General features: G+C 37.2%; 1 pseudogene; it reads right to left on the bottom strand.

Moving 5' to 3' along the window:
• Nucleotides 1-31,260: 31,260 nt before the first annotated feature.
• LOC137254183 (piggyBac transposable element-derived protein 1-like) lies at nt 31,261-130,356 on the bottom strand (annotated as a pseudogene).
• Nucleotides 130,357-144,179: the final 13,823 nt, after the last annotated feature.

Below are 144,179 nucleotides of genomic sequence, written 5' to 3'. Positions count from 1 at the left end.
TAATATTATCAGTGGCGACATTGACTGCTCTTTTCTTTTGGAGAAAATTAATTTTAACATACCTCAGCGTAATCTTCGTAGCTTTCTACCTTTTTATGGCGTTAATTGTAGAACTGATTATTCGCGTAACGCTCCTTTTGTGCGAGCCCTGATTGAATTTAATTTAATCTCGAGTTCTATCCAATTTGATTTTTCATTTCCGAAAAGTGTTTTTTCTAAAATTCTAAATACTATATTCTAGGTTTTTAGTCTTAGTTTTTATTTTTCATTGTTAATTGTTATTAGTCTGTAAGAAACTTTTGTTCATAGACTAACTAAATAAATAAATAAAAAAATAAATAAATAAATAAATAAATATGGGTGGTGCCGCGCCTATTTTCGAAATTTTACCAAGTTACTTAGTTACTTATTTTACTAAGTTACAACCTTACTGCGAAATTGAAGCGAAGTTTATGTCGTCAACGGTTCAAATTTTTTTAATTTTCTTTTTCTTAATGTAGGCGGTGACACACCCATTTTACAAAATTTTACAAAGTTTCTGTTTAAAGTCATTAAGTTTCAGCACTATCGGTTTTTGCTAACAAATTACCGATTTTTTCCATTTTTATATCTGGGAAACAAAAAAAAAAAAATCGGTGCACTTATTTTCAAGGGCTACATGAAACTTCAATACCTCATACGGGTTAAGAGTTACGGACAGCAAATCACCGAGGTAGCCTTAACAGTTGTTCTATATAATATGGGTGTTAGAGACATGTCGGTTGTAGAGATGGGAGCAATCACACACCTTTTTGGAATGTTTTGAAACTGCTGAACTCTGCTAAATGTTTGGCATCAGCGGCATGCGATAAGTTAGGGGCTACTCCTAGAGTGAACAGACATTTCATTTCGATATGGGGGAAAGGTTGTAATCATATCACTTAGTTGAGAAGCAGGTTATCCTGGTGCTCAGAAAAGGTTGTTCAATTCCCTTAATACTTGCATTAAAATTGTGTAATTATATCATTTCTTATTTCTATGTATGTCAAACTTTTTATAAGTTTGAGGGAATTTTTTCTTAAATTTTCAATAAAGAATATTGAATATTTCTCACATCATTTACATGTTTACGAGTTAACTTAGTGAAAAAGAGTATTCGACCAAAGTTGTGGACCTCGACTCAATCCACGGCCGTGACAGTAACACAATTCAATTTTTTATATAACTTTCTCCATTTTCAAGAACATGATTTCCATAACCAAGGAAAAAAACCTTTTGGTTTTTGAGAAAATTACTTGTCTAGATTAAGAGAAGCGTTTCGATGGCGCAAAATCAGTCCTATTTTTATACTCAGTTGAGCAGAGCTCACAGAGTATATTAAGTTTGATTGGATAACGGTTGGTTGTACATATATAAAGGAATCGAGATAGATATAGACTTCCATATATCAAAATAATCAGGATCCAAAAAAAATTTGATTGAGCCATGTCCGTCCGTCCGTCCGTCCGTCCGCCCGTTAACACGATAACTTGAGTAAATTTTGAGGTATCTTGATGAAATTTGGTATGTAGGTTCCTGAGCGTTCATCTCAGATCGCTATTTAAAATGAACGATATCGGACTATAACCACGCCCACTTTTTCGATATCGAAAATTTCGAAAAACCGAAAAAATGCGATAATTCATTGCCAAAGGCGGCTAAAGCGATGAAACTTGGTAGATGGGTTGACGTTATGACGCAGAATAGAAAATTAGTAAGATTTTGGACAATGGGCGTGGCACCGCCCACTTTTACAAGAAGGTAATTTAAAAGTTTTGCAAGCTGTAATTTGGCAGTCGTTGAAGATATCATAATGAAATTTGGCAGGAACGTTACTACTATTACTATATATGTGCTAAATAAAAATTAGCAAAATTGGATGAAGAACACGCCCACTTTTAAAAAAAATTTTTTTTTAAATTCAAATTTTAACAAAAAATTTAATATCTTTACTGTATATAAGTAAATTAAGTCAAAATTCAACTCCAGTAATGATATGATGCAACAAAATACAAAAATAAAAGAAAATTTCAAAATGGGCGTGGCTCCGCCCATTTTCATTTAGTGTGTCTAGAATACTTTTAATGCCATAAGTCGAACAAAAATTTACCAATCCTTTTGAAATTTGGTAGGAGCATAGATTCTATGACGCTAACTGTTCTCTGTGAAAATGGGCGAAATCGGTGGAAGCCACGCCCAGTTTTTATACACAGTCCACCGTCTGTCCTTCCGCTCGGCCGTTAACACAATAACTTGAGCAAAAACCGATATATCTTTACTAAACTTAGCCCACGTACTTATCTGAACTCACTTTATCTTGGTATAAAAAATGGCCGAAATCCGACCATAACCACGCCCAATTTATCGATATCGAAAATTACGAAAAATTAAAAAAATTCCATAATTCTATACCAAATACGAAAAAAGGGATGAAACATGGTAACTGGATTGGTTTATTGACGCAAAATATAACTTTGGAAAAAACTTTGTAAAATGGGTGTGACACCTACCATATTAAGTAGAAGAAAATGAAAAAGTTCTACAAGGCGAAATCAACAGCCCTTGGAATCTTGGCAGGAATACTGTTAGTGTTATTGAATATATAAATAAATTAGCAGTACCCGACAGATGATTTTCTGGATCACCTGATCCACATTTGGTCGATATCGCGAGAACGCCTTCACATATACATCTAAGGGCCACTCGCTTTTAAAACCCTCATTAATACCTTTAATTTGATATCCATATCGTACAAATACATTCTAGAGTCAACCGTGGCCCACCCTAATGGCGATATCTCGAAAAGGCGTCCACCTATAGAACTGAGGATTACTCCCTTTTAAAATACTCAGTACCACCTTTCATTTGATACCCATATCGTACAAACACATTCTAGAGTCACCCTGGCCCACCCTAATGGCGATATCTCGAAAAGGCGCCCACCTATAGACCGAATGCCCACTTTCTCTTAAAATGCTCAGTAACACCTTTCGTTTGATACCCATATCGTACAAACATTCTAGAGTCACCCCTGGCCCACCCTAATGGCGATATCTCGAAAAGGCGTCCACCTATAGACCTAGTGCCCACTCCCTCTTAAAATGCTCAGTAACATCTTTCGTTTGATACCCATATCGTACAAACATTCTAGAGTCACCCTTGGTCCACCTTTATGGCGATATCTCGAAAAGGCGTCCACCTATAGAACTAAGGATTACTCCCTTTTAAAATACTCATTACCACCTTTCATTTGATACCCATATCGTACAAACACATTCCAGAGTCACCCCTGGCCCACCCTAATGGCGATATCTCGAAAAGGCGTCCACCTATGGACCTAATGCCCACTCTCTCTTAAAATGCTCAGTAACACCTTTCGTTTGATACCCATATCGTACAAACACATTCTAGAGTCACCCCTGGCCCACCCTAATGGCGACATTTCGAAAAGGCGTCCACCTATAGACCTAATGCCCACTCCCTCTTAAAACGCTCAGTAACACCTTTCATTTGATTCCCATATCGTACAACTAGAGACACCCCTGGTCCACCTTTATGGCGATATCTCTAGGGAACTAAGGATCACTCCTTTTCAAAATACTCATTAACAGCTTTCATTTGATACCCATATCGTACAAACATATTCTAGAGTCACCCCTGGTCCACCTTTATGGGGATTTCTCGAAAAGGCGTTCACCTATAGAACTAAAGCCCATTCCCTTTTAAAATACTCATTATCACCTTTCATTTGATACCCATATCGTACCAACACATTCTAGAGTCAGCCCTGGTCCACCTTTATGGCGATATCCCTAAATGGCGTCCATCCATAGAACTATGGCCTACTCTCTCTTAAAATACTCTTTAATACCTTCCATTTGATACACATGTCATACAACCACATTCCAGGGTTACCCTAGGTTCATTTTCCTACATGGTGATTTTCCTTATTTTGTCTCCATAGCTCTCAACTGAGTATGTAATGTTCGGTTACACCCGAACTTAGCCTTCCTTACTTGTTTCTTCCTATTTTTTAGGAGTTTTTTGGATTTTTTTTAATTTGGGCTGGAACATGAGGGGTATTGAGAAAAGGAGATGAACAGGGGCAAGTGACAGACAAATTTACGGCGAGTCCGACAAGAAGCCGAGACGAAGTGGTGGGGGAGCTGCAGAGGCAGAGGGTGAATAGAGGGAGACGATAGGGGATTGAGGGGAGAGATAGATAAACACGAAAACTAAGTTGGAGAGGGAAATGGAGACAGACGGGGAGAACAATACGAAAAGGGAAGAGAAGGAATAAAACACAACAATAAATTTTTTACTCCCACAACCTAGAGGGAATATCCTCTTTTATCGCTGTCTAATAGTCGAACCTTAAATTGTCTGAAAGGATGACAATTTTGAGTGAAATTAAAAAAATATCAGCATGTTTATTAAAAAAATAGTATTAAAGTTTAATTTCCATCAAAAACCATTAGTTTTATTTCTGACTTCGAAATAGCCCAAAATATCAAATGCTTGCTCTTGGGAGTTAACAGCCTTCATTCTGAATATCCGAATTCACCGTACATATATATATCAGTGAATAGGCGTGATGTTACATTCATAAACAATGCTTAGATCAGGGACCCAATCAATTATGACTTTCATCTGGTAACCTTGCCGTGCGCGGACGTGTTTTTGATCGCTCTTCGAATTGTTATTCTTTTTACTTAGTAAACAAGTTTTATCATTTATAAATATTTATTCATATAATAGAAAACAGTTTATAAGTTTAACTTGGTATTAAATCTTTACACAGTGCAATATACATAGTGGCTTTTTGTGCAATTTAAACATTCAGTCTGTGTGTTCATATATCATAGATTTTCACAAAAAATTGTGATAACTGCATACCTTTTTGTTGGTAGCTGCTATTAGCAAGTCATTGTGTGCCCTTTTTGCTTTGTGTTGTGTTCGCTGCTAGCTATACGCTGTCTTGCGATTTGCATCCAGTGCTCCAAAATAACTGTCGCCCATAATTTTTGAACAGCTGTTCAATTTATCCTATACTCATAGTTTCTTTTGCCTATTTTTCTTTTGGGTTTGTTTAACTTTGCAATTATGTTGGATTGCTGTGTCAAGAAGTGCACCAATCAAAAGAAAATTTCCCGTGGTGATACTTATGTTTGTTGTTGGCTCTGTGATAATATGGCTCATGTTATCTGTGCCGGTTTCTCTCACATAGGTAGTCGGGTGGTTGACCTAATATCCAGCAAAATTGGACTGAACTGGACATGTCATGATTGTCGTTCCGTAGAAAATGACATGCAAATGACATGAGGCAAACTCAGAAAGAGTTCAACAACATTTTTATTGGATTTCGTGACCTTAACGAAAGATTCAAAACGATGGAGGCTCACTTTAAAAAATTGAAAGTGATATCTGAATCCCCAAAACGTAAGAAATGTATGCCCAACAATGACTCCAACTTGTCTTCGAGTCAGGGGCAAAGCTGTCCTCCTACGAATGTCCCTTCAACCGCGTTGACTGATACGAACAGGCTTACCAAAAACGTTATGAACAATGCAGCTCAGGAATCTCCACAAGAATCTCCACAAGGTTGTGTCGAGACTTCCAGTGAGACGATCTCTAGCAAATTAAACGATGCACGAACTAATAGTGGTACCTTTGCGGCTGTTTGTTCTACGTCACCAATGTTGATTTCGCTGGACTCCCCAATTCATCCTACACCTCCACCGGTATCTTTAGCTCCAACAATAACAGTTACCGATACTGGGGTTGTTGCTAGCGATACAAGTGTTCCTGAAAAAAATAGTACGGGCTCGATAACCAACGCTATAACGGCCGCACCTTCCCAGCTCTCTGGTGCGCTATCCGCTACTCCTTTGCAGGTGACTGCCGTGCCACCTCGTAGGGCTGTATTTGTGTCCCGATTACACGCCTCGCTTACCGAAAATGACATTGCTCATTACGTTTGCTCTAAACTTGGTGTTGCACCCACTAGTAACATCAATGTGTATAAATTTAACTTTAAATATGAGAGAGACATCTCCTCATTTAAAATATCCCTTTCAGATGAATATTTCGATAAGGTACTTGATTCCTCTTTTTGGCCCAAGCATACTGTGGTTCACTTTTTCACGAGAAAGGCGAGGGCCGGACCTGTTTTTTTACAGCCAAAAAACGACGAACACAGTTATAACAACACAAAGGTAATTGCTGATCTGTCCCGTCTTCTCATTAATTACCAAAATGTTCGTGGTTTACGATCAAAACTTGTTCCATTCTTCCTTAATTCTTTCAATTTTTCTGCACAAGTTGTAGCTTTTACGGAGACCTGGCTAAAGCCTGATAATTACAATTCTGAATTTTTTTCAAATAAATATGCTGTTTATCGGCGTGATCGCATCTCTAGAGCGGGAGGTGTCCTTATTGCTGTTGAATCTAACCTATCGTCTGAGTTGATTTCGCTGGACAATATCTCTCATATCGAATTCATAGCAGTTAGGCTTTCATTCGGTAGCTATAGCGTAATTGTTTGCTGTTCGTATATACCACCTCGTTCGGATATGTATGTTTATGCAAGTCATAGCTCGGCCATCTGTGATTTGCATTCGCAGTTGGGGGATAACGATCGACTTGTTGTTGTTGGTGACTTTAACTTGCCAACAGTTAGTTGGGTTAATATAAGTGATTCAAACTTTTTAACTCCCACTGCTCAACATGAGTTTCTCAATTGCTTGTTAGACTCATCTCTTTTACAGATTAACAATGTTCCAAATAGTGGAAATAAAATGCTGGATTTAGTATTTGTGGAATGCTCGGTGGGTACTGCCCTTACGCGAATACCACCTTTATCCCTTCCAGAAGACCCTCTTCACCCTACGCTAGAGATATCACTTGATATCAGCCTACCCCGTAGGATTCAAGTACAGTCTCGTCCCCGATCTAGATGCTTCTACAAAGCGAATTTCATTATGCTCAATGATCTGTTGGCTTCCCATGATTGGTCGGATCTCTATGCTTGCACTGATGTGGATTCGGCTATCTCTATATTTTACAGTACGCTTGATGGCTTCTTTGATACCTGCATTCCTACTCGCTATACCCTATGTTCGAATAAGCCCCCTTGGTTTTCTGATATTTTTTAATCTGCCATCGGTGACAGCAGAGCGGGGGACTGAAATAAAAAATTTACAGCGATCTGTAAATAACTGCATATCAATACTGCAGATGCATGGCATTGATACCGACAACTGGGATGCAATCTTTATTTATCTGGTATCCAGCAAGCTGACGGACGCAACACTAGCCTTGTGGGAGCAGGGAATTACCAATAAAAGTGAGATTCCGGCGTGGCAGGATCTGAACAATTTCCTGTCAAGCAGGTTCCAAACCTTGGAGACAGTGTCGGACATTAAAGGCGCTCGAGTTTCCCGCGGAGCAATCAGTCGGCCCTCGACATCCACCTACAAAAAAAAGGAAGGTATCAGCCAATCACGGTAATGTCTCGCAGGCGGGCTGCAGGCTGTGCCCCAATGTTCCCCATACCCTGAAGTCGTGCCCCAAGTTTTTAGCTATGAAGGTAGAGGAGCGCTGTAGGGTAGTATGAAAGTACAATTTATGTATGAATTGCCTCGTGCATTCACACGTTGCACGTAATTGTGCAAGTACTTTTAACTGCATGAGTTGCCATCAGCGCCACCATTCACTGCTGCACCGCAACCAAAATGGAAACAGGCAAATTCCATTGACCGCTAGTCCCTCCCCCCAAACTGATACGACCCAACAATCTCAGGACCCAACGACCTCAGGGAATGTAAACGCGTTATACGCGGCGAATTTTAAGAATATTATTTTAGGAACCGCCATGGTACACGTATGTCACCATGGAGTAGCATATAAAGCCAGAGCTCTTCTGGATTCGGGTTCAGAAGGGACCTTCATCACGGAGTGCTTCCAGAGACATATCAACCTTCCAACAAGCGTTGCAAAGACCAAGGTAAGCAGCATCAATGCCACGTCCGCTGAAAACGTACGTAAAGTAGCACTGTTCATTTCAGGATCACCTGTCGACCCCCAGCTCAAAATTGAGGCAAGAGACCTCATTCTCCCCCAACTGACATGTAGTCTTCCCCAGTTTTCTGTCGACAAAGTCTATCTTGGTCAACTCCCCCAGATGCAGTTGGCCGACGTCAACTTCATCAAAAGTCAGCAGATCGACATGATTATCGGTGCTGACTTGTACCCCGCGGTAATAAAAGGGTGTGTAAAAAAGGATGTCTTTGGCTCCTTATTAGCTCAAGAAACAGTGTTTGGCTGGATCCTGAATGGCCCAGCCCCACTCCCCCTCCAAACGAGTCCAGAGTCTGGCGTCTCCCTCTTTAAGGAATTTTCGAGCGCCCAGTTAACGCGGTTTTGGGAATTAGAGCAAGTTCCGAACAAAAAGTCTCTTACCCCCGAGGAACAATTTTGCGAAAACAACTATGTTAGGACAACGACCAGGAATGATGACGGACGGTACATGGTAGCATTACCATTTCGACGTTAGTTCCCCGGCGACATCAGTATTAGACATTCGCGAAACAGCGCAGTGCAACAGTTCATCCGGAACGAAAGCGCTATGTGTCGAAACCCTGAGTTAAAGGACGAGTACCATAGGGTGCTGCGGGAGTATATCACGCTAGGGCATATGAGTCCAGTGAAGCCCGCACACGGCAAGAATTCCTCAACTCCCTATTACCTACCTCACCATGCAGTCATCAAACCGGACAGTACCACCAAGAAGGTGCGCGTGGTCTTCAACGCTTCAAGTCCCACATCGAACGGAATTAGTCTGAATGATGTTCTCTACCCTGGACCAGTTATACAAGCCGACTTTACTGCCCTATTATTAAAATGGCGATTTTTAAATATGTGTTCAACGCAGACATCGAGAAGATGTATAGGCAGATCCTGTTACTCCCCAACGACACCCAATTTCACATTATAATTTTTCGGGAGTGCCAAAATGATGAGCTGGTAGACTACGAACTCCGCACAGTGACTTTTGGAGTAAACTGTGCCCCGTATTAGCTATCAGGACTCTCCTCCAGTTAGCTGATGATATCAGGGTTCGTTTTTCTTTAGCTTCCAGGATATTGAACAGCATCTGTACGTCGACGACGATCTTGCAGGTGCCCATGACCACGAGACAGCACTAGGAGCTCATGACGAGCTCATAGAAGCGGTCCAGGGGACTGGGTTCCCTCTTCGGAAGTTTACGTCAAACTCGAAAGAGATCTTGGCAGCGTTACCAAAAGGCACCTGCCAAAAGAGGAGTTCCTGGAAATTGATGACCTCAGCGAAGCAAGGATGTTAGGCATACGGTGGAATGCGGTACACGATATGTTCCATTATAGCGTCCAGGAAATCCCCACAAAACCGAATTACACGAAACATGAGGTTCTGTCTTATGTTGCCAAATTATTTGAGCCCGCAGGCTGGTTAGTACCCATAGAAATAGAAGCCAAAATCTTGATGCAAGACATATGGCTTACGAAGATTGATTGGGATGATAGCCTCCCTCCAGACCCTCACCGGCGATGGAAAAATTCCTCAAAAATTATACCCACATTTCAGAAATTTAAATTCCACGGTGGATTCATTTCACACCGTGGCATGAAATCGAGTTCCACGGGTTTTGCGATGCCTCGTAAAAGGCATATGCAGCAGCCCTGTATGTTAAAGTGTACGACTGCACAACAAACAGGACTCCTCACGGCAGTTTACTTGTAGGTAAAACTAAGGTCTCTTTACCACGGTTGGAATTATGTGGAGCATTTCTTCTGGCCGAACTTATCCACGTTTTGCTTCCCCAATTCGGCGTAACACAGCCGACCATCTACAAATGGACGGATTCGACCATCGTGCTCTCTTGGATGAAGAAGCCACCGTGCTGCTGGACAACCTTCGTGGCGAATCGGGTCGCAAAAATTGATGAGCTCGTCGGAGTGGAGGGATGGAGTCATGTGGAATCTAGCGATAGTCCAGCTGACCTGGGCAGTCGTGGCATAACTCCGCAAGAGTTGGCGAACAGCACGCTCTGGTGGCAAGGCCCAAGATGGCTGAACGCGCCCCCATCGGAGTGGCCAAGCAAAACAGATGCCTTGCTTATGGAAGCGGATCTAGAACAACGAGCTGTCTGAGCTCATACCACCAGCGCTACAGAACTGTCGGATATCCTGGAGCGATTCTCAAACTTTTCTAGAGCCCTTAGAGTTATCGCACGGATCTTCCAGTACTACGGCAACACGCATCCTGTGCACCGGAAGAAATTAAAATGGTAAAACCCCGGCTTATTCTTTTAACGCAGAAACGATGCTACGCTGAAGAGTATCAAATGCTAGCTTCAACTCATGCCGTGAGCTCAAAGAGATCCATCCGCACCCTCAACCCCTTCCTCGATGCGGACGGAATAATGCGCGTTGGAGGAAGATTGGAGCTATCGACGATACCCTACAACGAACGTTGTCCAATTATTCTCTCATACGACTGCGCGTTTTCGCGGCTTGTAGTCAAATTTTCCCATTTGATTTCCCTACACGGGGACATCAACTAATGCTACGACTTTTGCGACCAGCATATTGGACCGTGAAGCTAAAAAAATTGATAAAAAGTATAATCAATGATTGCAAAGTTTGTCTCATCTACAGGAAAAGGACACGTGAGCAGTTGATGGCAGCACTACTGCCAGAACGAACGGAGCTCTCCCGACTCTTCACTAATACCAGAATCGATTACACTGGTCCGCTCGACATCAATAATTATACGGGCAGGGCATGCCTATTAACGAAGGGTTATGTCTGGCGGCCACCGTGGTGTGATGGTAGCGTGCTCCGCCTATCACACCGTATGCCCTGGGTTCGCAACCCGGGCAAAGCAACATCAAAATTTTAGAAATAAGGTTTTTCAATTAGAAGACAATTTATCTAAGCGGGGTCGCCCCTCGGCAGTGTTTGGCAAGCGCTCCGGGTGTATTTCTGCCATGAAAAGCTCTTAGTGAAAACTCATCTGCCTTGTAGATGCCTTTCGGAGTCGGCATAAAACATGTAGGTCCCGTCCGGCCAATTTGTAGGGATAATCAAGAGGAGCACGACGCAAATTGGAAGAGAAGCTCGGCCTTAGATCTCTTCGGAGGTTATCGCGCCTTACATTTTTTTATATTTTTTTTTTATGTCTGCGTGTTTGTTTGCTTTGCTACGAAAGCAAACAATGAATGAATGAATGAATGAATACACTTAGAGGAAACAAGCGATCTATCGACAGCCAGATTTCTGGCTGCATTTGCGCGGTTCATATCTTGGCGAGGCTGTCCCCACCAGGTGTATTCGGACAATGGGACGAACTTTGTAGGAGCAAAAAAGGCATTAAGGCAAGACTTTCGGAATTTCATGACTGAAGCTGCTCAGCATACCACTATGTCATATGCCCATCAAGAAATCCACTGGCATTTTATCCCACCAGGAGCACCCCACATGGGAGGACTATGGGAAGCGGGAGTGAAGAGTTTCAAAACCCATTTCTGCAAAATTTCGACAACCATGCGATTCACAATGGAGGAAATTTTTACTCTACTGGCTAAAATAGAAGCCTGTCTGAACTCGAGACCGATCAGTCCGATGTCTGACAACCCCGATTGCATTGAACCCCTCACCCCTGGACTCTCTGTCATTGGAAGCCCCATACTCGCGAATGCGGAACCAGAGGTTCAAGGAACACCGATGTCAATCGTCAACCGATGGCAAAAGCTGAAAGCTATTCATCAAGTATTCTGCCAACGATGGAAGGGAGAGTACTTGAAGGAGCTACAAAAGAGGGTTAAGTGGCAACATCCCCAACAAAATCTTGAGGTTAGCGATCTAGTGATTATCAAAGAGGATAATTTACCCGCTAATGAATGGCGATTTGATAGAGTGGTGAAGGTTTTCCCAGGCCAAGATAATCGAGTACGTGTGGTAGAAATACGACCAGCCCGTGGTGTAATTACACCGCCAATAGTTAAATTAGTCCTACTACCTATCGAAACCCTCAAGCAATCAATTCTCTCTTTGCAGTTTTCTTTTTTCTTCTTTCAGTTAAAAGTCGTTCAAACCAAAATGGTCCGAGCCAATACTAATAATACCCATCGATGCCCCTTATGTCAGCACAACCACCGACTTCTTTTCTGTAGCCATATGGAACCAGAGGAGAGACTACGCGCCGTCCTCCTCCACCGCCATTGTGCCAATTGCCTGTTACCGCGCCATGTCCGTCAACAGGGCGATGTGACCCATGCCATGAGCAGCATCAGAGCCTTCTCCACCTATGAAAGACACCAAGGCGAGAGGATGACGAACCACAGGGCCTTGACGAGGTGGAAAATCGGCCAAGTCAGCGACCTCGGCCCTACCGGGCTCGAGAGCTGTCGGAGTCAAGTGAAGAAATACTGGAGATTGATGCCAGCGATGAAGACCTTCAGCAGATAAATGCTCTTGTACCAGTCACCGCCGAAACACCGGTACTCCGACCACCCCTGTCGGGTATCCGGTCCATAGTTTCTCGGCCGCCTCGTTCGCCCAACCAGCGCCGAGCACGGCGATGCCAACGGAGGCGCGCCGCACTAGAAGGTCCACCCCGAGGGCTAAGAGACGCTCAAGAGCGAATCCAATGTGCTGCCAGAAACACTACGGGTTTTTCTGTCCTTATGCCTCCGGTGGTGACCAAAGTAATGACAAGGGGGCGAACTCATGCAGTACGCGCGATCCTCGACCTTGGACAACCCATATCCACCATATCTCGGGGCCTTGCACAACGACTCCATCTGCTGCCACGGAATGAAAGGGAACACTGCGGCCTTACCTTGAATGGTCTAAATGAGAGGGCGCAAATCCAGGGAAAGGTCCTTGGGAGCCTCGTCAGGAGTGCCCCTGAGGGTACTAATGATGCTCGTGTCGCCGATGATTTCGGCAACCTGCGCCTGGCAGACCCCTCATTCTACCGCTCAAGCGCAGTGTCTCTGATTCTGGGTGTAGACGCGTGTGGAGCCATACTCTGTCCTGGACTTAGGCCTGCAACCCCGACGCGAACGGCTGCGCAGAACACCGTTTTTGGATGGGTCATATTCGGAGTAACCCCATACTGAGCTGGCAAGCAAAAAACTTTAGAGTTAAGAAAACTGAATTTACAATGAATTTATAATGAAGTTTGTACGTAATTGAATTTATAATGAAATTTATACATTAATATTGAAATTTATATTGCAGTGATGCTGCAAGGCGGGAGGCACGTTAAAGTCTGCATTAACAGCTACAAATCTAACCGGCTCCCCAAAGTTTCCCCGTTTCCGGAATTTAGGAGGAATTCCGGCTTCATTTGTCGCCGCTCGAACAGTATTCAAACTTGCAGCTTCTCATATTTAAATAAAGCAAACTTAAAAGGAATAGAAACGTATTTAATTTTCCAAGACGGTTTTTCTCTGGGTGTACTTTAAATTTTGAGTACACATTATGCAAACATCTTTACAGTTTTGCAACAGTTCCATCGAATAGACAGACAGGAAGGAAATAACTGGAATTCCCCAAACTGTGCTTATGATGAGCTTAGGCAAGTTGGATATGTATCGCCCCATATGTGTATGTTTAAAAGCTTTTTAAGGCTGAGCAATGAGGAAGGTATGGGTTTTTTGTTCGATTATAATTTTTGAAATCGTTTGTACTTAATGTGAATACATCAAAGCCAAAACTCCCTATGGTGGATTACTCCATCTGATAAAGTTAATACCAAAACATATTTTTTTTTAGTTTTGAAAACAGTTCAACCATAATTGAAAGTCTACATTCTCCGCTATATTGCGCCCCTTCCCAATAGTTCATTAGCTAAACACTACTAAATATAATGGATATCCTATTCCAAACTAAAAGTCACAACAAATCGTAAACTCTATTTCGAAATTCAATTCTAAAACAAATCTAATCCGATTGCATTTGCAATGAAAATTCCACTTCAACGTACTAAACTGAGCCTATGAAAAAATTTGTTCAACCAAGAAATGCCAAAACAATTCAAATCCCACCAAAACCAATTTTATTAACAAAAGCGGCGCTAAACGAATGGCGATTTCAATGGAAAATTATCCAAACAAACCATTCAAAATGGACAAACAATACAAAGCGGACAAATTCAACTGCAACAAAAATTCTGCCTACAAATAACTGAATTGACCTAACACATCCTTACAAATGCATATGCAATATTCGGTATTTCTGTTAATATGTTTGTGTACACAAATATGTTTTTGAACTGAAATCGGTTGCTTCAACAATTTAGTCAGACAATGGAGCATACTACAGATGAAGAGGGCAATGTATTGTTTGATGGCTATATTTTAATACCCACTAAAAAATTTGATCAGGCAGCACCTAGCTTAAAATTCTGATATTCAACTTTAAAATCACTTATTTCAAAATGTCATTTACCTGATGAGAAATCAGTAACTAGGGATAAAAATTTATAGTTCCGTACTAGACCTAAAGTGGCAAATAAGTACTAGTTCGTAAGTAACTATATTTTCTCCAGATTTAAAATCGACCCTTTAGATTTTTATGTTTCATATTTGACATACTTTTGAGAAATTGGCTCCAACAAAAAACTGCTGCCAGCTTTAATGAACTTCGGCTATAAATATCCCTTTTTTTCTTTCGGAGCTATCGAAAATGGGGATAAAATCGTATTAAAAGCGACATGTAGAGTTTGCGTCCGGGCCAAAGAAATAGTACCGAGAAAGGAACTGGACCTTAGCTTTAAATTTTAACACTATTTCGGAATTAATGAAAAAGTGCCAATAAACAACTAGCTCTAAAAAGAAATTCTTATATAGTTCGGAACTAGAGAAAAGGTTATGCAGCGGGAACAATTTTCACGGGCTAGGACATGTTAAATTCGAAAGCATGTAAAAAGGAACCAGTAGTGGTTCAGAATGCACTAGAACCGCAAATTTCTATTCATTGTCATATGCAAGTCCGACTGAACGTTAATAAGGCTATGCTACGCCTCACATTTTTAGAAATTTCACGCGCCCAACGTTTTTATATAATTGTCTGATCAATGTCCTAGATTGATGAGGAGTGTGATGACTAGTACCTAGGACCTACCTAATTATTTTCTAGCTTTTAGTATTATTATTACTTCATGCAAGTATTGTTTTCAATAAATCCATTTAACTTAAAAATATGTTTAATTAAATTAAATGATGGTAGCGTGCTCCGCCTACCACACCGTATGCCCTGGGTTCGCACCCCGTACAAAGCAACATCAAAAATTTTAGAAATAAGGTTTTTAAATTAGAAGAAAATTTTTCTAAGCGGGGTCGCCCCTCGGCAGTGTTTTGCAAGCGCTCCGGGTGTATTTCTGCCATGAAAAGCTCTCAGTGAAAACTCATCTGCCTTGCAGATGCCGTTCGGAGTCGATTTGTGCAGGGCTTGTACAATTGCTAGCTTCACATGTAGAAATGTCTGGAAAACAGAACAAATATACCTAAAGTTTTCATTTTTATAAAAGATTTAACAGTTTTATCGACTATTTTGTTAATCAGTGTACATATCACATTATTTAATGAGAATCCGCCGTCAATTGCTTTTTCAACGACGTAGGAGGCTCAAAGTTCCTTTTAGGTATGCGTTTTGTCTGCAGCGACTTTTTTTTATTTAAACATACTAAAAAAGCAGTGAAAACTTGCAATATTTATGTTTATCGTGCGATGTGTTTTATTATAAATTGATGTACTGCAAAATTTAGATTTTCTGAGATATTATGATGTGTTTTAAAAACTAACTGAATGACATACAAATGTCGGATATACATAGATGTATGAAGATGAATTGACATGAAATGAATGAGCACTTTACTATAAAATAGTTAATTGGGTTAGTCCCTCCGTCTAGAATTTATACAAAACATTGAAAGTTTTTATACTCAGCTGGCATTGCACACAGAGTATATTAACTTTGACTGGATAACGGTTGCTTTTACAGGTATAAACGAATCGAGTTAGATATAGACTTCCATATATCAAAATCATCAGTATCAAAAAAAAAAATTTGATTGAGCCATGTCCGTCCGTCCGTCTATCCGTCCATCTGACCGTTAAAACGATAACTTGAGTAAATATTGTGATATCTTCACCAAATTCGGTACACGAGCTTATGTAGGCCCAGAATAGATTTTTATTGAAAATGAGCGAAAGCGGATTATAACCACGCCCACTTTTTATGTATATAGTCAAGTATCATAAGTAAAACATGCCTCTTCGATGTCAACTCAAGAACTGAAACTTTATTTTTCAACCGTTACATTCGAACTTAGCGCTAATCTTCTTTTATTTTTACTTATTTAATTTGATCCCTTACTTTATGACAATGTATGTAACTTAACATATGAATGTTATAATAGATGTAACATAACTTCAATTTTCTGTTAGTAACCTTTTAGTAACATTGCTTACGCCTAACATAGCTTAAGGCTAACATGAAGTACAACCTATAACTACATATATCACTATATAACATTTTGGAAAACACAAAAAATCTGATTATTTAGTAAATAATACACCTAAAATGTTGAAATTTGACGTGTGAACTGATATTGAGACTCTTGATAAAAATTTGAAAACATTTTTTAAAATGGGCGTGGCATCGCCCACTTGTGATAAAATCAATTTTACAAATATTATTAATCATAAATCAAAAATCGTTAAACTTATCGTAACAAGATTCTGCATAGAAGTTACCTTTACCGTAAGGAATGATTTGAAGAAAAATTACCGACATTGGTTAAGCACCACGCCCACTTTTATATAAACGATTTTTAAAAGGTCGTGGACGAATAAAATAAGCTTTATCTTTGCAAAAAAGTGCTTAATATCAATGGTATTTCATTTTCCAAGTGGACTTAGAACAGTAGGTAGGTAGGTTGAACTGGCCGGTCCATGAGGACCTCACATAGACTGATTGAGTCCGTAGTGTTACCAGAAGTTTGTTTTAACGACCAAACTGAAAAACCCTATCAAAAACCAGGACCTATGTTATAAAATAACTCCGTCCTCTTGGCAAATACTAGAAGCTTCCTAGGACTTAAGCCACTTGCTGCTTCTAGATCTGACAGCTGTATCACTCCTAATAGCTGGAGTCTTAGCCTGGCAAGTGCAGGGCACGAGCACAGAACGTGCTCGATCGTTTCCTCCTCCAACCCGCACTTCCTACACCTGCTATCACTGACCAAGCCTAATTTAAAGGCATGTGACGCCAGAAGGCAGTGTCTAGTCAGAATACCCGTCATGAGTCTACAGTCCTCTCTTTTTAATGATAGAAGCAACTGTGTTAGTCTAAGGTTGTAAGACCTACACATAATCTTCGACACTTTACAGCCCCGCGCTTGAACCCACGCCTTTTCTGCTTGGTCGATCATGTGCACCTCTCGCCTTCGCTTAATCTCGCCCAATCTAATTGGGACGTCTACGGAGCAAGCTTCAAGGGATGCGCCCTTTTTAGCTAATTCGTCCGCTTTTTCATTCCCATCTATTCCCATATGCCCTGAGACCCAATATAGATGTATGCTTCTCCCTGTCCCGATTCTCTCCAGAGACTGCTTACACTCTAACACGCATTTAGATGCTGTGCTATGCGAGATTATTGCCTTAATTGCTGCTTGACTGTCAATATAAAAGTTAACACGGTTGCAGCTTAAGCTATTCTCTTCCATGGTTTCTACTGCTTTGGTTACGGCTAATATTTCCGCTTGGAAAACGCTACAGTAATCTGGCAGCCTGTAGGATCTGCTTAATTCCGGATCAGCGCAGTATACCGCAGACCCTATTCCTTCCACTATTTTGGAACCATCGGTGTACACATGTATCGCCTCGTCCGCCATTTGCGCACCCTTGCGCCAACCGTCCACCTCTATTGTGGCCTTAAGATCTCCCTCAAAGTGCAGGTAGGGAATCATGTAGTCTGTTCGTCTTGTGACTGAGGACGCTATACTACTATGGCCATATGGTCGGCGCTCAAGCTGCCCCGAAGCATCGAGCCTGGTTGCGGTCGTTAACGCTTTGTTCTTTGCTACAGTAAATAGGAAGATTTTCAATTTAAAAAAAATGGGCGTGGCACCACCCTTTTATGACTAAGCAATTTTCTATGTTTTGGGAGCCATAACTCGAAGAAAAATTAACGGATCGTAATAAAGTTGGGTGCACAAATTTTCCTTATAGCAGGGAATATTTCTAGGAAAAATGGACGAGATCGGTTAAAGACCACGCCCACTTTTATATAAAAGATTTTTAAAAGGGTCGCAGACGAAAATAATATGCTATATCTTAGCGAAAAAGAGCTTTGTATCAATAGAATTTTATTTTCTAAATTGAATTATAACATTAAATTGGAAAACACTCAAATTTTTGAAAATGGGTGTGGCAACGCCCCTTCTATGATTAAGCAATTTTATATGTCTCGGGAGCCATAACTCGAAGAAAAGTTAACATATCGTAATGAAATTGTGTACATGTATTTTCTTTATAGCAGAAAATATTTCTAGTAAAAAGGGACGGGATCGGTTAAAGACCACGCCAACTTAGATATAAAACAAGTTTAAAAGGGTCGTTGACTAGAATAATAAGCTATAACTAGCAAAAAATAGTTTTGAATCAATGATATTTCACTTATCAACTTTTATTGTGAGAGGAAATGGGGACACATTTTTTTTTAAACGGGCGGTGCCACGTGTTTTGTAGAAAAGTAATTTATCTGAAATAAAATGTACAATTGAAGCTCACGCTGAGTATATAATGTTCGGTTGCACCCGAACTTAGAGACCAATACTTGTTTATTATACCGTCAAAAGTTGTCTACACGCAGCAACAAAATACATATGTGAAGAATTTTCTACAGTTTTTACATTATCTATACTCAAAACTATAGGGCAATTCTCTCTGTCTAGTAAGCGTAATAAACCTAGAACATATAGGTTTCCAAACAAAATATACAACACTCAGAGGATGCACCATTTAAAAACAATATATTTTCGATCTGATCCTGCATTTTGTACCACATATATATTTTTATGAATTCAAAATGTTCAAAAAAACTGCAACGCACAGAACACTTTTTTTAATCAAAAATTCAGTTTCAACACTCTGGTGATATTTATTAATTTTTGATTCAAATATACAAAGGTTTGGCGAAGCTCAGCCATATGGTTGGCTCATCTCTTCAGCTGATTTTATTTTTTTCATTTCACTAGAGTAGGGATTATCAGAAGGAATTCGTTATTTCCGAATAATAGACTGTATAAGATGTGTAATATATGGATAAGAGGTACATAAGCGACATTTTCGATAAATATAAAATAAACAAGTAAAGGTGTCTAAGTTCGGGTATACTCAGCGTGAGCTTCAATTGTACATTTCATTTCGGATAAATTACTTTTCTACATAACACGTGGCACCGCCCGTTTAAAAGAAAAATGTCTCCCCATTTCCTCTTACAGTAAAACTTGATAAGTGAAATATCATTGATTCAAAACAATTTCTGCTAAGTTATAGCTTATTATTCTAGTCTACGACCCTTTTAGACTTGTGTTATATCTAAGTTTCCGTGGTCTTTAAGCGATCCCGTCCATTTTTACTTGAAATATTTTCTGCTATAGATTAAATATGTGTACCGAATTTTGTTACGATATGTTAATTTTTCTTCGAGTTATGGCTCCTGAAATATAGAAAATTGCTTAGCCATAAAAGGGGCGGTGCCACGCCCATTTTTTAAAATATGAAATTCTTCCCATTTAGTGTTATAAATCCACTTGGGAAATGAAACACCCTAGATATAAAACTCCTTTTTGCAAAGATATAACTTATTTTATTCGTTCACTGCCCTTCTAAAAATCTTTTATATAAAAGTGGGCGTGGTCCTTAACCGATTTCGTTAGTTTTTCTTCAAAGCATTTCTTATAGTAAGGGCAACCTCTCTGCCGAATTTTGTTACGATAGGTTTAAAGATTTTTGATTTATGATTAATAATATTTGTAAAATTGATTTTATCGAAAGTGGGCGGTGCCACGCCCATTTTAAAAATATCAATCAATATCAATTCAATATCAGTCCACACGTCAAATTTCAACATTCTTGTTGTACTATTTACTACATAATCAAGTTTTTTGTGTTTTCCAAAATGTTATATAATTAAAAAGTGGGCGTGGTTATCATCCGATTTCGCGCATTTTCAATACAAATCTATTCTGGTTCCAGATAAGCTCGTGAACCAAATTTGCTGAAGATATCTCAATATTTACTCAAGTTATCGTGTTAACGGACAGACGGACGGACGGACGGACATGGCTCAATCAAATTTTTTTTCGATACTGATGATTTTGATATATGGAAGTCTGTATCTATCTCGATTCCTTTATACCTGTACAACCAACCGTTACCCTTTGAAGTTTTAATCTTATAAATTGAGACAAATATAACAAAAAAAACCTTTTTTCTGAAAAATTGGTTCTATGGGGGATATATGCTAAAGTGGTCCGATTTGGCCGGTTCCGACAAATGTCTGGTCGGAAACCTAAATATATCTATCGACCAAATTTCATCAAGATATTTTAAAAATTGAGGGACTAGTTTGTGTTCAAACCTACAGACGGACTTACAATTTGAGATTCGTGACAAATTTAATACACCATTTCATTTCCATGAAAGGTATAAAAAGTTGACTCATTTTGTTTTATTGATTTTCAGACAAGTGGATAGCTGATGTATGTATATTGGAACGATTTTCCGTCATCCTTTCTTCTGCGTTGTGCCATCATCAGAGCAGTCTTCATTTTTCATCCGATTTACATATGTATATAATTTTGTATTTAAATGTTCCATAGAAAAAAAAAAAAAATTCCAAAATCAAGAAAAAATTTTGTTTCACATGAAAACTTTTTGTTTTTTACTTTGATTTTCCTTTTGGGCTTACTTTGCAATTATTTGGAACTAGGGCCCGTATTACGTTTAACGATCAGTGACTGAAGAAATGCTTTACAGTTAACACCAAATTCTCAGGATCGAGTACCTTTTTTCCAAAAGTCCATTCCCAGAGAACTGTGTGTTTTCGCGAACTCCAAGCAAAGTTTACGAGTTTTTTCAGAAATGAGAGGCTTTTTGCGGTGGGTTCTGCTGTGAAAGCCGTTCTTGTTCAGAAATTTTTGAACTGTTCATGGATGGATACAATTGCTCGATAAGCATGGATGGATACAATTGCTCGACTAATTTTGGAGCCAAAATTTTTAGATTTTTGTCCATTTCTTTCGGACTAAAGCTAATGTATCGACAATATAGGTTGCTCGGCTGACCAGTGAACTTCCTTTGTTTATATTACGAAACTGCTATCCGTCACTGCATGTATGTACTTCGAATTCCCTTCAGTAGATCTAAATACACAAGAAATATCCTTTAGTTAATTGGAAAATTTTAAGTTATATTCTCATAAACGCAATCGTCGAACTTATGCCTTTTTGCAAATATTTCGAGATTTTGAGGATGTACGGTAGTTCGATGTATCCAGTATCCCAAAATGTATGGACGTATACTTTAAAAATGCAGCCACATGAGAATTCGGCTCATTTGCTTTCTTCCAAATTGGTTGCCAGTTTTTGGTGTAAACTTGTCTATATACTTAACCGTTCTAAAATTAAGCCATTTTTTGTTACAAATGCTGAGTAGGCGGTTTTGAACTTTCATCGATGATACGTATGTTTACTCACATTTTTTGTTATGTTGTAGTATGCATTTTAGTCAGCATTGTACACAACAAACATACTTTACAAAATATGACAGTATATGCAGGAAATGCGAATTGCATTTGTTTGTACAAGCCGGCACATAAAGTGTTATTTGCGGTACACAGGTAAAACAAAGGACTTACTTGAGTATATATCATGGCTTCGTACTCCTTTTTTTGTTACTGAGCTGAGCAGAGCTCACAGAGTATATTAATTTGTTAGCATAACGGTACCCCGTAACGGCATAAACTAATCGAGATAGATATAGACCTCTATATATCAAAATGATCTCCGCGAAAAACGAAATTCATTTAGCCATGTCCGTCCGTCCGTCCGTCTGTCCATAAACACGATAACTTGAGTAAATTTTGAGGTATCTTAATGAAATATGGTATGTAAGTTCCTGGGCACTCATCTCAGATTGCTATTTAAAATCAACGATATCGGACTATAACAACGCCCACTTTTATAATATCGAAAATTTCTAAAAACCGCAAAGTGCGATAAGTCATTACCAAAGACGCATAAAGCGTTGAAACTTGGTAGGTGAGTTGACCTTATGACGCAAAATAGAAAATTAGTAAAATTTTGGACATTTGGCGTGGCACCGTCCACTTTTAAAAGAAGATAATTTAAAAGTTTTGCAAGCTTTAATTTTGCACTTGTTTTAAGATATCATGATGAAATTAGGCAGGAACGTTACTCCTATTACTAACGCAAATGTCCATAATTTCGTGGTACTAAGGATTTTTGTGATTTTCTACCTCTCTTGCGTTAAAACAAATGAAGGAAAACTAAAAAAGTAAATTTTCCCATTTAGTTGATCAATTAAGATAAGTTTCCACCTACTTTCAAACAAAACTAACCAATGTTTTAATTTATATAAATCAAAATGTGTGAGTACCTCAAATGTACCTAATTTCGTGGCAAAAATTTTCTGAAGTACCTAATTCCGTGGTAAAGCTTCCCTAATTTCGTGGTATTTAGTTAAATTCTAATTTTATGGACAAAAAATATTTATAATTGATTTCAAGGGCAAATTCCTAAAGATACATAAATTCATTTACCAAAATTCATATTCAGTAAATTTAAACTTTAAACTATTTTTTTTTTGTTGTTGTTTTATTTATGAAAAGAAAGAGTTTCAAGACCAAAATAAATAAGTAAAAAAAATTAGTTTAATGTACGTACTTTTCAAAAATTTTTATTTTTGGTTGTTATTTTCATTTTGATTTTTTGTTTGATTTGTATTTTTTCATTAAATCTAAGATTTCTTAGAACTTTAGACATTATTGATATGAAATTAGAAACATTAAATGAAAAAGGTTTAAACAAAAATAAACAATTAATAAAAATTTATTCAATTGATGTAACTTGTTACTTTTCTAAAAATTACTTTTATTTATTATTACTAAACATTTTTTTTTTATTTTTGTTTTTTTTTTTTCATTAGTGACATCATTAAGCGCTTCTGTCAAATCTTCGAGCTTTTGTAATTTTTTCTATAAAATTAAGTTATTAACCCAATAATCAGCGAATAGAGATCGAATTAAGTTTGAAGCAGTTTTCTTAAATTTATTTGAAAAAATACGCGCATAAATAACTCCATTCCAAAAATGCGTGTTTTCCTGCTGAAATGTAAATGCGCAGTATACCACGAAATTAGAGGCATGCACAAAATTTGGTGTACGTAAATTCGTGGTATCGCTTTAAGCGGTAATTTTAGGTTTATATTCAAATTTTTTTTCTATTATCAATATTCATTCAAAACAATAGTAAAGTAGTTGAAATCTATAATGCCATTATTTCGTTAAAATGTTGTGCTTCGCAGAGCTTTTTGATTAAAATATTGACGAATAGATTAATAAAAGTGTACCACGAAATTACATCAAAATCTTCCTCGGGGGTTTATTTAATAATTAAAATACTTAAAAAATATGGTTTCTTATGAAGTTTTAAAGAAAATATGAAAAACATAAAGTATTATATTACCCGAATTTCGTGGGTACCACGAAATTCGATACATCACAAAAAAAGTTTGTCCCTAATTTCGTGGGTTAGAAATATTAAAAACAAAATGTTAAAAAATTATTGCAATGAGTTTTGCAGTAATAGCAAAGAGGATAAATACAATAAGAGCCGTCACTAGTTATTTTTTAGGCATTTACTCGATGTATACTGAGAGGTAGTCGCTACTTTTTTTTTGGGCGAGATGTTTATAAATGTCTTCTATACATTTTCGTGGGGCTTTCGTGTTTTTTTTTCCGACTGCATTTAACTAACTTATTTAATTCTCTGTCCAAAAATCACAGTTGCGCAAGGGGTCTACACGGCATGGATAAATGCGAGACAATTAAAAAAGTCCCTCTCAGAAAACATTCGGCATAAATTTTTTCAATTTCCAGCGAAATACTCGCCACAAAATAACGAGTGACGGCTCTTATGGTATTTATCCTCTTTGGTAATAGAAACGTTTAAGAAATGTTCACTAAATACCAAAAAATTATCATCATAAAAAAAATTACCGATACAATTTTTACAGGCTTAACAAAATACACTGGACTAATTAACACTTTAATTAAGAGGCCTCCTTACAACAGGCTCATTTTCCGAGCTTCCAACTTTATATTGCTTGATATTTAATATTAGGTTTAATATTAAAAATTAGTAAAATATCAATTATTATACCTTAAAAACCAATCTTTATTATGAAATTTTCAGTTTAAAGAAACACTCCCCCAATTCCTTGTTTGGAAGAAAAAATCGAAATGCCACGAAATAACGTACTACCACGAAATTAGGGACACTTACCTTATATGTGTACTAAATATAAATTAGCAAAATCGGTTGAAGAACACGCCCAAGGGCGTTCCGTAGTCTATGCCTAAGCGCGACATCCGGTCAATGCAGCTCCTGCCTTGGACGGTGCCACTTTTCTAGATGTTCAGGTCTCCGCGACGGCAACCCCCCGATGGGTTTCATTGCGCCATGTTGCCAGGCCGCAAACCCAAATACACCGGTTACCCCAATGCTTCCCCAACGACGTCCAGCCCTAGGGCCATAACAGCAGTTGCGTCCTAGCCTTTTACAACCCAGGCGTAGTCACCCGTCACTTACTCCCATAGTGACGACGTCTCCCCCGTTGCACTTCAGAATTTTGCAGTTAAACTGTAATCGATAAACTGGGAAGATCACGGAGATAGTCGATTTTATGAAGCGGCACAACATCCGCATTGCTGCGATTCAAGATACTAAACTCATAGCAAGATCTGCAGACCTGTTCTGGATATAATGTACACAGAAAAGATCGCGAGAGCGGAAATTGAGGCGGCCTCGCGTTTACCATACACAACTCAGTGCAATATCATATATTTGATCCCGACATCGGCCGCATGGACAGTGCCTTAGAACGTCAAGGCTTATCTGTCCGGTCAGGCGATGCAAACCTAGATATCATCAACATCTACATCTCTCCTACCACATGTTGCCCCAGTGGATACCACCCTAAAATCAGCGCCTTACTCACTGGCAATAATCGCATTATTTTAGGCGATTTCAATGCCCATCGCGATCCATGGCATTCAAACTTGCAGGCGGACAGTAGGGGTGAGATGTTGGCGGATCAAATAGAAGAAACGACGTTCTGCACAATAAACGGAGACGCCCCCACACGTATTGTAGGAAGCTGTTGCGGTTCGCCGGATATATCAATCGTGAGCGCAGGAATCGCAAACTGCGTCAACTGGCAGCCGATGGTAACATTGGCATCCGACCACCTACCTATACTTATTTCGCCCGAACGTACAGCCGACTTCATCGTCACAGAAAGACGCACTTTCATAAACTTCAAAAACGGAAAGTGGGACGAATACAAATCCTTTACAGATAACCGCTTTGCTGCCCTCCCTACCTCGACTGATGCTCGTCAAGGGGAGCGTGCTTTCCGCAAGGTCATCGAATCCGCCTCGGCTCGCTTTATTCCCGCCGGTAGAATTCCCAAAATTTGGCCTCACTTTCCGGCGGAGGCCGCAAATTTAGCGAGAGAACGTGACCTTAAAAGACAGCTCGATCCCGGCGATATAGGGATATAAACCAATGCATCAGATTACTTGTGGATGAACACAAGCTGGCAAAATGGGAGGAGCACCTAAGCGATTGTAACCTCTCTGCCGGTGTAGGTAAGCTTTGACCCACCGTAAAGTCCCTTTCGAATCCGACTAAGCCCAATGATAAAATTTCCATCGCCGTTGGCGATAAAGGGCTGTCGGATGCGAAAAAATGCGCGAGCGTTTTCTGCCGACAATACATAATGCATTCTACGGTCGAAAAAGATAGACGGAGGGCCAACAGACACGCATATAAACATAAATTCAGCGCGTCTCCAATTACCATCACCGCCAAAGAGGTTGAGGATGCCATCGGTCATGCTAAACCATCCAAAGCAGTGGGCCCAGACGATATAGCCTTTCAGATGCTTCAAAGCCTAGGTAAATAGGGGTTCAAATATTTAGCACATCTCTTCAACCTGTATCTTTCCACCTCTGTCATTCCCGAAAAATGGAAAATGGCCAAGGTGGTCCCGCTACTAAAGCCTGGGAAACCAACTAACATAGGAGAGTCATTATTAAACAATTTTAATTTTAGAGTGCTAAACGACTTATGCGATACAACATATAAAATTGAAACAACACCTTTTAGTCGTTTAAATTGTTTTATTTATAACAATACAATTGTTTCGACACGCGCGTGTTGTCATCATCAGTTGCTAGTTTTCAACTTTGAAACTGTATGTTGTATAGGAGAGTCATATCGTCCGATATCTCTCCTATCGCCAGTAGCCAAGACGCTTGAAGCCATTTTTCTCCCCTCAAATCAAATTTGCAGCTAGCCTGCCATCAGCATGGCTTGAGAAAACTCCATAGTACCACCACCGCGCTAAATGCCATTAGCACCCAGATAAATTGCGGTTTAAATCAAACCCCACCATAGAACAGTACTCGTTGCCCTAGACCTATCAAAAGCTTTTGATACGGTCAACCATGGCACGTTACTGCAAGACATGGAAGGGTCTACCCTTCCCCCATGTCTTAAAAGACCCGCAAATTATCTGGGTGGGTTTCAGGACATCGGTGCAATTTAGAAATGAAACAACAAAAGCAAGAAGAATTAAACAGGGGGTGCCAAAGGGTGGTGTGCTACCCCACTTTTGTTTAATTTCTACATATCTAAACAACCTTCGCCACCAGAAGGAGTTACTATCGTTTCCTACGCCGATGACTGCACAATAATGGCCACAGGCCCAGGCCCAAAGATCGATGAGCTTTGCAACAGAATAAACGGCTACCTCCCTGATCTCTCCAGTTTTTTCGCCTCGCAAAACTGGCATTATCACCGAATAAATTCTCGCGGCCCTTCTTACAACATGGACGTCTCAAATGTCGACCATTTTGAACATCCACGTTGATGGCACTACGCTACCGACTGTCCTACACCCCAAAATCTTGGGTGTGACGTTTGATCAGGATCTGCATTTTGATGAACACGCAGCCGCAATTGTACCGAAAATCCAGAGCCGTAATAAAATCCTCAAATCCCTTGCTGGCAGTACTTGGGAAAAGACAAATACGCTCATTACCACATACAATTGGCCAGCCGATTGCATGCTACGCGTCCCCTATATGGTCTCCAAACCAAAAAAATTACCCACTGGAATAAGCTAAAGGCCTGCCAAAATACTGCGCTCAGAACCGCCAAGGGCTGTCTTCTTATTTCCCCAGAAACACCATCTACATAATAAGGCGAGAATACTCCCATTAGGGAGAGAAATGAGATGCTAACGAAACAGAAACCTGGGCATCACAACAGACATCTGATTGATGGGCCAATACCGCCTAGGGACTTAAGGCTGAGAAATCAGCCGTATGAATCAAAAAAATACAAGCTGGTCCTTGGTGAACACCACAAACAGGCGACGTACCTTTATGCCAGGAATTTGCCGGTGAATCCAGTACTCAAAAAACAGTACCCAAAACTTGCGGAAGAGGAACGCATACTCCCCCAGGGAAACGTGAGTCACTCTGGCTCAACTTCGTTCTGGATACTGTAATAGGTTAAACTCTTACATATCCAGAAGCACCCCGACATACACACTTGCAATGGCGCCCCACATGACACCAACCATCTCTTTAATTTTAATGTGGAACCAACGCCTCTAACACCCCTTTCATATGGTCCACCCATGTTGAAACAGCAAGTTTCCTTGGACTCCCGTTAGAGGATATTGATGAAAATTTGTGATCGGTCGCACATATTAGGTGGGGCGAACAATTGCTACAACAACAACAACAACAACAGTACACCTCGTAGGAGGTTAAGTCGTGGTTCGCACAATTTATTTTTCCTACAATATGCGGACTCCGAAAGAAGTACGCTGAGGCATATTATTTTACTAATTAGAACTTTTTAAGTGTACAAAAACACTCAAAAAGCTTGTCTAGAAAAACGTTTCCTTCTACCTGATGATTCTGGCTTCATGTTTTGAAACTGTTTTTTGGTGACCTAGCTCAGTGGTCGTGTTTGAATATCCCATGTGTATTTTAGTCGTTGACCTGCAAATTCTATTTACAAAAGATATTTGATGCTAACTTCATGAACTTATCCTGAAAATGTCACAACGCAACGGGTTCTTGTTATCTATATATTAATACGCTAACAAAATTTCCATACAATCAATTGACAGGCTCTTTCGCATAGTTAGCATACGTAAAATCATATAAAAGTTATATGAATCGATTCGTATGGATGAGCCGCAGCTAAGAAATATTACTCTATTTGTTTATAATTAATAGAAAAAGTTTTTTGTAAATTTGCACAATCTCTCCAAATATCGATATTTACTTTCGTGCCCAAAAGTGCGCCATCTGTAGGATCAATTATGTTAGTACTGTAAGACACAAACCTACATATTAGCCGTGTTTTTTTTACACGTAAACGTCTATACGCTTATACTTTATATGGACTGCTAAGCGTCAAACTTTAAATACATCTCTGAAATTGCTGCGCATAAAATGTGTACTACTTATTTCAATACGCATTATACTCAGATGTAACTGAAATATGTGTATATGTTTCACCCTCTACTCTAATTCTATGTATTTTATGTGTGTCCCCAATTCATCGCAACTGATTCAGCTATATGTTATACCATATGGCCATCAGAGGGTTGTGTCTCCGCTTTTCGGTACACCCTGTGGCTGTAGCTAGTTATTTAACCACAGCCTCTAGATGGGTCTCCTAAGCATTATCTAAGCGAGTATAGGTGTTTTTTTTACGCGCAAACGCAAACGTATACGCGTGTATAAAAAAATACGGCTATTATGTTGAATTCGAAATTCGAAAAGCTGCGTAGTTGTGTTGCTCAAATGTTTCACCTACATATATACATATACGTACGCGCCAGATGGTGAAAAGATAAAACATGGTTTCCCATTGTTGCCACTTTCCTATATTGGTCTCTACCAAAATCCTAAAATAATTGTTCCAAAATTAGTGTTAGCGCACAAAATAACTTTAAAGAGAAGTAATTTTTAACCAGTCCATTTTTTTGGACAAATTTTAATTACACGTAAATGCATAGGTCTTTATCTAACAGATTCTTTGTTTTTTATTTTAGTAGCTTTAAAAACACATGAAATCACAAATAATGAGCTAACTTTTGTTTAAACTGACTAAATTTAGTTATAACAATTATTGGCAAATTTGCCCGAAAATGTTTTTGCATTTGCAGATTTAATCCTCATTTTAGATAAAGTATGTCTTATATTGAAAAAAAAAAATAAAATAAATTTGCTACAAAAATATAACATTAAATTTTTTATATTGTCTTTCATGCTAATTTAATTTATTTCTTATTTTATTATATATTCTTTTATTTCAACTTAGTTTATTATTATTTAAATGCAACTTGACTGAATCGGAAAATTTCACGTTGTTTATTAAACGAAATAAAACGTCCCAAAAACCTTTTTTGATTTTACGTCAAAATAGCAACCGGCATCATAGCGGCCGTATTGCATGGGCAGTATATTACCCACTATATTTATTATTAGGCTAATTTTGTTGAATTATATGCCCATTAATCGGATGCTTAGATCCCATAACCCTAATTTGTTTATGTCGCTTAAAGTTATGAAATTAATTTTATTTTAGCAAATGTGTTTGCGTGAATAATTTCAATGTTTTGTTTGTTTTTCTTTTCTTTCTAATTTATTCTTCTTTGTTATATCTTAGTATTACATCGTTCACAGAAGATATTTTATGGTAGATATGGTCATATATATTCATGAAATGGAGTGTTTACAAATTTCATACAAATTAATTACGTACATAGATCTATGGGAATCCCAACATTAAACATCTGGACATTAGAATCTTCATATTTCCACAATGATAACATTAAAACCCGGAAAAATTCTAAGTGCACTTCTTGGGTTTTTATATGGAACTGTTTATTCACTTTACTTAATTTTTTCGAACTTTAAGTACTTTATTTTTTTCCTTTCATTTAAAATTTTTTTTGGTAAACTCTGCCTTCTTTCTCATTACATAGTTTTTTTTATATTTTTATTTTATTTTTTTATGAAGGTATCCTCTATTCTATTCGAAATTTTCGTTTTGTAATTATACAAAATTAAACTCGGTAAAGCGCCAATTGCATACCTAAGGGGTGGCGTGAAATAGGCTAAATTCCTTTAGCAAATGTCTTCGTTTTTAACTAAAAGTTCGTGTTTTTGAATTATGACACTATTGAAGTAAATGGGCGATATATGTATGTGGGTGATATAGGCCTACTGGGGAACCGAGCACCCAAAACTAACTTCGGTAGCGTTACCTCCAGGGTGATGTGTAAAAAAGCTATTTTTAAATTCAATTTCAAGTAATTTCACCATAATTCTATGTCAATTTCATTTGATTTTACATATGTATATTTATATTTTTGTTTAAGGAGATGCATACCAAAACGTTATAATTACATTTGAAAAGTTTGTAGAAAATTTAAGAAAATGCAATCAAAAAGTACAACGTCTTAGATCAAATTCAAAATTTTACTGAAAAATTTAAGTAAGTTAGACCAGTTTGCTATATTTCCACTCACTGCTTAACTATTAACCCTCTAATGAATGAATTTTTGTTTGGCTTCAAAAAATTTAATTAGATTAATTTCATGTATCTGAGCTCGAATCTGCTAATAATTTTTTAATTTGACTTTTCGTTTTCGGGAAATAATTAAAAAAGTGCAGTCCGCCTTGAGGCGGACCCATGCAACAACGCCTGGATAGTCACAAAAAAGAAAACAGCAATATATTTCGAATCTTAAACATTTTTCAGAGATTTATTTCAAAATTGTGTTTATTGTTTAGTGTGGAATTTTATAAAACATTGTTTTGTTGTAGAAACATAAATTTGTTTCACATTTTACACAAAATGCTTGGGTTTCTGATTTACAACCTGAATACTTGCAAATTTTCTTTCCGGATCTATTTAAAACTTGCACCAATGTCCTGATTGTCATAGCGAATGTCTATTGGTGGCATGTACGCCTTTTTCGCTTTTAGTTGAGGGGAAGCTAAAGCGGGCCGACCACGTTTCGTAGACGGAGTTGAACGCATCCAACATAATACTTCTGCACCTTCTGTTCTGAACTCAGGTAGGGTATACTGCATTTCATTAGGATTTTGATGCAACCTCTTGTACAATATATAAGAATTAACCATTGCCACATCTAGTAAATGTTAGAATAAGCGAGCTGTCCACTTTTTTGTCTTCATTCGAATATGGTATCGTCCGATAAGTCCATCCAATAAGTCGTTTGTTGTATTCTTTGCGTATTGCTGGGCAGCTTATATCAATTTTTTCTTTATCTTTTCGATCCCAAAGTGTTATTGTTGAGGAGTATGATGCGACTTATAAAGGGTTCTGATCCCACATAACTAGAAGGAAGACGAACTGGCCTTGTATCGTACCACAGAACATTGCTTACTTCCACGCCACAAAACTGCTTCAACTTACATTTCTCTTTTGGAGTTCAGCATCAGTAGAAAGTTTAATGTTCGGAAAGCGATTTGCCCGCACTGTTCCCAATCTCTAAATTCCGCGGCTTTTCAAATAAAATAGTAGTCCTACTGATGTATGGAAAATATCGAAGTATAGGATGTGATTTATATTGTTCGGTATGTTTTTTGACTATCTTAAAACGACGTTTGAAGCAGCTCCTAGATCAGATCACTCAGGAAAAACTTTATTGTCCCCAACGCTGCAATATAATTCGAAATTGTAAAAAAAACCCGTATAGTCGCAGAGAACACATAACTTCGATATGGGGTTTTGCCGAAATATACTGCTCAAAAGGATTTTTTTGCATTTTCGAAAAATATATTTGTCCATCCACACAAAGACGCTGAAGCATAGGAATTGGACCGAAACGGCTATTGGAATGTTGAATACATCGGGTCAATCCACGTTCACCCTTCTTGGCACATAAAGAATTGTCATTAAAGTGAAGTTTTGATCGGAGCTCCTCAAAACGATTACAAGTCATTGCTAAGTGTACCGGTTCCAGAGAATACTGTCCCCAATATGAGCGAGAACTCGGATAGCAGAAAATTGATATGAAAAACAATATCCCAAAAACAATATCCCCAACAATTTTCGATGTTCCACTTCGTCAATTTTAAACTTTGTAGAAATATCGTTTTTCAGCAAAGGCTACGAAAATAAACACACGTATCTGCATGGGTCCGCCTCAAGGCGGGGTTATTTTAATTCAATTTACTTATCTTCTGACTATAAATATTTTCAAAAATAATGCTTCTTATGTATAAATAATACTATTTAAATTCGTATTCAAATTTTTATTCCGCTCTCCAGCACCACAAACTATTTTTCATTTTTGTATAAAAAAGCAAAATGCAGCGCAAACAATTAAAATCACGCGAATTGGATCAACCGCAATTTCAAACTGATATAAGCTCAAAGCCAACATTTGAATGACAAAACTAATAGCACATAAATGAAGCTTGAGATATTCTGCACAGACTTGTATAAAATTTGTTTTATAAATTTTAAAACTTTTATATTAACTAAATGATTTTGTATTGCCCGTCTAAAGGCGGAAGTATGCACTAGAGGGTTAACGCATTATTGCACTACCCCAATACTGGATGCATAGACTGAGTTGAAAAAAATTCAAGTAACCATTTTAAATTTTCTTTTTACAATATGAAGAACATCATAACGAATATTATTTAATGTTCGACCTCTAGAAAATCCCTAACCTAAGTTGCATTGCACAGTAAAAATAATATATTATTTTATAACATATACATATATACATACGTACATACAAGCATACTTGCATACTAAATTACCGCTAACTCCCTGTAATTTAGGCATTTTAAAAAGATTACTGTTATTACAGCAACACTACGCAAAAGTCAAACATTTCAAAAGGCCCATGTACATTGTTTAGAACAGCAGCCTTCAAAAAATGTAATTGGAAAATATGCAAACAATCTCGTTCGCCCGTTAAGAGCGTAATGTCAAAATTTTAGTTGACAAATTTATGTAAGCTTGTACGTACACACATATATACATAGGTACTTATATGCGTATTTGCAACAATAGAAACCACAGTGCCGTTGAGATATGCATTTTGGAAATTTCTAAAATAGTTTGCATGTGACAGACATGGTTTTTAACTGCATGGGCTCCCACGTGATAGGCAATGTGTGTGCTTACATAATATTGGTAGGTGCACGTGGTTTATATTTACCAACTTTGACAGCGCAGCTTACGTATCGTGAATTCAAAAACTAGCCAGTGTAAATATTAGTTTAGAACTTAATTTCTTTACTACGATGAAATTAGTCCGAAAAACATAAATATTTTTCCTGGGAGAAACTGCAATATCTAGGGTAAAAAAGTACCGCTCTTACATTTCATTTTGTGTTCTGTACTACATGGGTCTCACACTTGTTCACTGAGAGCAATCTTTGTCCTGACCATAAGAGCGAGTAGTGAAGCATATTTCTCTCTCATTACGTATCTACCCCAACCACGAAAGAACTGACACACATAACATCTTCGCCGATTTTAAAACTGCCTTCATAAAATTCTCCACAAATTTTTAAAACATGTTTTCTAATTTCTGAATGGTGAAGCGGAAAAATAAATTTTCTAAAATTTGACGCTAAATGAAATTTGTAATTAATCGAATGGAGGTGTGAAAAAGACAGCAGACGCATTTAACTAAAAGCTCAAATTGAACTTTTAATCTACTAATCCACATACATTCCAAAAAATATGTGTATGGGATTTTGTAATTGAAATAAATATTTTGCTGACATAATTTTAACATGCAATTGGTCATATAAAACAATAAAATAAGCGACTGAAAAACCATTTGAAAGGTAAAAAATATTTAATTAAATTAATTTTTTGAACTCAAATTGTGCAGGATGAAAGTGTTGTATTAATACAATTACAATTCAAATGAACTGATTTATGCAAATGAATGCAAATTGGTAAATCCAGCGTCACTAACGTGTTACTGCTCAAAAAAAGTACATTTCCATTATTATATTAAGACAGTTTGGAGAAATCGTATGATGCCAAGTTTTAGAGAAAGATGCATCGAACCCTTTATGTGGAGCTTTAAATGAACACTAGAACTTTCGGCGAAGTTTCCGTGCAACCGGATGATAGAGAGTTTTGGTAGTTATGGTACTTGAGCAAGTTTTATTATATCATGTCATAGTTTGGTGGGTAGTGACCTATATTTTGATTGCACTACACTTTTATAAGCGTTACATATATTGGGAAAATATGAGTGATCACAATTTTTTTTTTTATCACTATAGTGATAGTGCTGCCTTTCTCCAGAACGACTAAAAACACTCTTGCAGTCTATAGACACAATTAGAAACAAAAAATATCATTATTGGAAGTTTTCTATGCCTCCACTCAAAAGAGCGTAGAACATTTTTTGTGCACTAAGCTAAACTGAAAATATTTTCACTACCAGGGTCCGTATCATGCTATACGATCACGGATAAAAAACCAATTTCAATCAAATGATAAATATGAATGTATCAAGCTATTCAAAGGAATGTTAACACATTATGAATCTAACAAGTGTTTACAGCCTATTTTTCACGTATTCGCCAGTAGCCAAGACACATGACACCATTATGCTTTCCCGTTTTAATTCAAATTAGCAATTTTCTAGTCGTCAGCATGGCTTCCGAAAATTGCATAGCACTATCACCGTTGCGTTAGACCTGTCAAAAGCTTTTGATACGGTCAACCACGGCACGTTACTGCAAGACCTGGAAGGATCTCACCTTCCCCCAAGTATCAAAAGGTGGACCGCAAATTATGTGCCTGGTCGGTAAGCATTGGTGCAATTCAGGAACATAACATCTAAACCAAGAAGAATTAAACAAGTGGTGCCACAGGGTGGTGTCCTATCCCCACTTCTATTTAACTTCAACATATCAACGCTACCTTCACGACCAGGAGAAGCCACTATCATTTGCTACGCCGATGACTGCACAATAATGGCCACAGGCACAGATCCACAGATCGATGAGCTTTGTAACAAAATATATAAAAACAGCTATCTCCATGATCTCTCCAGTTTCTTCGCATCGCGAAACCTGACACTGTCACCGACCAAATCATCGACGACCTTATTTACAACATGGACGCGCCAAATGTCGACCACATTAAACATCCACGTCGATGGCACCACGCTACCGACTGCCTTACACCTTAAAATCTTGGGTGTGAAGTTCGATCAGGATATATGTACATTTTGAAGACAATGCAGCCGCAATTGTACCGAATGTCCAGAGCCGTGATAAAATCCTCTAATCTCTTGCCGGCAGAACTTGGGGTAAAGATAAAGAAACGCTCATCACCACTTACAAAGCAATTGGCCAGCCGATTGCATGCTACGCGTCCCCGATATGGTCGCCAAGCATAAAGGTTACTCACTGGAAGAAAATACAGGACTACTAAAATGCTGCCCTCAGAACCGCTTGGGCTGTCTTCTTATGTCCCCGCAATCTACACAATGAGACGAAAGTACTCTCCATTAGGGAGGGAAATGAAATGCCAACCAAACTGTTTCTGTTGAATACCCAGAAACTTGGGCATCCCATTAGACATCTGATAGATGAGGCTACACCTCACAGGGGCTTGGGACCTCTATGCCAGGAACTGCCCGGTAAATCCGGTACTAAAAGAAAAATATCCAGAACTAGCAGAGGAGGAACGCACTCTCCCTAGGGAAACGCGCGTCACTCTAGCTCAGCTTTGATCTGGGTACTGTAACAGGTTAAACTCTTACATATCCAGAATCAAACCCGACATACAGAATGTATGTCCTGCTTGCCATGTGTAACCACATGGCACCAACCATCTCTTCAATTGTAATGCGGAACCAGCGCCTCAAACACCCCTCTCACTATGGTCCACCCCTGCTGAATCTGCAAGTTTCCTTGGACTCCCGTTAGAGGGCATTGATAACAATTTATGATTGGTCGCACCTATTGGATGGGCCGAAGCACTGCTCCAGCAACAACAAAAACACAACAACTGGTACATTAATGCACTATCCCCATCTCTGAGTATATCTGTAAACTTATTGGAACTAAAGTTGCGTGCTAAAGTGTCGGCAGAGCATAGAGTAGTTGCATTTTCGAGCGCCGCTAGGTTAGTCCATCTGTGGCAGATACGTAAAATTATACATTTGAATACCCCAGACGTTTTCGCTTGAGGGTTAGAAAACATTGGAGGTAGGTATGCCTATCGCAAAAGGCGACTTAAATCCAATGTGGGTACCCAATCCAGAGTAAGGTACATTACTCAGAGGTAGACTGCTGTGGCGTTGTGTACCAATTGCGGAACCAGCCAAGGTCTATAAAAACTTGTGTCGCAGGAAGCTGGAAGCTTAGTTGTAATTTATGTATATATATATATATATATATATATATATATATATATATATATATATATATATATATATATATATATATATATATATATACTAATATATAAAAATCACGTATCACTATGTTTGTTCCCGATGGACTCCTAAACTACTGAACCGATTTTGAATTTGTTTTACACCCCGTTTGTAGTTCAATCTTGAAGCTTGAAATATGGGATAGGTTATATCTCAGTTTATAGTCGCAATATTATCTTATTGCAATTTTTTTATTTGTTTATACGTAATAAGAAAATTTTACGTATACGCACCGGCACTCACAATTTCAAGTGGTACGGATATACTTCCGTATAATTGGTTGGTGTTTAATTAAACAACGTGCTTATCAATAAAAAATATTATAGCGAATGATATCAAGTATAGCACATCACCAGAAGATTAGCCCCGGGCCCGGGGTTTCTGAGGGTGCCCGCGATTTAGAAGTACTAAGACATTGTTTTTAATTCAGGATTCTTTAGTTGTTCCATGTACAATTTTTAAGCCGAATTTCAAAAGCAACGAAAATCTGCATTTCGTTTTAATATTATAGTGAAGTTATTTTTTTGTTGGTTCTTTGGCCTTTAGTTTGTAAAAATGTTTGTAAATTGTCGAGCTCGAGGCCATACAATATTAAATAACACACAAAGACAATTTTTTATTTGTATATTTTATATATTGTCGTTTTTTTTTATTTATCCATATTTCGACTAAAATTAAAAGTCATCTTCAGGACTAGAAATACAAAAATACAAGTATTATAATAAAAAACACAAAAGTACATGTATACATTTGTCTTACATCGTTGGATGTACCAGATCGACTAATTTAAAATTTGATATGACAAAAACGAAAATAAACATAAAAAGTAAACAAATAAAGAACCCTAATTATAAACAAAATTCTTAACTAACAACAATATATAAGAAACATTATATGAAACGCTATATTTTGGAGATGCTTCACATAATCAGCACACCCAACGATAAGAGAATGAATTTTAAGTCAGACACAGACCAATGCGCACACGCATACAGACAATTGATAAAGAGAAATTGCAAAAATTAATGTTATACAACAACATTTACATACTTGGTGGGAATTTAATACATACTTATGCTATGGGTGTCGCTCACAGTTTAACTTTTTATGCTATATTGTTGTTAGCTAAGACTTCTGTTTATAATTACGGTTCTTTATTTGTTTACTTTTTATGCTTATTTTCGTTTTTGTCATATCAAATTTTAAATTAGTCGATCTGGTACATCCAACGATGTAAGTCAAATGTATACATGTACTTTTGTTATTTTTATTAAAATACTTGTATTTTTGTATTTCTAGTCCTAAAGATGACTTCTAATTGAAGTCGAAATATCGATAAATAAAAAAACGACAATATATAACATATACAAATAAAAAGTTTTCTTTGTGTGTTATTTAATATTGTATGGCCTCGAGCTCGACAATTTACAAACATTATAGTGAAGTGTGAAAAATAAAAATCTATATATATAAAAAGAAAGGCTAAAATGTGTTTTAGTTGGTCGCCGGTGTTTGAAGAGATGCGTCGGTCGATGTTCTTGAAGCTTTCACACAAGTTGCGTAAACCTCACGCGGTGGTTACTACATAGGTTTGGTTGCGATCGACGTACAGGGTCTCGAGATATAGGCCAAAGCGTGGGCCAGTGAATGCCTAGACAGTGTTTATACAATATGGATATCAAATGATGATGATTGCTTTAGTATAGAGTAATATATTATCCAGAGACGGACAGGGACTGGGATTAGGACTAGGACTGGGACTGAGACTCGGAGTGGGACTGGGACTAGGACTGGAATAAAATACATACCACCCTCTGGGACAGGCAATAAGGGATGCAGAAAAATGAGAAGAAATTGAAAGAAGAGAAAAGAGAGAAGGAGATTGGGAAAGAAATAGAATGAGACGAATATGGAGATAGATGAAGCGAAAAAGACGGAGGGAGGATTGAATAAAAGGATTAGGAAAAAGTGAAGAGGGGGGAGGGCAGAGTCAGACTGAAAAAGCTTATTAAAATGTATGCAGATAGGCCAAATTTAGGGCAGAACAACGTCTGCCGGGTGTGCTAGTTTCATATATATACTTTATTTGTATACTTAAATAGAGGTCTCATCTTCAGTTTGATGGAACCTCCCTTTTAGGCAGTTTTGCGATGACTCTGTTTTCTTTAAATGCGAGAAGACTTCACTTCTGATTTCGATTTATAATTTGACAATACATTTTTGCCTTGGAGGTTTCGCCACAAAAGCTAAGGCGGTCTTTTATGCTTTTCACAAATTGTTGAACAGAGCTTTCATTGAACGCCGATAAAAAGATTGATCACATCATTAAGCTTATTATTTTGTATACTGGTAATTGGTGTCAAGCAGATGCCTATTGGTAGTTGAGAACAGGGGCTCAAACCATTATTCCTTTTACGATAAAATTCAATCGAAATTATTATATCTGGACCTTCAATTTTTAAGTCAAAAAGATGTTATTAAGATCGGACTTTTAAAAAATGATGTTCCGAATTAATTAATATTTCTGGACTAAAAAAAGAAAAGTCCGGATCTAATTTTTATTTACGGACTTTTTTGCAAAAATTTCAGAAAATAAAAAGGACATGACTCGTCATGAGAATACTATGCACAAGACCTCAAAATTTTTCGTCTGGTATAATCTTTTGACCTAAGTTTTTGCGACTCAGAACACAAAAATTACTATTAAAATCGATCACTTGCTGATAGCAATCAATAATTGTAAAAGTAGGGAACATGAAGTGATTAAGTGTTCACTCTTCTCTCCGAGATATTTTAGGCTATTCTAAAGCGACAAACTTCAGATGATTGATGATATCCCTGCGAACGGACATTACTATTCCGGTGTTAAGAAAACGTTGTAATAACTTGTATTCCTTAATTGCGATTCGGCTGTTGTTCACATCCTCTTTTAATTGTAGTTTAATTGTGGAACTGTATATTTTTTTTGATGGTGTCCCAAGGGTCAGAACAAGATGCAGTGTTCAATTCAAGACTGGCTTAGAATGTATATTGGGGCTCACGTTGTAGTTCCAAAACAATCGGATTTCATTGATTATAAAATTACAGAAGTTTCAGGTAGGCCTGGTATTTCGCGAAAGTAGATGGTGATGTGTACCCAAATTGCTATCTGATGATACCAACAGTGAGTTCCGTGTTTGGCTTCGTATGGAGCCTCCATTGGACTAGCGATTTTAATAATAAACTCCGATGTATTTTTGGACACCATGAGGTAGGCCATCCGTGACAGGTATTCACGTAAAATTTTGCGTTTATGATGCCTATGACGTTGAAATGTCAAATAAGTTAAAAAAGGTCTCAATCAGCTGATTTCCGGCCCTCAGATACAGCGAAATGTATCTGATCATTTTGAGGTGTTGTTAGTCTTACATAGAACTTAGTTGACTCACCACCCAGATGGGAAAACAAAAATTTTTTTCGACAGTAGTTTTACTAAGGGATTTACCGATAGATTATCCAAAAACTTGTCCAACTCAGGCCAAACACGAGTATTGCGAAAAGCAAGTATACTACCCGTATACTTGTAGGTAAAATGGTAACCGTGAGTGACATCTCCATTTGAAATAGTTCCATAGTAATACGGCGTAAAATACCATCCGCTAAACATCATAATGATATGTCGCATTTAATTTGTTTTTAATTGTAAAACCCCCCAAACGGTAACATACAAACTTGAGAGTTCAGCGGGTAATAGCTGACAATCCCAGAAAATAGGGATCAATTTGAATTGACCGCGTGGAATCCTTTGAATTTATAAACAAGTGGGAGACATCCTTTACCGATTTAGTTCATATACATATTTTGGGCTCATTTCTTTTGACAAAAGTACTCTGTTAGCAATTTTTGTGATGAAAAATTAAACTGTGTTTAATTTATGACATATAGGATTTGAAGAATTTACTTTGTCATAAGTGGGCTGTCTCCGTTTTAATTTAAATTAATTAATTACTGTTTTTTTTTTTATATCAATTCTACAGTACAGAGTTATTTGCACACTGATGAAAGCTTAATAATATATAAATTTGAAATAAGAGAATACATGATTCTGAGTTTAACTTTTTCATCATCAATCTTTTCGGGAGCTGTGATTATGAACTCGGTATCTCGAACATTCATACTTCATGTTGGTGTAATATCAATAACAAAAACATTGTATGAAGATCGCTCTCGACTCGTGTACTTCACTTGGAGCGGGTTAAAATCAAACTGACTCATTATTTCTCAACATGCGCTGTTTTTTCACTCTCAGTTGCTTCGTTCGACTATTTCTCCAAGGGTCCAGACCTTTCGCGCACCGACGTCAACAACAAAAAAATTGTATAAAGCAATATGAGACTGTCTCGCTAATTATATACAAGAGAATGTGTCAAAAAAAAAGTTGATCTCTATAAGGAAAAATCAATTTACTTAGTGGAAGACTACTCATTAAAATCACTTAGGGGCCGCAACATGGTTGGATTACTCACGCATTTAATTCTGCAGGTATCAACGTAAGAAGGAAATTAATTACGCAGACAGCATAAGAGCTAATCCACTCCAACTATGTCATTAACTATATTAAAAATATACGAAAGGGAGACGATAGTTTTTCTCTTATCCAAAGAGCTAAGGTTAATCAAAAGCAGATGTGACTGGTACGATGGAACTGGATCCTCGACCAGCAATAACCGCAATGTGTGTTTTAAGAAAAATAATAATTCGGGGTTGGTATTTCAGCCTATATATTCAACTGGGTTATTTTTGCCAAATTTTTTAATGAATAATCACTTGGTAAGTGTTTTCCAAAATTTTATATATATATATAAAGGCTATGACCCTTCCTTTATTGATTTCGATTTAGGAGCCGACAAAATAATTCACCACGTATTGCTCTTTGAATAAAGCTTTGATTTTATTTCATGCTTACATTCTATAATATGCACATTATTTACACTTATCCTACGACATTTCTGTCAATTCCTCTTTTATTATCTATCTATAATTATTTATTTTATTTCTGTGCACTTTTGAGTATTTTTTTTCTTTTCTATCACTATGAGTTTCTCTCTCTCATTGCATAGGTCTGTTCCTCCTTACCTACAACTGTTAAAGGAACATATTCCTTTACATCTCCCCCAGCATGGGCGAGAATCGTTCCTCGTGAACATTCTCTTAAGTCGAAGTTTCATCTGCGCCTGTAGCCGCTTCTATCGGAGTGAGCTTTGTGATGTGGAATAGACTTGATTCTGTTTTCTTGTGCCCAAAGTCTATTTTATATATCGAGCTTGATATTTTTTTCTATTATTTTGTATGGTCCAATTCTGAGTTCATCTAATTTTTTTCTATTAATTTTTTTGCCGTTTTCCACATATGTATACTAGGTCTCCTACAGTGGCTGTTGTATGATTTCACGCATTCATGTGCTATTGTAGTTCAAGCTATTTTGTTTTTTTTTTTTTTTTCATTGATGCGACATCTGATTTTTTTAACTAAAGTCTTCTTAAGTCTTTCATTTATTCCATTCGAGAAAGGGGGTTCACTGTCGTAAATATTATTTGTATGTCTTCTTGTTCTAAGAAAGTTTTAAATTCTCTGGAATTGATACCTGTATACTGGTCGGTGAGTAGTATTTTTATGTTGCTGCGATCTGAAATTTTTTTCACTAGTTTTATGAAGTCATTTGAGCTTTGAGTTTTTGATGTAAGTACTGATGCGTAGCTGGTGAATTACTACTAAGTGCATGTATTTTTTGCTTTGATCAATCTGAATTTCTAATAAATTAATTATATTGACGAATTTTAGTTCATCTTCGTGATTTTCTTTTGGTTCTAATATGGGTCTCTGCTTAAACAATATGCTTGGTTGGCTTTTCCTGGCATGTATATTATCTTTATCTCAAATTGTGATAGGTAATATGTCAGATCTTCTAATTCTTCATCTGTTCTAGCTTTTAAGTTTAGGGTTTCTAGTGGTTTATGGTCTGCATATACTAAAAAGGATAGTCCAATCAAACAATATTTGAAATAACTTACTGCTTCTTTTATTGCTAAGCATTCTAGAAATATTGTTTTCTTCTTTTTTTGGCTCTCATTCAATTTCTTTGAGAAATAAGCCACTGGCTTTTCTTTAACATCTTCTTGCACCTGTTTTAAAGTTACTGCTATGCCTTCTAACGATGCATCCGTGTAAGTCTTGATTGGTAGGTTTGGACTGTAGATTGCTAATATTGGTTTTGAGCACAATAACTGTTTTAGGTAAAAGTCTAGTTAAGTGGTCGACTGCTAATACGCGTCAAAAAATATCGAGAGAGGTGTCAAAAGACGCGTATTAATCTCGAGAACAATAATCCGAAGGCAGCAAAGAAAAATTTTATCTCTGTCCGGAGATATTTGCAGTTGAAATTTGCGATTTTCATGTGGTTGTTGTTGTTGTGTGTGGCCATCGTGGTGTGATGGTAGCGTGCTCCGCCTATCACACCGTATGCCCTGGGTTCAACTCCCGGGCAAAGCAACATCAAAATTTTAGAAATAAGATTTTTCAATTAGAAGAAAATTTTTCTAAGCGGAGTCGCCCCTCGGCAGTGTCTGGCAAGCGCTCCGATTGTATTTCTGCCATGAAAAGCTCTCAGTGAAAACTCATCTGCCTTGCAGATGCCGTTCGGAGTCGGCATAAAACATGTAGGTCCCGTCCGGCCAATTTGTAGGGAAAAATCAAGAGGAGCACGACGCAAATTGGAAGAGAAGCTCGGCCTTAGATCTCTTCGGAGGTTATCGCGCCTTACATTTATTTATTTATTATGTTGTTGTGTTGGGAACCCACAAAAAAATTGTCAACATAAGTGTTTTGTGCGGATATAGTTTTGGTCTCCAAACCGGTGTTGGGCCCACCCAGGGTAATTTGTTATAAGCGCGGCCGAAGGCCCCCAACGCAGGAAGGTGTTCTGCGCGAAAATACTATGGATCCCACCCCCCGGTTCGGAGGTACCCGCGTGTCTTTTTTCGGCTTTTCGTTAATATTTTTGAACGAGTTAACATTTTTATTTTCCGCCTTTGGATTATTATTACTGATGTCAAGACGCGTAGTTTGACATGTCTCTCGGTATTTTTTGACGCGTATTAGCAGTCGACCCCTCAAATAGACTATTACCCTGTTTTATTGTGTCAAGTGCTTCTTGACATTTATTTGACCAGACGAATTTTTGTCCTTCCGTTAGTAATTTTGTAAAGGTTCTAAGATTAGTGCGATTTTTGATATATATTCGTGATAAAAATAGATGTTGCCTAAGAAACATCTAACGTGTGTTTAATTTTTGGCGTTGGAAATTCTTTTATTGAGATTAGATCTTCTGTTAGCCATTGAATTGTGTTATGCTGTATCAAGTACCCCAGATATTTGGTAGATTCCGCGGCAAATATGCACTTGGAAAATTTTAATCTTAAGCCTTCTTTTTGTATTGCTGTTAATAACTTTTTTAGATATAGTACGTGGTTTTCAAATGTGTTTCAAAATACTAGTATGTCATCTATGTAATTTGTAGCACAGTCTGCGAAATTGTATTTTCTGAGAATGTTACTTAGAATTCTCTGGAAAATTGCTGAAGCAGTTTTTAATCCGTATGGTGCTCCACTTTTTATTAACCCAAGTGTTGCTAAGCATATACAAAAAACATCATCATCATGTGACATCAATATTAATGAGTATTTGTACACATTCCTACTTAAAAAATAAAAATAAAAAAAATATTTGTATTTTGTAATCCCTACAAACTATTCGAAAGAGATGCGCAATGGTGACAGATATGCGAAAAATTCAAATGGTTTTGATTTTAGTACAGTTATTTGCCCAAGTAGCGCAACCAAACCACAGATCATTCAAACCTTGTTCAAATCGGTGATTGCTGCAAGTAGATTTGTGTGTATAATTTTAGATACATGCTAACGCTCGTTTTGTCTGAAATCGGCTTTAGCGAGCGTTGATGACGAAAACACAAAATGATTCGTCTATACTAATTCATTCGCATGCTCACCTGCATGAACTTTGGCCCACCCAAACACTAGTTTACTTATTCAACAAATATCAACATTTTTTAGCGTCTGCAAGTAGATACGAATCAAACAAATTGATAAGTTTCAATAGCTGGAACCGCGTTAAGGCTGCAGGAGACTAAGTTAGCTATCGGTATATGGCCCGTGTTGGCATTTATCCAATATGGGTTATGAGGCACGTTCATGAATAAAACATACATCCTTCACGTATTAAGTCTAGTGAAGGGTATAAAATCATTAAACTTTAAATCGTGTGCAAGTAATCGCTGTTAGTTATCGTTCACGTCGTTACTTTCAAATTGTACAAATTTTTGCATATCTTGGCATTGCAGCCAAACATCAGACTTCTCTTATATACAGAAAGGAAAGGGGCAGAGAAGTGGGACATGTAACGAATTTGCAAGTGAAATGTTGCGGTTTTTTAGCTGAACATAAAATCTCTACACTCATTTTGCTTGTTTGCTGCAAGTAATTGCATTTTACTTACGACTTATTTTGCGATAAAATATATTGAAGCATGCCAAATGGTGATTTTGTATGCAATATGCAATTCATCAAAATCACCACTTAAATTACTTTTAATTCATTGAGTTCAATGCGCAAAGTAGCGATGGTCCACATAGACCACACTGCTTCCTTGCGCAGCACTCCGATGTAGCGTGAAAGTTTCAAGGATCAATCAATGCCGTTGCTAAATCCCCCATAGGATTTAGTAAAAAATTATATTGAAAGTAGTTTTTCGTACACTTATATGTATGCAGATTTTTTATTTTTCTTGTATGTATAAGTTTGGGAGCTGTGTATATGAAAATATGGATTACGAGAGTGCATTTCTTGTTGAACTCTTAAGGTAGTACTATTTCGTTATACCAAGAATTGCTAAATTATAGTGATTATATTTATAAAGTAGAAAGTACTATAGTTTTTCTGGTTGGTTGATAAAGTAGTTTGAACTGAAGTATTCATTAATTGCATTCAAAAGCCACGATAGTTAGATGTAAGATATAATGTATTTGATGTATTAGAAAAGTATGTTGAGAAATAATTTTTAGCTTGTTAAACTAAACGGCTATTAGTAAGGAGGATAGCGCTCGTTCATCAATTACCCACAAAGAATTGTATAGGATAATTGATTAGTTTGAAACCCAATACACATGACCAAAACATTGGTTTAAAGCCGTAAAGCAGATTGGTGAAACTTGTAAGAAAGTCGAGCAAAATATTACCTTTCAATACAATTTGGTCAAATTCAACCACTTGATAAGATTTCCAAACAGGGTATGTACTCCGGCATATTATTAAAATATAGTAATCTAAAGTAGACATACCTAAAAATCATCCCTTAAAACAATTATTGGAAATTTTTTAATTTAATAAAAATTTTTTTACATAAAAAATGTTCGGTTAGGTTAGGTTGAACTAGGTCAATAAAGACCTCACATAGACTGAATGTGTCCATAATGTTATCAGAATTTGTTTAACGACCAGACGGAAGAACCCCAGTCAGGTGCCAGGACATATGTTATAGAATAACTCCGTCCTCTTGGGAAATACTAGTTTTCTAGGACCTAGCTTAATTTCTGCCTCAAGATCAAGATCTGGCAACTCTGCCGCCTCTAATAGCTAGACCTTTGGCCTAGCGAGTGCAGGAAATGAACCCAGAACGTGCTCAATCGTTTCTTCCTGCAGCTCACACTTCCTACACTTTCTATTATTGACGAGGCCTAACTTATAAGCATATGACGTCAGAAGGCAGTTTCCAGTCAGTATGCCCATCGCGAACCTTAAATCTTCTCTCCTCAGAGATATGAGCCAATTTGTGAGTCTAATATCGTAGGCCTTGCACATGATCTTTGAAATTTTGCAGCTCCGCGCTTTTGTCCACGTTTTTCCTGCTTGATGGATTATATGCAACTCCTGTCTCCTTTTGATTTCTCCCAAACAGATTGGGACGTCGTTGACTCAGAGAGTTTTGCACGCTCCGTCGGCCTTTTCGTTATCTTCTATCTCTTTATGACCGGGAAACCAGTAAAGATGTATGGTCCGGCCTGAGCGAAGTTTTTCCAATGGTTCTTTGCACCCCAGAACACTTCTTGATGAAGAACTGTGTGAGATTATTGCCTTAATCGCAGCCTGAATATCAATATATAAATTGACGCGACTGCAGCATAATCACGCTTCCTCCAGAATTTCGGCTGCGTTCTTCACTGCTATAACTTCCGCTTGAAAAACACTGTAGTAATGTGGTAGCCTGTAGGATCTACTTATTTCTGGGTCGACACAGTAAACCGCAGACCCAACCCCTTCCATTAATTTGGAACCATCCGTATACACGTGTATAGCATGTTATGCCATTTCTTCGCCCCGGCACAAACCCTCCGGCTCAATTGTGGCCCCAATATCTCTTTCGAAGCTCAGACACGAGACCATATATTCCGTTTGCCCGATATTAGATGGCGCTATACTGCAGTGACCACAAGACCTGCTCTCAAGCTGCCCCGAGGCCTTAAGCCTTGTTGCCGTTGCTAACGCGATCTTTTTGGCCATTAGATCTGCAGGCGGGATATGTAGAATGGCATGCAATGCTGCTGTCGGGGTAGTTTTTAAGGCTCCCGTTACGATAATCATTGATACTCTGCCTACCGCCTCCCTCATTTTCGGTACTTTAAGTTAAAAAAATTATTTTAAAAAAGCTTTGAAGATAAATCAACAAAATTTTCAGCAATTATTAAAATATCTAAAATTTTATATAAAATTCTTTTGCAAATTTTATTGGTTTTTTATCATATTTTTATACCTTTCATGAAAATGAAATGGTATATTAATTTCGTCACGAAACCGAAAATTGTAAGTCCTTAAAGGAAAATAGATAGACCCACCATTAAGTATACCGAAATAATCAGGTTGAAGAGCTGAGTTGATTTAGCCATGTCCGTCTGTCCGTCTGTCCGTCTGTCTGTTTGTATGCAAACTAGTCCCTCAATTTTTGAGATATCTTGATAAAATTTGGTGAGCGGGTGTATTTGGCTGTCCGATTAGACATTTGTCGGAACAGACCGGATCGGACCACTATAGCATATATCCTCCATACAACCGAAAGAGGATTTTTGTAATATCTTACTCAATTTAACAGATTGAAGCTTCAAACTTCACCATATACTTTCGTATATTGCACATATTGTTGCCGGAAAAAATTGATGAGATCGGTCGTATATATAGTATATATCCCCCACAACCGATTGTTCAGATAAGGAACTTTTCGTAATTACTGCCCTATTTTAAGAGCTAGAGACTTCAAATTTCAACGAATGCTTACGTATATAGCATATGTTGTTGACTGAAAAAATCATAAAGATCTGTGGTATATATAGTATATATATGGTGGTATATATAGTATATATATATAGTATATATATATATATATTTTCGTAAATTGTAGCCCTATTTTAACAGCTAGAAGCTTCAAATTTCACCGAATACTTACGTATATAGCATGTATTGTTGTCTGAAAAAATCATAGAGATCGGTTCTATATATAGTATATGTCTCTTACAACCGATTGTTCAGATAAGAAACTTTTCGCAATTTCTACCCCATTTTAACAGCTATAAGCTTCAAATTTCACGGATTGCTTACGTATATAGCATATATTGTTGTCTGAAAAAATCACAGAGATCGGTTGTATATATAGTATATATCTCATACAACCGATTGTTCAGATAAGAAACTTTTCGCAATTTCTACCCCATTTTAACAGCTATAAGCTTCAAATTTCACCGATTGCTTACGTATATAGCATATATTGTTGTCTGAAAAAAATCATAGAGATCGGTGGTATATATAGTATATATCTCATACAACCGATTGTTCAGATAAGAAACTTTTCGCAATTTCTACCCCATTTTAACAGCTATAAGCTTCAAATTTCACCGATTGCTTACGTATATAGTATGTATTGTTGTGTCAAAAAATCATAGAGTTCGGTGATATATATAATATATATATGATGGTATATATAGTATATATATATAGTATATATATATTTTTTTTACGATTTCGGCCCCATTTTAACAGCTAGAAGCTTCAAATTTCACCAAATGCTTACGTGTGGAGCATATATTGATGTCTGAAAAAATCATTGAGATCGGTGGTATACATAGTATATATCTCATACAACCGATTGTTCAGATAAGAAACTTTGCGCAATTTCTGCCCCGTTTTAACAGCTAGAATCTTCAAATTTCACAAAATGCTTACGTATATAGCATATATTGTTGTCTGAAAAAATCATAGAGATCGGTTGTATATATAGTATATATCTCATACAACCGATTGTTCAGATAAGAAACTTTTCGCAATTTCTACCCCATTTTAACAGCTATAAGCTTCAAATTTCACCGATTGCTTACACATATAGAATATATTGTTGTCTGAAAAAATTATAGAGATCGGTTGTTTATATAGTATATATCTCATACAACCGATTGTTCAGATAAGAAACTTTTCGCAATTTCTACCCCATTTTAACAGCTATAAGCTTAAAATTTCACCGATTGCTTACGTATATTGTATCTATTGTTGTGTCAAAAAATCATAGAGATCGGTGATATATATAATATATATATGATGGTATATATAGTATATATATATACATAGTATATATATATAGTATATATATATAGTATATTTATATATAAAGTATATATATTTTTTTTACGATTTCGGCCCCATTTTTACAGCTAGAAGCTTCAAATTTCACCAAATGCTTACGTGTATAGCATATATTGATGTCTGAAAAAATCATTGAGATCGGTGGTATGCATAGTATATATCTCATACAACCGATTGTTCAGATAAGAAACTTTGCGCAATTTCTGTCCCGTTTTAACAGCTAGAATCTTCAAATTTCACAAAATGCTTACGTATATAGCATATATTGTTGTCTGAAAAAATCATAGAGATCGGTTGTATATATAGTATATATCTCATACAACCGATTGTTCAGATAAGAAACTTTTCGCAATTTCTACCCCATTTTAACAGCTATAAGCTTCAAATTTCACCGATTGCCTACACATATAGAATATATTGTTGTCTGAAAAAATTATAGAGATCGGTTGTATATATAGTATATATCTCATACAACCGATTGTTCAGATAAGAAACTCTTCGCAATTTCTACCCCATTTTAACAGCTATAAGCTTAAAATTTCACCGATTGCTTACGTATATTGTATGTATTGTTGTGTCAAAAAATCATAGAGATCGGTGATATATATAATATATATATGATGGTATATATAGTATATATATATATATAGTATATATATATAGTATATATATATAGTATATATATATATAAAGTATATATATTTTTTTTTACGATTTCGGCCCCATTTTAACAGCTAGAAGCTTCAAATTTCACCAAATGCTTACGTGTATAGCATATATTGATGTCTGAAAAAATCATTGAGATCGGTGGTATGCATAGTATATATCTCATACAACCGATTGTTCATATAAGAAACTTTTCGCAATTTCTACCCCATTTTAACAGCTATAAGCTTCAACTTTCACCGATTGCTTACGTATATAGCATATATTGTTGTCTGAAAAAATCATAGAGATCGGTGGTATACATAGTATATATCTCATACAACCGATTGTTCAGATAAGAAACTTTGCGCAATTTCTGCCCCGTTTTAACAGCTAGAAGCTTCAAATTTCACAAAATGCTTACGTGTATAGCATATATTGATGTCTGAAAAAATCATTGAGATCGGTGGTATGCATAGTATATATCTCATACAACCGAATGTTCATATAAGAAACTTTTCGCAATTTCTACCCCATTTTAACAGCTAGAAGCTTCAAATTTCACCAAATGCGTACGTGTATAGCATATATTGATGTCTGAAAAAATCATTGAGATCGGTGGTATACATAGTATATATCTCATACAACCGATTGTTCAGATAAGAAACTTTCCGCAATTTCTGCCCCGTTTTAACAGCTAGAAGCTTCAAATTTCACAAAATGCTTACGCATATAGCTTATATTGTTGTCTAAAAATATCATAGAGATCGGTGGTATATATATTATATACTTCATATAAACTGTCATTTTTGCCCCTTTTTTACGGCTAGAAGCTTCAAAATTCATCAAATTTCATCAAATAGTTACGTTTACGTCATATATTTTTGAAACACGTGATTCGTAGTCATAGTTTTTACATGCAGACCACAAAAAACGTGAAGCTTTGCATCCTCACACAGATTATCTACCTATTTTTTATTTTATATTTATCTTAAAAATCGTTTAGATATGTTCAAATTTCACCAAATGCTTACGTGTATAGCATATATTGTTGTCTGAGAAAATCATAGATACCGGTGGTATATATAGTATATATCCCATACAACCGATTGTTCAGATAAGAAACTTTGCACAATTTCTTCCCCATTTTAACAGCTAGAAGCTTCAAATTTCACCAAATGCTTACGCATATAGCTTATATTGTTGTCTGAAAAAATTATAGAGATCGGTTGTATATATAGTATATATCTCATACAACCGATTGTTCAGATAAGAAACTTTGCGCAATTTCTACCCCGTTTTAACAGCTAGAAGCTTCAAATTGCACAAAATGCTTACGTATATAGCATATATTGTTGTCTGAAAAAATCATAGAGATCGGTGGTATACATAGTATATATCTCATACAACCGATTGTTCAGATAAGAAACTTTGCACAATTTCTTCCCCATTTTAACAGCTAGAAGCTTCAAATTTCACCAAATGCTTACGCATATAGCTTATATTGTTGTCTGAAAAAATCATAGAGATCGGTTGTATATATAGTATATATCTCATACAACCGATTGTTCAGATAAGAAACTTTTCGCAATTTCTGCCCCATTCCCTCACTAGGGTAGGCACCTTGTCGTTGGTGTGAGGGCTTAGCCGAACTCCATAGCGCCCGACTATGAGGCGGAGCTGTTTAGGACTGACATCTACGCCGTTTCGCCTCATAGGAGGGCGGCGGGATGTCGGTGACCAAGAACTGCCAACCCCCTAATCCAGGGTGTTATGCGGACCGTGCCTATTGGACGATTTGCAGCCAGGGGATAAATTCGGATGTATTCGAACGGAGCCTTCCCGATACCGGGCCATCTCGGAAAGTAGTTATGGCCTTACCGCAGTAAGGGGCGCTGCTGTGGCGGACGGTTCTTTCCCCGTATATAATACTGGACCGCTGAGCCCGCCTTGTCGGGCAGGTGGTCGTACGACCAAGATGAACAACTCATTACCTGAATGTAATAAGGAGGATGTAAAGAGGAGGACTGAGTCGCAATCCAAGGACGACAAATACGAATTAAGCGATGCGTCGGACTCGGGGAGCGAGAGTAGTGCTGATTCAATGAACTCCGTGTTGGAGAAGCACACAAATGAAAACGGAGTAGAAGAGTGGAGAAGGGTACGGAGCAGAGGAAGTAAAAGAGCTCTCTCGCAGTACCGTGCAGCACTAAGAATTGTACAACGCTTGGGAGCAGTGGTCGACCCAACAGAAGTGGAGATCGAGCGCTTGGAATGGGCCCATGAAGCGGTAGAAGTAGGTCGAAGGCAGTTCAAAAGGTTTGCTGCGAGAAACCCTCGGTTCTGCAACCGGTACGAGGAGGAAGAAGCGTCGAATGGCAGAATGAAGAGGCAACGTTCGGCAGAAGGCGACAAGCCTGCTTTCAAGAGGCAGAAGGGACCCAGTCCTAGAGCCGCGAGGCAGGGCAGTCGCATAGACAAGACAAGTAGGCCCAAAGCTGTAAGACAGATGGGTTCCAATAGCGAGGTAGCAACTACCTCGAAAGCTGCCAGTCAGAGTGAAGTTCCAACTACGGAAGTAGGAGATAAGCCAAAGGAGTTAACGCGAAGACTCCGGTGTTCTCGGAGGTTCCAAAGGGAGATAACACTAAGACTCCTGCTTTTCATGAGAAGATGAGTGATGTGGCAAAGCAGTCACTGACTGTGGCGCTGGTTGATCGTAGCAGTCCGTTCGGACAAATGACTACTGAAAGGTGGAGATCTGTGGAAAGGGAGCTTATTAGCTTAATGCTTAAGATGATGCGGGAACAACCAAGTAAGCCCCTTCCAACCATTGATTCGGGGGGATGGTATAATGGTGTGAAGATGATAGCGTGCAACAACATCGCGAGCTTGCGGTGGCTGGAGGAAGTCGTTCCAAACCTCCAAAGGCAAGGCACGAACGCGCGGTTTGAGGTGGTGGATAAAGCGCAAATCCCCACGGTACCAAAAGTTAAGGTATGGATACCATGCGTAATGAAGTCGGAGGATACACTGCGACTTCTGCAGAATCAGAATCCGAACATACCGACACAGGATTGGATGGTACTTACTGTATCTCGGCCTACCGAGGATGGTCAGTTCTACATCTTCCAAATAAACAAGCAGGCGGAGGATATTTTGTACACGCAGCTTGGCAAAATGTCCTTTGGCACTGGCAAAATTTACATGCGACTCAGGAAAAGAAATCCCGAGGATAAAAATCCTAACACGCTGGAAGTGGGCGAAGTCGAAAAGGACCTCAGAAGCCTAAGGGAAAAAAGACAGGTGGAGGTCCCCGACGTCACCACGAACGTGCTAGAAGAGGACCAACCGCTAAATGGTGCTGTGACTCGCACAGAGGAACACACGGCACAACATTCACGAGGGGCTGAAGGGGGCCTCGAATACTCTAAACCAAAAGGGCAAGAGGAGGACGACGACGTCAAGACGAAGGTGCTGGAGGGGGACAAACAGCCCAATGGTGCTGCGAGTCCTACAGATAAACCTCCAACACAGTAAAGTGGCGTCGAGCGAACTCCTCCTAACCCTTGAGGAGGGTTCGTTTGACGTGGCGCTGATCCAGGAGCCGTGGCTCTCACCGGGAGGAAAGGTTTCTGGACTTAGCGCGCGCGGGCTTGGCGTTTACTACGCACAAACGGAAGGACGGGTGCGAGCTGTAGTAATGGTAAGGAAACAGCTGCATTCATATATGCTGCCTAATTACACCACCGAGGATCTCGTAGCGGTGGCCGTTGAGCAAAAGAATAAGCAGGCATTTATCCTGGCGTCCTGCTACATGGCCCATGCTGCGGAGGTTCCACCGATGGAGTGCAAAAGGCTAGTACAGGAGAAAGGGCGCAAAGGGCGGTTGGTCATAGGCGCAGATGCAAATGCGCACCACAATGCGTGGGGAGGAGCAGATACGAACGAGAGAGGCGAATCTCTATTTTGTTACATCCTGCAAACCAATTTGCAGATAGCCAACAGGGGAAATGTTCCTACATACATTGGTCCAACATCCAGCAATATTCTGGATATTACATTGAGCTCCGAGCGTGATATATCAAGGTATGATTGGACGGTTCTCGATAGACCATCCTTCTCCGACCATGCGTATATAAGCTTCAGCATCCCACTAAAGAGGGTAGAGAAGGAAGGAACCTTTAGAAACCCTAGGGCAACGAATTGGACTAAATTCCAGAAACATGTAGAAACGAAACTGGGACAACCCAAAGAGGTTGCTAATGTAGAGGAACTGGAGGAGTCGAATGAATTCCTAACAAGGACGCTTATGACTGCGTATAACAAAGCTTGCCCTCTAAGAAGATTCAGAGGAAAAGCAAAGCCGCCATGGTGGAGCAATGAGCTGAGTCTTCTAAGAAGACAGGTAAAAGAAATGTTTAAACTCGCAAAGACCGCGGAAAGCGAAGCGTGTCGGGACGAGTACAGGGATCTAGTGAGGATCTACAAGCGTGAAATTACCAGGACGAAGAGAAACTCATGGAAAAGTTTCTGTACGGACATAGAGTGCTCCAGTGAAACAGCACGGTTGATAAAAGTCCTAGCAAAGGGAAACATAGTCCAGGGACTAATAAAGAAAGAGAACGGGGAATGGTCACGTGATAGTGAGGAATCCCTTGAGGTGCTTCTCGATACACATTTCCCATCGGGAGACGGTTTAGAAGAACCAGCAGACATCACTCACACTTCGATCACGGAGCTAGTGGTGCCGGGCTTGGTGACCGATAACAAGATCGAGTGGGCAGTGAAGACGTTTTCTAAGTTTAAATCGCCGGGCCCAGATGGTATATTCCCGGCCATGCTACAAGTCTCAAGTAGGGCGGTCGTGGAATGGCTTAAAATAATATTCGATGGGTGCAAAAGACTGAATCATGTACCGCACTCTTGGAGAACTGCTCGTGTAGCTTTTCTACCAAAGGCGGGGAAGATCGGTCACGTGTATCCCAAAGACTATAGACCCATTAGCTTAACATCATTTCTGCTCAAAACCTTTGAGAGGCTGATAGATGTGTACATAAAGTCCAACGTGGATGAAAAGCTGCTCCCCACAACACAGCATGCGTACACCAAAGGCAAGTCGGTAGACACCGCATTGCATAGGGTGGTAATAAGCATAGAGAAATCCCTGGAATATAAGGAGTATGCTCTAAGAGTCTTCTTGGACATTGCCGGGGCTTTCAATAATGTTGCAAAATGGGCGATTATGGATGGTCTTAATTACATTAAAGTACATCCTGCCTTAATCAGATGGATCGGCTGCATGTTAAATTGCAGAAAGATTACATCACAATGGGGATTGTACGAGGCCACGAAATCAGTGGACAGGGGCACGCCGCAGGGAGGGGTGCAATCACCTCTGCTGTGGACACTGGTCATCAACCAACTGCTCAGGCAATTCGATGAGGGACCCGTAAAACTTACGGCTTACGCTGATGACGTTGCAATTGTCATAAGTGGGAAATGCCTTCCAACGATTAGTTCTTTGATGGATCGGGCGCTTCGGGATATTCATACCTGGGCATCAAATGTCGGGCTGAAAGTCAATGCGGAGAAGACGGATATGGTCTTGTTTACAAAGAGGTACAAGGTCCCAAATTGGACCAGGCCTAAATTAGGAGCGGTGACCTTACAGGAGAAACCTTGCACAAAATATCTAGGAATCATCCTAGACAGTAAGCTGTCATGGAAGCTCAACTTGGAGGAGAGGTTCAAGAAGGCCTCAACGGCACTCTATGCATGTAAAAGAATGCTGGGGTGTACGTGGGGCCTATCGCCCTCTCTTTCTCATTGGGTTTTTACAGCGATTGTAAGCCCTATTCTATACTATGGAGTTCTTGTTTGGTGGAAAGCCACACAAAAAACAACATACCTCAAAAAATTAGAGGGGGTATGCAGACTATCGATGCTTTGCATTACGGGAGCCCTGAAAACAACCCCGACGGCTGCACTGTATGCCATTCTGCACATTCCACCTGTAGACCTGGTAGCAAAGAACAAAGCGTTAACGACCGCAACCAGGCTCGATGCTTCGGGGCAGCTTGAGCGCCGACCATATGGCCATAGTAGTATAGCGTCCTCAGTCACAAGACGAACAGACTACATGATTCCCTACCTGCACTTTGAGGGAGATCTTAAGGCCACAATAGAGGTGGACGGTTGGCGCAAGGGTGCGCAAATGGCGGACGAGGCGATACATGTGTACACCGATGGTTCCAAAATAGTGGAAGGAGTAGGGTCTGCGGTATACTGCGCTGATCCGGAATTAAGCAGATCCTACAGGCTGCCGGATTACTGTAGCGTTTTCCAAGCGGAAATATTAGCCGTAACCAAAGCAGTAGAAACCCTGGAAGAGAATAGCTTAAGCTGCAACCGTGTTAACTTTTATATTGACAGTCAAGCAGCAATTAAGGCAATAATCTCGCATAGCACAGCATCTAAATGCGTGTTAGAGTGTAAGCAGTCTCTGGAGAGAATCGGGACAGGGAGAAGCATACATCTATATTGGGTCCCAGGGCATATGGGAATAGATGGGAATGAAAAAGCGGACGAATTAGCTAAAAAGGGCGCATCCCTTGAAGCTTGCTCCGTAGACGTCCCAATTAGATTGGGCGATATTAAGCGAATGCGAGAGGTGCACATGATCGACCAAGCAGAAAAGGCGTGGGTTCAAGCGCGGGGCTGTAAAGTGTCAAAGATTATGTGTAGGTCTTACAACCTTAGACTAACACAGTTGCTTCTATCATTAAAAAGAGAGGACTGTAGACTCATGACGGGTATTCTGACTGGACACTGCCTTCTGGCGTCACATGCCTTTAAATTAGGCTTGGTCAGTGATAGCAGGTGTAGGAAGTGCGGGTTGGAGGAGGAAACGATCGAGCACGTTCTGTGCTCGTGCCCTGCACTTGCCAGGCTAAGACTCCAGATATTAGGAGTGATACAGCTGTCAGATCTAGAAGCAGCAAGTGGCTTAAGTCCTAGGAAGCTTCTAGTATTTGCCAAGAGGACGGAGTTATTTTATAACATAGGTCCTGGTTTTTGATAGGGTTTTTCAGTTTGGTGGTTAAAACAAACTTCTGGTAACACTACGGACTCAATCAGTCTATGTGAGGTCCTCATGGACCGGCCAGTTCAACCTACCTACCTACCCCATTTTAACAGCTATAAGCTTCAAATTTCACCGATTGCTTACACATATAGCATATATTGTTGTCTGAAAAAATTATAGAGATCGGTTGTATATATAGTATATATCTCATACAACCGATTGTTCACATAAGAAACTTTTCGCAATTTCTACCCCATTTTAACAGCTATAAGCTTCAAATTTCACCGATTGCTTACGTACATAGTATGTATTGTTGTGTCAAAAAATCATAGAGATCGGTGATATATATAATATATATGATGGTATATATAGTATATATATATATAGTATGTATATATTTTTTTTACGATTTCGGCCCCATTTTAACAGCTAGAAGCTTCAAATTTCACCAAATGCTTACGTGTATAGCATATATTGTTGTCTGAAAAAATCATAGAGATCGGTGGTATATTTATTATATACCCCATATAAACTCTAATTTTTGCCTCCTTCTACCGCTAGAAGCTTCAAAATTCATCAAATTTCATCAAGTAGTTACGTTTAAGTCATATATTGTTGAAATACGTGATTCGTAGTCATAGTTTTTACACGCAGACCACAAAAAACCTGAAACTTTGCATCCTCACACAAAGTACCTACCTGTTTTTTATTTTATATTTATCTTTACAATCGTTAAGGTATGTAGATCTGTTCACTATATATTTCTTATCTCATATATCCGATTATTCGGAGATTGCGGACGGGATAAGATTTTTGTTCAGCCCCATTCATGAAAGGTATGAAGTGTTCAGCACAGCCGAAGACAGTCCCGTTCTTACTTGTTTAACTTTAAAATATACAATGATTTCAAATTTAATTCATTTCTTTCAAAAGAAAATTTCACTGTCCTATTTAGTTTAAATGATATGAATTTTTATATGACGCACGGAGGGCGGCTTAAGTGCAGGGCGCTTTAAAACAATGGTCAGCAAACTGTGAAACAACTGTACGCACTAAATTCACACGTATTCTGAAAGGCCCGTCACATAAGTAGTTTTTCATAAATGTAGATGTGTTTAACGCATTCGTATGAATTTAGATTGCACGTCTTTTTATAGAGAACGGCAGTTCTAGCGACACTGGCGCCATCCGACAAGAAAAAGTAGCCATTTTCGAAATTTTGTTGCAAGCAAAGCATTAGAGGAAGAATTCGACATATCCTGTGACTAAGGGTGCTTTCACACTTTGCTAATGAAATTATTTTTCCCACTATTTGGTACTTTTCCCCGTTTTTAAATGGTTTTATTTAGCTTGTTCACAATTCAAAACTGCATGTTAACAAATGAATAGGAGGCAAAATATGTTAGCCAGTATTTTTCTTGTATAGTGGGAATGTTTGTAACAGTACTTCGTGAAATTTTGTATGTGATATATCAGGACGAGTACGATAAGTGGCTTGTAGGGCATAATTTTCGTTTGCCGAGAGAGGACTTGCAGTATAAAGCTTGAAAAATAATAAGGCCCCAGGGTCAGATGGCATACCAGCGGAAGCCATTAAACAAATCGCAAAAATGCACCCCGAGGTTGTGTTAGATATTTAAAATGCAGACCCCTTCAAATAAGCAGGGGGTCTATTACACCTACAGCATGGCTTCAGACACGGAAAATGCATGCCAGGTAGTATTGAAGACGTCCTTACAAGCGCAGAAATATCACATCGTGGTAATACTAAATCCGAGCGAGCTGTGCTCCTTGAAACCTTGACTAGACGTAAGAAACCCTTTCAAAATCCCGAGATTGTCAGACATCCACTTTAAAGCGGCGATTTTAAATAACATGCTACGTACAGCGTGTACCTCAGTGATCGCATCCTTACATATCTAACCTCAGAGGGTCAGTGTGCCATGAAAGTTACATACGGAGCAGAACAGGGACCAATTCCTGGTTCTGATACTCCTAACAAAAAAGCAGATACCGCTAGAAGATATCTTCAAACCCTTCTCCGGGAATAAAACATCACAGAAAGTTTTCAACTATTGATGATTATGGTTAGACTCGCGACTGCCATGTTGGGCGCAACTCAGGGCCGTAGAGAGAAAATCCGGGCCTAGGACTAAACACTTTACGGGCCCCCTATAAAAAATCCACTAATACATTTGATTAATTTGAATTAATGACGTCTCATTCATGAATCATTATTGATGGGTTACATCAACAAAAATGTTTGCCACATCAACTAAACGATTTTTGGACTAAGAGCTGAAAATAAAATTAACACAGAATATTTACTATTTATACAATTTTATTGTAACGTAGAAATAAAAATATCTTTCAACAGCCACATATTGTTTCAAATAATCTTTTCTAGTTACTTCGTAACATTTTAATATATTTCTGATAAATTTAATGATGATTATAAATTTTAATTATTCAATATAGAAGGTTCGGATATCAAAGAGTAGATTTTCTTACTTTTTTTGCTGCAAATTTTTTATAATAATATCAAAATTTAACTGTCCTGCCGGAACGGATTTAACACAAAACGTGGCAAGTCCTGAAACTCGCTCTTGAGATGAACACGATCTATGAAAGTTTTTGATTCATGACAGGACGCTTAAGAAACGTTCTGCACTAGCTACAGTGACAGGTATAGTGCAAAAGATACGTAAAGCAATGGTGACAGAACTTTATCAAAATTTGCTTCGTAAATGTGTTTCAAATGAAATATTTCGCATTCTAAGCTTTGAGACATTGTGTACTTATACACGATGCTTTGAGAAAAGTCCGACTTGTATTTTTCGACAAATTTTGCTGCGCTCGCCCGAATCGTAGTTTCATCCATGTCTTCAAATTGCCACAAAAAGGAAAACGTCTCGCTCAAATTTCTCATAGCTGCAAATCTTTCAGTAATGCCAGTGATTACCGAATCAACGATCATCAGGAATGTATTATTTTTAAAATCCGACCCTGAATGAAACATAATCATCTCATTTAAATTATCTTCAGAACGTCTTTTGGGTTTTCTCCTTCGAATGTCCGGATACTTTGGCGAGATGATCAATTGAATACCAACTGTTTTGCATTCGTTTAAATTTGTTTCCAATTGGTTCCTGATCAACTTCAAATCAGCTAATAAGGCATCTAGATATCGGACCTGAACATCTACGGTGGCGTCTCTAGCTTGGAGGACCACGTTTCTTTCATTAACGGTAGTCAGCATTTTGCACCAAATTGAGGGGATAGCAAGATATATTCGAACTTGTTGATGTACTTGAGAATGCCGGTAACGTCTTCGTATGCTTGCGCAGTCAAATTTGGCTTTTGGCTGAAAGACTATAAAGAGAGCTCGGTACATTTTTTTTTTGAGGATGTCCCATCGTTATGGAGTGCTGCTGAAAATAGTAAAACATTTTTGTACAACTCCGAAGAAAGTAATTGAAGCCGTACAACATTCTGCAGCATCAACACCACATAAATTGAGATTGTGGGTTGCACAAGGCGAGTAATCAGCATTCGAGTTTTTGTCGAGAATGTGACGTAGTTCTCCATTGTAAGCTCCTTTCATATTGGCGCCGTTATCGTGCCATTGTGCACGACAATCTTCAATCAAGTATGGCAAATTAGATCAGCTATTTTCTGACCAGTTTTTGGTTACAATTCACCAAAGCGAAAAACGGTTCTTGAATTGTAAAATTTGTTGCTTTCGAATTGAAATGGAGTTAGCGCAAAATGAACGTAGTCAACGTGATTAGCATCAGGCATAGCATCAACGATAATATCAGTATACTTAGTGCTCACGTGCTTTGCACAAATTTCTATAAACTCATTCTGAATGTCTGGGGAAAGATAGTGAACTTGTAAACATTTGTGCTGCTGTTGTGAAATCCTAACTTCCTCCAAATGATCTCTAAGTATCGGATCATATTGGCTTATGAGATCTTAGATGCCCAAAAAATGTCCATCGTTTCGTTCACCAAGATATATACTTTCGCCTTTGAAAGCTAGGCCTCTTTCACCCAAAAATAAAATAGTGTCAAAAATCTATATATATAAAAAGAAGTGTACATTTTGATTGTCACTCCATAACTCGAGAACGGCTCGAAAGATTGCCATGAAATTTTAGGAAAGATACAGGAAGGAGAGATGATGGTTAGTTGATTTTGAAATCCCAAATAGTTTAGCTATATATATATAAAAAAAAAATTCTGTGTGTGTGTGTGTTCGCTATGGAAACGTATTTCCCACACATCAATCATCACCAAATTTTGGTTGTGGGTTCCTTCGATCAACGGGCAGGTTTTAGGCTAAAAATAATTCCGATATATAAAAGGGGCGTGGCACCTCCCATACAAATGGAATCTTTGGTACTGCATACCTTTGAAGGTATACATGCCAGAACATTGGAATTCAATGAGGAGTTATACGAGGTCAATACCTAACACCACCAAGAAAATGCGGAATTTGGAGAAAGGGGGCGTGGCACCTCCCATACAAATGAAATCTTTGGTACTGCATAACTTTGAAGGTATACATGCCAGAACATTGAAATTCAGTAAGGAGTTATTTGAGGTCAATCCTTAACACCACCAAGGAAATATGGAATTGGGAAAAAGGGGGCGTGGCACCTCCTTTACAAATGGAATATATTATACTGCATATATCTGGATGTCGTAATGGTAGGATAATTAAAATTGGTAAGCAGCTGTGTGACGTTAAGTCCTAAAACCTCCAGTAAAATGTGGAATGGGGAAAAACTATGGCTGCCGTACAAACTTAAGTTATTTTAACACTAAGTTTGACTGCATTGTTGAGTTTAGCTGTTATGCCTTTTGCACGTTTAGTAATCTGCCGCTGTTAAAAAAATTGTTTAGCTTCAGTCTATGTACATCTATCTATATAAATCTTATAAAATAAAGTCGCTAAATGCCATGTATGCATATAACTTCACACACAATTCTCCGATTTTAAAACGGTTTTTTGCATTTGAAAGCTTAGCTACGTGAGATGGTACAGTTAATATAATTTGAAGATATATATTATAGGGGCGTGGCAAATTGCCAAAATGTAGCAAAAAATCATAAAATTTTTGTTTACACAGCTATAACTCATAAACGGATGAATGGATTTCAAAAATTCTACTTTTCAGTAAAACTTTGAAATATTTACCTTCGATCTGCATCAAAAAAAGTACGTGATTCCTTTCTTATATCAGCCAAATTGTTTAAACAAAAGTAACATTTTTATCAAAAAATGTGTATGTGTGTTTGTTCGCTGTGAACTGTCCGCGCCAATTGCTTTTGAGTGAGGCTTGATGCGACACATACATACATACGTACATATATAGCATTCGCTGCGTTATTTAACTTCGGGCGTAGGTTTATAGGTATGTATGGATGCACATCACTACATAGTATAAAACAAAGTCGCTTTTTCTGTCCCTTTGAATGCTTAAACCCTTAAAAATACGCAACGGATTTTGATGCGCTTTTTTTAATATATAAAGAGTGATTGAAGAGGAAGTAACGGATGAACATATTTGACTGAAAATTGGTGGAGGGGTTGCTTAGAACCAGGAGACAGACATAGGCTAATTTTATCCCGTTCTGGATAGGGTATTGAGATCAAAACGTGGACGTGGGTAATCCTGGGATATGTTTGTACAATATGGGTATCGAATGTAAGCTGTTTATGAGTACTCTGATACGGGGTATTTTTCGTACCCGCGTGTAACTAGGGTCTCGAGATAAAAGGAAAACGATGACGCGGGTACACCTAGAATGTGTTTATAGAATATGGATAACGAATGAAAGATGTTGATGAGTGCTTTAGTACAGGGTAGTTTTCATACTTATTTGTGAATAGCGTCTCGAGATTGAGGCCAAAACGTGGACCCGGGTGCCCCTAGAAAGTGTTGATACAATATGGATATCAAATGAAACCAGTTGATTAGTGCTTTAGTATAGAGTAATTTGCATACCCCTGGGTGACTAGGGGCTCGAGATATAGGCCAAACCGTGGGCCTGTGTACCCCTAGACAGAGTTTATACAATATGGATATCAAATGAAAGCTGTTGATGAGTGCTTTAGTAAAGGGTAGTTTTCATATCTATTGGTGACTAGGGTCTCGAGATATAAGCGAAAACGTGGACCCGGTACCCATAGAATGTGTTTATACAATATGCATAACGAATGAAAGCTGTTAATGAGTGCTTTAGTAGAGGGTAATTTGAAACCCCTGGGTGAATAGGGTCTCGAGATATAGGCCAAAACGTGGGCCCGTGTACCCCTAGACCGAGTTTATACAATATGGATATAAAATGAAAGCTGTTGATGAGTGCTTTAGTAAAGGGTAGTTTTCATACCTATTGGTGACTAGGGTCTCGAGATATATGCCAAAACGTGAATCAGGGTAACACTAGGATGTGTTTTTACATTATGGGTATCAAATTGAAGCTGTTGATGTGTGCTTTAGTACAGGGCAGTTTTCATACCTACTGGTGACTATTGTCTTGATATATAGGCCAAAACGTGGACGCGGGCACCACTAGAATGTGTTTATATAATATGGATATCAAATGAAAGCAGTTGATGGGTGAATTAGTATAGGGTAGTTTTCATACCTGCTGGTGACTAGGGTCTCGAGATATAGGCCAAAACGTGGACCCGGGCACCCCTAAGATGTGTTTATACAATATGGATATCAAATGAAAGCTGTTGATGAGTGCTTTAGTACAGGGTAGCTTTCATACCTATTGGTGACTAGGGTCTCGAGATATAGGCCAAAACGTGAACCCGGGTAGCCCTAGAATGTGTTTATACAATATGGATAACAAATGAAAGCTGTTGATGAGTGCTTTAGTACAGGGTAAGTTTCATAACTATTTGTTATTGGTTCTCGAGATATAGGCCAAAACGTGGGCCCGTGTACCCCCAAACAGAGTTTATACAATATGGATAATAAATGAAAGCTGTTGATGAGTGCTGTAGTACAGGGTAAGTTTCATACCTATTTGCGACTAGCGTCTCGACATATATGCCAAAACGTGGATCAGGTAAACACTAGGATGTGTTTTTACATTATGGGTATCAAATTGAAGCTGTTGATGTGTGCTTTAGTACAGGGTAGTTTCCATACCTACTGGTGACTATTATCTCGATATATAGGTCAAAACGAGAACCCGGATACCCCTAGAACATGTGTGTAATATGGATATCAAACGAAAGCAGTTGCTGAGAGCTTTAAAGTAATTTTCATTGTGATACTCGATTTAGTCGTATCAACCTGGCAATACTGATAAATATGCATGCTAAGCCAAAATAAAGACATTAATTAATAATACCCACATACCTATTTACATACGTACTATTCGATTTGCCTGAAATTTGGTACATAAATTTGCCTATATTAGTATTTACGATCCTTTTTTCCGGGAAGTAGACCAGAGACGGACTGGGACTGAGACTCGGAGTGGGACTGGGACTCGGAATGCGACTGGAACAAACTGGACTTGGACTGGCAATAAATGATGAAGAACAATGAGAAGAAGTTGAGATAAGAGAAAAGAGGGAAGGAGAAGGAGACTGAGAAAGAGATAGAGTGAGACGGAGATAGATGAAGCGAAAAAGACTGAGGGAGGAGTGAATAAAAGGATTAAGAAAAAGTGAAGAGGGGGAGGGCAGAGTTAGACGGAAAAAGCTTTTTAAAATGTATGCAGATAGACCAAATTTAGGGCAGAACAATGTCTGCCGGGTCTGCTAGTCTATATATATAAAAAAAAGTGTACATTTTGATTGTCCCTCCATAACTCGAGAACGGCTCGACAGATTGTCATGAAATTTTTAGGAAAGATACAGGAAGGAGATATGATGGTTTGTTGATTTTGAAATCCCAAGTCGGTTTAGCCATATATATATAAAAATCAAATTCTGTGTGTGTGTGTTCGCTATGGAAACGTATTTCCCACACATCAATCATCACCAAATTTCGGTTATGGGTTCCTTCGATCAACGGGAAGGTTTCAGGCTAAAAATAATTTCGATATATAAAAGGGGCGTGGCACCTCCCATACAAATGGAATCTTTGGTATTACATACCTTTCAAGGAATACATGCCAGAACATTGAAATTCAATGAGGAGTTATATGAGGTCAATCCCTAACACCACCAAGAAAATGCGGAATTTGGAGAAAGGGGGCGTGGCACCTCCCATACAAATGCAATCTTTAGTAATGCATAACTTTGAAGGTATACATGCCAGAACATTGAAATTCAGTAAGGAGTTATATGAGGTCAATCCCTAACACCACCAAGAAAAGGCGGAATTGGGAAAAAGGGGGCGTGGAAACTCCCATTCAAATGGAATCTTTGGTACTGCATAACTTTAAAGGTATAAATGCCAGAACATTGAAATTCAGTAAGGAGTTATTTGAGGTCAATCCTTAACACCACCAAGGAAATATGGAATTGGGAAAAAGGGGGCGTGGCACCTCCTTTACAAATGGAATATATTATACTGCATATATCTGGATGTCGTAATGGTAGGATAATTAAAATTGGTAAGGAGCTATGTGACGTTAAGTCCTAAAACCTCCAGTAAAATGTGGAATGGGGAAAAACTATGGCTGCCGTACAAACTTAAGTTATTTTAACACTAAGTTTGACTGCATTGTTGAGTTTAGCTGTTATGCCTTTTGCACGTTTAGTAATCTGCCGCTGTTAAAAAAATTGTTTAGCTTCAGTCTATGTACATCTATCTATATAAATCTTATAAAATAAAGTCGCTAAATGCCATGTATGCATATAACTTCACACACAATTCTCCGATTTTAAAACGGTTTTTTGCATTTGAAAGCTTAGCTACGTGAGATGGTACAGTTAATATAATTTGAAGATATATATTATAGGGGCGTGGCAAATTGCCAAAATGTAGCAAAAAATCATAAAATTTTTGTTTACACAGCTATAACTCATAAACGGATGAATGGATTTCAAAAATTCTACTTTTCAGTAAAACTTTGAAATATTTACCTTCGATCTGCATCAAAAAAAGTACGTGATTCCTTTCTTATATCAGCCAAATTGTTTAAACAAAAGTAACATTTTTATCAAAAAATGTGTATGTGTGTTTGTTCGCTATGAACTGTCCGCGCCAATTGCTTTTGAGTGAGGCTTGATGCGACACATACATACATACGTACATATATAGCATTCGCTGCGTTATTTAACTTCGGGCGTAGGTTTATAGGTATGTATGGATGCACATCACTACATAGTATAAAACAAAGTCGCTTTTTCTGTCCCTTTGAATGCTTAAACCTTTAAAAATACGCAACGGATTTTGATGCGCTTTTTTTAATAGATAAAGAGTGATTGAAGAGGAAGTAACGGATGAACATATTTGACTGAAAATTGGTGGAGGGGTTGCTTAGAACCAGGAGACAGACATAGGCTAATTTTATCCCGTTCTGGATAGGGTATTGAGATCAAAACGTGGACGTGGGTAATCCTGGGATATGTTTGTACAATATGGGTATCGAATGTAAGCTGTTTATGAGTACTCTGATACGGGGTATTTTTCGTACCCGCGTGTAACTAGGGTCTCGAGATATAAGCGAAAACGTGGACGCGGGTACACCTAGAATGTGTTTATAGAATATGGATAACGAATGAAAGCTGTTGTTGAGTGCTTTAGTACAGGGTAGTTTTCATACTTATTTGTGACTAGCGTCTCGAGATTGAGGCCAAAACGTGGACCCGGGTGCCCCTAGAAAGTGTTGATACAATATGGATATCAAATGAAACCAGTTGATTAGTGCTTTAGTATAGAGTAATTTGCATACCCCTGGGTGACTAGGGGCTCGAGATATAGGCCAAACCGTGGGCCTGTGTACCCCTAGACAGAGTTTATACAATATGGATATCAAATGAAAGCTGTTGATGAGTGCTTTAGTAAAGGGTAGTTTTCATATCTATTGGTGACTAGGGTCTCGAGATATAGGCGAAAACGTGGACCCGGTACCCATAGAATGTGTTTATACAATATGCATAACGAATGAAAGCTGTTAATGAGTGCTTTAGTAGAGGGTAATTTGAAACCCCTGGGTGAATAGGGTCTCGAGATATAGGCCAAAACGTGGGCCCGTGTACCCCTAGACCGAGTTTATACAATATGGATATAAAATGAAATCTGTTGATGAGTGCTTTAGTAAAGGGTAGTTTTCATACCTATTGGTGACTAGGGTCTCGAGATATATGCCAAAACGTGAATCAGGGTAACACTAGGATGTGTTTTTACATTATGGGTATCAAATTGAAGCTGTTGATGTGTGCTTTAGTACAGGGCAGTTTTCATACCTACTGGTGACTATTGTTTTGATATATAGGCCAAAACGTGGACCCGGGCACCACTAGAATGTGTTTATATAATATGGATATCAAATGAAAGCAGTTGATGGGTGAATTAGTATAGGGTAGTTTTCATACCTGCTGGTGACTAGGGTCTCGAGATATAGGCCAAAACGTGGACCCGGGCACCCCTAAGATGTGTTTATACAATATGGATATCAAATGAAAGCTGTTGATGAGTGCTTTAGTGCAGGGTAGCTTTCATACCTATTGGTGACTAGGGTCTCGAGATATAGGCCAAAACGTGAACCCGGGTAGCCCTAGAATGTGTTTATACAATATGGATAACAAATGAAAGCTGTTGATGAGTGCTTTAGTACAGGGTAAGTTTCATAACTATTTGTTATTGGTTCTCGAGATATAGGCCAAAACGTGGGCCCGTGTACCCCTAAACAGAGTTTATACAATATGGATAATAAATGAAAGCTGTTGATGAGTGCTGTAGTACAGGGTAAGTTTCATACCTATTTGCGACTAGCGTCTCGACATATATGCCAAAACGTGGATCAGGTAAACACTAGGATGTGTTTTTACATTATGGGTATCAAATTGAAGCTGTTGATGTGTGCTTTAGTACAGGGTAGTTTCCATACCTACTGGTGACTATTATCTCGATATATAGGTCAAAACGAGAACCCGGATACCCCTAGAATATGTGTGTAATATGGATATCAAACGAAAGCTGTTGCTGAGAGCTTTAAAGTAATTTTCATTGTGATACTCGATTTAGTCGCATCAACCTGGCAATACTGATAAATATGCATGCTAAGCCAAAATAAAGACATTAATTAATAATACCCACATACCTATTTACATACGTACTATTCGATTTGCCTGAAATTTGGTACATAAATTTGCCTATATTAGTATTTACGATCCTTTTTTCCGGGAAGTAGACCAGAGACGGACTGGGACTGAGACTCGGAGTGGGACTGGGACTCGGAATGCGACTGGAACAAACTGGACTTGGACTGGCAATAAATGATGAAGAAGAATGAGAAGAATTTGAGATAAGAGAAAAGAGGGAAGGAGAAGGAGACTGAGAAAGAGATAGAGTGAGACGGAGATAGATGAAGCGAAAAAGACGGAGGGAGGAGTGAATAAAAGGATTAAGAAAAAGTGAAGAGGGGGAGGGCAGAGTTAGACGGAAAAAGCTTTTTAAAATGTATGCAGATAGACCAAATTTAGGGCAGAACAATGTCTGCCGGGTCTGCTAGTCTATATATATAAAAAAAAGTGTACATTTTGATTGTCACTCCATAACTCGGGAACGGCTCGACAGATTGTCATGAAATTTTTAGGAAAGATACAGGAAGGAGATATGATGGTTTGTTGATTTTGAAATCCCAAGTCGGTTTAGCCATATATATATATAAATCAAATTCTGTGTGTGTGTGTTCGCTATGGAAACGTATTTCCCACACATCAATCATCACCAAATTTCGGTTATGGGTTCCTTCGATCAACGGGAAGGTTTCAGGCTAAAAATAATTTCGATATATAAAAGGGGTGTGGCACCTCCCATACAAATGGAATCTTTGGTATTACATACCTTTCAAGGAATACATGCCAGAACATTGAAATTCAATGAGGAGTTATATGAGGTCAATCCCTAACACCACCAAGAAAATGCGGAATTTGGAGAAAGGGGGCGTGGCACCTCCCATACAAATGGAATCTTTAGTAATGCATAACTTTGAAGGTATACATGCCAGAACATTGAAATTCAGTAAGGAGTTATATGAGGTCAATCCCTAACACCACCAAGAAAAGGCGGAATTTGGAAAAAGGGGGCGTGGAACCTCCCATTCAAATTAAATCTTTGGTACTGCATAACTTTGAAGGTATACATGCCAGAACATTGAAATTTAGTAAGGAGTTATATGGGGTCAATCCCTAACACCACCGCGAATTGGGAAAAAGAGGGTGTGGCACCTCCCATACAAATGGAATATATTATACTGCATATATCTGGATGTCGAAATGGTAGGATAATTAAAATTGGTAAGGAGCTATGTGACGTTAAGTCCTAAAACCTCCAGTAAAATGCGGAATGGGGAAAAACTATGGATGCCGTACAAACTTAAATTATTTTAACACCTAAAGTTTGACTGCATTGTTAGGTTTAGCTGTTATGCCCTTTGGAAGTTTAGTAATCTGCCGGTGTTAAAAAAATTGTTTAGCTTCAGTCTATCGACATCTTCTATAAAAATCAAATTCTGTGTGTGTGTTCCCTATGAAAACGTGATTGCTATACTTCGATCATCACCAAATTTTGGCTCGAGGTTCCCTCATTCAAGACGAAACCTTTTCATATTTCAGAATTAAGAATTTTAAATTTAAACGTTTTTGTTTTTTGGCTACGCGAAAGAACTATCTTAGCTCCCAAAGATGATCATGTTAACAAAATCAATGACCGCTTTCAAAATCAATTTCCTGGTGAAGTGACGACATATAAATCGATCGACACAGTTACAGATGAAGATGAAATTGTGAATTATCCAAATGAATTTCTATACTCCTTAGAACCAAAAGGAATGCCTGCGCATATATCAACTTTGAAAATTGGCTCACCAGTCATGCTTCTTCGGAAAGTAATCAAAGCAACAATCATCAGCGGTAAAAGCAATACAATAATATAAAATAAGATACAATAAGATACAAGAATAAAATGTTTTAACAGAAAATTTCACCAAATATTCGTACAACATTCAATTCAATTTACAGAACAATAAATTAAATTATCAACAAACAAACCAGAAAAAATAACGCAACATCCGTTCGATCTCGGGCGTTAAAACGTGCGCCTGGTAAAAATAGTTCAATATAAAATTTCTTTCCACTTTTGAGTTTCAGTGATTAGCTGGTCATTGATAAGTGTATCAATTGATCTTGAGTATTTTCGTGTAATGGAAGTTTATCGTATAGCTGCTTCCATACCTGGAATTTCGCAGAACAAATTTTAGATCGATTTAAAGTATTGGTGCTTAATAGACGACATGGTAGGAAATAAAAAGCATTGCTACTGGCACTCCACACTAACCAGTCACGCTCCACTTTCTCTCCATTTGGCAAGATTCTGATTAACAACGAGGTAGAATATGGCTCGTCATGACAATCACATGGAAAAACAAGTAAGGAAGGCTAAGTTCGGGTGTAACCGAACATTACATACTCAGTTGAGAGCTGTGGAGACAAAGTAAGGGAAAATCGCCATGTTGTAAAAAGAACCTAGGGTAACCCTGGAATGTGTTTGTATGACGTTTGTATCAAATGGAAGGTATTAAAGAGTATTTTAAGAGTAAGTGGGCCATAGTTCTATAGATGGACCCCATTTAGGGATATCGCCATAAAGGTGGACCAGGCCTGACTCTATAATTTATTTGTACGATATGGGTATGAAATGAAATGTGTTAATGATAATTTTAAAAGGGAGTGGGCCTAAGTTCTATAGGTGGACGCCTTTTCGAGATATCGCCATAAAGGTGGACCAGGGGTGACTCTAGAATTTGTTTGTACTATATGGGTATCAAATGAAAGGTGTTAATGAGTACTTTAAAAGGGAGTGGGCCTTAGTTCTATAGGTGGATGCATTTTCGGGATATCGCCATAAACGTGGACCAGGGGTGACTCTAGAATGCGTTTGTACAATATGGGTATCAAATGAAAGGTGCTAATGAGTATTTTAAAAGGGCGTGGGCCTTAGTTCTATGGGTGGACGCCTTTTCGGGATATCGCCATAAACGTGGACCAGGGGTGACCCTAGAATGCGTTTGTACAATATGGTTATCAAATGAAAGATGTTAATGAGTATTTTAAAAGGGCTTGGACCTTAGTTCTGTAGGTGGACGCCTTTTCGAGATATCGCCATAAAGGTGGACCAGGGGTGACCCTAGAATTTGTTTGTACGATATGGGTATCAAATGAAGGCTTGGGCCTTAGTTCTATAGGTGGACGCCTTTTCGAGATATCGCCATAAAGGTGGACCAGGGGTGACTCTGGAATTTGTTTGTACGATATGGGTATCAAATGAAAGGTGTTAATGAGTATTTTAAAAGGGAGTGGGCCTTAGTTCTATAGGTGGACGCCTTTTCAAGATATCGCCATAAAGGTGGACCAGGGGTGACTCTAGAATTTGTTTGTACGATATGGGTATAAAATTAAAGGTATTAATGAGGGTTTTAAAATGGAGTGGCCCTTAGTTGTATATGTGAAGGCGTTTTCGAAATATCGACCAAAATGTGGACCAGGGTGATCCAGAACATCATCTGTCGGGTACCGCTAATTTATTTATATATGTAATATCACGAACAGTATTCCTTCCAAGATTTCAAGGGCTTTTGATTTCGCCCTGCAAAACTTTTTCATTTTCTTCTACTTAATATGGTAGGTGTCACACCCATTTTACCAAGTTTTTTTCTAAAGTTATATTTTGCGTCAATAGACCAATACAATTACCATGTTTCATCCCTTTTTTTATATTTGGTATATAATTATGGCATTTTTTTTTCATTTTTCGTAATTTTCGATATCGAAAAAGTGGGCGTGATCATAGTCGTATTTCGGCCATTTTTTACACCAATACAAAGTGAATTCAAATAAGTACGTGAACTGAGTTTAGTAAAGATATATCGATTTTTGCTCAAGTTATAGTGTTAACGGCCGAGCGGAAGGACAGACGGTTGACTGTGCATAAAAACTGGGCGTGGCTTCAACCGATTTCGCCCTTTTTCACAGAAAACAGTTATCGTCCTATAATCTAAGCCTCTACCAAATTTCACAAGGATTGGTAAATTTTTGTTCGACTTATGGCATTAAAAGTATCCTAGACAAATTAAATGAAAAAGGGCGGAGCCACGCCCATTTTGAAATTTTTTTTCGATACTGATGATTTTAATATATGGAAGTCTATATCTATCTCGATTCCTTTATACCTGTAAAACCAACCGTTATCCAATCAAAGTTAATATACTCTGTGAGCTCTGCTCAACTGAGTATAATAACAGGACACTTTTGATGACTTCGACGAATTATTTCGTTGACTTCTTCAGATCGCAAAAACTCATTATTCACGGTACCGATATCAAAGTCGGGTAAATAATCTGGACTTTGATACAAATTTGGTGGTATTGTTGGAAGACTTTTTGAAGATGAACCTTCATCAGTGTCACCACGAAAACCTTCGATTTCGGATTCATGTAAACATATATTTTTGCATGATTATTGTCTCCTTAATGTTTCAAAAAATCATTACAAATATTCGTTGCTTTTGAAATTCGGCTTAAAATTTGCATATGGAACAACTAAAGACTCTTCTGAATTAAAAAAAAAGGACGTGTGGCACTCGGGGACTGCCGCGGTAAAGCTATTGCATATTATCAACTTATGTAATTATAATATTTATGCAACATTTTGTTTTCTTTGATATTAATTCAAGTTTTGTCTTTGATATTAATTCAAGTTAACCTTTTTAAGCGTGGTGACCGATAAGAAAACAAATTTTTTACTTTTATTGAATAAATGAGAAGTTAATATTTAACTTTCACTTTAACTTTCACTTTAACTTTAACATTCAGTTTAAATTTAACTTTATTTTTAACTTTAACTTTAACTTTAACATTCACTTTAACTTTAACTTTAATTTTAACTTTAACTTTAACTTTAACTGTAACTTTAACTTTAAATTTAACTATAACTTTAACTTTAACCTTAACTTTAACTTTAACTTTAATTTGACTTTAACTTTAACTTTAACCTTAACTTTAACTTTAACTTTAAATTTGACTTTAACTTTAACTTTCATTTTAACTTTAACTTTAACTTTAACTTTAACTTTAACTTTATTTTTAACTTTAACTTTCACTTTAACTTTAACTTTAACTTTAACGTTAACTTTAACTTTAACTTTAAATTTAACTTTAACTTTAACTTTAACTTTAACTTTAACTTTAACCTTAACTTTAACTTTAACTTCAACTTTAACTTTATTTTTAACTTTAACATTAACTTTCGCTTTAACTTTAACATTCACTTTAACTTTAACTTTAGCTTTAACTTTAACTTTAGCTTTAACTTTAACTTTAACTTTAACTTTAACTTTAACTTTAACTTTAACTTTAACTTTAACTTTAACTTTAACCTTAACTTTAACTTTAATTTCAACTTTAACTTTAACTTTATTTTTAACTTTAACTTTAACTTTAACATTCACTTTAACTTTAACTTTATCTTTAACTTTAGCTTTAACTTTGACTTTAACTTTAACTTTAACTTTACTTTTCGCTTTAACTTTAACATTCACTTTAACTTTAACTGTAACTTTAACTGTAACTTTAACTTTAACCTTAACTTTAACCTTGACTTTAACTTTAACTTTCACTTTCACTTTAACTTTAACTTTAACTTTATTTTTAACTTTAACATTCGCTTTAACTTTAACATTCACTTTAACTTTAACTTAGCACCTGCTAACAAGCCAACCTAATATAAACGCACGCAAGTCATTTTCTGTCAAAAATTTCTCATGCACATACAACTTGTATGAGAGCAACTCAAATTGAATATGCTGCGTGAAAACCTAACTCGATTTCCAATTTTTGTTCTGCGTGACATTTAGATTTGACGTTTGCACACATGCTTTACATTGTCGCAACGCATGCTTATTTGGGTTAGGGCAAAAAACGCCGGTTGTTTGCGTGCGCTAAAAAAACCCAGTGCGTTTTATTAGGTTGGCTTGTAAGCGACCATATATGTATGTATACGATAAGCAATAGCACAATGGCTACTTCGTGAAAATCAACGACAGCTCTTTTAGTTTGATTTCGATGGTCGTAAGGTGGGTAAGTGTCTCACGCGCGCTTAAAACAGAGTACCAAAGAGTGCGTCTGACACGTGTTCACCGTTCAAGCATTGAAATCAAACTAAATAAATAATTGATTTTGCTTTCGTGCTCGCTACGCGCTCGTGTTTACTAACACATTCTCAATTTGGTTACCGTGTAAATGATAGAGATCCAATTTTATGTATTTGGCCTGTTGCTAACACCGAAACTTTACGAACCTTTTCGAAACTTTTCGAGCCTTTTCGGATCTTTTTTGACAAATATCCGTTACGGTTTTTTTTGATTTAGTCGCGAAGCCCGCGATAAAATCTATGCAATAGCTTAAAAAATGGCTTAGTACCTCTAAACTGCGGGCCCCATGAGAAACCCCGGGGGAATACCTCCATTTTTAAAAGAGTTCGGTTCGATCCGCTTTAATTTTAAAATTAGTAAAAATAATTTTTTACAATTTTTAAACTCAAATCCCCGTCTGTTTTGTCTCGAATCGATCCGCACTCCAACCTTAAAGCATCCGTCGGATACCGTAACGATTTACCTAGAAAGATCACAGAGAAAAAGTGGCGCCCTTGGATTTTTTACCCATCATATGTACATCGACAGAAGGGACTGTATCCTGGAACATTGATGTTAAGTTAGGCGATGCCAAGCTTGATTATATACCTCTACATCCCACCCGATACCCGAGGCCAAGTGACTAATTCTCTGCGTAACACACTAGCGAAAACCTTAACAGTATTGGTGACATAAATGACAGTCGCGAGATCTGGCCTTCCAACTTGGCATCAGACAGCAAGGCAGAGGGGCTTGCGGAACAAATACACCAAACGACGTTCAGTGCGGGAATTGTGATGCTGCCACGTAAGTGACAGGCATCGGCAATGCCTTTAATGGCATTCGATTCTAACTCTAGCATTCGACTATCTGCCCGTACTCCTCTCATTTAACGCCGCACCTCCACTAACTTAAAAAAAACAAATTGAAAAACTATATATAAAGCATATACAAAATGTTCTTTTGGCACCCTCCCTATCTTGCCCATTCTTTCTTTCCACTATTCCCACATATGACGTCTGTCCTTACTCGACCATGATTCAATCAAAAGCTTGGCACGCTTGTACAGCAACTACACACCTTTGCGCACATTGTCAAAAACTGTGCATTAGTGTTAGGAGATGAGAATAGAAAGAAAACTAGAAACTTTGTAATTTGTTTGTGTTGTAGAAAAATAAGTGGCTGAATTATTTAAATGCAGTCATTAATAAAAATAACTAAAGGCGATGTGAAACTAATTATTAATCAAACAATGGCCACCAGGCAGAAAATAATTGCAGTTACTTAATTGCTGCTTCAAATGTTGAATGGTGATTGGAATTTATAATTTGAGTTTGCAGGTAAATGAATTGGCTCAATTGTAAGCAAATATGCCGGTTAGAGTGCTAAAAAATACTTTGGTAAATCTTTAGTGGTCGATTGTTGAAACACGGACAGCAAAGCTTATGAACGATTTTTATACGAAACTTGTGATAACAGAAACGATGTAAAATACCAACCTTAAAGATCATTGGACTGGACCATCGATTAAGAGCTCACATAGCTGTTGTACTCTGAAACGCCTATACAATTTTTCATTCACGAAATATACATTCTACAGACCACTTACTTTTTAGGGAATTTAAATCGTTTTCCACCTTCCAACGGATGGGGGTCGTCCCCTTCCTCTGCTTCGGAATTCAGGTTCCGATAAGAATACTTTTTTAAGCGAAGTATCATCATTAATTGGCATAACATGGCCTTGCCGGCGTTCCCGTCGTGTTTTAATCAGCACTATGTTGGTTTCCCAAACTAAACCTAGCCGTCTTATCATATTGTAACGATTTTTACATGCAAATCCTCTTATTTGCCCTTTTTCTAGGATCGTATAGCTAAACTGTTGAATAAATAACTCCAATATTGAATAACGGAAAAATGGCCTTTATTAAAATACTTCCAATAACACTCAAACTGTGCAACGAATAGCTTAATAACCAAACTGATATCTTAAAGGAAACTGACTTTCAAAACAATAGTGCTATTGCTCGCTAGATATCGTCTTACTCGTAACTGCTTGACAATTCAAATCAAACTGAATTACTTCTTACTCGCCTGCACCGCTTTTATAGTTTACGCTGCATACTTCTAGGATCTTCGATTTCCAGAACTTACTAGTTATTTTCGCTACAAAATCGCCAGCCACAACTACGTGCACAAATTATTGCTCTGTCTTGTGACAACTCAGATAAGATACATGCATGTGTCTGTGCATTTCCGCTCCGCTGCTCGTATACGTACAGATGTGTAGAAGCAATTATTTATTCGTTTATGTAGATTCATAATGATTGAATTATTGATGTGAATGTTTGCAGTTTACAGTCTCTCGCGTATACATAGGCGCATAAGTAAATGCATCTGTGTGTGACATCTCTTTCGGCTGCCTTATATATGTGTATACATGATTTGATTATTGACGTAAATACTGCTTGGCATGGCCTTAGCATCGCCTTAGTGATGGTATAGGTTAGTGATGCTAATATCCGTGACACTGCCCTCCACCTAAGTCTGATCGTCCCGATCAGACAAATCTCTGGGTCTAAACGCTGCTAATCTCTCCAAATGAACCACTTTCATTTTGGTTCGTGGTTTGGTAGTGGTTTGTATGCGGTACACTAAATCGTTGATCCGTTTTACAACGTTGTTTGGGCCTTCCCAGTTACACTGCAATTTCGGGGACAAACCTTTTTTTCGTTGTGGGTTGTATAGCAGCACCAAATCTCCTTCCTGAAACCCTTCCGAATTAATTGCTTTATCGTACCTCGCTTTCATCTTGTCACTCATAATCTTTGCTCGTTGCCTTACCAGATCGTGTATCTCTCTCAGCTCTTCTTCTAAGACATCAGTGGATTTCTTGACATTCCTCTCCGCATCGGCATCTATCCCATACTTCAAATCAGCTGGCAGTCGAAAGTCATTGCCAAAAATTACCTTTGCGGGAGTTTGGCCCGTTGTGTCATGTACTGCCGATCGGTAGGCCATCAAGAATAATGATATGTGTGTATCCCAGTCCTTATGGTACTTGTCGACTACTTTCCTTAAATGCTCCTCCAATGTTCTATTGAAACGTTCCACCATACCATCGGACTGAGGATGCAATGCAGTTGTCCGTGTTTTTCGAATGCCCAACTTCTTGCACAGTTCTTGGAACACAGCTGATTCAAAATTCCTGCCTTGGTCAGAATGTAACTCCATTGGTACACCATACCTTGAAACCCATTCGATTTTAACCACTTCTGCTACTGTTTATGCTTCTTGGTTTGGGATTGGGTATACCTCTGGCCATTTACTGAAATAATCCATAACCACCAGTACGTATTTGTTTCCGCGGTTGCTAGTAGGAAATGGACCTGCGACATCCATGGCGATCCTTTCAAATGGTGCACCTGAAATATACTGCTTCATCTGGCCACGACTTCGGGTTTTGGGCCCTTTCGCTCTGTTGCATACCTCGCAATTGGCAATCCACTCGGTGACCGACTGACGGCAACCAACCCAATAGAATCTCTGCTTAATTTTCTCGAGTGTCTTCGTGATTCCAAGATGGCCTCCACTTGGACCATTGTGCAACTCGCTGAGCACGTCAGGAATCCTCTTTCTTGGAACAACCATAAGTTTCTTCTTGCTTTGACCATCCTCACTCTCCCATACTCGATGCAAGCAACCGCATATCAATTCCAAACTGTTCCACTGTGCCCAATATGACTTCGCAATGGGACTCTCTGCTGACATATCCTCTCTGCTTGGTCTTTCGTTTCGTTCGAGCCCTTGCATAACATGTGACAGATCTGTATCTTCTAGCTGACACTTTCTTAGTTGTTCCTTGTCCCATTCATCCGTACACGTTATAGTCATTAGCCGGACATCTATAATGTCTTCTTTAGCCTCGGCCTTTGAACAGTGCTTGCATTCCAAACTACATGGCCTTCGTGACATTGCATCGGCATTTCCATGGGTACTACCTTTTCGATGCTCAATGGAAAAGTCATCTTTGAAGTCGCTCGATCCACCGTGCCAATTGTCCTTCCGGATTACGGAACTGCAGAAGCCATTTCAATGCTGCGTGATCTGTCCTGACATGGAATCGCTGGCCGTAGAGGTATTTGTGAAAATGTTTAATGCACTCTACCAATGCCAACAGCTCTCTCCGCGTAACACAGTAGTTCCTCTCTGGTTTTCCAATTGAACGGCTGTAATATGCAACTACCTTCTCCTGTCCATCGACCAGTTGTGATAAAACGCCTCCTATAGCATATCCACTTGCATCTGTATCTAGAATAAATGTTGCTCCTGGAATCGGATATGCTAACATTGGGGCAGTGCACAAACGCTCCTTCAATGTTTGGAAAGCCACTTATTGCTCCTTCTTCCATTCAAAAGCTTTGTTTTTTCTTGTAAGCTCATGGAGGCTATGGGCTACGCTGGAAAAATTTGGTACAAATCGGCGGTAATATGTGCACAGCCCAAGAAAACTTCTCAATTCATGTAGGTTCTGTGGTCTTGGCCAATCCTGTACAGCCTCTATTTTTTCGTTCGCAGTGCAGATGCCCTCTGTCGTTACCTTGTGACCAAAATAATTGACTTCCTTTTTAAACAGCGCACACTTTTTGGGACTTAACTTCAGACCAGCGCCAGCTATTCTCTGGAAAACTTCCTCCAAGTTCTTAAGATGTTCATCAAAGTTCTTGCCCAATACGATGATGTCGTCCAGGTACACCAAGCATGTTTTCCAATGTAGTCCTTTCAGTACCTGGTCCATGAGTCTCTCAAAAGTAGCTGGTGCATTACAAAGTCCAAAAGGCATCACTGTAAATTGCCAAAGACCATCACCGACACTGAAGGCTGTTTTCTCTTTATCTTCCTCCTTCACCTCCACTTGCCAGTAGCCGCTTTTCAAGTCCAGCGTGGAAAACCATTTCGTACCAGATAGCGAGTCCAGAGTGTCGTCAATTCTTGGCAATGGGTAGCTATCCTTTTTCGTTACGTCATTCAACTTCCGGTAGTCCACGCAAAACCTCATTTTTCCATCCTTCTTTTTTACAAGTACTACCGGTGAGCTCCATGGACTAGCTGATGGTTCGATGACGCCGCTGTCGTTCATTTCTTGAATGATTTGACTCACAACTTCCTGCTTCGCCAGTGGAACACTACGTGGAGCTTGACGGATCGGTCTCGCATCTCCAGTGTCAATTTGATGTTTCACAACGTTGGTGCGGCCTGGTTTAGAATCATCCTGGTCAAATATGTTCGCGTACTTTAGGAGCAGTTGTTTTGCCTTACTCTGATATGCTTCCTCTAGCCCCTGCATCCATGCCGTGATGTCATTTGAAAGATCAGTATTACTAGCTGAAACGTGTTCCTGGAGCTGTTCACAGTTAATAACCACTTCAGCCTCTTGGCATCTTCCCAAAATAGCTCCTTTAGTCAGTTTGAGTGGTGACTTGAACTCATTGAGTACTCTTACCGGAATACGTCCATCTTGTTTTGTCATAGCCAGGGTTTTTCCTACAAGTATGTTTAGTGCTGATTTGTTTGCTGCTTCGACAACCCACAATTTGTTTGTCCCACAATCTCCATCAACCTTTGCCCAGATGACTGCTTCGGATTTTGGTGGTATTTGCTGACTCTCTTCCACCAGCACTCGTTTACTGCTGTAGCCTCTCTCGTAGCCGAAATTAAGTGGTACATCCATGTTTTTATATCGCATCGTTTTGCTTTGCATGTCGATCTTGATGCCCTGGTCGATTAAGAAGTCCACTCCAATTATGATTTCATCAACAATTTCTGCCACTATAAAATTGTGTACTACCATGACGTTCCCAATTGCGACTTCACATTCTACTTCTCCATTTACCTGGGTGTCCTCTCCCGTGGCTGTACGTAATCTTGCTCCAAGCAATGGTCTTATCTTTTTGTTGACTAAATCCGCTCGAATGATGGAATGAGATGCACCCGTATCTACAGTCAATAACCGTTCCTTTCCGTCCACATGTCCTCCAACAGTAAGGTTGCTCGATCTTCTTCCAATCTGCGAGATAGAGATTATGGGGCATTCAATTGCGGGAGCCAGCTGTCGCCCCTTGCGGCTGACTCGATTTAGTTTAACGATTGAGTGGTCTTGGATATTTGCTCATCACCTTCTGCTCTGCGTTTACGACCACCCACATTGTTGGAGCTATTGGGACCGCTGCTGCAATGTCGTGCAATATGACCTGGGTTGCCGCACTTGAAACATTTAATAACTCCGGCATTTTTCTGTTGTGATCCCTTCAGTGCTTCCAAAATAGTGTCTACCCAATCTGGTCTTTCCACTTCTACACGATGAGCTTTGTATGCTGGTTTACTCAATAGTGAGGCCGTTTCCTGAGTCAATGCATGTGATACCGTTTCAGAAAATGTCAGCTTTGGGTTTGCGTATGTAGCTCGCTTCGTTTCCACGTCCCGTATGCCATTTATGAAACTCTGGATTTTTACCCTTTCAGTGTATTCCACGGGTGCGTCCGCATTTGCAAGATGAGCCAATCTTTCAATATCTGAAGAAAGCTCCTGCAATGTCTCATTTGCTTTTTGGTAGCGGTTTTGCAACTCAATTTGGAATATCTGTTTCCTATGCTCGCTTCCATAACGTCGTTTTACAGCAGCCATCAATGCTTCATAATTGTTCCGCTCTCCTTCGGGAATCGTCTGTAGAATTTCCGCTGCTGGCCCCTTCAATGCCACGAATAGTGCAGCAACTTTATCTTCCGCATTCCAGTTGTTCACTGCTGCGGTCTTCTCAAACTGTAGCTTAAAGACCTGGAAAGGAACAGAACTGTCAAAGGATGGTGTTTTTACCTTTGTATTGCTTGCTGAAACAGCTGGGCGGTTTAATTGCAACTCTTGTATACGACCTCTCAAAGCATCCACCTCGGCTTCGATTTTTTCCTCAAACTGCGTTATTTTCTCGTCCATACGTGCTTCGAGTTTTGATGATATACGCGCCTCTTGTGCTTCGAGTTGTACTGTTATGCGTGCCTCTTGTGCTTTCAGTTGTGTCTCCATTTTTGATCTAATCTGTGTCGACATTTCTGCCATACGCGTTTCTTGTGCTTCAATCTTGGATGTTATGCGTGTCTCCTGCGATTCCAGCTGAGATGACATGTTGGTGGATATTTGTGATGACATTTCTGTTATACGTGCCTCTTGCGCTTCCATCTTGGATGTTACTGTCGATGTTTGAGCAGTTATTGCAGCCAATATCATGTTCAAGTCTGTGCTGGTAACCGTCTGCGATGTTTCGTTTTTCTCTTCTATTTTTGATGTTGTTTCGTCCCCATCAGGATAAAAGACAAACTCGTCCACATCAATTCCTTGCGACTCCATTACCTCTCGTAGCCGTGCTTGAAGTTCGATCTTATTGCCGGTTGTATTTAATCCACGGTTCTCCAACTCCTTTTTCAGTTGCTGGATCTTCAATTCACTGAACTTTGCCATGCCCAAGTTGCATTCCCAATCTTCGGAATTTATTCAACAATTCCTCTTCTGACACCACTTGTAACGATTTTTACTTGCAAATCCTCTTATTTGCCCTTTTTCTAGGATCGTATCGCTAAACTGTTGAATAAATAACTCCAATATTGAATAACGGAAAAATGGCCTTTATTAAAATACTTCCAATAACACTCAAACTGTGCAACGAATAGCTTAATAACCAAACTGATATCTTAAAGGAAACTGACTTTCAAAATAATAGTGCTATTGCTCGCTAGATATCGTCTTACTCGTAACTGCTTGACAATTCAAATCAAACTGAATTACTTTTTACTCGCCTGCACCGCTTTTATAGTTTACGCTGCATACTTCTAGGCTCTTCGATTTCCAGAACTTACTAGTTATTTTCGCTACAAAATCGCCAGCCACAACTACGTGCACAAATTATTGCTCTGTCTTGTGACAACTCAGATAAGATACATGCATGTGTCTGTGCATTGCCGCTCCGCTGCTCGTATACGTACAGATGTGTAGACGCAATTATTTATTCGTTTATGTAGATTCATAATGATTGAATTATTGATGTGAATGTTTGCAGTTTACAGTCTCTCGGGTATACATAGGCGCATAAGTAAATGCGTCTGTGTGTGACATCTCTTTCGGCTGCTTTATATATGTGTATACATGATTTGATTAATGACGTAAATACTGCTTGGCATGGCCTTAGCATCGCCTTAGTGATGGTATAGGTTAGTGATGCTAATATCCGTGACAATATGTTGTCATTGTCTATAGTGTTAACTACTTTGTACTCTTTACTTTAATTTTTAAAATAATTTTAATTGAGTTTTCGTGTTAACTTAAAATTTGTGAATAACTTCAAAAAAGAAAATTCTAATTAGTTGGAAAATATCTAAACTCAAAAATAAACAAAAATAAATTTTTATACTTAAAATCAAAATAAAAGATTTTTTTAAAATATCAACTTGAATGTTGATATATTGGCGATCCTCCCAACGATCCTGCGCAAATATTTTATTTCATTAATGACTGTAATGATTACGAAAATTTCCATTCGCTAATTTTTAATTAAAATACATTTATTATCTGAATCTATATCTGTCCGTGCTTGTATATATAATACCTCGTGCTTGTGATAAATGATTTTTGAACAAAAAATTTCGCAATTTTAAAGTAACTACTCCGTCATATTTACAACGACTTAAATAGTTGTGCGAAACAGACTAAACGTTTGTATCAGTTTGTTTACTTAAAATCCAATTTGGAAATACATTCGGCATCAACAAAAAACAAAAATTATTTGAGAATCAACACTTGAAAACAGAAACAAAAAATTATGAATTTAGTGATTATAATACGAAGCTATAATTAACTTTAAAAGTATTTCGTTTTGAAAGTGCCTAAAACATTTACTATTGTGAAAATAAGTGAAATTCCATAGACATTCGTAGATGTGACTGTGTGGAAACACCCGAAAACGGAAACCAAATTTTAGCAGATTTGATGAACAAAATAGTTTAACCAATTGTTAAAACTTTTAAAGAAACAATAAAAAAATTAAAAAGTAAAATCATAGTACCATAATTGTAAATCGCACATCGATAAAAAAAAAAAAAATGAAACTTAAATATACTTCAATTAATAAACAATATTTTGTGCAAATTGCATATAACAGTCGCTGTAAATTCTATATACGAAACAAAAACAAAAAATAAGTGCGGACAATCAAATAAAAACATAAAGTACTTATAGCAGAAATTTACTAGTAGACATACTATAAATTTTATGCAACATAAATAAAAATAAAATTTTTCTACGAATCGTTAATTAATAAAGAACTCTAAAAAACAACATACTACGCTTAAAACAATGGTTAAGTTTTCCACTTCACTACAACAAGAGCTATTACAACAATTTTACGCAAAATACACACAAGAACGGATTTAAAGTATAAGACATCACGATGAAAATGATGAGATTTATAAAGAAAACAACAAAGCCATTGCATAAACAGCAACAGCAATGAATTTAATTTTTATCACGTCCAAAAAACGCCATTTATTCCCTCAAAATCTCTAAAATCATCAATCAACTACTTATTAATTTTAATATTTTTTTATTAAATTTAATTTTATGTAAGTATAATTTTTATTTTAATATTAAATTAAAAATTTTTCAATTATAATTTAAATTAAAATTTTAAACCTTTTAAATTTTCAAATTTATTTTAAGATATTTTTATATTTTAACAATTTTAATATAAATTATTTAAATTTATTTTTTTTTTTTATATAAAAATAAATATTTTATTTAAACTGTTAACTCCCTTTCCAAAAAAAATTCTTTAATATTTTCTAATTTTCAAATTTTTCATTTAATTTTTTTTTTTTTTTCATATGGTTCTACGTTCACCAATACGAACCCGTAATTTTACAAATTCGGAAAATCAAAACAACAACTATACAAATAACACAATGACTCACAATATAACTCAAAATTCTAACATTAATACAACACAAAACAACATCTCTAATACAACACAAAATACTTCAACACAAGATAACTTTACAAATTTTCCTTCTACTAAATCTATTAAATTACCACAATTTTGGCAAGATTGTACTGATGCCTGGTTTTTGCTTGTTTAAGGACAATTTGAAATTAACAATATCAATGATGATAATTTAAAATTTCAAAATATTCTAATTACTCTTCAACGAGATACTATATCTAAAATTTTAGATGTTATTAACCCTCCTCCTCTTTTTAATAAATATGATACAATCAAAAAAATTCTATGTGAAAGATTTTCTCTTAGCGAAGAAAAACGATTAGAACAATTGTTTTCAAAAACTGAACTTGGTGATCGTTCACCATCTGAATTATTCAGATTTATGAAATCACTTATAGGTTCTGACTACATAGTTAGTCAAGAATTACTCTTTAAATTGTGGATTCATAAATTACCACAAGAAATACAAATTCATTTGACTTCCAATAATAATCAAAACAGAGATGAAATTATTATTTTAGCTGACAAACTTTTTGATTTAATCAATAAACCTCATTCTTCCAAATCTCCTGTAGTCTCAAGTATAAATAATAATATTTTAGAACAATGCGTTAAAAATTTAACTGAATTAACCACGGCTATTTTTCAAAATTTAAATAAAATTTCTAATGATATTAATCAATTACAAATCCGTTCAAGATCTAAAGATAGAAATAGATCTAAATCTCGAAATTTTTCAGGATCAAGAAATTTTTCAAAACAATCGTAATTTTAATTCACAAACAACTATTTGTTGGTATCACAAAAAATTTAAGAATAACGCTCTCAAATGTATACCCCCATGCAATTTTAATCAAAATCATAATTCAAATTACGAACAAAATTTAAACTGAAACGATCCATTATGACGGTGACGGATAATGGAACTATTATTAAACCTACTCGTCGCCTATTCATATTTGATAAATTAAATAAACTTAATTTTCTTATCGATACCGGCGCAGTTGTATCAGTTATTCCTTTTTCTAAATTTAAAATTTATAAAAGAAATTCGGATCTTACTTTGACTGCAGCAAACGGTTCTTCAATTGAAACTTTCGGTACAAAACTACTTAAAATTGATTTAGGTTTAAGAAGAGATTTTGAATTTCCATTCATTATTGCGAATATTGATACACCAATTTTAGGAGCAAACTTTTTAGAAAAATTCGGAATTATTGTCAATATTAAAAATAAAGAAATAATTGATTCTACTACAAAAATTAAAGTTGCTGGATCTTCTGGATTTTCTGATATTTTCTCACTCAAAATTCCTATTGTCGAAAATAAGTTTTCAAAATTACTTAATGAATTTCCGTCTATTACCTGTGAACCAGATTATACTAAAAAAGTTAAACACCATACGGTTCACAGGATAGAAACAAAAGGTATTTTACCATTTTCGAAACCCAGACGTCTTGATCCAATCAAACTTAAAATTGCTAAAGCTGAATTTGAATTTTTAGTTAAAACGGGTATATGCAGACCCTCAAATTCTCCTATTGCATCTCCACTTCATCTCGTTCCTAAAAAAGAACCAAATGATTGGAGACCTTGCGGAGACTATCGAAGACTTAATTTTATTACTAAACCAGATCGGTATCCTTTACCACATATTCACGATTTAACAATTGATTTAAAAAACAAACAATTTTTTTCCAAAATTGATCTTGTGCGTGCTTACCACCAAATTCCAATGGCAGAAGAAGACATTCATAAAACTGCAATAACTACCCCTTTTGGAATGTTTGAATTCGTAAGAATGCCTTTCGGTTTACGAAACAGTGCTCAAACTTTCCAACGCTTTATTAATGAAGTATTTTCTGATTTCGATTTTGTATTTACATACATTGATGACATTCTTATTGCCAGTGATAATGAAGATCAACATATAAATCATTTAAAATCAGTTTTCAAAAGACTTGAAGAATATAATTTAAATATTAAACCTTCAAAATGTACTCTCGGTGTAAATAAATTAAATTTCTTAAGTTACGAAATTTCTGGCGAAGGTATTAAACCATCTTTAGATAGAATTGAAATCATAACAAATTTTGAAAAACCAATTTTTATAAATAAATTACAAAAATTTTTAGGTATGATAAATTACTATCACAGATATATTAAAATGTTAGCAACAGAACTTAGTCCTCTGCATGAAATGTTAACACATGCAATTAAAAACAAACTCAAACAATTAAATTGGACAAATGAAACCACAACAGCTTTCGAAAATGTTAAAAAACTTTTTGCTAAAAATACTTTACTTACACATTTCGACAAAAATGGTACTTTATCATTAGCAGTAGATGCATCAAATGTTGCTATTGGAGCAGTTCTTCAACAAGAAGATTAGCTAAGAAGAAAATTAACTACAACAGAAACTAAATATTCAACATTTGATCGTGAACTTTTGGCAATTTATAATTCAATTAAACATTTTAAACATTTTCTTGAAGGTAGAACTTTTACAATTTATACTGATCATAAACCTTTAATTCATGTTCTAAATCCTAAGGTAGATAGATCTGCTCGTCAACTACGTCATCTTGAATATATTGCTCAATTTACAAATGATATTCAATATATACGTGGAAAAGACAACATAGTTGCCGACACACTTTCCCGTATTCCAGAAATAAATGCAATTTCAACTCAAGATATAAATTTAGAAACTTTATATAAAGAACAACAAACTGATACATTTTTACAAAAAACCATTTCTGATCAAAATTCTAAAAATAATTTAAAGGAAATTCATATTCCAATTATTAATTTAAATATATGGTGTGATGTTTCTCTACAACCTTTTCGACCTTATGTTCCACATTCTATGAGAAGAATTATATTTGACAAAATTCACTCATTATCTCATCCAAGTATAAGAACAACTAGAAAATTAATTCAAAATAAATATTATTGGCCTAACATGCGTAAAGAGATTAACGATTGGACTTCATCTTGCATCAATTGTCAAAAATCCAAAATTTCAAGACATACTAAATCTCCTATCCAAAAAATTCAAATACCATCAGGCCGTTTTGAACATATTCATATGGATATTGTTGGACCTCTTCCAGTTTCAAATGGAAATTATTATATTTTAACAATTATTGACAGATTTTCACGTTGGCCTGAAGCTTATCCGCTTAAAGATATTTCAACAAATACTATAGTAAAAACTTTTATTCAAAATTATATACCACGATTTGGTATACCATTAAATATTACAGTAGATCAAGGTTCACAATTCACCTCAAAATTTTTTACAGAATTAACTAAACTTTTAGGTTCTCATAAAATTCATACATCTCCTTACCATCCCCAAGCAAATGGCATGATAGAGAGATTTCATCGAACTTTAAAAGCAGCAATTATAGCATCAAACGACTCGGTTCATTGGTCTGACATTTTACCATTCATTCTACTTGGTTTACGAACTTCTATTAAAGAAGATTTAAAATGTTCATCTGCTGAACTTGTTTATGGCCAAACACTTAGAATACCTGGTGAATTAATTATTTCAAATAGTAATAAAGAACATGATTTTTCTAATGACGCTCTTCACAAAATAAGAGAATATTTTTCGCTTGTTCGTTCTAAAGTTTTTCATCATAACAAAGAAAATGTTTTCGTTCCCAAACAATTAGAAAATTGTGAGTATGTTTTTGTTAAATTTCTTCGTAAATCTAATTTAGAATCACCTTATGAAGGACCTTTTAAAGTTATATCTAAGAAACATAAAACATTTACAATTCAATACAATAATACTATTAAAAATATTTCAATTGATTTACTTAAACCAGCAAACATACTTATTAACACTAATTTAAATACAAATACATTAAACAACAAAAAACAAAAAAAGGTTACATTTAATATTAATTAATAATTTGTTTGTTTCAAATTTTCTTGGAGGGGGAGTAAATATAGTGTTAACTACTTTGTACTCTTTACTTTAATTTTTAAAATAATTTTAATTGAGTTTTCGTGTTAACTTAAAATTTGTGAATAACTTCAAAAAAGAAAATTCTAATTAGTTGGAAAATATCTAAACTCAAAAATAAACAAAAATAAATTTTTATACTTAAAATCAAAATAAAAGATTTTTTTAAAATATCAACTTGAATGTTGATATATTGTCCATGCATCTGCACCATATATCAGGACGGGTACGATATGTGACTTGCAGAGTGTGATTTTCATTTGCCTATTTACTCCAAAGTAGCACTTTCTGCCAAGAGTGATTCCTCGCTGGATTTCACGGCTGATGTTGTTGTTTGTGTTAATGCTGTTTTACAAAAATAAAATAAACAAGTGAGGATGGCACTGCCTTCGGCTGTGCCGAAGACTTCATACATTTCATGAATGGGGCTGAACAATAATCCTGTTCGCAATCTCCAAATAATCGGACGTATAAGATAAGAAATATATAGTGAAGAGATGTACACACCTAAACGATTTTTAAGATAAATATAAAATAAACAAGTAAGGAAGGCTAAGTTAGGGTGTAACCGAACATTACATACTCAGTTGAGACATATGGGGACAAAATAAGGGAAAATCACCATGAAGGAAAATGAACCTAGGGTAACCCTGGAATGTGTTTGTATGACATGTGTATCAAATGGAAGGTATTAAAGAGTATTTTAAGAGGGAGTGGGCCATAGTTCTGTAGGTGGACGCCATTTAGGGATATCGCCATAAAGGTTGGCCAGGGGTGACTCTAGAATTTGTTTGTACGATATGGGTATCAAATGAAAGGTGTTAATGAGTATATTAAAATGGAGTGGGCCATAGTTCTACATTATGGTATGTACAATATGGGTTTGTAAAATATGGGTATTAAACGAAAGGTGTTAATAAGTATTTTAAAAGAGGGTGGGCCTCAGTTCTATAGGTGGACGCCTTTTCGGGATATCGCCATAAAGGTGGACTAGGGGTCACTCTAGAATTTGTTTGTACGATATGGGCATCAAATGAAAGGTGTTAATGAGTATTTTAAAAGGGAGTGGGCCTTAGATCTATAGGTGGACGCATTTTCGAGATATCGGCATAAAGGTGGACCAGGCGTGACTCTAGAATTTGTTTGTACGATATGGGTATCAAATGAAAGGTGTTAATGAGTATTTTAAAAGGGAGTGTGCCTCAGTTCTATAGGTGGACGCCTTTTCGGGATATCGTCATAAAAGTGGACCAGGGCTGACTCTAGAATTTGTTTGTTCGGTATGGGTATCAAATGAAAGGTGTTAATGAGTATTTTAAAAGAGAGTGGGCCTTAGTTCTATAGGTGGACGCCTTTTCGAGATATCTCCATAAAAGTGGACCAGGTGTGACTCTATAATGTGTTTGTACGATATGGGTATCAAATTAAAGGTTAATGAGGGTTTCAAAAGGGAGTAGTGGTAGTTGTATATGTGAAGGCGTTTTCGAGATATCGTCCAAAATGAGGGCCAGTGTGACCCTGAAAATCATCTGTCGGGTACCGCTAATTTATTTATATATGTAATACCACGAACAGTATTTCTGCCAAGATTCCACGGGCTTTTAATTTCGCCCTGCAGAACCTTTTCCTTTTCTTCTACTTAATATGGTAGGTGTCACACCCATTTTACGAAGTTTTTTCTCAAGTTATATTTTGCGTCAATAAACCAATCCAATTACCATGTTTCATCCCTTTTTTGGTATTTGGTATAGAATTATGGCATTTTTTCATTTTTCGTAATTTTCGATATCGAAAAAGAGGGCGTGGTCATAGTTGGAATTCGATCATTTTTTATACCAATACAAAGTGAGTTCAGATAAGTACGTGAACTGAGTTTAGTAAAGATATATCGATTTTTGCTCAAGTTATCCTGTTAACGGCCGAGCGGATGGACAGGCGGTCGACTGTGTATAAAAACTGGGCGTGGTTTAACCGATTTCGCCCTTTTTCACAGAAAACAGTTACCGTCCTAGAATCTAAGCCCCTACAAAATTTCACAAGGATTGGTAAATTTTTCCTTGACTTATGGCACTAAAAGTATCCTAGACAAATTAAATGAAAAAGGGCGGAGTCACGCCCATTTTGAAATTTTCTTTTATTTCTGTATTTTGTTGCCCCATATAATTACTGGAGTTGAATTTTGACATAATTTACTTATATACTGTATAAATAATAACTTTTTTTTTTAAATTTGACTTAAAAAAATTTTTTTTTTAAAGAGGGCCGATTTTACTAATTTTTATTAGGCATACATATAGTAATAGGAGTAACGTTTTTGCCAAATTTCATCATGATATCTTCAACGATTGCCAAATTACAGCTTGCAAAACTTCAAAATTACTTTCTTTTAAAAGTGGGCGGTACCACGCTCTTTGTCCAAAATTTTACTAATTTTCTATTCTGCGTCATAAGTTCAACTCACCTACCAAGTTTCATCGCTTTATCCGTCTTTGGTAATGAATTATCGCACTTTTTCGATTTTTCGAAATTTTCGATATCGAAAGAGTGGGCGTGGTTATAGTCCGCTATCGTTCTTTTTAAATAGCGATCTGAGATGAGTGCGCAGGAACCTACATACCAAATTTCATCAAGATACCTAAAAATTTACTCAAGTTATCGTGTTAACGGACGGACGGACGGACGGACGGACATGGCTCAATAAAATTTTTTTTCGATACTGATGATTTTGATATATCGAAGTCTATATCTATCTCGATTCCTTTATACCTGTATAACCAACCGTTATCCAATCAAAGTTAATATACAACTGAGTATAAAAATGGCACAAAATCCCCTTATCTGAACGACCGGTTGTATGGGATATATATTATATATGGTTCCGATCGAAATGATTTTTACAGGAAGTCTTCTATGATATATTAGAATATATATGACCAAGTTTCACGTTTTTATATTGGAAACTAAGGGAGAAATGGCCAAAAATCTTTCTATCTGAACGATCGGTTGTATGGGATAGGTATATACTATATACATATAGCTCCGATGAAAGTGAGTTTTTCAGGAAATCTATGATATATTAGAATAAATATAACCAAATTTAACGTTTTTATATTGCAAATTAAGGGAGAAATTGCCAACAATCTTTCTATCTGAACGATCGGTTGTATGGGATATATACTATATATAGTTCCGATCAAAGTAATTTTTTCAGAATATCTTCTATGATATATTGAAATATATATCACCGAGTTTCACGTTCATACTTTCCAAATTAAGGGAGAAAAGTTCAAAAATCTTTCTATCAGGATATCTTCTATGATATGTTAGAATATATTTCACCGAGTTTCACGTTTATACTTTCTAAGTTGCGGCAGGAATGTTCAAAATGATCTTATCTGAACGATCGGTTGTATTGTAGATATATGTTATAGTGGTCCGATCCTACCGGATCCGACAAATATCTAATATAATACAAAAGTAAATCCTTGTGCCAAATTTCATTGAGATATCTCAAAATTTGAGGGACTAGTTTGGTTCAAACAAACAGACAGACGGACGGACGTACAGACGGACATGGTAGACGGACAATTCGGTATACTTAATGGTGAGTCTGTCTTCTATATTTTTCAACGTTACAAACATCGGACCATAGTTAATGTACCATTTCATGTTCATTAAAGGTATAAAAATATTGAAACGAATTTGGGGGAGTTCCAATAACTATGCACCTTCTGCTAAAGATTGAATCACTGAAGTGTCGAATAAATAAATCCAATATTCAGTATTGCAAAATCGTCTTTATTCAGAATACTTTGTGAGTAGTACAATTATACTTCACTATCAAGTACTTCAAAAAGCGTGTTTAAATCAAACTGATTAGTTATTCATCGGCTTGCGCTGCTTTTGTACTCTCTGTTGCCTCGTTCGCATATATCTCCTAAGGTATAGACTTTTCACGGACATGGAACAGTTGTATTGGATACTTGATTATTTAGCTATATGCGTGCGTATGTTTGAGTAAGAATTTCGTCTCTTAGCTAGTTACTACATACATATGTGTATGTGAGATGCTACTGTTTATATGTGTGAAATAATCTTCGTAGCCTTCTATGCATGTGTGAAAGTGGCTTACTTTGATGTGTTCATGAACAAGTTAACACATAGTAAGTTTACTTTCCTTTGTGGCTAAATTTTTGCCTACCTTACAAAAAACCTTTTAATTCTTTTGTGGTTCCCACATTAAAGTAAATTCCGATTAATTTTGAAGTAATAATAAACCTTATTAATATTTTGCACTTCCTGATTTGCAATCAATAAATAAAAATGATCATTAAGCAAAAGTAACTAAATTTTGCTTCACAAGCGAAGTTGAGCTAATTCAAAGAATTAGAACAACAAGCCACTGCTAGCAAATACGCTACAAAGCTGTTGCTTGGGTTAAAATGCTGACTTAGCATCTAGCACACCTTAGCACAAGCAATAACCAATACTTGCATGTCTTTGTTGTTTTTGTTGCGTTAATGCGGTAGCGAATTAATTGTTTTAATATAACAACGTACAAAGTAAGTCTTCAGTCTGCATCTTATCGTGTCCGGGTCTGGATTAAAAAATAGTAGGGGGACTCATGTAACCGTATAAATGCCTTATAAAGTGTGTAAACGTATAAATTTATCTAGTGCGTAAACGAGCTGTCAAATTTTGTATGAAAAATCATTTACACAATTTGTATAAATTTACGCGTACATTTCATTGTGTAAACGCGGTAAACTCAAAGGAATGCAACCTTGCAGACATTACAGCAGGCATTTTCATCAGAAATCTCCAACATCAGCAAGTAAATGCATTTTAGTTTTGATTTTTCACTTAGTCTTGGCATTTTTTAATTTGTATAACAATCAAAAAATGTTGTTCGGCAATAATGCAGCTGATAAACAATCAAGTTTATCAAGAGTATAACTAGGTGCGTTCATATAACAGCGTGTGTAAATTGATATAATTTTACACCTTATAAGTTTATATGCTTTTATGAGTCCCCCTAGTATAATTTTATAATTGGCGCCCGAGCTAAAAAACTTGGTTTGGTAAACGTATAATGTTGGAAATTCGGTATTAAGCTTAATAAAGTGCCGCGAAGGAAACTGTTATCTAAAACTTTCGAAAGTGCCACCAGTATAGCATTAACTGTCAAATAGTGCCACAATACAAAAAGTGCCACAATAGAAAGAAAACCGGTCGAAAAATGAGTTATACAAGAAAAAAAGGAAAAACGTTCCATAAGTACCACAAATAATAAAGTGCTACGAACTGAAAAATTGTTCCAGCCTGTGTTACTAAACGGTACATATAAAAAAGAGGCGTGAAAGGGGTAGTGAAAACTTACAAACTTCCCGGACGCCCCAACGATACCAGCCAACGACCCACCCCCAGCAACAAAGTATAAGACAGTGTATTACGAGTACCGTCAGGAAAAGGGAAGACTCGCCCCCAGAAACAAGGTATACGCCAGTGTACCACGAGTACCGCCAGGAAAAGGGAGTAATACACACTTATCGAGATGGAGCTGAAATTAATGTAATAAAATAGATATTTAAGTTAAAAATATTTGAAACAAAAAAAAAAATTTAAATCTATTCAATTTTGAAATTTCATTTTAAAAATGCATATCTAAAGAAATTTAGAAAGTAACGAGTGAAAAAAATTTTTTTTTTTTGAAAAACAAAGGAAAATATTGAAAAAAAACAAGTTACTTTCAAAAACATTTACAGTAACTAAAAATTATAAAAAATAAGAGAAGTAAAATACTACATGAAAAAATAACATTTTGAAAATTTATCGAATTTAGAATAAATCTAAAATTACGAAACTCGAATATCTATTTTGAAAGTTACTCTAGAATTGAAATAATTTATTATTTAATAATTTAGATATTTCATCGAAAGAAATAAAAAACCATTTTAAAAGTGAACGTGCCAAAATAAAATTAGTTAAAAATTAGGAAAATCTTTTTAAGACCAATTAAAATCTAGGAAATCAAACTCCTTACTGAAGAAGAAAAAAATTCAAAAACTTTTCACAATGGCTAACCCAAATAATTTAATTAGGCCATCAATGCTGGCAAATACTACTCTCCCTAGAGCACCAGCATCAAATGCAGCACCCTCCACTTCAGCCCCCCAAATCTCTGCAGAATTAGCAAATCTCACACGAAGTATGATTGCCGAAGCAATAGAAATAAACGGACCCATCTTAATTCAAAATGCCCTTAATTAAAATACAGCCCCAATAACAAACGAACAAATAATCGACGAACGATATAGGGAAAACATGAGTGAAATGGACAAGATATCGGACGTGGTACGTTCCTTAAAAAAGTTTTCAGGAAACAGTTCAAAGTTTAGCTCCTGGAAGAAATGCGTCGAACGCATCCTAAAAATTTACGAACCCTCAAAGGGAACGCCCAGATACTTTGGCATTTTAAACGTCATAAGAAATAAAATAATAGGAAAAGCAGATATTGCTTTAGAGTCGTACAACACACCCCTTGATTGGACGGCAATATCCCGTTGTCTGACCAACCACTATGCAGACAAAAGGGACATAGGCACGTTAGAGTACCAGATGACTTACCTGGCACAAGGATGTATGAGTGTGAACGAATTTTACCAAAAGGTGTACAACCATCTATCCTTGATCCTGAACAAGATGGGATGCATGGAAATCGGTGAGGAAGCAGTCCCCTTACTAACCGAAAATTACCGTGCTAAGGCCCTCGACACATTTGTGAGAGGACTCCTTGGCGACCTACCACGAGTTCTAGGCATTAAAGAACTAAAGAGCTTGCCAGAAGCCTTACACCTTTTTATGAAACTGGAAAATCAAAATATCTGGGCATATCACGCTAACAATCAGGTGCTAAACGCACCTTCGACCTCCCGCCAACAAAGTTTCCGTAAACCCACGACCACAACCTTTTACATCAAGATATTCTCAACCGCAGCTAAATCAACATTTCCAACCATCGTCAAAATTTTATCTCGAACCAGCTTACATACCCCAAACCTTAACAAATCCTATTCCAAAAAATTATCGTCAACAAAATTTTAGTCCCCCCAATTACCAAACCTATGCCAACCAAAACCCAAACCAATTTAACCAAAACAATAGATACCAAGCACAAAACCCACTAAACCAACAGAATTATCTCCCTCCAAGACCACCTAAACCACCTCAACCAATGGACGTAGACGAAAGCGGCAGGACTAGAGCGATCGCCCAATACTTCGATGATAGATCATCCCCTCCAAAGCTTCAAAGAAACTTCCACATAAATTCACAAGAAGCACCAGAAAATCAATATCACGAGATGCCTTACAACAAGAACGACAAATTTTATTGAACACAAAAGAGCTCATAGTAATGCGATAGAAAATAAAAAACAAATTATCGAAAAAGTTTACTTCCCCAAAATGCAGGCTAAAATAGACAAACTAGTCAAACAGTCCAGAACCTGTTCAGAAAACAAATACGATAGACATCCAAGCAAACCAGAAATACAGTCAACTCCAATCCCCGAATATTCAGAGCAAATCATCCATATAGACATATTTATAGCCGAAAAAAAGTTGGTGCTAACCGCTATAGACAAGTACTCAAAGTACGCCCAAGCAAGAGTACTTAAATCTAGATCAACGGAAGACATACGCGCAAAGACAAAAGCAAAGCCAATGGACAGGTGGAACGGTTCCACTCAACTCTTGCAGAAATATTAAGGTATTTAAAAGACATAGACAGGACCTTTGAAGAATTACTCGACAGAGCCATTTACGAATATAATGTCTCAATCCACTCAACAACTGGAAAGAAACCTATAGAAAACTTTTTCGGACGTAGAATTCATATTAAACCTGAACAATACGAAGCAGCAAGATGAAATAACATACAGAGACTAAAAGATACACAGGTAAAAGATCTGCAATACCATAACAAATATAGGACACCCTGTAGGGACTATTTCCCAGGTCAGACCATCTACATTAAAATTAATAAACGATACGGTACCAAACTAACCCCCCGCTATAAAAAAGAAATAGTTAAGGAAAACAAGTCATCAACAGTCACAACAGAATCAGGCAAAGTGGTTCATAAGAGCCTAATAACACAAGAGTAAAAACACAAAAAAAAAAAAAAAAACAAAACAAAAAAAATTTTAAATAATGATAGTAAAAGTAAGATATTTTTCTCATTTTTTTTCTCTTTTTAATCAACTTGCATCTAAGTTACTATTAATGGATTTTTAAGTTTTCTCTTTCGAAAAAAAAAAAAAACCTTCTTTTTCTCGGAACAAAGAAGAGGAAAACCAAAAATCAAAATTCGAAAAATTGACGAGTAGGTACGACCTAAAAGGTTATAGGAATTAGGCTACATAGCAGACAAAATTTGAACAATTAAAATAAATTTCACATTATTCCAAATCATACATATTATAGAACTACAAGACTATGATGATACTATAAATCACTTAGAGACATCAATTAATGTACAGCTACCAAACCCTCCTCTAGAGCCAATACTCATGTCACTTGTCAAACAATTGAAAATTTATCTAGATAGATTTAGAGTAGTCAAACGTATCAATAAAAGATCTAAAGATTTCATAGGTTCAGCGTGGAAATGGATAGCTGGAAATTCAGACCACAGCGACTAAGAAATCCTCACCAGAAAAATGAAAAATGAATAATAGACAAGTTTTCATAAATAAATTAAGCTACGAAAAAATAAACGAAGTCATTAAAATATTAATAAAATATCTAAATCAGTGAAGGAAGTGAAAGAAATAGATAATGAAATTGTATTACAAATAAAATTCAAATTAGAAATGTTGGTAAAATAGAGTATAAGTCAATTTTAACATGTGAAAATAAAATTTATGGAAAAACAGAAAATTGTTAATCATATATGTATGAATTTATCAGTTTGTTCATGAGATATTGTAAAAGATATTACGAATGGCACGTGCTAGTACACCTGCTAAAAACTAAAAAAATAATCGTACCAAAATAAATAACCAACATGTAAAATCAGTAGAAATGATTTCAGAAGACATAATTTTTTTAAATAATTTTAATGGTAATGTAAAATTTTCAAAAGAAATAACGATAAGGAACCCCTTGCCGGCTATATTACAGCCAAGAGCAACAAATAATAAAATGGAAGAAATGTTATCTCTAGACTTAATTAAGGAACTACAATTAAACGAAGTAAAATTTAAAGAAAGAAAAACACTATATTTATATCAGTTTAGACAATTTCAATAATAATTATTGTATTCAAAATTGTAATGAAATTACTAAAAAAATTTAAAAGAAATAAAGTTCAAATATCAAACCAGAGCACTATTGAGATAGGGATTGAAGACCTGCCTAAATGTTACGTAAACTCATCGATCGAGGACGCTCGAGTTTAAGGGCGGAGGAGTTAACACATAATAAGTTTAGTTACCTTTTTGGCTACATGTTTGCCTACCTTACAAAAAACCTTTTAATTCTTTTGTGGTTCCCACATTAAAGTAAATTCCGATAAATTTTGAAGTAATAATAAACCTTATTAATATTTTGCACTTCCTGTTTTGCAATCAATAAATAAAAATTCTCATTAAGCGAAAGTAACTAAATTTTTCTTCACAAGCGAAGTTGAGCTAATTCAAAGAATTAGCACAACAAGCCACTGCACGCGCATCCGCTACAAATACTTGCATGTCTTTGTTGTGTTAATGCGGTAGCGAATTAATTGATTTAATATGACAATTTACAAAGTAAGTCTTCAGTCTGCATCTTATCGAGTCCGGGTTTGGATTAAAAAATAGTATAATTCTATAATTTACACAAGTGTGGCTGCTTCCTTTATTGTTGTTGTGCGTTTATTTAGTAGCAGCGTAGTAATGTATAGAACTGCTAATATTCGCCACAATATTTTTTGCATCATAAATAGTATACAAAAGTTACCATGTAAAAAGGGCGTAATTTTTCTTAGAGAGAACACGCCGTAATTTTCCATAAATCGAGCCAGCCTAGTGTATACTTTTAAATAAGTAGTTTGCTTCTCCATATTAGTAATGTGAATTGGCCTTTACACAAATTTCGAAAGAAAAAAATAATTAATCTTAAATCCTTGGACCTTTGAAAATGTCCTTTGTAGTGCACTGAAAGCCTGCGAAAATTAACAAGCGGACAAAAATTGAGAGAATAAAAGGAAAATAGTAAAACGTTTCAGTCTTGGGCCCCACATATTTGAATGATTAAATAATCCGCATACATGACGAGTGAAGCGCACATCATTCAGAAAAGTAGAAGTAATAAAAAAGTTGAATAATGAGAAACAAAAAATGTTTAAATTACATGCGGACAACATGTTGTTACTCTGCCAATACCCATGTATGAATAAATGTACCAAAATAGAGTGTGAAGATGCTGTTCTTCATACAAAAACATTTCACATAGCATTTGGATGATTAATTTTCGAATTTTCCCCCATATCAATACAATTTGATTTTCCTTGTGGCTAAATGTTGAGTTTTCATAAAATACAACTTTTAATCAGAGACCAAGTTTAATTATTATTTTAAATTTTCAAATTGAAAGCGTTGACCGAATTCAAAAATTTATCAAAATCGTTGCTTTGTAATAATTTTCAAACGAAAATACAAATATTTTTTTTTATAATAATTATGTATATGTCAACGTTTATTATTTACGTTGCATGATAATTATTATGAGGGATACATATTTCTATACTAAGTGTGCTTTGCACACAGAGTATATTAACTTTGATTGGATAACGGTTGGTTGTACAGGTATAAAGGAATCGAGATAGATATAGACTTCCATATATCAAAATCATCAGTATCGAAAAAAATTTGATTGAGCCATGTCCGTCCGTCCGTCCGTCCGCCCGTTAGCACGATAACTTGAGTAAATATTGAGACATCTTCACCAAATTTGGTACACTAGCTTATCTGGACCCAGAATAGATTGGTATTGAAAATGAGCGAAATCGGATGATAACTACGCCCACTTTTTATATATATAAAATTTTTGAAAACACAAAAAACCTGATAATTTAGTAAATAATACACCTAGAATGTTGAAATTTGACATGTGGACTGACATTGAGTCTCTTGATAAAAATTTGAAAATTTTTTAGAACGGGTGTGGCACCGTCCACTTGTTATAAAATCAATTTTAAAAATATTATTAATCATAAATAAAAAATCGTTAAACTTATCGTAACAAAATTCGGCAGAGAGGTCGCCCTTACTATAAGGAATGGTTTAAAAAAAAAAATTAACGAAATCGGTTAAGGACCACGCCCACTTTTATATAAAATATTTTTAAAAGGGTCGTGGACGAATAAAATAAGCTATATCTTTGCAAAAAAAGAGCTTTATATCAATGGTATTTCATTCCCCAAGTGGATTTATAACACTAAATAGCAAAAACTTAAAATTTAAAAAAATGGGCGTGGCACTGCCCCTGTTTCGGGAGCCATAACTCGAAGAAAAATAAACGGATCGTAACAAAATTGGGTACACAAATTTTCCCTATAGCAGGAAATATTTCTAGAAAAAATGGACGAGATTGGTTAAAGACCACGTCCACTTTTTTATAAAAGATAAATAAGCTATATCTTAGCGAAAAAGAGCTTTGTATAAATCGAATTTTACTTCCTAAATTGAATTATAACACTATATTGGAAAAAACTAAATTTTTTGAAAGTGGGTGTGGCACCGCCCCTTTTACGACTAAGCAATTTTCTATGTTTCGGGAGCCATAACTCGAAGAAAAATTAACATATCGTAATGAAATTGTGTACACATATTTTCCTTATGGCAGAAAATATTTCTAGTAAAAATGGACGGGATCGGTTAAAGACCACGGCAACTTGGTATAAAATAAGTTTAAAAGGGTCGTTGACAAGAATAATAAGCTATAACTTAGCAAAAAACATTTTTGAATCAATGGTATTTCACTTATCAAGTTTTATTGTAAGAGGAAATGTGGAGGCATTTTTTTTAAACGGTGCTACGTGTTATGTAGAAAAGTAGTTTATCTGAAATGTAATGTACAATTGAAGATCACGCTGATTATATAATGTTTGGTTACATCCGAATTTAGACACCTTTACTTGTTTTCTTTTGCTAAAGAAATAATAAGTTAAATTTTTAGTTTGTTCTACATATGTACTAGGGGTTTACGTCGATCACTCGATCGGCAGCGGCGGCGTAGGCTCTATTATATACCGGCGGCGGCGATGTGGACGGCGCCGGCAGACGCCGGTGTTCTTACCTAAATAAGCTTGATTTTTCTATTAAAAAAATAGTATTTAGGAAAGGTTTTGTTTGTATTTAAGTAAATCAACGTGTTGGCCATTTCGGAATGATCCGGGGTTTTTGCCTCAAGATCTCGCAGACCGTTCAAAAATTTTCAGGAGTAGCTCCTTGCGGAGGGATTGTCCCTCGTTTACTTACTCCAGAGAGGCTTCGAACCTAACCCCGGTCTTTGGAATTGGTACTGCTGCGTGTGCTGAAATGAAATAGAGATACATAAAATAGCCACACTTTTGTTTGCATATCCCGTGCAAAGCGTAGTTTCACCTAGGGTTAACTCCTAATAATCGTCGCGAACACAATTTCTTTAAATCATGTGTGGCTCCTTGGCGGTCACGCACAAAGGCGACTTACGGTTGCTATTAATGGTCTATTAATACTCATGACTCTCGTGACACAGGGCGCCTCCAGTTTTTTCGGCTGTTTTTAAGAGCTACAATTCCCGATGTGCGAACGGTAGCAATCCCGAGCACCAGTCACTACCACGCCTCCTGACCCTCACACCATATGCCAGCACAGAAGCTATAGAACTGCGACTTCGAACTCATACCTTCGTCGACGTCACTTTCCTAGAAGCCCTAGGTGTAGCTCCGAAGACTTTCTAACGGATGCTTTTGTCGCGCTGTGTTGCTGAGCTGACATCAGAGAAACACCTTGAAATGTTAGGGAGTGACTATACGGCCAAGGATGCTGCCCTCGTCTAAGTGGATGTCATCGCGGAACGGGTGAAAATCGTATAATCCTCGGCGCATCTACATAATTAAAATTTTACAAGGAGCCTGGATAAAATTTTTAAAATGTAGACCAAAGTTTGCAGACGTTTGTGTTCACATCATTGATTTCAATAGTCTTCATTAAATCAAAACGATATTTTAGAATGAAAGTCGACCGATTTTAAGTTGAAAGATGTTTACTGCTGTTTTCCGGCCTTATGACTAGTTCGACTGTACACTACGCTAGGGTAGTAGCACACACGGTCATTAGTTCGACTGTCTTGGGAAAGCTTTTGCTTCACCGCGTTGAGTGTTCTTGCGAAGGACAAAGCCTCACCTGCCTACGCATTCACATTTATAAAAGGAGCCGTAACGTGTAGGTGATATTTAAAATTGGTTGATAGGCTACAATAAATGTCATTCACTCAAAGGTCTAGTTTTGGATAGGGCCGCCAACTTTATGTCAAACCGGGAGACTTGGGTGTTGAAGGATGAAGTGTGAAAATCAAAATTAACATTTCAGGCGCTATGTATAGTTTCGCAAATAAACAACAGATTTTTGAATGTAAGCCCAAATGATTTTTGAAAAACCTTCTCATACGTACATATATCATTAACTTAGTATCAGGTAAGAATCATTTCAAAGGAGGGGTTATGCTCCTAGAACCTTCTAAAAGGTTTTGGATCACTGATTTCGCTTATTCTTTCAGCCAATCGCAATATAAAATTTTTTTAATAATCGGCACCTTTTTTGGGTAATTTGCTTTTTTTTCACAACTTGAGGACAATTTGAAAACATCTTCGCCTTGTGTCATTTTATTTGAATTCATCGTTCATTATTAATTTTTTGAAAAAAAAAAATATCCTAAGTATATGATAAATTTATTATATAACTTTTCTTTTAGTCTTTTATTTTAATAACTTGGTGAATTGGGCGATGCAAAGTCCGTGTTAAGCTGACATCGAAAACGCCGGTTTTTGAAATAACTTTTGAACAGTTAAAAAAAAATAAAAATAAATGTAAGGCGCGATAACCTCCGAAGAGATCTAAGGCCGAGCTTCTCTCCCAATTTGCGTCGTGCTCCTCTTGGTTTTCCCTACAAATTGGCCGGACGGGACCTACATGTTTTATGCCCACTCCGAACGGCATCTGCAAAGCAGATGAGTTTTCACTGAGGGCTTTTCATGGCAGAAATACACTCGGAGCGCTTGCCAGACACTGCCGAGGGACGACCCCGCTTAGAAAAATTTTCTTCTAATTGAAAAACCTTATTTCTAAAATTTTTGAAGTTGCTTTGCCCGGGGTGTGAACCCAGGGCATACGGTGTGGTAGGCGGAGCACGCTACAATCACACCACGGTGGCCGCCAAACAGTTAGAAAGGATTAAATTTCGCAATTAGTTTCTTATAACTAGCAGTGATGCCCATCAGTTGATATCACTTTCGATCAATTTTCGAAATGAAAAATTAATGGCCTAAACAGTCTTAAACGAGTAGAAAATATAGTAACGCCCAGGACGCCACCGCGCCTATATTTTAGACATTCGGCAGCGGCGTTCAAAAAACGCCCCTAATCGGCGGCGGCGGCGTTTATCGGCGGCTTATATCTCTAATATGTACATACCTCCTAAACAATTTTCATATGTATACCCTGTCCGACCCAAAACTATTTTTTTTTTTTCAAAAAACTGTTATCGCCAAAGTTTTTAGCGGACATTTTTAGGTCGGACAGGGTATACATGAATTGGGTAATTCATTAGGCAATTTATTATATAATAAATTGTAATAATAAATTGCTAATTTAAAAAAATTGCGTAATAAATTGTTTCAAACTGCAAATGCAACCTTGCAAAGTGTGTTTATTGAGTAGATTTAAACGTCAGTTACGCATGGCTTTGCTATATGGTTGGCTCATCTCATCAGCTGATTTTATTTTTTTCATGTCACTGGAGTGGGGATTGTCAAAAAACGATGCCAAACTCAAAATGAAACCAAAACATTGAACACATATTCTTACAACACACAAAAATTTCAAAGTTTTATGTTTTCATTCCATTCCATTCACCCAATACCAACACGCACATTTTGACAGTTTGAAGAAAGGTATATACCAACATATGTTGTTGCTATAGAGATGAGCCAACTAGCTATAAAATTATTATTGTGTAAGCTAAATTCAGTTATATGAACACCACACAATGTAATGGAAATCAATTTATTTTTATGTTTGAACATAGTATAATACCTAGTATTTATGGATAAAAATGTTGTGACGATGTTGTCTTTTGCGAGGTCTCCGGTTAATGGTGGGGTCCGTGATCGCTTTTCGTATGGATTCGCCAAAGAACAGTAGGAATGCGATTGTGCGACCACATTTTTGAAAATAGTTAATTCACGTCTTTCACCAACTCTATATTTCTATCTTTGAAGATACTGACAAGTTTTTTATAACTTCCTACGTCAGTGCAATTTATCAACCAGAATGATACCATTTCCCTTTTTTATAGGCCGATGGAACGTTCCATATTATGAAGTAGGGTGATCGGCCTCAACATCTCTTTTGGTGGTATGTATACTCTGCATATTGGTCTTAAAACCTGCCTCCGAATGCGGAAAATTGTTATTGAGTTGATTATGCCAAATAAGTTGATTCCTGTTGAGATTTGGATTTTTCTGTTGGCTGCTATCCGACTTGCTGTTATTAATTTAGCCAATAATCTAACGGAGCTTCAGCGTATTGGCCTTTGGGATAACCTTCTCTGCTTAAAACAGGCATATTGCTTCACCCATGCTGTACAGGCTTAAAGTCAAGCAATAGCTCAAAACAATCCTATAGCAACGCTAGATACACGATTTTGATACATTCCGGTAGAAGCCTCCACTGCATTGGTACAAACAGATTAATAACAAGTAAGGAAGGTTAAGTTCGGGTGTAACCGAACATTACATACTCAGTTGAGAGCTATGGTGACAACATAAGGGAAAATAACCATGTAGGAAAATGAACCGAGGGTAAACCTGGAATGTGTTTGTATGACATGTGTATCAAATGAAACGTATTAAAGTATTTTATGAGGGAGTGGGCCATAGTTCTATAGGTGGACTCCATTTAGGGATATCGCCATAAAGGTGGATCAGGGTTGACTCTAGAATTTGTTTGTACGATATGGGTATCAAATGAGAGGTGCTAATGAGTATTTTAAAAGGGAGTGATACTTAGTTCCATAGGTGGACGCAGTTTCGAGATATCGCCACAAAGGTAGACCAGAGGTGACCCTAGAATTTGTTTGTACGATATGGGTATCAAATGAAAGGGGTTAAGGAACATTTTAAAAGGGAGTGGGCCTTAGTTCTATAGGTGGACGCCTTTTCGAGATATCGCCATAAAGGTGGACCAGGGGTGACTATAGTATGCGTTTGTACAATATGGGTATCACACGAAAGGTGCTAATGAGTATTTCAAAAGGGCGTGGGGTTTAGTTCTATAGGTGCACGCCTTTTCGAGATATCGCCATAAAGGTGGACCAGGGGTGACTCTAGAATGTGTTTGTACGATACGGGTATCAAATTAAAGGTATTAATGAGGGTTTTAAAAGGGAGTGGTGGTAGTTGTATGGGTGGTCGCCTTTTCGAGATATCGGCATAAAGGTGGACCAGGGGTGACTCTAGAATGTGCTTGTACGATACGGGTATCAAATTAAAGGTATTAATGAGGCTTTTAAAAGGGAGTGCTGGTAGTTGTATATGTGAAGGCGTTTTCCAGATATCGACCAATATGTGGACCAGGGTGACCCAGAACATCATCTGTTGGTTACCGCTAATTTATTTATATTTATAATACCACGAACAGTATTCCTGCCAAGATTTCAAGTGTTTTTTATTTCGCCCCGCAGAACTTTTTCATTTCATTCTACTTAATATGGTAGGTGTCACACCCATTTTACAAAGTTTTTTTCTAAAGTTATATTTTGCGTCAATAAACCAATCCAAATACCATGTTTCATCCCTTTTTTCGTATTTGGTATAGAATTATGGCATTTTTTTCGTTTTTCGTAATTTTCGATATCGAAAAAGTGGGCGTGTTCAAAGACGGATTTCGGCCATTTTTTATACCAATACAAAGTGAGTTCAGATAAGTACGTGAACTGAGTTTAGTAAAGATATATCGATTTTTGCTCAAGTTATCGTGTTAACGGCCGAGCTGAAGGACAGACGGTCGACTGTGTGTAAAAACTGGGCAGAGCTTCAACCGATTTCGCCCTTTTTCACAGAAATAAGTTATCGTCCCAGAATCTAAGCTCTACCAAATTTCACAAGGATTGGTAAATTTTTGTTCGACTTATGGCATTAAAAGTACTCTAGACAAATTAAATGAAAAAGGGCGTAGCCAAGCCCATTTTGAAATTTTATTTTATTTTTGCATTTTGTTGCACCATATCATTACTGGATTTGAATGCCGACATAATTTACTTATATATTGTAAAGATATTAAATTTTTTGTTCGTTCTCCGATTTCGCTAATTTTTATTAAGCATATATATAGTAATAGGAGTTACGTTCCTGCCAAATTTCATCATGATATCTTCAACGACTGCCGAATTAACGCTTGCAAAACTTTTAAATTACCTTCTTTTAAAAGTGGGCGGTGCCACGCCCATTGTCCAAAATTTTACTAATTCCGCGTCATAAGTTCAACTGACCTACCAAGTTTCATCGCTTCAAACGTCTTTGGTAATGAATTATCGCACTTTTTCGGTTTTTCGAAATTTTCGATATCGAAAAAGTGGGCGTGGTTATAGTCCGATATTGTTCATTTTAAATAGCGGCCAGCAAGTTATTTGAGGATTTTATTACGGCTCTGGATTTTCGGAACAATTGCGGCTGCGTGCTTACCAAAATGTAGATCCTGATCAAACGTCACACCCAAGATTTTGGGGTGTAGGAAGTTGGTAGCGTAGTGCTATCGACGTGGATGTTCAAAATGGTCGACATTTGGGACGTCCATGTTGTAAATAAGGTCGCGGAGGATTTAGTCGGTGATAATGCCAGGTTTCGCGTGGGGAAAAAACTGGAAATATCAGGGAGGTATCCGTTTATTCTGTTGCAAAGCTCATCGATCTGTGGGCCTCGGCCTGTGGTCCTGAATCATGGGCACATATACAAATTTACACTTCAAATATAAAATATGCGCAATAGACTTTCTTTAAATAAAGTAAAACCGACCGGCTTTGTCGTTACATCGAATGAATCTTTATTTTTGTTTTCTTTTCTGTTTCACACCTAAAAATGGTTGATATAAGTGCTTACAAGTTACCAGTATGTTTTTAACTTAATCGAATAGCGTTGCCAGATAGTCGGACTTATTTCGTACTAAAGCCTTATATTTAGTCCTAATACAAATATAAAAAAAATTTCAAAGCACTCACTTATGCCTTCACTTATATATAAAAATCATATGCAGGTTTTTGATTTTCATATGCAAGTGCAAATCAAAACACATTTACACTAAAAATTGACAGCTAAAAATTACGTTTTTGAATAATTTTTAATTTGCTAGTGTAAATTTGTTTTTCATATTTTTGAACAATTTTCAGTTTGTCAATTTGTTAGTGTATGTTTGTTTTTTTACCGAAGTGCTCGTTCATCATACGAAAGTTATGGCACTGAAAATTTGGAAATTTGGGTTCAAAACTGATTAATTAAGAAAATTTAAATCACTTCAGACATTTAAGGGCTTGACTTCGGAATTTGATTAAGACTTGGAGACTTGCATACGCCTTTATTTTGACATTATGATTTATCTTATATGATATATTGTATAGATATTATGATATTATGATATATTTTTACTTTCAAATAAATACAGACATGTAAACCATGATTTTATTTTTTTCATTGCATGGTCGTTGGATTTTGTCAAAATGAGATGGCAAACTCAAATGAAACCAACACATTGGCAACATTTTCTTAGTACATACAAAAATTGTTAACATTAACACGCAGATTTTGACAATCTTCACTAACATATTTTGTTGTTATACAGATGAGCAAACCATATAGTTGAACCATGGATCTTACAAAATATATTAAACAAAGTAAGAGTGAACCTGACAGTTTTCTATTTTCCATATGAGCTCTTGCGTCAAATGAGCAAAATGTTTATTTTTGATTTAAAAAATTTGTGAATTTTACATAAAATTTTTTCGTTTGATAAATTATGTATGTTCAAACACAGTACCTGGGGAACCGAGCTTTGCTCGGTAATCTTAGAGTATGCCGCATAACATATTTTGATCTACAAGTCATCATTAATGAAACTCGACTTTTTTATATGTACATGTATTATATATTTTTACTTACCAATATTTGATTTCCTTAAAAATAGATTTCAAAAACATATCAAACACTTACCGCAAAATGAACTGGAATGAAAAGTTTGAAATGGGTAATTCCAGCCTATAGTATAAAGGTTTGTTATGACAATTAGTGAAATCGAGAACTAACTTATTAAGGTCGAGTATCTTCACGCGCCGAATTATTAATTTCAAACATTTTTTTAGTTATACACTATGAAGGTCTCAAAATTTTATTACATTGCAAAAACTTGTAAATTTCACGAATGGTAAATATCAGTTATGACAACTATCAGTTAGTTTAATTAAATGTCAACTTACTTCCTAAGCGCCATCTGGCGGTAAGTACTTAAATGGTTAGATGTCGTTTTCAAATTGAAAATATGCCTCTAGTGTTCAGCGGTAGAAAATTACCATGGTGAGATATCTTTTTGCTATGGTGAGAAATCTTTCTAATAGTAATCAGTGAGAAATTGCAATTATTCATTTCATATTTGCCAAAAATATGCATTTAAATATATTTTGCTAGAATTTTCGACGGTGCCTTGATATTGCATTTCGATTTTATTAGCGTGTGTGGAATTAAGAAAATTAAGTCGAATCATGTGTAAGATTTTTATACGAAGATTTTTAACTTTAATGTTCTCCTTTAAAGCTTTAATAGAATATGAGTAAGTAGAGTACTATTTCGTCTAACTACCCCAACCATAAAGGGCAACCCTACTCAAAAATGTCCCTATTGTAATGCGGAGTGAAATACTTTTTTTTGATACCCATAGCGGAATATCTCATGCCACTTTTTTTTAAATTTCGAATAGGTGGTAACCCTAAATGGCACCCCCGCTCAAAAATGCTCCTATTGTAATGCGGAGTGAAATACTTTTCGTTTGATACCCATATCGGCATATCTCATACAATTTTTTTTTATGTCGAATAGGTGGCAACTCTAAATGGCAACCCTACTCAAAAATGTTCCTATTGTAATGCGGAGTGAAATACCTTTTGTTTGATACCCATATCGGCATATCTCATGCAAGTTTTTTTTAAATTTCGAATAGGTGGCAACCCTAAATGGAAAGCCTACTCAAAGATGTCCCTGTTGTAATACGGAGTGAAATACCTTTCGTTTGATACCCATATCGACATACCTCATGCAATTTTTTTAAATTTCGAATAGGTGGCAACCCTAATTGACAACCTTCCTCAAAAATGTCCCTATTGTAATGCGGAGTGAAATACCTTCCGTTTGATATCCATATCGACATACCTCATACAATTTTTTTTTAATTTCGAATAGGTGGCAACCCTAAATGGCAAGCCTACTGTGAAATACCTTTCATTTGATACCCATATGGGCATATCTCATGCAATTTTTTTTTAATTTCGAATAGGTGGCAACCTTGTGAAACATTCTGAGTGGCATCACCTGGGTAGAAAGTCGCAGAAGGTGATGCGTTATCTTTGTGCCAAATTTCATTTAAATCAGTTGAGCCATTCCCGAGATCGTTCGGCTATACAAACATACAAATATACAAATATACAAGAATTGCTCGTTTAAAGTTATAAGATACATATATTAGAGCTGCAAAAGTATCGATATTCGGCGTACTCGATAGTTTCGATATTTAAGAGGGAGGGATTCGATATATCGCAATATATATCGAATTTGTTTTATAGTGAAAAGCTCTTACTCAATTTAAAAGCAATATCAGGTATATATCAGACATTTATGTAAATACAATATTTACATGTATATATATACATAATATTTTCTTCACAACTTCGAAACGATCATAAAACACATTCTGCAAAGTTTTCCGCGATGGTAGCTTATACAGCGAAACGAGGGTATATACAAAGTTACACGATCCTTTGTCATCTACTATGCGAAAAGGTCGAACGTCTGCGGTGACTAAACCCTAGTAGGGTGCTGTCAAAATATTTTTTACGTCATGATGGACCGTCATATGCTTTTTTCATATAAAAATAAATTTTATTTGGCGAGCTATGTGAACCTAATTTGCAGTTGTATGCGATCGTTCTAGATGGTGAAACAAATTGGACGTATTACTACCACTAGTTTTATAACATTTCTTGCAATAGTGGCATATTGCAAAAGTATTACTGATTTTGTCAAAATGGATCCAAACGCTTGACTTTGTACGTCGTAGCTTTTTGTTAACACAATTTTCGTCTTCCAACTCAATGATGTCTTCTGTTGTGTATATATCTATGTATATATACGAATACATGTACATATATATGTGTATATAGTATGAAAAAATAACGTTCCTTTCATATTGAACTTTTCAGTATTCAGAGCCACCAACTTGTTAGGTATTTATCTAAAATAAACACAAATCTGACATAATGTATGTAATTTTATTTATCCATGTTTTATTTGTCTTACAAAAGTTTAAACGCTGGTAATTCTGCTGCTAGAAAAAGGAATAAGAAATGGGAACATAGTACTCGATATTCAGAAAAAAAACATCGATAATCGCACCATGAACCTAGTACTCGATGTATCGATGTTTATGTCGATACTTTTGCAGCTCTGACACATATAGAGCTGAATTACGGAAATCATGTACGTATATATTCGAATCTAACGGTCTTTGGTACTAATTCTCTTTTATGCGTCATAAGGTCAGCCCACCTGCCCAGTTTCATCGCTTTATCCGTCTTTGGTAATGAATTATCGCACTTTTTCGGTTTTTCGAAATTTTCGATATCGAAAAAGTGGGCGTGGTTATAGTCCGTCCGTAAACACGATAACTTGCGTAAATTTTGAGGTACCTTGATGAAATTTGGTATTTAAGTTTCTGGGCACTCATCTCAGATCGCTATTTAAAATGAACGAAATCGGTAAGTAAATTATGTCAATATTTAACGCCAGTAATGATATGGTACAACAAAATACAAAAATAAAAGAAAATTTCAAAATGGGTGTGGCTCCGCCCTTTATCATTTAATTTGGCTAGAATACTTTTAATGCCATAAGTCGAACAAAAATTTACCAATCCTTGTGTGTGGTAAGGGCATAGCTTCTATGACGATAACTATTTTCTGTGAAAATGGCGGAAATCGGTTGAAGCCACGCCCAGTTTTTATACACAGTCGACCGCCTGTCCTTCCGCTCGGCCTTCACCGCGATAACTTGAGAAAAAATCGATATATCTTTACTAAACTTAGTTCACGTACTTATCTGAACTCACTTTATCTTGGTATTAAAAATGGACGAAATCGGACTATGATCACGCCCACTTTTTGGATATCGAAAATTGAATAAAGTGCCATAAATCTATACGAAAAAAGGTGATTGGATTGGTTTTTTGACGCAAAATATAACTTTAGAAAAACTTTGTAAAATGGGTTAACACCTACCATATTAAGTAGAAGAAAATGAAAATGCAGGGCGAAATCAAAAGCCCTTGGAATCATGACAGGAATACTGTTCGTGGTATTACTTATATAAATAAATTATCGATACACGTGACAGATGATGTTCTGGGTCACCCTGGTTCACATTTCGGTCGATATCTGGAAAACACCTTCACATATACAACCTTTTAAAACCCTCATTAATACCTTTAATTTGATACCCATATCGTACAAACACATTATAGAGTCACCCCTGGCCCACCTTTATGGCGATATCTCTAAAAGGCGTCGACCTATAGAACTAAGGCCCACACCTTTTTAAAATACTTATCAACACCTTTTATTTGATACCCATATCGTACAAACTCATTCTAGAGTCACCCCTGGTCCACCGTTATACCGATATCTCGAAAAGGGGTCCACCTACAGACCTAAGACCCACTCCCTTTTAAAATACTCATTAACACCTTTCATTTGACACCCATATTGTACAAACACATTCTAGAGTCACCCCTGGCCCACCTCTAATGCGATATCTCGAAAAGGCGTCCACCTACAGAGCTAAGGCCCACTCCCTTTTAAAATACCCATTACCGCCTTTCATTTGATACCCATATCGTACAAACGCATTCTAGAGTCACCCCGTGTCCTCCCTTATGGCTATATCTCGAAAAGGCGTCCACCTATAGAACCATGGCCCACTCCCTTTTAAAGTATTCTTTAACGCCTTCCATTTGATACCCATGTCATGCAAACACATTGCAGGGTTACCCTAGGTTCGTTTTCCTAAATGATGATTTTCCCGTATTTTGTCTCCAAAGCTCTCAGCTGAGTATGTAGTGTTCGGTTACACCGAAACTTAGCCTTCCTTACTTGTTTTTCTTTAGCATTGATAACTCAAATCCACCGTCGCTTGTTGGTCATAACGAATAGCGAGAACGGACATAAAGCAAACAAAAAAGAGGAATGCGTATAATATAGGTAAAATGTACTTGAGTAAGCTAAAACTGATTTTCTAATGAGCGACGAAGGGCTCATGGCCAAAGCTCTTTAGCATTATTGACACAAACACGTGGAATTATTGTTGGCGATGTCGACTTTCGGCTAAGCATTCGACAGCCTCCGTTTTTGCATGTCTACATATACCTACATATTTACATACAAATATAATTATAATTTTTAGTATCAATTTGTGATATTATTATCCTCCGCATTTGCGCTCCATAGCTACTGTCAAATATTCTACTCCTGTTACTCTTGGCACCTATCGCTAGCCCCATTAGTTTTCACAAAACTACTAGTCACCAAACATTTTTTCCGGTTACTTTTAACATTTTCTTCCTTCTCCTACCAAGAGTGAGCTATTAAACTCTAGTGTCCTTATTAGTGATTGGAAATTGTATAGCATTCAAGTCTATAACCTTCTTCTTGCACTCTAAGATGTGAGTTGTGGTTTTGAAGTGAATGTATTTTTGTATACCCTTCTTGAGCATGAAGTAGTATAATAATTTTCGTCTGTTGATTGTCAGTAGTAGCAAATTATTAGAAGTCGTCAATAACACCGCGTTACACACATTCTGTCCTATGAACTAAATATACTTTTTCGGAAAGTGGGAAAAAATAAAAATACACGTGCATCGGCGATTTTCATGTACACGTCAGAATTTTTTTATGTATAAAGTACAAAGCTCGTAGTGTTCGTCTGTCGTGAAAGACTTTGGATTTTTGGTAGCTTTCAAAATTAACATATCGCATTGTGTACCAGAATGCATTTAAAAATGCGTTCATTTAAAATTTAATTTAAAATTTAATTATTAAATAAATCAAACAAAGCTTCGTTGTTTTCGTACCGGTAAACCAAAAATATACCCAAAAATAATACTTCAAAAGTCATTTTGCAAGAAATTATAGCAGTTTATTTCCTAATGGACATAGCAGAATACATTCGGTTGTGGGCGAAAGGATAGAATGCGTGCGCGCGGGGATGTGTGGTGCACTTACCTATGCGGTGCGCTTGCCTGAGCGCTTTAAAAAAAACAATTGCGTGAAAGCGCTTATGGGGAGACGATCAGTGTAATAAAGCGTTCGTAAAGATTCATGCAGGTATTTTTTTAAGAAGGCATTCAGTAACTTGTTGCAGAAATGATTTCGGCTTATGGCGAAATGTGCATATTAATGTCGCTAAAGATGCATTTCCTCCACAATCATTTAGATTTTTTCCTGATGATTTAGGAGCTTGTAGCGATGAGCGTGGCGAAAGGTTCCATCAGGACATTGCGGCTATTGAAAAGCGCTTTAAAGGACAAGACATTACGCATACGCTTGGCGAATACTCTTGGTCTATTTGTCGCGATACTGACACAAATGCTTACGAACGCAAAAATAAAATGCCTAAGTTTCTTTAAAAATACTGAAATTTGTAATGTAACAATTTTTAATTTTAATATATTAAAATTAATACAAAAAATTCGGTTTTTGAATGAGCTGAAACCGTAGAAAAAAACCCGATAGCCGTTAAAAAAAAAAAAAAACTCAGGAAAATCTGAGAATTGATAAAAATCTATTTTTTTTGAAAATTTGACGTGATACAGACATTTCCACGAGTATGTCTGCAAAAATTCAGCTCGATTGGATCACGGAAAAAGGGTTAAACATCGATCCAAAATCTTTCACACAAGCGGACAGACGGACACTACGAGCTTTATATTTTATACATAAAAAAAAAAAAAAATTCTGACGTGTACACGAAAATCGCCGATACTCGTGTATTTTTATTTTTCTCCCTTTCCGAAAAAGTATATTTGGTTCATAGGACAGAGTAAAGCTCGTTTTTGTAACGCAGTGTAAGTATATCAGGCTTTTATATGTAGGAGTACCACCTCCGCCCTTTTTTTAAAATTTTCGTCCCTGAAAAAATGAAAAATAGCGAGTTGATGCCACATCACACCAAAGCCTATGAAAGCATCTAACGAAAGAGACCCATATCGTCCAATATCTCCCCTGTTTCCAGTAGCCGAAACACTTAAAGCAGTTTTGCTCCTCTATTTCACCGCAATCCTGCGGCTTGCTAAACATATCTCTTAAAATTTCATTAACACTTAACCCCTTAACCCCACAATAGAATATTACTCGTAGCGCTAGCTTTTGACATAGTCAATTACGGCACGTTACTGCAAATATTTGAAAGGTCCACGCTCGCCCCTAGTCTCAAAAAATGGACGAAAGACTAAGTGGCCGCATGGCATCGGTACAGTTCAGGAATATGAAATCTAAGCCAAAAAGAACTTAGTCTCGGGATGTTGTCGGTTCCCCATTTTTGTTTAATTTTTGCAGTTTGAGTCTTCCTTCCCCTCCCGAAGGAGTTTTGACTCTCCGTTACATAGATTTATGTATGATATAGGCAACATATCCTGGCCCTTCATTTGATGACCTGTGCTACAAAAGTGAAAATTATATCCTTGGTACCATACATCCACATCGATGACATTACACCGACTGTCCGACACAAACAAATTCTGGGTGTGATGTTCAAAAATGACATGTATTTCGGCAAAGCTCAGAACCGTAACAAAATCCTCAACGCCGTCGCTAGCAGCAATTTGGGCAAAGACCAAAAGTAACACTCATATCTGCTAATAGAGTAATTGGCCAGTCGGGCTTAAAATAAGCACTTCGGCGGAAGCTGAAAGCCTGCCAAAACACCACGCTCAGAACTGCAACGGTAAGTCTTCTTATGACGTCAGCGCATCAAAGGTAAAAGGTTCAACTCTTATTTTTCCAAAATCGACCGCATCTTATGCAATGTATCTTTCTGAAAAGGCTCTTTGTCATCATTATTAGATTACATATAACAGCACCCAACCTATCAAAGCAGCAACCGTCGTACATTAAAGACAAATAACTGAAACTGACCGTCAGGTACTCACTAGCACAGTAGAAAAATCACCATATAAAATCATATTGAGACCAGTGCATTTGGTAAGTCCCTTTCAAAACAATTAGTTAAAAACCCAAATAGGAAACATAAATGCTGGAGAATAGAGTTATAAAAGAAAACATGTATACATATGTTCGTAAAAACTCGCTACTTAAGTACGACTATGAGCGAAGTACCATTCGACCTCAATAAAGGTGGAGTCAAGATATTTGTCGTCATTATAATAGAAGTTTTAGCACATTGTGAAACTTCTGAAGAATCTATTTGTAAATTATGTGCATGGTCAGCAAGAAACAAACTCAATGTAAACTCGATTACATGTTCCATATGGGCTAAACTTACTCAATGCTTCTAATCTTTCGCTTCCACCAAGTGTTAGTTAAGGACCTCATCATCAAAACTAACAACATGCTTCACATGGGGGAAAGATAAGACGCGTAGTTCGCACTGATGTGGCTATACGTGGACTTGTAAAATAACATTATAAGACTCAAAACATCGTATCTAATAGAAATGTTCTTGACGAGTTGCCATTAGACCTTAAGAGGTAGATTGACCAACATCTTACCAGTATGGCCATGATATTAGACTATATATTGCTTTGATTAAAATTTTAAAGTGAGAGTGGAGAGTTGGTAGAATGCGCAAAGATGGTTTGATTTAACTCTACACTGATGGGTCCAAAATGAACTGCATTGTCCGTTCATTGGTTTTATGAGAGCTCGGCAGGTTGATATCTTTCAAAGAGGTTCTGCTCAGTAGGTACTTTTCGTATGAAGCTGAAATGATACTTCGCGGGGTTCCAGAGCTAGTTGTACCGGCACTAGAACTGCTGACTATAACTATAGCCTCTACAACCAAAATACAATAAAAATTGAAAAAAATCGCCATCCTGAAACTTTTAAAATTTTCCATGCCAGTTCTTGGAATTTTACATGCAGCAACCAATTTCACAATAAGCACTCTTTCGTGGATGTGTGGTTACAAATATAGTGAGGGTAATGAACGCTTTTATATTAACTCACAATGGCTGGTGCAGCACTAGAGGTTACTCAGGCAATCGCGATACGTTATCCACTCATAACAATGGAAGGATACCTTCACACCATATACAAGAAAATTGCCACTGAAATTTGGAATACTAAGAGCCGTGTTCAAAGTGTTGGGTTAGCACTAGCTAACAATTTATTTGCAAAGTTTCCGCATGGATCGAGGAGTCCAAAAGCAAATCTGTTTCAATGATTATTACTGGAATTATGCCAAAGTGAGTTGCATAGATACGATGACCAATATTTTCTGATAGAGGCCAGCTCTACCTTCCCTCTGACCACGAAGTTGTATAAAAAACGATCAGTAAACTACATTTGCAGGATGCTGAATCATATTACAGGTTTACAAGCAGGATATATGTGAGAAGGAAACAATTCCTTTCTCTTTCTGACACACTGACCGAAGTGAATTTATACAAAAGCCTTCGATTGGGGTAACTGAGGACGCGTAGTTATGCCAGCATTAAGAATACAAACGCGGGTGCTAATTTTGTTTACCTATTCAAAAGGGCTCGGCGAAAAACAGCTTGAAACCGTAGTCGACTGCAATAACCCGTCCAAAAATGTGGAAAGAGGTATAAAAAGACGTTTTTTTCACGTATCAATAATCCAAAGGCAAAAACGAGTCTATTAATACCTCCCCCGACGATTTTAGTCGTGTTTTAGCAATCCTACCCGGTAATAAAGTATTACAATTTCTTAACTAAAAATGTCCGAAACATATGGATATTAAAGAGAGATGTAACTGGGCTCGTTTGAAAGTAAATAAGGGTATTTTTTTGTAATTTTAGAATTAAATTTGACGCAGTTTTCTTTAGCAGCTGCTACACTTTTTTTGGACCTAAGAAGTACAACAGTGCCAAATAGCGTCCACAAAAAAAAAAAAAAAAAACAAGAACAAGCATTTTGATCAGGTGAGCGTGGCTGTGGGTGTGGGTGCTCCTACATATCCTGGATTTATAAAAAAAATAGTTGATAAAAAGGCGCCGGGTAACGACGGCCTACCTATGAAACTGCTCGAACATGGAGGTGGAGATCTTACGCTAATTCCGGAAGAGTGCATAGTATGCTCAGCCCAATCGACAGGAAAGATGATCCCACAAGCCATGCTAATTACCGCGGAATCATCCAAATAGCGAGTAAGGCTGAAAACTAATTGATTTGATCTTATTAGTGCGGCTTCAGTTTGGTCAATACACTATCGACGAGATCTTTACAATATCCTGGAGAAAAAAAAGAGTTAATACTGACTAACTTTTTTATACTCAGTTGAGCAGAGCTCACAGAGTATATTAAGTTTGATTGGATAACGGTTGGTTGTACATATATAAAGGAATCGAGATAGATATAGACTTCCATATGTCAAAATAATCAGGATCGAAAAAAAATTTGATTGAGCCATGTCCGTCCGTCCGTCCGTCCGTCCGTCCGTCCGTTAACACGATAACTTGAGTAAATTTTGAGGTATCTTGATGAAATTTGGTATGTAGGTTCCTGAGCGCTCATCTCAGATCGCTATTTAAAATGAACGATATCGGACTATAACCACGCCCACTTTTTCGATATCGAAAATTTCGAAAAACCGAAAAAGTGCGATAACTCATTACAAAAGACAGATAAAGCGACGACACTTGGTAGATGGGTTGAACTTATGACGCAGAATAGAAAATTAGTAAGATTTTGGACAATGGGCGTGGCACCGCCCACTTTTACAAGAAGGTAATTTAAAAGTTTTGCAAGCTGTAATTTGGCAGTCGTTGAAGATATCATGATGAAATTTGGCAGGAACGTTACTACTATTACTCTATATGTGCTAAGTAAAAATTAGCAAAATTGGATGAAGAACACGCCCACTTTTAAAAAAAAAATTTTTTTAAATTCAAATTTTAACAAAAAATTTAATATCTTTACTGTATATAAGTAAATTAAGTCAAAATTCAACTCCAGTAATGATATGATGCAACAAAATACAAAAATAAAAGAAAATTTCAAAATGGGCGTGGCTCCGCCCATTTTCATTTAGTTTGTCTAGAATACTTTTATTGCCATAAGTCGAACAAAAATTTACCAATCCTTCTCAAATTTGGTAGGAGCATAGATTCTATGACGGTAACTGTTCTCTGTGAAATTGGGCGAAATCGGTGGAAGCCACGCCCAGTTTTTATACACAGTCCACCGTCTGTCCTTCCGCTCGGCCATTAACACAATAACTTGAGCAAAATCCGATATATCTTTACTAAACTTAGCCCACGTACTTACCTGAGCTCACTTTTTCTTGGTATAAAAAATGGGCGAAATCTGACCATAACCACGCCCACTTTATCGATATCGAAAATTACGAAAAATGAAAAAAATGCCATAATTCTATACCAAACACGAAAAAAGGGATGAAACATGGTAACTGGATTGGTTTATTGACGCAAAATATAACTTTGGAAAAACATTTGTAAAATGGGTGTGACACCTACCATATTAAGTAGAAGAAAATGAAAAAGTTCTACAAGGCGAAATCAACAGCCCTTAGAATCTTGGCAGGAATACTGTTAGTGGTATTGCATATATAAATAAATTAGCAGTACCCGACAGATGATTTTCTGGATCACCTGGTCCACATTTTGGTCGATATCGCGAGAACGCCTTCACATATACATCTAAGGGCTACTCGCTTTTAAAACCCTCATTAATACCTTTAATTTGATATCCATATCGTACAAAAACATACCAGAGTCACCCCTGTCCCACCCTAATGGCGATATCTCGAAAAGGCGTCCACCTATAGACCTAATGCCCCCTCCCTCTTAAAATGCTCAGTAACACCTTTCGTTTGATACCCATATCGTACAAACATTCTAGAGTCACCCCTGGCCCACCCTAATGGCGATGCCTCGAAAAGGCGTCCACCTATAGACCTAGTGTCCACTCCCTCTTAAAATGCTCAGTAACACCTTTCGTTTGATACCCATATCGTACAAACATTCTAGAGTCACCCCTGGCCCACCCTAATGGCGATATCTCGAAAAGGCGTCCACCTATAGACCTAATGCCCACTCCCTCTTAAAATGCCCAGTAACAGCTTTCGTTTGATACCCATATCGTACAAACATTCTAGAGTCACACCTGGCCCACCCTAATGGCGATATTTCGAAAAGGCGTCCACCTATAGAACTAAGGATTACTCCCTTTTAAAATACTCATTACCACCTTTCATTTGATACCCATATCGTACAAACACATTCTAGAGTCACCCTGGCCCACCCTAATGGCGATATCTCGAAAAGGCGTCCACCTATAGACCTAATGTCCACTCCCTCTTAAAATGCTCAGTAACACCTTTCGTTTGATACCCATATCGTACAAACATTCTAGAGTCACCCCTGGCCCACCCTAATGGCGATATCTCGAAAAGGCGTCCACCTATAGGCCTAATGTCCACTCCCTCTTAAAATGCTGAGTAACACCTTTCGTTTGATACCCATATCGTACAAACATTCTAGAGTCACCCCTGTCCCACCCTAATGGCGATATCTCGAAAAGGCGTCCACCTATAGACCTAATGCCCACTCCCTCTTAAAATGCTCAGTAACACCTTTCGTTTGATACCCATATCGTACAAACATTCTAGAGTCACACCTGGCCCACCCTAATGGCGATATCTCGAAAAGGCGTCCACCTATAGAACTAAGGATTACTCCCTTTTAAAATACTCATTACCACCTTTCATTTGATACCCATATCGTACAAACACATTCTAGAGTCACCCTGGCCCACCCTAATGGCGATATCTCGAAAAGGCGTCCACCTATAGACCTAATGCCCACTCCCTCTTACAATGCTCAGTAACACCTTTCGTTTGATACCCATTCTAGAGTCACCCTTGGTCCAGCTTTATGGCGATATCTCGAAAAGGCGTCCACCTATAGAACTAAGGATTACTCCCTTTTAAAATACTCATTACCACCTTTCATTTGATACCCATATCGTACAAACACATTCTAGAGTCACCCTGGCCCACCCTAATGGCGATATCTCGAAAAGGCGTCCACCTATAGACCTAATGCCCACTCGCTCTTAAAATGCTCAGTAACACCTTTCGTTTGATACCCATATCGTACAAACATTCTAGAGTCACCCTTCGTCCACCTTTATGGCGATATCTCGAAAAGGCGTCCACCTATAGAACTAAGGATTACTCCCTTTTAAAATACTCCTTACCACCTTTCATTTGATACCCATATCGTACAAACACATTCTAGAGTCACCCCTGGCCCACCCTAATGGCGATATCTCGAAAAGGCGTCCACCTATAGACCTAATGCCCACCCCTCTTAAAATGCTCAGTAACACCTTTCGTTTGATACCCATATCGTACAAACATTCTAGAGTCACCCCTGGCCCACCCTAATGGCGATATCTTGAAAGGGCGTCCACCTATAGACCTAATGCCCACTCCCTCTTAAAATGCTCAGTAACACCTTTCGTTTGATGCACATATCGTACAAACACATTCTAGAGTCACCCCTGGCCCACCCTAATGACGATATCTCGAAAAGGCGTCCACCTATAGACCTCATGCCCACTCCCTCTTAAAATGCTCAGTAACACCTTTCGTTTGATACCCATACCGTACAAACATTCTAGAGTCACCCCTGGCCCACCCTAATGGCGATATCTCGAAAAGGCGTCCACCTATAGACCTAATGCCCACTCCCTCTTAAAATGCTCAGTAACACCTTTCATTTGATTCCCATATCGTACAAACACATTCTACAGACACCCCTGGTCCACCTTTATGGCGATATCTCGAAACGGCGTCCACCTATGGAACTAAGGATCACTCCTTTTCAAAATACTCATTAACAGCTTTCATTTGATACCCATATCGTACAAACACATTATAGAATCACCCCTGGTCCACCTTAATGGGGACATCTCGAAAAGGCGTCCACCGATAGACCTAAGGCCCACTCCCTCTTAAAATGCTCAGTAACACCTTTCATTTGATACCCGTATCGTACAAACAAATTCTAGAGTCAGCCCTGGTCTACCTTTATGGCGATATCCCTAAATGGCGTTCATCCATAGAACTATGGCCTACTCTCTCTTAAAATACTCTTTAATACCTTTCATTTGATACACATGTTATACAACCACATTCCAGGGTTACCCCAGATTGATTTTCCTTATTTTGTCTCCATAGCTCCCAACTGAGTATGTTATGTTCGGTTTCACCCGAACTTAGCCTTCCTTACTTGTTTTTACTATCTTTTGCATTTGAGGGCGCAAAGGGGAGTACCCTGCACGTCTCTGAGCCATTCGAAACCATACAGAGCTTCATACAAGACTTCATGTTATGCGACTTCTTTAACCTGGAAAATAGTCTATTTTTAATTGTCATTTGTTACATTGAAAATGAAATTCGAAACACCAAGCAAAACCGCCTGGATTTTTCATTCGATTAGGCATTCAATAAAGCAATAATAAGATAATTAAAAATTTGTATTTTGTATGGAAGATTGAGTTCAATTAGGGCTTTAATGTAGAAAACTTGACTTATTATTTCACTAAGCCCCTGTGTAAAAATTGGCATTAAAAAACTTCCGGCGCAGATTGGACAAAGTGGCGGAAAAGTGGGATTTGCCAAGGGAAATACGAGAGACTTGACGTACTGAAAGAAATAATCGGTGCATTCGCGCTTCGGCAGCTACGTCACTGTTCACTGATATAAATTCGAAACTGTGAAGGACTTCGTTAATTTCGTAACTAGTGATACCTTGGACTGTGTAGGAAATTGAAAATTTGAAAAAAAAATACAGACCTCAGGCGTTATCTTCCTGCAAGTTACTTCATATGTCAGAAAGGTAGTATTTTTTCTGTTACTGAAAAAACCAATGTCAAAATCAGCACGAGTATTGTCAAATGCGTTTTTAATTTGTAACATTGACTTCACCTATCTGCTTTATTGTATCATGATGTAGACGAAGACAGTGTAGTCCTCAATTTTTCATGACATACTTTGAATTAGTACGCAGTTTGTGATTTACTACTTACAAAAAAGTTGAGTATGAGAAAATTCTTTTTTTTTTTTTCAGGTTATAGTTGGAGCATTTTACTAGGAAAAACCCGAAATAATAATAATGCCACAAAGTTAGGAATGTAAAACTGGGTTACCAACAATTCATGCACAGGTCAATTGATTAAAGTTTGTAGTGCGTGGGTGAGTTATTTTGCAACTAACAGCACAACACTGGACTGAATTTCCAATCACCTTTTATTGTCCTCTCTTCGACTCATCATTATGTCTAAAATTGAGAGTGTACTATTTGCATGGTCGGCATGTGCTCTACTTTTGCAAATTCTTGTAAAAAGCATTGATTGATTTCAAAGGGACAGTATCTGAAACAAACATTAAAATACAAAATTACTAGAAGTGCTGGTATGAGTTTCTAATTACCCGTACGAAATTTACATGTTTCGTTTGTGAAGGATGACCATTAGGATGGCCCTTCGTTGTATGTTTTAAGTTTATTATGATAAGGTTTGAAATAAAATTGTATAAAAATATGTTTCAGATGATTTATTATATTAGTCTTTTAATTAAGCGGAAATAAGGGGTGTATTTAGGATTTTGCCCGTTACTGTATACATACGCACAAACTAACAGAAGTGCACATATGATGTATCCAAGTCTGAAATTATTGAATAGTTGATGATTGCAATCAAAGTATTTGATTGCGTTTCTACATTTATTGCAATAAAGTTTATTGCAAACGAAATGCTTACAGTCAAGTTGATGGTAGAATTTTTAAATATCCCATAACAAAAATAATCAAGTTAAATTACAATATTTGACTGTTGATTGTAAATTTTACAGTCACAAAAAAGGCAAACAAATTTAACTTAAATTTTTGATTTTACAAAAAAGCAATCAAGTTTGATATATGTAAATCAAATAAGCTGGGCAATCGTTGTTTTTAATCGAAATTTTTGTAAATTTTTACAGGTTTGATATGAAACGCCCATATCGAGATATTATTTTCTCACCATATGATGGACCCTTCGATTTATCTCACACCATGACAAATATTTTATTTCAACATCGGCTACATGTACTAAAAATATTTCGTAAATGATTGGAGGAAACTAGTATCCTTTAGTAATACATTGGGTCCAACTAAATTCAAATAATTTTTTAGCACTAGATAAAAATAAATATATGTATATAGCCGTCTTTTTGTCTTGAACCCATACAAAACGAGGTTGATAAAAATACATAAATTTAGGCAGTAATAAACAGTGTTGCCAGGTTAGCCTTTTCGAGGCTAGATTTAGCCCTTTTTTTGCCTTTAGTCTCGAAGGAGGGTGGGGCCGTGTGTAGAAGTCCACGAAAGTGGGGAAAGCTTCTGACCGCCATTCACCTGGGAATGGCCAGAGCATTCTTTTGCATGCGGTTCAAGCAGCTCACTACTGCCGGTCGCTTGCGGCCAAGTATCCTCTGGGTAGCCGCTAAACACCCGTTTAGCGGTGAGCTAATGTGAGAAGGCGACAACCTGGCTAGGCCACTCTGACATAATCGGTTTAAGGGCTAGCCGGGGGAGATTTCATCGGCAGCGTCTGTACACCTCTAGGTGCGGCTGCAAGCGGGCGTCTGTCTTGGAGCAAGCGGCTCGCTATATAAACATGCCAAGTAATATTTTCACCCCCGCTGAGCGGGTTGTGCGCTGGGCTTGCGACCCGCCACGTAAAACCATACTCCAATGAAATATAACAACAAGACTCGGATAAATACACTCTCTATTGATGACGACCATGGCAAACGTTTGAAGGACAATGAATTGAGGGCATGCACCTGGAACGTCCGCTCCCTGAATGGGATTGGTGCAGATGCCCGGCTGGTTGATGTCCTCGTCAAAGCAAAATCTGACATCACCGCCATCCAAGAAATGCGTTGGACGAAGCAAGGAAGAAAGAAGATCAAAAATTGTGACATATATTGGAGTGGCCATGCGAATAAGCGCAGTTTTGGCGTCGGATTCGTGGTGGGAGAGAGACTTTGTCGCCAAGTGCTGGCGTTCACGCCTGTGGACGAGCGTCTCGCCGCTATTCGAATAAAAGCAAAATTTTTTAATATATCATTCATTTGCGCCCATGCGCCAACAGAGGAGAAAGACGATGAGGTGAAAGACACTTTTTATGAACAATTAGAACGCACTTACGAGCGCTGCCCCCGTCATGATATAAAAGTCGTGCTTGGCGACTTTAACGCCAGGGTGGGCAAAGAAGGTGTTTTTGGCCCTACAGTCGGAAAGTTCAGCCTACACAATGAAACTTCTCCTAACGGACTGAGGCTGATTGACTTTGCCGGTGCTCGAAACATGGTCATATCAAGCACGAGGTTCATGCATAAAAAGATACATCAAGCTACATGGCTGTCTCCTGATCGAAATACTCGCAATCAGATCGATCACGTTGTGATAGACGGACGGCATGCCTCCAGTGTTTTAGATGTGCGAACGATCCGAGGACCTAACATCGATTCGGACCATTATCTCGTTGCAGCCAAAATACGCACTCGCCTCAACGCGGCTAAAAACAAGGAACAAAAACACAAGGAAAGCTAGTCGTCGAAAAGCTTCAATCACAACAGACTGCCAATGATTTCGCAACTCGACTCTCACACCTGCTCTCTGAGGGCACAACTCATCCTGAAGGAATACAGGAGCAGTGGGAGCATATCTCCAAAGCACTTCATACTGCCGCCGAGGAAAAAATTGGGTACCGGCAGCCACGAAAAAACAACTGGTATGAGAAGAATGCCGCGTTGCAACAGAAAGAAAAGACGCTGCCTACAGGGCTACGTTAAAAGCGAGCGCGACAAGAGGAGTGTGTGAACGCTATCGTGAGTTGAAAAGGGAAGCGAGACGCCTTTTCAGGAAGAAAAAAGCAGAAGCAGAAAGGCGTGAGTGCGAGGAGCTTGAACTGCTAGCCACCAGGAATAACGCCCGAAAATTCTATCAAAAAATACGGCGACAGACGGAAGGTTTTAAGACCGGGGCAATCTCCTGTAGGAATGAAAACGGCGACCTTGTAACTGATGTCCAGAGAGTGCTTAGATTATGGAGGGAACACTTCTCTGCTCTCCTAAATGGTGGCAGCAATTCACCGCGCAGAGATGAAGAACCCGATCCCGCAATCGATGATGATGGAATATATGTCCCCCCGCCCGATTATGACGAAGTTAGAATAGCAATAACCAGATTGAAAAACAACAAGGCCGTGGGCGCTGATGGATTGCCTGCGGAGCTATTCAAGTTCGGCGGCGAGGAGTTGGTAAGGCGCTTGCAGCAGCTTCTTAGCAAAATATGGGCGGACGAAAGCATCCCCGACGGTTGGAATCTAAGTGTTCTTTGCCCAGTCCACAAGAAGGGGGATACTGCAAAATGCACCAACTATCGTGGAATTAGCCTTCTTAATATCGCATATAAGGTTCTTTCAAGTGTATTGTGCGAAAGATTGAAGCCCACCGTGAACCGGCTGGTTGGACCTTATCAGTGCGGCTTCAGACCTGGTAAATCTACCATCGACCAGATTTTCACAATGCGCCAAATCTTGGAAAAAACCCGTGAAAAGAGAATCGACACACATCACCTCATCGTCGACTTTAAAGCCGCCTTCGACAGCACGAAAAGGAGCTGCCTATATGCCGCTATGTCTGAATTTGGTTTCCCCGCAAAACTTATACGGCTGTGCAAAATGACGTTGAGCAACACCATCAGCTCAGTCAGAATTGGGAAGGACCTCTCCGAGCCGTTCGAAACTAAACGAGGTTTCAGACAGGATGACCCCCTATCGTGCGATTTCTTTAATTTGATGCTGGAGAAAATTATACTAGCTGCAGAACTTAACCGCACTGGAACAATATACTATAAAAGCGTGCAATTACTGGCATATGCTGATGACATTGATATCATTGGCCTAAACACCCGCGCTGTTAGTTCTGCTTACTCCAAGCTGGAAAAAGAAGCGGTAAAGATGGGTTTGATGGTGAATGAGGACAAAACGAAGTACCCTGCTGTCATCGAGCAAAGAGTCAGCGCATATGCGCCTTGGCAACCACGCTACTGTTGGCAGCCATAATTTCGAAATAGTAAAAGACTTCGTTTATTTGGGAACCAGCATCAACATTAGCAACAACATCAGCACTGAAATCCAGCGAAGAATCAATCTTGCCAATAAATGCTACTTTGGACTAGGTAGGCAATTGAAAAGTAAAGTCCTCTCTCGGCGAACGAAAATCATACTCTACAAGTCACTTATCGTACCCGTCCTGCTATATGGGGCAGAAGCATGGACCATGACAACAGCAGATGAAGCGGCTTTGGGAGTGTTCGAGAGAAAAGTTCTTCGAAAGATTTATGGACCTCTACGCGTTGGCGATAGCGAGTACCGAAGAAGATTTAATGATGAGCTGTTCGAGCTATACGCAGACATCGACATCAACATAGTCCGACATCAACATAGTCCAGCGAATTAAAACGCAGCGGCTGCGCTGGCTAGGCCATGTTATGCGAATGAAAGATGATGCTCCGGCCAAGAAAGTGTTTCTATCGGAACCCGCCTATGGAAGCAGAGGTAGAGGGCGGCCCCCACTCAGTTGGAAGGACCAGGTGGAAAACGATTTAAACTCCCTTGGTGTGGACCAATTGGCGCCGGTTGGCGGAGCGAAGGAGCGACTGGCGCGCCTTGTTGGAACGGCCATAACCATTTAGACGGTTAAGCGCCAATTAAGTAAGTAAGTAAGTAAGCCTCGAAATTTTGGGTTTAGCTCCGTGACTTTTTTCTAGCCTTTTTTACTCCCAATGTATTTTTAAAAATTTCTAAAACAAAATAATTTCAATAGTTCCTGTGAACACCTAAAACCTAATAATATGAGTTTCTCTACAAAAGATTAATTCTTTTTCTGCTGAAAATTCGTTGAAAATTTCAAAGCCAGATGTATTTTCTTACTTTGAAAAAGAGAAGTATATTTATTCTTCGAGTCAAATAGCATTAATAGAGCTGCAGTGGCCAAAACGTATAACTATACAATGGAAAAATGAACACTCCACCATGGAATTTTGGTCGGAAGTCCGAGAACATAAAAATGCATTAAACGAGCCTCGTTTTTTAGAACTTGTCGAACTAATATTTAGTTTTTTAGTATTACCACTCAGTAACGCGGAAGTTGAAAGAATTTTTAGTGGCATGAAAATTCTGAAAACTAAATTAAGGAACAAACTAAAAATTAAAATGCTTAATGCGCTGCTTTATATTAGATGCTCGTTAAAACGCTTATCTAAATGTTGTAATGACTTTGAAATTACCGATGATCTCATATCTATGGTAAATAGCCAAATTTTATACCCAGACTTAAGTTCTTCTGATTCTTCAGACGGGGAATATTTTATATAAATAATTAGTTTTTAATATTTTTTTCATGTATATACACATATGCAATCATTTAAAGTAATTCCATGTGCTAGTCAAGGAAAATGTGCCTGATATGTTTTGAAACAGGAAGTTATGCTTAAGTTATGTTTATAAGTTTTTATTTACAAATGTGTAAACTAAAATATAAAAAAAATTGAATGAATTAACCAAAAAATTTCTGGCCTTTTTTTAGCTTCTTTTTTTTACTAAATTTAGCCTTTTCTAACCTTTTTTTTGCCAATCTAGCTTCTTTTTTTGCATCACCTGGCAACACTGGTAATAAGTAAAAAATTTATTTTATCTTAACCTTTAGAGGTCTCGCGGTCTACCTTATGAACTAACATATATACGTACATATGTGCATTTCTTTGATTTTCTAATGGTAATAAATTTCAAAAGCACCAATTAGAAATATCAGCATTGCAACTCTCTTCATTTGCAGTATTTATCGACTTACAAACCTACTTAGGTATTTCTAATTTATGCATGCTCCCAGTTCACAAATCAGTAACTTTATTTGACAAGTACTTAATGAAACCTGTCCATCCAATGAATATTTGAAATGTTCGTCTTGAATCAGCTGTTGTAGTAGTAAAGCTCAAATGAATTTGCACTAAATTTGTTAAATCAGTCAGTGCAAGGTGTTACCTGTATTCACCTTTCAACTCACCTCTTGTCAGCTTCTATCACAACTCACTTCTATTGACTGGTCGACCGAAATACTTAAATTTGCTTGACCACCTTTTCTTGTTCGCACAAACCACAAGAAGGACCTAAAACACAAACAATGAAAACCAGAAAATTTTAACGATATACCGCCCCTTCGGTTTGAAGAATAACAAACCAACCTGTACGTTTTACGCTCGTTCTCACCCGGAAGTGTCCACTCGTCTGTGGCAACTTGACGTTCAACACACTTTAATCCTCATTTCCTTACTTGACTTGAGTATTTGCACAAGTGTGTATTTGCGTGCGTTCCCAGCATCAATGTAGATAAGTTTTGCTGGAAAGACAAACTAGCAGTATTGAAAATTTGTTTGTTTTCTTTTGAGAAGCGCATTAAAAGTGGAAGATACTGTGCAAATCATGGCAATACTATCGATATCTCTATTAAATTGTACAATAACCTTTCTTCTTTTAATAAGTACATCGTCGAAGTTTGGGAGCGAACCACAACTTATTTGTATATTGCATTTATTATATATACTAGCAGACCCGGCAGACTTCGTTCTGCCTTAAATTTAGCCTACCTGCATACATTTTAAAAAACTTTTTCCGTCTAACTCTGCCCTCCCCCTCTTCACTTTTTCCTAATCCTTTTATTCACTCCTCCCTCCGTCCTTTTCGATTCATCTATCTCCATCTTCTCTCTCTCAGTCTATCTCTTTTGTTCCAGTCCCAGTCCCAGCCCCACCCCGAGTCTCAGTCCCATTCCTAGTCCTAATCACAGTCCCAGTCCGTCTCTGGTCGGAAAGAAGGATCGTAAACACTAATATAGGCAAATGTATATACCAAATTTCAGGCAAATCGAATAGGACGTATGTAAATAGGTATGTGGGTATTATTAATTCATGTCTCTATTTCGCCTTCGCATGCATATTTATCAGTTTTGCCAGGTTGATTCGACTAAACCGAATATCACAACGAAAATTACTTTAGAGCTCTCAGCAAAAGCTTTCATTTGATATCCATATTACCCACACATTCTAGGGGTATCGGGGTCCACGTTTTGGCCAATATCTCGAGACCCTAGTCACCCAGCGGTATAATATATTACTGTGTACTAAAGCACTCCTCAACAGCTTTCATTTGATATCCATATTGTATAAACACTGTAGGCATTCACGGGCCCACGTTTTGGCCTATATCTCGAGACCCTAGTCACCCAGGGGTATGAAAACTACCCTCTAATGAAGCACTCATCACATTGGACGTTGGATCACGTTTGAACAAAATCGACTGACGCATCTCTTCACACACCGGCGACAAACTAACACACATTTTAACCTTTCCTTTTATATATATAGATTTTTATTTTTCACACTTCACTATAATATTAAAACGAAATACAGATATTCATTGCTTTTGAAATTCGGCTTAAAAATTGAACATGGAACAATTAAAGACTACTGAATTTAAAGAAAATGTCTTAGTACTTCTAAATCGTGGCCCCCTCAGAAACTTAATATCATTCGCTATAATAATTTTTATTGATAAGTACGTTGTTTAATTAAACACCAACCAATTACACGGAAGTATATCCGCACCACGTGTAAATATATGAGTGCCGCTGCGTATACGTAACATTTTATTATTACGTATAAACATTTAAAAAAATTGCAATAAAATAATACTGCGGATATAAACTGAGATATAACCCATCCTATATTTCAAGTTAGATCAAACTACTCAAGGTGTGCAAAACAAATTCAAAATCGATTGAGTAGTTTAGGAGTCCATCGGCCACAAACATAGTGATATAACGATTTAGATCAGAACCGTATATAGAGTAGAAAAAATACGAACCACAACTAATAACTATGTCTGCGACGATTTTTCAGAGTAGCACCGAGCCATAAATAACTAGCAGAAATTTTCAGAAACTAATGCAATCACTCATAATAATTGAAATCTCTTCTTTCTGTTATGGGAAAAAAAAAAAAAACGTGACATATGTGTTTGTTTAATGGGGATGAAAAGAAATAAACAAAAGAATTTTTTCATTCCATTACTATAAAAAATTATTGGTTTGGTACTCACAAAACGGATTAGTACGAGATAGTTTAAAACATATTCAAGTTGCAGCATTGCAGATGAACTAAACCTGAATGGTCTCTGCTAAAAATGTTGCGACTGGTTCCTAAATAGAGGTATTAGGAATATCTCTTTGGAGTTAACAGTTTGGCATTAATTAGTCCTAAGCTAATACCACTGGCATTATTTGGGAAGAATTCTGTTTTTATCTACTTGGAAATGCCAATTTTTTTTAATACATCAACTGGATGTGCTTTTGGAAAACATATGACATATTGTTTACATCTTTAAATTCAGTGTATTCTCATAATTAATTTATATTTTCGAATAAAAACAAAAGGCTTATGCTTGGTTTTCATTGGGTCAAAATTACTGAGATCAAGAATTGCTTAAAGCTGAACCGCTTTTCCATATGCCACATTACTGACTCGAAACTGATGAAGCAGTGCGTGGCCACAACCCACGCTAAATTTTTGTCTTCATTTATTTCACAACCTATTTCATTAGTTCTATTGTTGCACAGCTGTGGCATTATAAATTGATGGGAGCCAGTTGGCAAACGAAAATAAATTGCCAACATGTTAACAAATGAAATTTGAATGTCAAAACTGCCATACCACTGGGCATTAGCCATTTTAACTTATTGATCAATTTAGCTGCCACTTTGTAGTCGAAATTTAATGCAAACGCATTTGACGTCATTGATATTGCCAAGTTTGTGGTCAAATTCAACCTAACTAGTGACAACCAAGAATAAGGGAAAAAGAGAGAGGTGACCTCACAGTAACTCGGTTATGAAAAGGAGTAAATTATAGGAAATCGCACAAGTAATTCCAAGAAAAGATATCAAATGTTATATTAGTCGCATGTTGTCAAATCAAGAACATATCACGACAGCATCCCAGACCAATCGGATTTTTTGCAGGGGTTTATGTAGGTGTGTTAGTGTGAATCACCCTAACAAAAAGGTAAAAACATGCTTAGAGAAAAATTTAGATAAATTTTGCTTACTTTTAGCGTTAAAGGCAGCTATTTTGTTTAACGCTTCCTTATTTTCGTATGTTTGTTGTTTTTTTACAACTGCATATTTTTATACTCAGCTGAGCAGAGCTCACAGAGTATATTCATTTTTTCCACATAACGGTAATCCGTAACGGCATAAACTAATCGAGATAGATATAGACTTCTATATATCATCTCGCATAGCACAGCATCTAAATGCGTGTTAGAATATAAGCGGCCTCTGGAGAGAATCGGGACAGGGAGAAGCATACATCTATATTGGGTCACAGGGCATATGTGCATAGATGGGAATGAAAAAGCGGACGTCCCAATTAGATTGGGTGAGATTGAGCGAAGGCGAGAGGTGCACATGATCGACCAAGCAGGAAAGGCGTGGTTTCAAGCGCGGGGCTGTAAAGTGTCGAAGATTATGTGTAGGTCTAACAACCTTAGACTAACAAAGTTGCTTCTATCATTAAAAAGAGAGGACTGTAGACTCATGACGGATATTCTGACTGGACACCACCTTCTGGCGTCACATGCCTTTAAATTAGGTTCGGTTAGTGATAGCAGATGTAGGAAGTGCGGGTTGGAGGAGAAAACGATCGAGCACGTTCTGTGCTCGTGCCCTGCACTTGCCAGACTAAGACTCCAGCTATTAGGAGCCATACAGCTGTCAGATCTAGAAGCAGCAAGTGGCTTAGTCCTAGGAAGCTTCTAGTATTTGCCAAGAGGACGGAGTTATTTTATAACATAGGTCCAGGTTTTTGATAGGGTTTTTCAGTCTGGTCGTTAAAACAAACTTCTGGTAAAATTTCGGACTCAATCAGTCTATGTGAGGTCCTCATGGACCGGCCAGTTCAGCCTAACCTAACCTAACCTGTATTTAGCCATGTCCGTCCGTCCGTCTGTCCGTAAACACGATAACTTGAGTAAATTTTGAGGTATCTTAATGAAATTTGGTATGTACGTTCCTGGGCACACATCTCCGATTGTAATTTAAAACGAACGAACTCGGACTATAACTACGCCCACTTTTTCGATATCGAAAATTTCGACAAATCGAAAAAGTGCGATAATTCATTACCAAAGACGGCCAAAGCGATGAAACTTGGTAGATGGGTTGACCTTATGACGCAAAAAGGAAAATTAATAAAATTTTAGACAATGGGCGTGGCGCCGCCTACTTTTAAAAGAAGGTAATTTAAAAGTTTTGCAAGCTGTAATTTGGCAGTAGTTGAGGATATCATGATGAAATTTGGCAGGAACGTTACTCCTATTACTATATGTGTGCTAAATAAAAATTAGCAAAGTCGGATGACGAACACACCCACTTTAAAAAAATGTTTAAGCCAAATGTTAACAAAAAATTGAATACCTTAACAGTATATAAGTAAATTATGTTGGCATTCAACTCCAGTAATGATATTGTGCAACAAAATACAAGAATAAAAGAAAATTTCAGAATGGGCGTGGCTCCGCCCTTTTCATTTAATTTGTCTAGAATAATTTTAATGCCATAAGTCGAACAAAAATTTACCAATCCTTGTGAAATTTGGTAGGGGCATAGATTCTATGACGGTAACTGTTTGCAGCACGCCCAGTTTTTATACACAGTCGACCGTCTGTCCTTCCGCTCGGCCGATAACACGATAACTTGAGCAATCGATATATCTTTACTAAACTCAATTCACGTACTTATATGAACTCACTTTATCTTGGTATAAAAAATAGCCGAAATCCGACTATGACCACGCTCACTTTTTCGATATCGAAAATTACGAAAAATGAAAAAACTGCCATAACTATATACCAAATATGAAAAAATGAATGCAACATGCTAACTGGATTGGTTTATTGACGCAAAATATAACTTTAGAAAAAACTTTGTAAAATGGGTGTGACACCTACCATATTAAGTAGAAGAAAATGAAAAAGTTCTGCAGGGCGAAATCTAAAGGCCTAGGAATCTGACCACTGTTTGTGGTATTACATATAAAAATAAATTAGCGGTACCCGACAGATGATGTTCTGGGTCACCCTGGTCCACAGTTTGGTCGATATCTCGAAAACGTCTTCACATATACAACTAAGGGCCACTCCCTCTTAATCCCCTCATTAATAACTTTATCGTACAAGGACATTATAGAGTCACCCCTGGTCCACCTTTATGGCGATATCTCGAAATGGTGTCCACCTATAGAACTAAGGCCCAGCCCTTTTTAAATAATCATTAACACCTTTCATTTGATACCCATATCGTATAAACGCATTCTAGTGCCACCCCTTGTGCACCTTTATGGCGATGTCTCGAAAAGGCGTCCACCTATAGAACTAAGGCCCACTCCCTTTTAAAATACTGATTAACACCTTTAATTTGATTCCCATATCGTACAAACACATTCTAGAGTCACCCCTATTCCGCCTTTATGGCGATATCTCCAAAAGGTGTCCAACTATAGATGCCCTTTTTAAATAATCATTAACACCTTTCATTTGATTCCGATATCGTACAAACACATTCTAGAGTCACCCCTGGTCCACCTATAGAACTATGGCCCACTCCCTTTTAAAATACTCTTTAATACCTTCCATTTGATACCCATGTCATATAAGCACATTCCAGGGTTACCCTAGGTTCATTTTCCTATATGGTGATTTTTCCCTTATTTTGTCTCAAAAGCTCTCAGCTCAGGATGTAATGTTCGGTTACACCCGAACTTAGCCTTCCTTACTTGTTTAGTTTCAGTTTTATATGTTACAATTATTCATACAAATTGCGTTTGTGATATTACCTTCGAAGAAGATTGTATAGAATGAATTAACTGAGGATTATAAAAAAATGTGACATTCACACAGGTTGATGCAATTTAAAAAAATCAACAACTATCTCCTAAATATTTATAAACTTTGATTGATCAAAAACAAATAAATAATTTCGTCGTCTCTATTCTAAAAGATGCTAAGTCCGTACAACACAATTTTAAAATAGAACTGAAGAATTAAGTTTAATTAAAGCTACACTCAATCTTCAATGTTGAAAAATATTTAGAAAATGTATGAAGTTGGCAGCTCATCAATTTATTTTCGGATTTAGCAGTGTAAATTTTTTAAAGTCTTTAGCGATCGGAAGCATTGAATTCTTCTTCTTTTCTTCCACCACCATGTACCGAAGTCACTCATCTTTCCATCTGTATCAAAATGTAATGAAGAATGACATGTAGAATTTGCAGAATGATTTAGTGGAAAGTTGCTCTACTTTTAATTGCAGTTTTCCGTTTTAAATTAACTGAAGGAAAAACAAATTATTAATTCCATTTCTTATAAAAGATGTTATAATGGTTGGCCTCATTGTTTTCAAACAAGTGATTAAGAAGAAACATCTGAGATGGTATCAGTTTAAATTTATGCATAATTAGCGGCCTTTGGACTTGAAATGTCTGCCTACTCGGGGTTATTGCTAGTATTATTGGCTGCTAAGCTCGATGGCCCTGTAAAACCAATACGTCTACTTATTAGGATGTTTCCATTGTTGACATTGGTCAAAGAAAGGTAGTCTGAGGTTGGAGTTTGATCGTGCCTACGTAGCGAACAACACGTATTCGGATAGCGTTCTTCTTTTGCCCTGTGCAAAAATACAAAAACCAAATTATTTAATACCTAAATCACTGTTTCAAAAGTTGCAAGTGAAGTATAAAACTAGCAGAAATAGTAGTTCATAATTATGTGCGAGCGCAATGCGCTAGACTCTGTGTCTAATAAAATTATAAAATCATCAAATAATTACTTGACGAGAAAAAGGAAAAATGACAGCGTGACAGAAAACACGATGTCAAAAACCACCAAAAACAATTACTACGCAATACTAGATGAAGATCTATAACAGTGTAATGAAGCATTCATAAAATTCCAACAATAGGTGCAAACCAACAAGCTAAGTAACGATAGCGAAGAAACACGAGCTCATGCTATAAACAACTACTGCAACCCATCAACAAGCGCAGCAGCAGCCGAAGCTGCAGCTGCAAGTGTAATACTGTTTTCACACATAAACTTAATGATCTCATTTCACCTGGTAATGAAATCGTAAATTTTTTGCTTTCACACAGAAGTAACTGCTCGATTAGTATGAAGGATGAGACAGACAATCATGGCGGAACGATACAAGGTGGGAGCATGTTGACATACCTACAAACAAAAAAAATTCCATGTTCTTGTAAATTCGATGGACAAATGTCAAAATCGTACTGCGCCGGTAGTTGATGTATCAAATCAAATAAAAAAGGTTATAATCAGCTGTTCGATGCGCCCACCTTGTATCGTTCCGCCATGCAGACAATGACATTTGCTTTGAAAACTAAGAAACGGAAACGGAAGCGGAACGCTGCCAACGGAGTTGCATTGTGCTTCTGACTTCATTAGGCATTCGATTAGCTACTAATGAAATAATAATAGATTCGAATTTTGTAGGGAAGATTGAGCTCAATAAGCGTTTTAATGTAGAAAATTGCCTTTATTATTCAATAAGCCGTCTGTGTGAAGTTAGTATAACAAATAAACAAGAACCAAAAGCAAATACAAATTAGAAAAACAAAAGCAACAGCAAAAACATTCCTCCAATTAATACATTTGATGTAGAATCTAAACAAATAATAGAATTGATTAAAGATGGTTTGAAGATAACTCAATTTAAAATAAAAGAATATAGCCAAAATAAAATGGCGATTTATTTAACAAATCTCGACGATTACAAAAGAGTCCGCGGATATTTTGAAAAAGCCAAGGTAAAATACTATTCGTATACACCTAAATGCTTAGAAACTAAAACTTATCTGCTGAAAGGCCTTAACGGCAATACCAAATGCGAAGAAATCTTAAATGAGCTTCAACACTACCAAAATGAAAATCTCACCATACTTAAAGTAAGTCAATTCATTACGAAGAAATTTGTAGAGAAAAAGATAACGCTTCCTATATTCATGGTACAAGTAAGCGCTGACAGCAACGATAATGAATTAAAAGCCATCAAATGCATACTATATAATGGGAACATCTATGCAGACCCGAAATCGCACAATGTAGGAATTGTCAAAACTTTTTTCATAGTGCTGCCAATTGTAATATGCCAGCCAGGTGTGTGAAATGAAGTGGGCTACACAATAGCAAAGAATGCCCTTCTTCTGAAGGTGACTCAGCAGAAAAACGAGACCCATACTGCGTACAATGCAAAAACATGGAAACCCAGCATCATACAGAGGTTGTGAACGCTATAAAGAGCTGCAACAGAAAATGAGACTCAAAAAACAAAGTTTAGCTACGACTAAAACTAATCACCCTATTAAATACAACAAATCTACTAATCATAATATAAACTATGCAAATGTATTGAGAGAAGAGCGAGCTGCTTCTGATATTATCAATAACCAAAACATGCAAAATTCTTTTCTATTAGAATTAAAAAATACGATCTTAGCACTAAGTAATCAAATTACAAACCTACAAAAACAACTAGAATTGCAGACTACAAGGGTCGATGCAATATGTGGTATTATGGTATTATGGACTGAGTATGAGTGGTGGTCCCTTACAAACTGTTAATAAACCTCACTTAAACATTATTTCTCTTAATGTTAACTCCTCATAAACTTATGCAGAAGATTAGACTTAAGTTAATTTATAAAAGATAGAAATCCAGCTATATTACTACTTAACGAAACTAAATTAAATCCGAAACATAAGTTAAAATTTCTTGGTTATAATTTAATAAGAAAAGATAGGTCGGCAGGTACGAGAGGTGGTGGAACATCGATCCTAATCAATGACAATATAAAATTTAGCAAAATTTTTAACCGTAAAATTGATAACTTAACAGTTTTTGAAACTTGCATTGTTAAAATACACATGCCTCCAAATAATATATTATACATAATAGCAGCATATCATCCGGCAGGGAACATTAATGACGTATTTAAAACAGAACACAATTCAGTTTTCGAAGCTCTCAATATTGAACAATTGAATCACTATTACATACTAGTCGGAGAAAGCACGTGGACTGGGGTAATGTCCAAGAAAATTCTAAAGGCAAATCACTAAAAGATTGTCTTACGTCGAATGAGATGAGATACCGCTGCAATCTATATGCCACTGTATCTCCGTCATACTTAAGTTCTAATTCGTTTTTAGATATCTGTATTGCAGACCATAGACTAAACATACAAAAAAGCAACGACACAGTCAACTGTCTCAACTGCCTTAACTACGATAGCGATCATAACGCCATAGAAATTATCGCTCGTAGAGACAACAATAGCTTATTCACATTACTGGGCAACTCGCAACAAAAAATTTTGGACTAAAAAAACAAACTGGAAAATAAAACGCAGGACACAACTTGAAAATAAAACGCGGACACCGGACAACAGGAACTTGAAAAACTTTGAGATCGACCATCACCTAGATAAACTTAACAAAATAATATTAAGAGCCATAGAGAAGAATGTACCAAATACAAAATCTAACAGCACTACTAACACACTTAACAACATACCAATTTTAAAATCATTGCTTTTAGAAACAAGTAAGGAATGTTAAGTTCGGGTGTAACCGAACATTACATACTCAGTTGAGAGCTATGGTGACAACATAAGGGAAAATAACCATGTAGGAAAATGAACCGAGGGTAATCCTGGAATGTGTTTGTATGACATGTGTATCAAATGAAAGGTATTAAAGAGTATTTTATGAGGGAGTGGGCCATAGTTCTACAGGTGGACGCCATTTAGGGATATCGCCATAAAGGTGGATCAGGGGTGACTCTAGAATGCGTTTGTACAATATGGGTATCAAACGAAAGGTGTTAATGAGTATTTTAAAAGGGCGTGGCTCTTAGTTCTATAGGTGGACGCCTTTTCGAGATATCGGCATAAAGGTGGACCAGGTGTGACTGTAGAATGCGTTTGTACAATATGGGTATCAAACGAAAGGTGTTAATGAGTATTTTAAAAGGGCGTGGGTCTTAGTTCTATAGGTGGAAGCCTTTTCGAGATATCGCCATAAAGGTGGACCAGGGGTGACTCTAGAATGTGTTTGTACGATATGGGTATAAAATTAAAGGTATTAATGAGGGTTTTAAAAGGGAGTGGTGGTAGTTGTATAGGTGGCCGCCTTTTCGAGATATCGGCATAAAGGTGGACCAGGGGTGACTCTAGAATACGTTTGTACAATATGGGTATCAAACGAAAGGTGTTAATGAGTATTTTAAAAGGGCGTGGGGCTTAGTTCTATAGGTGGACGCCTTTTCGAGATATCACCAAAATGGTGGGCCAGGGGTGACTCTAGAATGTGTTTGTACGATATGGGTATCAAATTAAGGGTATTAAAAAAATAAAAAAAGGGTATTAATGAGGGTTTTAAAAGGGAGTGGTGGTAGTTGTGTAGGTGGTCGCCTTTTCGAGATATCGGCATAAAGGTGGACCAGGGGTGACTCTAGACTTTGTTTGTACGATATGGGTATCAAATGAAAGGGGTCTATGAACATTTTAAAAGGGAGTGGGCCTTAGTTCTATAGGTGGACGCCTTTTCGAGATATCGGCATAAAGGTGGTGCGTTTGTACAATATGGGTATCAAACGAAAAGTGTTAATGAGTATTTTAAAAGGGTGTGGGTCTTAGTTCCATAGGTGGACGCCGTTTCGAGATATCGCCATAAAGGTGGACCAGGGGTGGCCCTAGAATTTGTTTGTACGATTTGGGTATCAAATGAAAGGGGTTAATGAGCATTTTAAAAGAGAGGGGGCTTAGTTCTTTAGGTGGACGCCTTTTCGAGATATCGCCATAAAGGTGGACCAGGGGTGACTCTAGAATGTGTTTGTACGATATCGGTATCAAATTAAAGGTATTAGTGAGGGTTTTAAAAGGGAGTGGTGGTAGTTGTACATGTGAAGGCGTTTTCCAGATATCGACCAAAATGTGGACCAGGGTGACCCAGAACATCATCTGTTGGATACCGATAATTTATTTATATATATAATACCACGAACAGTATTCCTGCAAAGATTTCAAGGGTTTTTTTATTTCACCCTGCAGAACTTTTTCATTTCATTCTACTTAATATGGTAGGTGTCACACCCATTTTATAAAGTTTTTTTCTAAGTTATATTTTGCGTCAATAAACCAATCCAAATAGCATGTTTAATACCTTTTTTCGTTTTTGGTAATTTTCGATGTCGAAAAAGTGGGCGTGGTCATAGTCGGATTTCGACCATTTTTTATACCAATACAAAGTGAGTTCAGATAAGTACGTGAGCTGAGTTTAGTAAAGATATATCAATTTTTGCTCAAGTTATCATGTTAACGGCCGAGCGGAAGGACAGACGGTCGACTGTGTATAAAAACTGGGCGTGGCTTCAGCCGATTTCGCCCTTTTTCACAGAAATAAGTTCTTTTCCCAGAATCTAGGCCCCTACCAAATTTCACAAGGATTGGTAAATTTTTGTTCGACTTATGGCATTAAAAGTATCCTAGACAAATTAAATGAAAAAGGGCAGAGCCACGCCCATTTTGAAATTTTCTTTTATTTTTGCATTTTGTTGCACCATAACATTAATGGAGTTGAATTTTGACATAATTTACTTATATACAGTAAAGATATTAAATTTTTTATTAAAATTTGACTTAAAAAAAAATTTTTTTTTAAAAGTGGGCTTGGTCGTTCCCCGATTTTGGTAATTTTTATTAAGCGTACATATAGTAATAGGAGTAACGTTCCTGCCAAATGTCATCAAGACATCTTCAACGACTGCCAAATTACAGTTTGGAAAAATTTTCAATTACCTTCTTTTAAAAGTGGGCGGTGCCACGCCCATTGTCCAAAATTTTACTAATTTTCCATTCAGCTTCATCAGTTCAACTCACCTACCGAGTTTCATAGATTTATCCGTCTTTGGTAATGAATTATCGCACTTCTTCGGTTTTTCGAAATTTTCGATATCGAAAAAGTGGGCGTGGTTATAGTCCGCTATTGTTCATTTTAAATAGCGATCCGAGATGAGTGCTCAGGAACCTACATACCAAATTTCATCAAGAAACCTCAAAATTTACTCAAGTTATCGAGTTAACGGACAGACGGACAGACGGACGGACATGGCTCAGTCAAATTTTTTTTTCGATCCTGATGATTTGGATATATGGAAGTCTATATCTATCTCGATTCCTTTATACCTGTACAACCAACCGTTATCCAATCAAAGCTAATATACTCTGTGAGTTCTGTCCAACTGAGTATAAAAAGTAAACCACTTACTTTGATAAAAAATTATAATCGCATACAATTACATTGCTCTTATAGCACTATACAACAAGAAAAAACCAAACTCAAACTAATAAAGAAATTAATTCAGGACAACATCAAAATACACATAAACAAGCAACTTGAACGAAAACTATCCTTTATCAAGACTAACGATCCACTTAAAATCTCAAAAATTAAAAAATCTTTTATAAAAAATCAGGGAGAGACTATCAGTCATCTTTGTATTCCATTTGCTTCATCCTCACTCATACAAGAAGCCGGACTAGATTGTACCGTTATTGAAAAAAATACCTCAACTAACAATTACATTATTAAAAATAGCAAAGAAATAGTTGGTATAATTGGCGTTCATTTTGAATCAATCCGCTCTCCAAAACAGAACAAACCTGACAATCTCATTCATTCACAGGTTGAAGATTGCTTCAATGAGTTTTTGAAAACAAAAACTTTATTCGACAGCATCGAAGCGACCAAAACAACATTTACCATCGAAAAGAGGGCAAATAACCTTTCTGAAGAACAAACTGAAATATTCTTCTTTCTTCCCAACGACCTCTCAGATGTATTTGCGAATTTGAAAGGCAAACTCTCATCAGGCTTAGATCAAATACCAAATATCGTCCTAAAAAATTTACCCACAGAGATAATTTTAGAATATTGTACGCTTTTCAACAACATTTTAAACAATGCATACTTCCCATCCCTTTGGAAAATCGCCAAAACTATAGTGATACCTAAAAAGACAGACATAAAAACAGTATCAAAAATCTTTGCTGGGTTGGAGCTGTTTTGGTCGATATGTATAAAGAAAAAACCCAAGAGTTTTTACTTTTCTCTTTTATGCATTTCGACGCATCCGCGTCATCATCAGGAAGTCTATTTATTTTCAAACAAACAACATGAAAATACAAAAGTAATCATTATTTTCAATAAACATTACAAATTCAACATTAAAACAATAACTCACAATAATTTGATTAGTTGTACAACAAAACAGCTCCAACCCAGCAAACATTTTCATAAAGAATTTGGTCCAATCAACATATAAGTATCAAAAATCTTCGCCCAATCAGCTTGCTCCCAAATATTAGTAAAGTTTTCGAGGTAGCTATAAACATAAACATTAATAGAATTGTCGAAAATAATAACCTAACAAGTTCCAAACAATTCGGTTTTAAAAATGGGCACTCAACTATTCACGCCATCAGCCTTCTGGTTTCCGAAATAAACTGAAACTGGAATAAATAATATGTCACAGGAGCTTGCTTCCTCGACATAAAAAGGCTTTCGACAAAACTCATTGGATACAAATTCCCTCTTCATCTTGTAATACTAATTTATAATATGCTCTCTAATAGAAAATTCTCGGTATATACAAATGGTATAAAAAGTACACGAGAATTTAATATAATAAATGGACTGCAGCAAGGTACTGTAAATGCCCCCATTATTTTTAATATCTATATATTTTGTTGCATAAAATGGACAACATAATAGCATTTGCCGATGATGTTGTTATTTATCACTCAGGTAGTTCAATTACTAACATAAACACAAATCTCCAGAGTAAATACAATACTGTCGAAGAATATACAAAAGATTGGCAACTCAAAGTAAACGCTAACAAATGTGAAACTGTTCTGTTTCGCCCCCTATCAAAAAATGCAACTCAAACATTAAAAAAAATTGGAAAAAGTTCCAAATTATTTCGAACGAATCCAATCTCATAATTAAACAATCCGAGAGAGTCAAATACCTTGGTATATATCTGGATAAATTTTTATACTATAACGATCACATTAACTACCAAATAACGAAAACTACTAAGGCGTTCCATGCTTATAAAAAAATGTTCCCGACACAATTTTTGGATAAAGGGCTGAAAACCATTATGTATCAAACACTTTTAAGACCTATACTTACGTACGGATGCCAGATTTGGTTTAACATATCCCCATCATACATGGAAAGACTGAGAAAGTTTGAACGTAAAATTTCGAGATACTGTACTTCCTTGTACAGGTCAGCATATAGTAATTATACGAAATACATTGCGAATGCGAAGGTCTATAGTACAGCAAAAGTACCGAGAATTGACTGCCACATAATAAATTTGACAAGGAGACATATACTACGCTGTCTTAACAATGACAATAACACACTGATCAGTGCACCCTTCTATGAAAGCGAAGAATACTTTTCCCTTACAGTTAGAAATGGATTTACACCCCCAGAATCATTCCTTTACCTTGACAAGAATTTATTTATACAAAATAAAGATCACGAGCGAATATGAAAATAATCACCTCGAAAACAATTAACACAGAAAACAAACGTTTTAATAAATATATCTCTACCACAGACAAACTAGAAGCATCTTCCATCATAAGACAATGCTGGTGGCTAAATTACATATAACCACAACATCTGCTCATGCCGGACATCCGACATAGCTTTCCCTTACTTAATTTTATCTTTTTTTTTTAATATTTAATCGGGCATTGTTTTTTTTTTTTCTTTGCAACATAATCATGGTTCATACATGCTTGAAGTTAAAGCGATAACACATAAGTATTATCAACAAATAAAATGTTATATTATATCATATATAGCCCGCCAAGTACATGAGAATTCGTCTAGAGTCATTGTATAAATGTATTATTAAATGAAAGCTATTGTTTATTTTAGTATATAAGATCATCAACATCGAAATAAATAAACACTAAAAAAAAAAAAGAGTAGTCTGAGGTTGTTTATTGCTCGATGTTTCAGACTATGGATGTTGTAGTTTTGAGAATCTAACGATGAAGATGGTGGATTGTTAAGAGCAATGGGAATGGAGTTGGAGATACTGTGCCATGAAAGGCAATCATATTTGTAGATGGCGGAAACGCAGAGTGCTTTTGGGGGGTACAGCAGGGGCTCCGTCTAAAAGCCAAAGGAAGTAACTACTTTTTTTTATAATTTTAGGAATCTAAAGAGGTGCGTAACATTCCAGGTCTTCCTCAAATATCAAATTATTGAGAAGACCATTTTATTATCGGGCCTATACTCTAAAAGTT

This window comes from Eurosta solidaginis, chromosome 5, assembly GCF_040869045.1.
Source record: "Eurosta solidaginis isolate ZX-2024a chromosome 5, ASM4086904v1, whole genome shotgun sequence".
In the NCBI taxonomy this organism is placed as follows: domain Eukaryota; kingdom Metazoa; phylum Arthropoda; class Insecta; order Diptera; family Tephritidae; genus Eurosta; species Eurosta solidaginis.
Note: the sequence above shows the minus strand (reverse complement) of the source record. Positions and strands in the feature narration are given on the sequence as shown.